This window comes from Coniosporium apollinis, assembly GCF_000281105.1.
Source record: "Coniosporium apollinis CBS 100218 chromosome Unknown supercont1.11, whole genome shotgun sequence".
Taxonomy (NCBI): Eukaryota; Fungi; Ascomycota; class Dothideomycetes; genus Coniosporium; species Coniosporium apollinis.
In genome coordinates this window covers 1-128558 of record NW_006913273.1, presented here as the reverse complement: position 1 = coordinate 128558, position 128558 = coordinate 1, and the positions used below count along the sequence as shown (strand labels likewise).

At 44.7% G+C, this 128558-nt stretch overlaps 31 protein-coding genes across 31 annotated transcripts; 13 read left to right on the top strand and 18 right to left on the bottom strand.

Annotated features, from left to right (window-relative positions):
* Positions 1 to 35784: 35784 nt before the first annotated feature.
* W97_02823 (uncharacterized protein) lies at positions 35785 to 37668 on the bottom strand (the record flags this gene model as incomplete). The annotated part of the gene is made up of 3 exons (XM_007780722.1): positions 35785 to 36966; positions 37031 to 37318; positions 37372 to 37668. 3 exons carry the CDS (start codon positions 37666 to 37668, stop codon positions 35785 to 35787), a joined length of 1767 nt encoding a protein of 588 aa, XP_007778912.1.
* Positions 37669 to 53489: 15821 nt separating this feature from the next.
* On the bottom strand, positions 53490 to 55233 carry W97_02822 (uncharacterized protein; the record flags this gene model as incomplete). Its single annotated transcript, XM_007780721.1, has 3 exons — positions 53490 to 54120; positions 54167 to 54935; positions 55005 to 55233. 3 exons carry the CDS (start codon positions 55231 to 55233, stop codon positions 53490 to 53492), a joined length of 1629 nt encoding a protein of 542 aa, XP_007778911.1.
* Positions 55234 to 56216: 983 nt separating this feature from the next.
* W97_02821 (uncharacterized protein) lies at positions 56217 to 57794 on the top strand (the record flags this gene model as incomplete). Its single annotated transcript, XM_007780720.1, has 4 exons — positions 56217 to 56294; positions 56343 to 56437; positions 56490 to 57050; positions 57098 to 57794. 4 exons carry the CDS (start codon positions 56217 to 56219, stop codon positions 57792 to 57794), a joined length of 1431 nt encoding a protein of 476 aa, XP_007778910.1.
* A 633-nt stretch (positions 57795 to 58427) lies between these two features.
* On the top strand, positions 58428 to 60146 carry W97_02820 (uncharacterized protein; the record flags this gene model as incomplete). The annotated part of the gene is made up of 1 exon (XM_007780719.1): positions 58428 to 60146. The coding sequence occupies one exon, from the start codon at positions 58428 to 58430 to the stop codon at positions 60144 to 60146; it is 1719 nt and encodes a 572-aa protein (XP_007778909.1).
* Positions 60147 to 60408: 262 nt separating this feature from the next.
* Positions 60409 to 61359, top strand: W97_02819 (uncharacterized protein; the record flags this gene model as incomplete). The annotated part of the gene is made up of 1 exon (XM_007780718.1): positions 60409 to 61359. The coding sequence occupies one exon, from the start codon at positions 60409 to 60411 to the stop codon at positions 61357 to 61359; it is 951 nt and encodes a 316-aa protein (XP_007778908.1).
* Positions 61360 to 61443: 84 nt separating this feature from the next.
* Positions 61444 to 63370, bottom strand: W97_02818 (uncharacterized protein; the record flags this gene model as incomplete). The annotated part of the gene is made up of 9 exons (XM_007780717.1): positions 61444 to 61977; positions 62031 to 62100; positions 62157 to 62371; positions 62421 to 62535; positions 62584 to 62647; positions 62698 to 62761; positions 62816 to 62905; positions 62961 to 63068; positions 63125 to 63370. 9 exons carry the CDS (start codon positions 63368 to 63370, stop codon positions 61444 to 61446), a joined length of 1506 nt encoding a protein of 501 aa, XP_007778907.1.
* An 863-nt stretch (positions 63371 to 64233) lies between these two features.
* On the bottom strand, positions 64234 to 65980 carry W97_02817 (uncharacterized protein; the record flags this gene model as incomplete). Its single annotated transcript, XM_007780716.1, has 4 exons — positions 64234 to 65285; positions 65344 to 65583; positions 65640 to 65767; positions 65820 to 65980. 4 exons carry the CDS (start codon positions 65978 to 65980, stop codon positions 64234 to 64236), a joined length of 1581 nt encoding a protein of 526 aa, XP_007778906.1.
* A 1797-nt stretch (positions 65981 to 67777) lies between these two features.
* Positions 67778 to 68218, bottom strand: W97_02816 (uncharacterized protein; the record flags this gene model as incomplete). The annotated part of the gene is made up of 1 exon (XM_007780715.1): positions 67778 to 68218. The coding sequence occupies one exon, from the start codon at positions 68216 to 68218 to the stop codon at positions 67778 to 67780; it is 441 nt and encodes a 146-aa protein (XP_007778905.1).
* Positions 68219 to 69346: 1128 nt separating this feature from the next.
* Positions 69347 to 70594, top strand: W97_02815 (uncharacterized protein; the record flags this gene model as incomplete). Its single annotated transcript, XM_007780714.1, has 2 exons — positions 69347 to 69613; positions 69701 to 70594. 2 exons carry the CDS (start codon positions 69347 to 69349, stop codon positions 70592 to 70594), a joined length of 1161 nt encoding a protein of 386 aa, XP_007778904.1.
* A 275-nt stretch (positions 70595 to 70869) lies between these two features.
* Positions 70870 to 71604, bottom strand: W97_02814 (uncharacterized protein; the record flags this gene model as incomplete). Its single annotated transcript, XM_007780713.1, has 2 exons — positions 70870 to 71164; positions 71282 to 71604. 2 exons carry the CDS (start codon positions 71602 to 71604, stop codon positions 70870 to 70872), a joined length of 618 nt encoding a protein of 205 aa, XP_007778903.1.
* A 454-nt stretch (positions 71605 to 72058) lies between these two features.
* On the top strand, positions 72059 to 73254 carry W97_02813 (tartrate dehydrogenase; the record flags this gene model as incomplete). Its single annotated transcript, XM_007780712.1, has 2 exons — positions 72059 to 72323; positions 72410 to 73254. The coding sequence occupies 2 exons, from the start codon at positions 72059 to 72061 to the stop codon at positions 73252 to 73254; spliced, it is 1110 nt and encodes a 369-aa protein (XP_007778902.1).
* A 294-nt stretch (positions 73255 to 73548) lies between these two features.
* Positions 73549 to 74142, bottom strand: W97_02812 (uncharacterized protein; the record flags this gene model as incomplete). The annotated part of the gene is made up of 1 exon (XM_007780711.1): positions 73549 to 74142. The coding sequence occupies one exon, from the start codon at positions 74140 to 74142 to the stop codon at positions 73549 to 73551; it is 594 nt and encodes a 197-aa protein (XP_007778901.1).
* Positions 74143 to 74625: 483 nt separating this feature from the next.
* Positions 74626 to 75450, top strand: W97_02811 (uncharacterized protein; the record flags this gene model as incomplete). The annotated part of the gene is made up of 1 exon (XM_007780710.1): positions 74626 to 75450. One exon carries the CDS (start codon positions 74626 to 74628, stop codon positions 75448 to 75450), a length of 825 nt encoding a protein of 274 aa, XP_007778900.1.
* Positions 75451 to 76315: 865 nt separating this feature from the next.
* On the top strand, positions 76316 to 78023 carry W97_02810 (uncharacterized protein; the record flags this gene model as incomplete). Its single annotated transcript, XM_007780709.1, has 3 exons — positions 76316 to 77028; positions 77092 to 77804; positions 77893 to 78023. The coding sequence occupies 3 exons, from the start codon at positions 76316 to 76318 to the stop codon at positions 78021 to 78023; spliced, it is 1557 nt and encodes a 518-aa protein (XP_007778899.1).
* A 1855-nt stretch (positions 78024 to 79878) lies between these two features.
* Positions 79879 to 83855, bottom strand: W97_02809 (cation transporting ATPase; the record flags this gene model as incomplete). The annotated part of the gene is made up of 2 exons (XM_007780708.1): positions 79879 to 80475; positions 80532 to 83855. The coding sequence occupies 2 exons, from the start codon at positions 83853 to 83855 to the stop codon at positions 79879 to 79881; spliced, it is 3921 nt and encodes a 1306-aa protein (XP_007778898.1).
* Positions 83856 to 84321: 466 nt separating this feature from the next.
* W97_02808 (glutaminyl-tRNA synthetase) lies at positions 84322 to 86193 on the top strand (the record flags this gene model as incomplete). Its single annotated transcript, XM_007780707.1, has 1 exon — positions 84322 to 86193. The coding sequence occupies one exon, from the start codon at positions 84322 to 84324 to the stop codon at positions 86191 to 86193; it is 1872 nt and encodes a 623-aa protein (XP_007778897.1).
* A 721-nt stretch (positions 86194 to 86914) lies between these two features.
* On the bottom strand, positions 86915 to 89389 carry W97_02807 (uncharacterized protein; the record flags this gene model as incomplete). The annotated part of the gene is made up of 1 exon (XM_007780706.1): positions 86915 to 89389. The coding sequence occupies one exon, from the start codon at positions 89387 to 89389 to the stop codon at positions 86915 to 86917; it is 2475 nt and encodes an 824-aa protein (XP_007778896.1).
* A 1347-nt stretch (positions 89390 to 90736) lies between these two features.
* W97_02806 (uncharacterized protein) lies at positions 90737 to 91722 on the bottom strand (the record flags this gene model as incomplete). Its single annotated transcript, XM_007780705.1, has 3 exons — positions 90737 to 90980; positions 91073 to 91503; positions 91570 to 91722. 3 exons carry the CDS (start codon positions 91720 to 91722, stop codon positions 90737 to 90739), a joined length of 828 nt encoding a protein of 275 aa, XP_007778895.1.
* Positions 91723 to 93023: 1301 nt separating this feature from the next.
* On the top strand, positions 93024 to 94714 carry W97_02805 (uncharacterized protein; the record flags this gene model as incomplete). The annotated part of the gene is made up of 2 exons (XM_007780704.1): positions 93024 to 93033; positions 93087 to 94714. The coding sequence occupies 2 exons, from the start codon at positions 93024 to 93026 to the stop codon at positions 94712 to 94714; spliced, it is 1638 nt and encodes a 545-aa protein (XP_007778894.1).
* A 2641-nt stretch (positions 94715 to 97355) lies between these two features.
* W97_02804 (uncharacterized protein) lies at positions 97356 to 98270 on the top strand (the record flags this gene model as incomplete). Its single annotated transcript, XM_007780703.1, has 3 exons — positions 97356 to 97670; positions 97724 to 97810; positions 97866 to 98270. 3 exons carry the CDS (start codon positions 97356 to 97358, stop codon positions 98268 to 98270), a joined length of 807 nt encoding a protein of 268 aa, XP_007778893.1.
* Positions 98271 to 100274: 2004 nt separating this feature from the next.
* On the bottom strand, positions 100275 to 101829 carry W97_02803 (uncharacterized protein; the record flags this gene model as incomplete). Its single annotated transcript, XM_007780702.1, has 2 exons — positions 100275 to 101465; positions 101524 to 101829. 2 exons carry the CDS (start codon positions 101827 to 101829, stop codon positions 100275 to 100277), a joined length of 1497 nt encoding a protein of 498 aa, XP_007778892.1.
* Positions 101830 to 103008: 1179 nt separating this feature from the next.
* Positions 103009 to 106481, bottom strand: W97_02802 (uncharacterized protein; the record flags this gene model as incomplete). Its single annotated transcript, XM_007780701.1, has 3 exons — positions 103009 to 103823; positions 103889 to 106337; positions 106389 to 106481. The coding sequence occupies 3 exons, from the start codon at positions 106479 to 106481 to the stop codon at positions 103009 to 103011; spliced, it is 3357 nt and encodes a 1118-aa protein (XP_007778891.1).
* Positions 106482 to 106867: 386 nt separating this feature from the next.
* On the bottom strand, positions 106868 to 108776 carry W97_02801 (uncharacterized protein; the record flags this gene model as incomplete). Its single annotated transcript, XM_007780700.1, has 2 exons — positions 106868 to 107446; positions 107499 to 108776. The coding sequence occupies 2 exons, from the start codon at positions 108774 to 108776 to the stop codon at positions 106868 to 106870; spliced, it is 1857 nt and encodes a 618-aa protein (XP_007778890.1).
* A 585-nt stretch (positions 108777 to 109361) lies between these two features.
* Positions 109362 to 110411, bottom strand: W97_02800 (translation initiation factor eIF-2 alpha subunit; the record flags this gene model as incomplete). Its single annotated transcript, XM_007780699.1, has 3 exons — positions 109362 to 110050; positions 110115 to 110277; positions 110334 to 110411. 3 exons carry the CDS (start codon positions 110409 to 110411, stop codon positions 109362 to 109364), a joined length of 930 nt encoding a protein of 309 aa, XP_007778889.1.
* An 889-nt stretch (positions 110412 to 111300) lies between these two features.
* On the bottom strand, positions 111301 to 112447 carry W97_02799 (uncharacterized protein; the record flags this gene model as incomplete). The annotated part of the gene is made up of 3 exons (XM_007780698.1): positions 111301 to 112006; positions 112067 to 112324; positions 112377 to 112447. The coding sequence occupies 3 exons, from the start codon at positions 112445 to 112447 to the stop codon at positions 111301 to 111303; spliced, it is 1035 nt and encodes a 344-aa protein (XP_007778888.1).
* Positions 112448 to 113099: 652 nt separating this feature from the next.
* Positions 113100 to 114450, top strand: W97_02798 (uncharacterized protein; the record flags this gene model as incomplete). The annotated part of the gene is made up of 2 exons (XM_007780697.1): positions 113100 to 113285; positions 113338 to 114450. The coding sequence occupies 2 exons, from the start codon at positions 113100 to 113102 to the stop codon at positions 114448 to 114450; spliced, it is 1299 nt and encodes a 432-aa protein (XP_007778887.1).
* Positions 114451 to 114991: 541 nt separating this feature from the next.
* On the bottom strand, positions 114992 to 116035 carry W97_02797 (uncharacterized protein; the record flags this gene model as incomplete). Its single annotated transcript, XM_007780696.1, has 3 exons — positions 114992 to 115274; positions 115332 to 115683; positions 115765 to 116035. 3 exons carry the CDS (start codon positions 116033 to 116035, stop codon positions 114992 to 114994), a joined length of 906 nt encoding a protein of 301 aa, XP_007778886.1.
* An 838-nt stretch (positions 116036 to 116873) lies between these two features.
* On the top strand, positions 116874 to 118637 carry W97_02796 (uncharacterized protein; the record flags this gene model as incomplete). The annotated part of the gene is made up of 5 exons (XM_007780695.1): positions 116874 to 117090; positions 117164 to 118014; positions 118070 to 118177; positions 118236 to 118405; positions 118457 to 118637. The coding sequence occupies 5 exons, from the start codon at positions 116874 to 116876 to the stop codon at positions 118635 to 118637; spliced, it is 1527 nt and encodes a 508-aa protein (XP_007778885.1).
* A 1617-nt stretch (positions 118638 to 120254) lies between these two features.
* W97_02795 (uncharacterized protein) lies at positions 120255 to 120954 on the bottom strand (the record flags this gene model as incomplete). The annotated part of the gene is made up of 4 exons (XM_007780694.1): positions 120255 to 120270; positions 120319 to 120580; positions 120635 to 120859; positions 120918 to 120954. 4 exons carry the CDS (start codon positions 120952 to 120954, stop codon positions 120255 to 120257), a joined length of 540 nt encoding a protein of 179 aa, XP_007778884.1.
* Positions 120955 to 124147: 3193 nt separating this feature from the next.
* Positions 124148 to 125879, bottom strand: W97_02794 (uncharacterized protein; the record flags this gene model as incomplete). Its single annotated transcript, XM_007780693.1, has 2 exons — positions 124148 to 125671; positions 125727 to 125879. 2 exons carry the CDS (start codon positions 125877 to 125879, stop codon positions 124148 to 124150), a joined length of 1677 nt encoding a protein of 558 aa, XP_007778883.1.
* Positions 125880 to 126444: 565 nt separating this feature from the next.
* Positions 126445 to 127926, top strand: W97_02793 (uncharacterized protein; the record flags this gene model as incomplete). Its single annotated transcript, XM_007780692.1, has 1 exon — positions 126445 to 127926. One exon carries the CDS (start codon positions 126445 to 126447, stop codon positions 127924 to 127926), a length of 1482 nt encoding a protein of 493 aa, XP_007778882.1.
* Between the last annotated feature and the right edge of the window lie 632 nt (positions 127927 to 128558).

The following is a 128558-nucleotide window of genomic DNA, read 5'->3' as shown; positions in this document are numbered from 1 at the left end:
GTACTAATAGTCTATTTCTATAGGTTCTAGTACTTTAAGGTTACTTCTAAGAACCTATTTAAAATAAAAAGAGACCTTCTTCTTTAGCTATAAAAAGACTATAGTTAACGTGTATTATAGACTCTTAGGTAGTACTTACTGAAATATCTTTTTTCTAGCCTCTAGGCGGATTTACTTCTTAATTTTTAGCTTTATAGCCTTAGTTATAGCTTCTATTTTAGACTATTTCTACTTACTCCTTCCTAGATATACTATAGTTATCTATTAAGAAGTCGGAATATACTTTAGTAAGAGTAGATTATAATATAGATTAGGGTATACTATAGTAGCTTATTTAGTGTAGATTAGCTAAAAAAAAAATAGTCTTTTAGGCTAGTATATTAACCTAGAAGATACTAGACTAGCTATTATAGGTCGCGAAGACTTACTTAAGCCTACTACTAGTAGTATCTATATAGGCTATTAATAGCGAGCTAGTGATATTTTCTAAGGGATACTAGTTTCTATAGTATTCTAATATTATAGTTTAGTAATAGTTTTAGATATAGGAAATAGAGAGAAGACTATCTATTATTTACTTTATATTACGTATTACTACTTAATAGTTAACTTAATAGCTCTATAGAATTTAATAGTACGCTTCTTAAAGCCTTTTAGTTCTAGAGGTTTTTAAAGTATACCTTTATCCGCTAGATACCTACTCTTTAGTACTAGTAGAAGTAGCTACTTCTTTAGACGAGCTAAGAGAGATTAGCTATATACTTTTATCTAAGTGTTCACCTTTATTAGAACTTAGTGCTTACTCTTTTATAGCCGACTCCTAAATAATATTACTATAGTTTAGAGAGGCTAGGGAAGAGACTCATAATACTACTAGTAATATTATCTAAGATATTATATAACTATTATATAATAGTTATATTACTAATATTTTATCCGCGGAAATAAGTAGACACGGAGTTATCTAGTAAGTAAAGTTATAGATAGTAAGAGGGATAGATTATATATTATAGAATTAGTTATAAGCGGGCTTAATATAAATACAGAACTAGTTATAGAATAGATACTACTACCTAATAGAGTTATTAAAGGTGGGATAAGAACTTTAGTAAATATATTAGCTAGTACTAGATAAGTACTCTTTCTAATTAAAAGGCTATACTTTATACTTTATTCCGCTTCTTTATTATTTCTTTTTAGTCTTAAATTTCTAGTGTAAATATCTAATAGATAGGGTGGTATATCTATTACCGCTTATTTAAAGTACTTAATAAAGTATATTAAGCTAATTATATAGAATTCTTTTAAGGGGTTTCGCTTAATATAGCGGCCTATAGTTTAGAGGTATTTATATAGAAGTAGCTAGACCTAGATAAGTAATTATAGTATAATTAATAGTTAAGATAACGTAGTATAGTGCTTAGGTAGTTAGATCTTAGAGTCTAGTTAGTAAGGCTAATAAAGTTATATAGGTGCTTTCTTACTATACCTAAAATAATAATAGTGCTATAATAAATAACACTTGCCCCTTAATATAGATTAGTCCTAAAGAGACTAGCGTTATAGACTGCGTTAATAAGGTGATAATAATATATATAAGTTTAGTAATAAACTAAGTAGGTAGGTAAAAGCTCTTCTCGCGCAGCATTATATTAATAAGAGTTATATAGTAAGTAAAGTATCTATAAAAAGAGCGGTGTCTTTAGTTAAATATTATAGGTATTATAGTAAATGCTACACTTATATAAATATAGGTTATATGACGTAATAGTTATATAACCGCTATTTATCTATAGAAGGGAGTAGTTTTAGAGTTACCTAGTAAGTAAAGTATTTGTAAAAAGAGTAGTATCTTTAGTTAAATACTATAGGTATTATAGTAAACGCTAAGCTTATCTAAATATAAGTTATATAATATAATAGTTATATTCCTATTACTTTATCTATAGAAGTAAATAGATATATATCTACTTTCTTAGCTAGTAATAATAACTAATTATTACTAGAAGTAGACTAGTAAGTACCTACTATTTAGAATCTCTACTTACTTCTTTTTATATAGTAATTACACTATTACGTTAGATACAATTTAGATGTAGTCCCTAAGCTAACTACTTTATAGTTAAGTCTTAAGACTATATACCTAGGAACGTTAATTAAGTGTTAGATAAAGTAATACCTCTAAACGGCGATATAAATCCGAGCGTGTCCGTCTATATAGAGCCTATAGAGGAGTAGGTAGACGTTAATAAGCTATACTCTAGCGCTTATATAAATAGAAAGCGTAAGGCTCGCGCTAGTATCTTAAATAGTAAGAGCTATAAGAAGATTAGCGCCTTAGAGGAAGAGGATAATATACTTTTAGTAGACTATCTAGTATACTTTTATTACTTTACTTAAGCTCTAGCTAGCCGCTTATTAAAGTAAGTAGTATAAGATATTAAAGCCTAAGCTAGCTTCTAACCTAGAGCTTAGTAATAATAAACCTATAGTCTATAAGACTTATACTAAGAAGCCTCTAAGAGTTATAGCTATATAAATTAGCGAGTTATTAGATTTAGATACTCTATTAACCGCTAAACTTACTAAGGAAAAGAAGTAGATTAAGAAGGCTACTAAGAAAATAGCTAAGGTAATCTATATAGAAAAGAAGTTAGCTACTACTAAAAAAAGTCTAAGAAAGAGGACACTAATAATAATAACGATACTTCTCTTATTAAGAGGAAGAAGCTGGTAGTATCTATAAAAAAGGCTAGTAATAGAGTAAAAGATAAGTCTAATAATAATATTCTATTAAACTATAAGGCGCCTTCTATAAAAAATGCTAAGGGTAAGGCTAAACTATTAGTACCTATAAAGAAGGGTAAAGGCAAGACTCTAAAGATAGAAACTAAGTAAGACAAGGATACTAAGGCGGAAGAAGAGGAGTATACATAGTAGGAGAATCTAACTAAGGGTAATAGAACTAAAAAGTAGACTACTCTTTAGTATAATAGTATTATATTCCCACCTCTATACGAGCCTCTTTTAAAGTATATTAAGATATACTATAATAGCGTCCCTAAGATATAGCTATTATATTACACCTATAACTTATACGGTTATTAGTAGTAGAATACTATAGATATAATAAAAGAAGGTACACTCTATCCAGCTATTAAGATTAGATAATAGTATAATAAGTAATAATATATAGAACTTAGTCGTAATACTACCTAGTATATAATATACTTATTACATCTTATACTAGTTACTTCTTATATTAGTATCTAAGTTACTTAGTATTTCTAGGATATAGCTACTTAGCTGGCGCTACCGGCTATTTAATCTAAATATATCTATATAATAAGCTAATTAGTAGTTTATTTTTAAATTCTAATAAAGTCTAGATTATATAGTGTTTAGTAGTATTACTAATCTATATAGTTGTTAATATAGTATTACTACCTATATTAATTAATTAGTGCTAGGTATACACTTTAGATTATTATCTATAGTAGTATAAAAAGGCGCCCTTTAAGGTTATAAGGCTGTCGTGTCTATAATTTAGGCTATCTTTAAACTTTAATTATTCTATATATTTCGTCCGGGCGGCTACCTTTAATAGGTAATATTAAATTAAGTAGGTATTCTTAGTATCTTAGATAATAACCTATCTTATTGACTTAGTTAACATCTACTACTATTACTATTAGTAGTAGTTGTCTAAGTAGTCTACTACTTATTAGAAAGTTGCGCTCTATTATAATATACTCTTATATCTAGATAAAGTCGCACCTCTACTACCCTAAATAGCGCTAGTTAGGGCTATACTAGACAAATTTACTACTTACACGCTTAATATTAAGCGGGTCCTTCCTATTCTATTTCTAGTACTTAATTAATAGGTGTAAGGCGACTAGAAGGTACTCTACCTATAATAGATCTAGCTTTAATCTATTATCTATATCAAAGTCTATAGTATTCTTACCCTTATTTACTTATATTTCTTTTATAAATACCGCTAGATAGTTAAGGAATCCTAGTATAGTAACACTAGCTACGAAATTCTCTATAGTACACTAGTATTTAAATAGTAGCTGCCTTATTCTAAGCTATATCTAAAAAGTAGGTGAAAGCTACTAGCCTAGTATATAAAGGTCGGCTAGTAGTCCCGTCTAAGTAACTTTTACTTTAAGTTTATCTTTATTAGTAGCTAGTAAGCGGATACTTACTTAGAGTATATTATTCTCTAGTACCAGTATATTAAGCTACTAAGTATTATAACTTAATAGCTTCTCTACGTAGTTATTCTACTTATTAGTTAAGGGGAAGAAGTCCTTTAAGATATAGGAGTATACTATTTTAAATATCTCTATACTAACTTTATTAGAATACCTAAACTATTAAATCTTAGCTAGGTAATATATTAGTAAGTATATCTTTAGGTAGTTAAACGTCTTAGTTAGTTAGTACACTTTAGCTGCGCTTTTAAGCTTATTAATTTAGTATATTACTTCTTCTATATACCCTAGAGTCTACTTAGTGTAGGAGTAATAACTAGCTATAAATATAAAGTTAATAATTATATAGTAGAGCGCTACTATAGCTAGTACTTTATCTATAAGTAGAGAAGTAATAGCGGGTAGAATCTAGTATATAAATACCTTCTCTTTATTACTAGTCTATATAGTTAACTTACTGAGTTTCTTCTATATAATTAGGCCTATAAAATATAGTATAGATTTAAATCTCTTATTTAGCTACTATATTACTATAGCTTCTATCTAGATTCTTACCTTCTCTTTTCTTTTCTTTACCGAGGAGATATTTTTATTAATAGTAGCTCTAAGCCACCCTACTATATTATCTATAAGGTCTTTTAGGAGTTAATAAAGCACATCCACTATTATTATATGATAGATATTAACTAGCTTATATTTCTAGGCCTAGTTATAGACTAGGTATATCTAGTTAGAATCTATTTAAGGTATACTAGGATCCGGACTACACTATTTCTATAACTATATTATAGTTAGGGTGTAGGTATACTTTAGCTAGCTTATAAAGAGATTTTCGAGCTTGTCTATATATACTATATAGCTTAGATAGTACCGCCCTATTTTAATACCTATAATTAAGGCTTGTTCCTTATAATTAATATACTACTCTTAAATTATAGGATAGTACTATCTAAGATACCTATTAGTATAATAAAGGGGTATTCCGTCGTTTAATAGCCACTTAATAGCTAGTAAAAGTATATTATTAGCTATTATATAGATAGCTATAGACGTAGAGAGTCTAGACTTATATTCTAGTATTAAGGCTACTACCTTATAATAAATATTCCTCTTTACCTATTTATTCTACTCCCTAGTTATTAGAATAAAACTAAGTAGTATTAGTAAGAGTTGCGTTTACTAGTATTATATACTTATATTAAGGTTTCTAAGGGTTATATATATTAGCTAGATCTTTTTCTTACTATAAAGATAGATTAGAAGTATCTTATTGCTTCTAAGTATTAGTAATATTATAGTTACTCTATCTAGAAGCTTTATTTATATCTTCTACTATTAATTATATTAGTAGAGCTTAAAGTATACTCTTAAGTTATTTTAATTAAAGTATCACTTTAGCGCGTAAACTAGATTCTTCTTAAACCTCTTATAGCTAATAATAAAGCGGATAACTTTAATAATATTATAGTAGTAGATATTATGTTTTCTAGATTCTCTATTTTCTATATCTAGTTAGATCTTAGCTACTCTATACTTCTATATATCTTTTAGTACTCCGTGTCTAATCTAGTATATCTAATAATAAAATCTATATATAGACTTAAAGCTTACGCGGTTATATATTACCTATAAGCGTTTATTTTTAAAAAACCTATTAATTATACTATCTAATATTCTCTCTTATCTTAACTAGAGCGTGAATATATAGTCTTTCTTAGTCTTAAATAGTATAAACTATTATTCTTTACTAGGGTTAAGAAGGTCTACTATACTACTATTTATTATTTAGCGTTATTTCTTAGTTTCTATATTATTCTATTTACTATTATATATTATTCTGGCTCCTATCCCTATTAGAGTGGTATATAATAGAATACGGGTGCTCGCTATACTTAAGAGTAAGCTAATCTTATATAAAATTAGTATTAGGGTGAGGCTAGATTGTTCTATATTTAGTATACTATTCGCTATAGGATTATTATTATTCTTATAGTACTAAGCTATATCTAAATCTTTTTATATCTCTTTAGGTGTCTATTCTCCTTAGGTTTACTACACTTACACTATTCCGCCTATATAAGTACTTTATTACCTAATTATATAGAGTATTATCTACTACGCCTTACTTAACCTTACTTTATATCTTAGCCTATAGTTTATAAGTCTATAGTTAGCCCTTAATAATTTCCTATAGTTTAAGTAGATATAACTAGATATATTTATTAGTAAGGTTTATACGGCTAGTACTATAATTATTTATTAAGGTATAATATAGTGTTATTCTATTAGTAGGTAGAAGCTAGAGTATAGAGAGTAGCGATAATATACTACTAAATACGATTTAGGGAGCGTGTAAGCTCTAGGGTAATTATTATATAATTAGGCGAAAGGTGTTATATCTAGTTATATAACTTATATATATAGTATTATATATTATATAATATATTAAGCCACTAAGCGCTATTTCTAGTATTCTTATACTAAGATCTTACCTCTAACTCTTACTACCTTTAATTACCTATACTCTAGTAAGTCTTTAACTAATAAGCCTTACACACCTTATTCTCTTACCCTTAATAGAAATCTCTTCTTTATAAGTATAAGCGATAAGGCGTCTAAGCGCTAGGGAAACTTTATATCTTAGGCACTACACCTCTATTTACTCTTTATATATTATAATACTACGTGTTTATTAGTTATTATATTCTCTTAGAATCTAGATTAAGTTAAATATATCTAGAAATATATCTAAGTCTTTATTCTACTATATTTAATTCTACTTAGAGTAGATAGCTATTAAACCTCCTTTTATTTAGGCGTATAGAGTGTATTTCTAATAATACTATAGGTATACTAATATATACACGCTCTATTAATATATAGGAGGATATAGTAAAAGAGAAATTATAGGAATCACTCTATCTATTATAGTCTTACTAGTAGTTTATATAAGAGCTCTATTACCGCTAGTTACTTTAATTTAAATTCTTAAAATTAGTTATACTCTAGAGCTATACTTATTTAGAACTTAAACTCTACTTTATATCTTATTCGCGTACTAAGACTATTTAATTAACCTATATATAAGCGTAGTATATAACTCTTATAAAATATTATATTTATATCTTAGGCCTAACTATTCTCTCTATTTCTACCGCTCTAACTCTAACTTCTATTGCTTATTTCTCTCTATAAATAATAGTATTATCTATAAATAACACCTAGGCAGCCGTGTATTCACCCTATATTAATTTTATATTATATAGCTAATATTACTTATTATATTATATAGCTGGTATTATCTATTACCTTATATATTATAGAATAGTTACTCTATAATTTTACTAGCGCTAAGGCTTCTTTTGTTTACTTATTAAACTATATATATAAGTTTAAAATTTATTTTCTCTCTAGCTCTCTATATCTATTAACACGCTAGCTATAAAGAGGAGCTACCTTAAACGCATTTTATCTTTATTAAGACTTTATTACACGCGTATATATTATCTTTTATCTTAATTTTAGCCTAGTTTTAGTAACTCTTATCTAGGTATATACGCGCTAGATTATTATCTATATTTCTATATTATTATTAAACCTATTACTATATATTCACCATAACGTCGTTATACTATTAAACTATTTTCTTATAGCTAATTACCGCTAATTACTACTTTAGATTCATATTACTCTATATATAATAGATTCTCTAAAGAGAGCCTCTACTAGAACGGATAATAGTAATATTAAAGTAATAGATATAGCTTAGTATACCATACTTCTATATTAATAGGTTAGTAAGAGATTTATAATTCCTAAATACTAATATATACTTTAAATTTCTACTAAGTAGTATAAATAGCTAGTAACTAATATAGAGGATCTCTTTAATTAAAATTAGCTAGACTATACTATAATTCTAGAGTTTAAGGCTATAAAGCTAAAGAAAAAGAAGAATATACTTATTACTACCTTTATTACTAAGAACTCTATTATCTTTAATATACTAAATCCTCCGCCTTACTAGAAGGAGTACTATTAAGAGGTAGCTAATACTATATTCTTAGTAACTAGATATATAATAATAAGAGATACTCCTAAAAAGATTTCTAAACTACCGCCTAATTTAGTAGACCCCCTAGTAGTACTCTTAACAATAACCCCTTACACCTATAAACCCTATTTAGTAGTTTTAGTATATAAGATAGTCTTCTAGACTAATCTATAGACGCTTCTTACTCTAGTACGCGCTCGTTCTAGTATTCTAATATTCTAACTTATAACTAGCGTTAAGCTTCACCTTATAAACTACTAATTTAACTTTAGCTTTAGGGATAAGATAATAACTAAGACTATAAGGTAGGTAGTACTACTAGCTACCTTTATAGAAGGTAGTATATAACCTACCTTATACGCTAATAACTTCACACTTAAAAGGATTTAATAACTTATTAAGTAAGAGCTACGGCCCTAGAAGAGCTACCTAATTATTCTAATCTTAGCCGACCTAAAGTATTAGCCTATATATACTAGGAATAACTTAGAGGTTAGTCTCTAATAGTTAGTAGCTAAGAATATAAGTAGTATAAAGATTTATTTTAAGATAGTTAAAATAGAAGAGGAACTCTTATATATACTAGATAGATATAAGGGAGTTAAAGCCTATAATTACCCTATTCTAGTATAATTCTTAGTATCTATATACTAATATTCTAGCTTTTCTTTTATAAAAGTGTACTACTAAAGAGTTCTATAAAGGGCTAGTCTCTATCTCACCCTTACTACTTAAGAGAAGAGAAGTTATTAGGCTCTACTATACTATTTTATCTAGCTATAATAAGAATACTAGTAAGGAAGTACTACTACTATATAACTATACCTCTAATACTACTAAATTGCTTAAGAGCGGCATATATACTAAGCTTATACCTATAGAAATTAAAGAAGGCTTAGCTAGTATAATTAGCACCTTAATTAAATCCGCTATAGGAGTAGGATTATCTAGAGATACTACCGCAACTCTTACTATAAATAAGGTCCTAGTCCCTACGTCTTTTTTAAACCTCTTATTAAATACTTAACTCTCTCTACCCGACTATCTAGCCTAGCTTATAGAAGATAGAGAAGCTAGCTAGAATATAGCTATAGTTACTATAGGTAAATACTCCTTAGCAGAATCTATACATACACTTAATAGTAATATTATTATAGTAGATATTATATTCTTAGTCGCACTAGTAGATCTAATAGAGGAAAATCTAATTATTTAATAAGAGATAGTAGACGAGCTAATCTAGATTATAGATATATAGGCGAATTTCCGCGAGCTTAATATAGATATAGGTGTTATTAATAGTTAGTTCTACTACACTAGTATTAGCGCCGCTTTATAGATAGAAGAGAAAGAAGAGATTAAAGATACTATAGTAATATAAGTAACGTAAGATATTACTACTAAGTATATTATCTAATAGTTATATAATAGTTAAAGTAAGATCTTTAATATTAAAGCTACTAAATAATTCTACTAGAAGATATAGAAAGAAGCTACTTATTTCTTTAATTTTTCTTCTAATACTAAAAGCGCTTATGCGAGATTCCCTATCTATAGGCTAAAGTATCTATTATATATAAACTAGCTTTACTATATATATTAGATAATAAAGATAGAGCGTAGAGCTTAAGCTAGAGGTATTCTTACTAATATAATAGATTTTAGGAAGACTCTAGAGATAATTAGCCTCTTTATTATAAATAGGTAGCTAAGTATTATATAGGATTAGGTAGATGATTCTTATAAGGTAAATAATAGTAAATATCTTCTAGAAGATTATAAGGAGGGGGTAAAGTGCTCTACTAATAGATAAGCTAAAGAAGGGTGAGCCTTTATATTTAAGTGCCTCTACTAAGGGGATACTCTAGTAAGTAGGTTACTTATATAAGAAGGACTAGGCCTATTTATACCCCTACTAGGTTGTTACAACCTTATAGGATAGAACTAGCGCTACCGGCATGAGGCCGAATAATAGCTAGTACAGGCTAGCCACCACGTGACTGCTAGCCACTGCTAGTAGTAAGGACCATGTGATCTGGGAGGGATAGTAGAGCTAGTATAGAATAGCAGTGCTAGCACTACTAGTCATTGCTAGCCACAGATAGCACTAGGTAGTATATAGAAGACACCGTTCTCGTTCCTTAGAATAGTGTGCTTAACTTAAATAAGAATCTAGCATTCTTTATAACCTAACCTAATCTCACTACATAATATTAATCCCCACCTTATTGACTATCTCTTAGCACTATTCTCTATCTCCTTAATTAGGACCCTAACTATTATAGTAACCTTTATTATCTTGTAATAGTACCTCGTTACACTTTAAGCACCACCTTTATAGAGCATCCAAAATTAATACGTCGATATATCTACTATAGGATCGACCGCTAGACCATTAAGGGGGTAGGCACCGCTACCACCCCTAGCACCTAAACTACTTAAGGTTAAGGTACCGGACGAATATAATAGAGAGTGCAATAAGCTCGACTTATAGCTACTCTAATACAACCTATATATCTAGCACAACTAGGAACGTTTCTAGAAAGAAAATAAAGTAATATTCGTTGTCACCTATCTAAGGGGACGGGCATTTAAGTGGATCCAGCCCTATCTTAAGGATTTCCTTAAGAATAATAAACATAACTAGTCCCAGGAAACAACGGAACTATTTACCAACATGCTCTTATTTAAAGTAAGGATATAATAAGTATTCGAAAACATCGACGCGATATATACTACAGAAAGGAAACTAATAAACCTAACCTAAAGGGGGTTAGCAGCCAACTATGCTACCTAGTTCCAATTAGTAGCGTTAAATACCTTATAGAATAAGACCGCCTTAACTGCACAGTACTATCGAGAATTAAAGGAAAACGTTAAGAACGACTTAGTTAGAAGCAACCGACTGGATTGTTTATAGGAAATAATTTCGATGTTAATTAAGATTAATAATTGACTATACGAAAGAAGGTTGAAGAAAAAAGGCTATAACACTCTAGTAGTGGTAGGACGTAAGCAGAACTACACTACTCGGTATAACTAGGACCTATATAGACTTCGACCTATAGAACTTAACGTAATAGAGAGACGTCTAGGACGTTTCTTTAAGAGGAGATCGTAGAGAGGACGTAGGGCGCCCTTAAGAGAATAAGGACTATCCTCCGGATAGAGGAAGCCTTTTATAGAAAAGTGCTTTAACTGCAATCGCATAGAATATATCGCTCGAGATTATAGGCAGCTAAAGAAAACCCAATTACTAGTAAAGATAAGTGGCCTAAAGAAGTAAGGTAAGTTAGCTGCCACTATAACTTACTATAGGGCTATATTCTAGACTGCATGCTATAATAACGAGTGTTAAGTACACCTAAGCGATAAAAACAGATTAGAATAGTTTCTAAAACTACTATAATCGAAATAAGTATTATAGGTTACTAAGAAGAAACCTAGTTGGAGGACTCCTACACGTAATAAGGAACCACGACCTCTCTTAATTAGGGAAAGGGTCTAAGCAGAATCTAGTTACTAGGGCGCCTAGGCTGAAATCCTAGTAACGCCTACTATAGTACTAAGTAGGCTCAAAGAAGCGGTATTATTAGAAGAAGAATTGTCGGAGAGCGAAGTAGGCTCTAATATCTCGAACCTAGTCTTAGACGAAGAACTAGAAATAAGGGTACTATTGCAAAACCCTATTACGGGCGGATACCTACTTAAGGTATAGAACTAAGCGTACTACGACGTATACGAACTTATAGAGGCCCAAGCGGAATAATTAGAATTTAAAGAAAATCTTAAGAAAATCAAGATAAGGTTAACCGTATATAAAGTATAGTAAAGATCCGCTGTTAGTTTTAGCAAACTATATAAAGAAGTCTACGACCTTATTCTAGGACAACTAATCGCAGCTATAGAACGTGTGCGCTAGCTAGGGTAGATGCTAGATAGCATGCCCCGCCTAGGATATAAGTACTATAACATAATGCGAGAACACCCGCCTATAGAAGCATGATTTACTAGGGATAGAGAATACGTTACCCCTAAAGAAGGCTACATCCCTAGGGAACTCTAATAGAAAGTTACAGCACTATAATAGGAATTCGCAGCTAGGAATCTACGAGTGAATCCAGAACGCCGGGTCGATCCTAGCAAATTCCGTTATAATAGAATAGAGACTCCCGCTAAGGACGAGAGCTTAGGGAGCTCTAACGCGGAGAGCTTTAACTTAAAAAACTAGAAGGCCTTCTAGCTAGAAGGTCGACGAAAGCGCCTACTAAAAGACTTTTAAATAGGTATAGGGGCACCTAGGTACCTAGAATAGGATACTATAAGCACACTCTCGCGGTAATAAGATATATTAGAAACCTACGAGTATAGGTTAAGATTAGCTAATTATAGGCTAAGGCACTAATCGATTTAGGTGCTATAGCGAACTTTATATCACTATAGTTCGCCTAGGAAGCTAGCTTATAGTTGTAATATAAGCTTAACACCTACCTAGTAATAGCGGTAGACGGCTAACCTTTAGGCTATAATTAGGGATTAGTAGACTAAGAAACTAGGATAGTTAGGTTAAAGATTAGGCCTTATATCAAGGATATATAGTTCGATATTATAGTGATAGGAACCTACGACGTGGTTCTAGGATTACTATGCTTAAGGACACGAATCTAAAGATTAATTAAATCTATTAAACACTAGATTTTTCCTAGAGGAAATTAGTTTAAATAAGCGAAGATACGCTAGGAGACGGCCTTAAGATATGCGCGATCTCGGCTAAAAAACTAATAAAGAAAGTTTATAAGAATTCTGAGTAAGTATAGATCCTATAGAGTAAGCGATAAGAGCTCACGTCTACTATAGCCCCGTTATCTATTCCAGATAAATATAGGGACTATATAAGGTTATTTACGGATGAGGCTCTAGAGGAAGCCCTACTAGTATATTAACTATGGGATCATATAATACCTATATAAGAAGGTAAGACACTAGGGAAGTTAGCGATTTACCTACTATTACTAGAGAAGCTAGAGGCGCTGCGAACATACCTAAATAAGAATCTAAAGAAAGAATTCATACGGGAATCCTAGTTACCTGTAGGATATCCTATTCTATTTATACTAAAGAAGGACGGAAAGTTACGACTCTATGTCGATTACTAGGGACTAAATAATATAACTATTAAGAATAGTTATCCGTTACCTTTAATTTCGGAGTTATAGGATTGACTCTAAGGAGCTAAATAGTTCATAAAATTCAACATCCTAGGAGTATATAACTAGATTTGAATTAAGGAAGGCGAAGAGTAGAAGATAGCAATAAGAACCCGTTTTAGACTCTATAAGTATTTAGTAATACTATTTAGGTTTACTAATACTCCTACTACGTTCTAGGCATATATTAATAATATTCTAAGGGAACACTTAGACGTGTTTATAGTTATCTACCTCGACAATATACTAGTATATTTAAAGACTAAGGAGGAATATGTGCGATATATTAGATAAGTCTTAGAAGCGCTCTAGCGAGCGAATTTACAGATTGTACTAGAGAAGAGCTAATTCTATTAATAGAAGATTAAGTTCTTAGAATATATTATCACGGATTAGGGCATCTAGATAGATAAAACTAAGGTGTAGGTAGTACTTAAATAGCCTACACCGAAGTTAGTAAAAGACATGCAATCGTTTCTAGGACTAGTGAATTTCTATAGGAAATTCATATAAGGCTATTCCCAAATTGCAGCGCCACTAACGGATCTTATAAAGAAAAATTAAGGATTTTAGTGGAGTAAGGAAGCTAATGCTGCTTTCTGCACACTAAAGGAACAGTTTAGTACAAAACTAGTTCTAATAATGTTTAACCTAATAAGAGCAATTATTATTAAGACGGATGCTTTAGACTTAGCTATAGGAGCATGTCTGAATTAATAAGATAATAAAGGACGTTAATATTCTATAGCATTTCACTTACGGAAGTTTAGTAGACTAGAACTAAACTATAAAATCTATAATAAGGAGCTGCTAGCTATTATTAAAGTATTTAAGTAATAGAGAGTATATCTAGAAGGAACGAAATACCCGATTTAGGTATTTACGGACTATAAGAACTTAGTATACTTCACCACCACTAAGGTTCTAAACTAAAGACAAGTACGATAGTCCGAGGAATTATTAATATTTAATTTTAAAATTCACTACCAAAAAGGCTCCGAGAACGCGAAAGCAGACGCTTTTAGTAGAAGACTAGATTATATAGAAGAGAAGCCCTAGATAGTTAGCTTAATTCTGGAATAACATCTAGATAGAAAGATCACTTATAATCGAGGTATACTAGCTGCTACTATAATAATTGTGAACGACGATCTTAAGGACTAGATCTAGAAAGTATACGCGTAGAATACTTATGCTTAGAGAGCACTTTCCGAAACCCTTAAGGGATTTAAATAAATAGATAAAGGGCTATTATTATTTAACGGACTAGTGTATGTACCACTAGCTTAGCGGATAGAGATTATTCGATAGTACTATAATAGACTAACTAAAGGACATTGCGGAACATTTAAGACAGTTAAATCTATTAGCCGCACCTACTACTTCCTGAGACTAAGAAAGAAAGTAGAGGAATATATCGCAGCGTGCGATCTATACTATAAAATAAAAGCAACCCAATATAAGCCGTACGGGTTAATAAAATTAGTAGTAATACTAATACGGCTATAGGCTTTAGTAGTTATAGATTTTATTGTCAAGCTACCTCTTTCTAAAGAACCTTTAATAAAGGTGAAATACGATTCCGTGCTTACTATTATAGACCGATTAATAAAAGAAGTACGCTTTATACTATATAAAGAATCGTCTAACGCTAAGAAACTAGTATACACCTTTCTCTAAAATATAATAGCAACATAAGGTCTACCTAAGGAGATCATCTTAGATAGAGATAAGCTATTTATATTAAACTTCTAGACCGCGCTCACGGCATAGCTAGAACTATCCTATAAGCTTTTAATAGCTTACTATCTACAGACGGACAGGTAAACCGAGCGCATGAACCAAGTACTAGAGTAGTACTTAAGAGGTTATATAGACTATAAATAGATAAATTAGGTATCCTTATTGCCGCTTGCATAGCTAGTATATAATATAAGCGTAAACGAAATAATAGGACAAACTCCGTTCTACGCTAATTATAGATACCACGCATAAATGTTCCACGAACCCAAAGAAGTCCAGATCCTAGTAGAGGCAGCTAGGTTAATAGTGGAAGAAATATAATAAGTGTACTAGGAGTTGCGAAGAGACATCGAGTTTCTATTATAAAGGTTAGTATTTCACCACAATAAATATAGATCTAGAGGACCTATACTTAAAGAGGGGGATAAAGTTTACCTTCTCTAGAAAAATATCGAGACAACGAGGCTAAGTAAAAAATTGGACTACATTAGGATAGAACCTTTTAAAATCGTTAGAAATATTAAGGATATAAGCTATAAACTAAACCTACTAGAGAGAATAAGGATGCACCTGGTATTCTATATTTCGCTATTAGAACCGGCTTCTATAGAAGTACCCGTGTTAGCTAGAGTACTAGACAACTACCTAATAGAATAAGAGGGACAATACGAAGTATAAAGAATCCTAGACGATAGTATTGAGTTTAATAATAGTATGTAAAGGTATCTCGTAAAATAGAAGGGCTACCTAGACTTAGATAATATATAGAAGCCACGTACTAATCTCGATAGGAGCGAAGAAGTAATTAAGAGGTATAACTAAAGTCGGTAGATAGAAAGCTGAGGTCTAGCTCCGCCTAAGTAGCGGGCGATAAAGAAAGGTCGCTAGAAATTAAAGAGAGGTTGAAGGTATTAGACTCTTATTCGAGTCGTTATTACCTGCCCTCTAGCTTATAGACCTTATTAAGGGAGGCGAGTTCCCGATAAACCATTTTGGACTCTTTCTCTTTATAACGTCTTTATTTAGCTTCGGCCTGAAGTTTCTGGGAAATAGTAGCTAATAAGGCGCTTTTGGCCTCTTCACGCTCCTTACAAAGGCGCTCTTGTTTATTAAGCAGCTGCGCCCCTAATAAGTAAGTAAGCTAGTAAATAGGTAATTACGGAGGAGACGACGGACACTCGGCTCGGGTTACTACTAGGTTGTATTTTCGACCTTTCGCAATACACTCAGCACAACAGCCCGTGGTAAGATTAACCTTATAGGCCACCTTATTAGTTCGATAACGAGAGTATGGAGTAGGTATAGTAGGACCGGTAATGCGAAGGATAGTAGTAAGAGTGTTAGCTCGCTCTGTGGAAGTAGTCTTATAATTTATAGAAGGAGTTTTACGGACTAGGGGTATAGTAAAGAGATAATATCTTAACACTAGCGCTCTATAGCTTATATCATCTAGCTCGAGCCTTTAAGGACAAAGTACCTTAAAAGGAGGGGCTAGTGTTACGACCTTATAGGATAGAACTAGCGCTGCCGGCATAAGGCCGAATAATAGCTAGTATAGGCTAGCCACTACGTGACTACTAGCTACTACTAGTAGCAAGGACCACGTGATCTAGAAGGGATAGTAGGGCTAGTATAGAATAGTAGTGCTAGCACTACTAGTTATCGCTAGCCACAGATAGTACTAGGTAGTATATAGAAGACACCGTTCTCGTTTCTTAGAATGGTGTGCTTAACTTAAATAAGAATCCAGTATTCTTTATAACCTGACCTAATCTCACTACGTGATATTAATCCCCACCTTGTTAACTATCTCTTAGCACTATTCTCTATCTCCTTAATCGGGACCCTAACTATTATAGTAATCTTTGTTATCTCGTGATAGCACCTCGTTACATAGGTCTAGTCCTAAATTAGAATACTAAATAGTATATATATATAGATATAAGTATTAAAGCTCTAGATTTTAAGTTCTAATACTAGAGTATATATACAATGTAAAAGGTTCGAATAGAGCTAGTATTAGAGAAGAAAGCGCTTATAGATCTTAACTTTAGAGTTAATTAGCTCCTAATAGTAGCTAAGAAATAGTAATATATTAATAAGTACTAGTAAGATATAAGAACTAGAAAGATAAAGATCTACTTTAAACTAATTAGAGGCTTAAATAGATATATTATCCTTATACTATAGACGCGTGTAGTACTTTTTTTTAAGGAGTTAAAGAAGTATAGAGTGCTTTTATCTCTAGTTATTCTTAGTCTAGTAGCTATAGATAAATTCTATTTAGTAAAGAGGCTAATTACTTAGTTTATTTTAGCTATATAAAAGCTTAATAATTAGATAAAGGTATAGTTTCTATCTAGAACACTCTATAATATATTACTAAAGAACTTATTTAGGGCTCTATACGTTTTCTAGCGGGCTTAGGGCCTAGTAATATAGTCTTAAGAGAGGGGGAAAAAGAGATAGAAGATTAATTAGGCTAAGGAGTTTATATTATAGAAGTTAGAATTATAGCCCTACCTCTTATATTACACTAAAATCTAAGAAGTAGCTTATAACTATTTAGTAGAATAGATTATAGGAGAAGGGTTTAAACTTATATAAGCTAAGATTCTAGCTATTAGTAAAATTGTTAACACTATATAGAAAGTGCTTATATTCTATATAATTAGATATATATATAGTATTATATAATTTAGCTAGCTTATAGTAGATATACCGCTACACCTATATTAGAATATAACTATACGCCTTACTAGTAATAATCTAAAAACTAGATTATAGTTTAAAATTAATAGAACTAAAACTACTATAGCTAATAGACTCTAGGATATATAGTATATATAAAATATAAAGTTAAAAGAAGAGTAGAAGAGTAAACTCCACTTTATAGTACTACTAAGATTTAAGTAGCTTAATAAGACTTATAGAATATAAGTATTTATATTCTTTCTACTAATACTCTAAATCTATAAGACTAATACCTATAACTTCGCGGTTAAAGATATTTAATTATAGCTTAAAAATAAGGAATTAGAGAAAGAGTTGTAAGTATATAAGTATATAAAGGAAATTACTAGATTACTAAAGCTTATTACTATATACTAGTATATTTAGAAGATAAAGATAGATTACACTAGTAGAGTTAAGAAGGCCTTATTTTTTGTAGAGAGTTCTTTTATATTATTTATTCTCTATATAGTAAGTAATAAGCTAGTCTTAGTGCTATTATATATAGCTATATTTAGAGTATTTACTAACAACTCTATTAGTAGCTAAAGTACTAGATTAAGCGCGGAGTTATAGAGTATATAAGCTTCTATATAAAGATTAAATAGCGTTAGCCTATAGCTAACTAGTTTTAAGAGTATAAAGAGCTTAATCTTAAAGATAAAAAGATTACCTTTACTAAGTCTTTTAAGTCGCGGCCCTCTAGCCCCTCTCTCCCTTAATTTTTTATTAGTACCTAAAGGATTATAGGTACTAGGTATATACTCTATCGCGCTATACGCGTGTTTATACTAGAGCCGCTATAAGTTGCTTAGAATAAGTTTTAAGAAATTAAATAATTAAATAGATCTAGAGTAGTATAGTTTAATATATATATATTCTTATACTAATTTTTACTAGACGGGTTTAGCCTTAAGAAGAATATACTAATAAGATAGATAGTAAGATTCTCTATTTAGGTCTAAACTTATAGCGAAGAGGATAATAATAATAATAGTAATAATAAGAAGCGTGGTAGTAGGGTTATTAGAAAAGCTCTATAGAAATTAGAGGCTAAAGAGCTAGAGGATATAAAGATAGATAATATAAATAAGAGAGAGGAGATAGTCTAGGGTATAAGGAGAATAGGTTAGTTAAGCTCTATAGTATATTACACTCTAAAATAATATATTTCCGATTGGTAACTATAATATTACTATAATATTACTATTAGGGGTAATAAATTTAAGTATAAAAGCTTAGGTGAGCGAAATTATATATAGTTATAGTAGTAGAATACTAGTAGAGAATAGCTACACGAATAATATTATATTTATAAATAGTAGTAGTATTAAAAAATAAATAAGAACGAAATCGTACTCTAACTATAACTAATATATAAAATCTATAGATAATAGCTTCTTACTCCCGCGCCTCCTATTAATACTTGCTTATATAAAGTCTATTCTATATTACTATAATCCTTCTTTATTTAATAGCTATTCTATTACTACTTTAATTAATAGGGTAGTGTAAATAAAAACGCCTAAACTACCTACTACTATTAGCTAAGCTACTACTATCTTTACTAAAGCCTTATTCTAGGCTATCTAAAGCTTCTAAGGGGCCTTAGTAGAAGCTAACTATTAAGCTAGTATTATTCTAAGTTTAGGACTAACTTCTATAGCTATATAGCCTTAGAAGCTTATCTAATTTAAGCTTCTAGTCTTTAGAGCTATTATCCGTAAACTACTCTACCTTCTTAGAATAGAGGGTATTATTCTATTATTAAATATCTTAACTTTAGTTCTATTAGGCTAGACCTTTATACTAATATATTTCTAAGCATCTTAACTATCTGCTAATTTAGAGGCTCTAGCTATTTTAACCTATAAGTTATTTATTCTATTATTATTAATCGTAAACCTAAGTAGAATAGTATTAATTATATCTTTAATATTAGAGTTAAAAGATAAGTTAGGTTTCTTATAGGCTTTAGCTGCTTTTTTTAATAAAGTCTCTAAACTAGTTATTTAGATGCCTTTTATAGGTGTAGGTATAGTGACTAGAGCGCTATTTACTACTCTAGCTATAGATAGAACCGGTTCTATATAAGCTAGAATAATCTTTCTTAATAAATAGTAGGTAGTACTACTATAAATTAGAGGGGCTAACTAATTAAAGTCTTCCTAATCTATACTATTAGCCTTATACTAAAGTATAAACTCCTTAACTTTCTCTATACTTCAGATTTAAATTTTACTATTCTTCTTAATTAAAGACTACTACCTATCTAGTAGATAGCTCTTCTTACTTATATAACACTTATACTTATTCTTACTTATAGATAGCTTCTTAAATATAACTTCTTTAGCTAGCTAGAATGTCTTATAAGCCTCTATAAAAGCTATAAAGGCGCGCTTATACTATCTATTAAGGAAGACTTACCTTAAAGCTCTATAACTAAAGAGTTATATAAGTTTAAGTCGAATAACTAAGTTATCCTACTAAATATATTCTATTAAGGCGTCTAATACTACTTCTAAGCCGCTAAGTCTAAGACTTAGAATAAAAGTACCCCTCTATTTCTTAAAAATATTATTAGTATTAAAGGAAGGATACTTAACTCCGCACTTATTTATATTAGTGAAAGTAATATTATTAATAGTACCTTTTCCTTACTTAAGCTCCTAATTATTATACTTAATACTTAAATAGTATAGCTTTAGGTCTACTCTTTAAAGCTTAGAGTTTCCCCTTATTAACGCCCTTAAGATAATAGAATATATAATTATTTAGTAATAAGAATTATTTCTCTAAGCTATTTTCTAGTATAGGAGTTAAGGATTCTATCTTATTAATAGCTATAGTAGCGAGAAAATTTTATTTAGAATATATACTTCTCTACTCTAGTTTTTTAAATTAAGGAACTTTTACTAATACTATTTATAGTAATAGATAATCTAGTTAATATACTACTTAATAGGTCTATAGGCTTTAGTAATAAGTATTTCTAAATCTATACTAGTATAGTTCTGTCTAAGGCAATTTATAGTCTAATAGTTAAGAAGTATAAGGAGACCTAGTATTATATATTTTAATACAAACTCCTTTAATAGCCTTAAACGAGCTTAGTATTCTATTCTCTTTAATACCTAAAAGTGCTAGCTCTCCTTTCTCTCTACTAAAGTAATATACTATTTTTAGGTATTAGAGACGAGTCGCGTATTAATAATACCTATATATATAATATAGTCTAATCTTATATAAAGAAACTTTAAATTAATATCCTTACGTAGTTCTAGAGTATTATAGAGGATTCTAATATACTTTATATAAAGACCTCCTTTAAAAAGACTATATTAAAACTATTAATAGAGAAGCTTGCTTAATACGAGGTTCTAAGTATACTAAATAATATTCTAAGTATTCTAGTCTTCTTTAATAGCTTTTAGTAGTAGTTAATTCTTAACTTTAGCGGGTATACGCTTATTATAGTAGTAATCTTCTATAGGTCCCTTTTTCTTAGATATTAGCGTATATCTTAAAAGCTTAATCTCTTTAACTATATTTAACTTATTACTAAACTCCTTAATCTACTTTTTTTCTATTTACTTTTTTTTTTATCTACTCTTCTCCTACCTACTTTACTTCTACCTACTCTTTAATAGTAGTTTTCTTGCTTTTACCTTTAGACTACTTCTTATCCTTTTTTTTTAGAGCTTCTATAATAAGATTAAAGGTTAGTAAAGTTTACTAGTCTTTTACTAGTAGCTTATCTATAATACTCTTAAGTAGATGCTTACTAGATAAAGTTATAGCCTCTAGGGTCTAATTATACTTATTAGGTAATATCTTCTTATTTACTTCTATAGAACCTAGAGTCTATATTTTAGTAAAGCTCTAAATAAGACCCTCTAGAGGTATAAGAAGGCCTTTAGAGTTAAATTCTATAGCTACTTCTATAAACTAGATAATATACTTCTCTACCTCTAGTAAGTCTTTTTATAGCTAGAGATAAATATATCTTAGCTTTATAATAGTAAAATTCCTAAGTACTACTTCTTTTAGAGTAGTATAATAAGATTTTTTATATATATACTAATTTATTACTTAAATTATATCTTCCTTCTTTATATTATCTTTAATTATTCTAGCGAAAATCTATAAGACTTAATAATTATATTATTTTACCTTAAAGTACTTTATTATACTCTATTTTAAATCTTCCTTTAAGTATACCTCTTTCCTCTACTTAATCTTTATAATATAATCCTTATTATAAGTCTATATAGCGCGAAACCCTATATTGTTACTACTCTTATTAACTATTTCCTAGTAAGCGGGCGTAACTATTACTATACTAAAGAACTAGTAATATGCCGTATCTAATACCTAGCCTAATATAGTAAGAATTCTAGCTACTTACTTAAAGAGCTTCTTTTAATTCTCTATAGAAAGTAATAACGCCTTACTAATAAATATTAGAAACTTACTCTCTAGTAGAGATAGGCCTAGTTCTAATTTAGATATATTTATAATAATCTTACTACTAATTTCGTCTTTAGGTATTTTAACTTCTACCCTTTAAAGTGCTAGCACTAGCTCTTTATTTCGCCTAATCTTAGATACTACTAATAAAGCTAATTATATTATTTATACTAGCGTACTTAAGTCGTGTTCTAAATAGTTACTAGATCTTACTATTTCTAGTATATACACTAGTACTAATAATAGTAGTATTAAGCACCCTAGTATATAAAGTTATAAAATTATTAATAATAGAATTAGGGAGGCTAGTAGTTCGTTCTTAGTATTTATAGATATATCTACTTTATATTTATAGTTAAGTTCTCTTTTAGAGGGAATGTAATAGTACTTAATAAGCTAGATAGCACTTTTAAATTACTAAGTAAAAGAAAATATAATAAGAAGAAAAAAACTATAAATGCGTTATAATAGCTGTTTATTATAATAACTACTTACTTATATATAATACCTCTTAATTTACATTAAACTTAAAGCGGTTTAGTATTAACCCCTAAGTAAATAAGATATTAATAACTAATATAAGTCTAACTACTAATAACCTAAATAGATAAAGCTCTTCTAGCTATATACACTATTTTCTAATAGGTTTAAGTAAGCGTAAAGTAGTAATAATATAGGTAGAGTCTCTATTTAATTATTAATAAAGACGCGATAGTACGATATATAGTAGCTTCTACACTAAGTAGTAATTTAATATAAAACTATTAATAGAAGATAACTTATATTATTAAATATAAGGGAATAAGGTCTTAATAATTATATTAAGTATATAGGCTGTACGTGAGGTGTTAATACCTAGTAGATTGCTTCTAAAGTAATAAAGAGAGTAATAGAGTTAGATGTTTCCTTCTTATAAAGTAATATAGAAGGTAATAGAGTTAGATATTAACTGCCTATAAAGTAATAAAGAAGGTAATAGAGTTAGATATTAGCTACTAATAGCTAAGATTTATTAGATAGCTTATATAGGCTTTATCACTAGATATAAATAATAATCTAAAGTATTAGAAAGGTGAGATAGATAGAAGAGAAGTTATTATAGCCTTGAAAAAACTAATAATAAATAATATTAAATTATAAAGTGTTAATAGCTATAAGTGGCGCTATACTCTTATTTCTTAGACCTATTATAGGTAATAAGCCTAGTATTCTCTTTATATTCTTTAAATCCGAACACTAGCCTCTTTACTCCACTTCTTACTATTAATATTCCGCTTTCTACCTCTTAAGGTTATTCCCCTTTCTTATTTATTATACTTTGAATACTTAGTCGCGGTATTAGCTAAAATACCTAAAAGTAGAGGTTAACTCCTTAATATATATTAAAGCTAAAGCAATTAGCTCTTATTAGAAAATACTTAGACTAGCTATAAACCTATACTTAACCCTTAGGCTACTTAATATGTATTAATCTAAAAATAGCTTTTATTATCCTAAACTTTCTTACTAAAACTCTTAACCTTTAAACTCTAAAGCTCTTAGTAAAGTAGACCTAGTCTATATATACTATCTTATAGATTATCTAGCTAGTTATTTATACTTTAGTAAAGCTTTATAAGCTATACTAAAACTCTATTACCCCGCCTTTATACTAGATAGAAGCAGGATTTTAATTATATAAATAGCTCCTTCTTCTTTAACTTACTTACTAAAGCTAATAAAGTAGTATTTAACTAGGCTTTTATATTTATCTAGCTAAACTTTAGAACTTATAATACTTAACCGCCTAGCTATAGTTTAGATCTTAGGTAGATAAAATAAAAAACTAGAGCTAGGTATAACTACTCTAATTATATAAATTTAGAGGGATTAAATTCCTAACTATAAGAATAAGTATTTAAAGAAGGAGGAAGATATACTTATTAATAGATTTATAGAGAATAACCTTACTATATTTACTATAAACACGCCTTAATAATCTTCTATCTTACTTAAAAGTTCACTTTTATGCTATAGCTAGCGCTATATTCTTAATAGCTATAGTAGCCTATAAGAGAAAGCTTAATAGGGTGTCTAAAGAGCTATCTAATTAGGCAGACTTTATAGTAGTATATTTAATACTAGCCTCTTACGCCTATAGATTCTATTTAGTAGTTTAGATATATAATATAGTCTTCTAGACTAGTCTATACACACCTATCACCCTAGTATATACCTATTCTAGAGTCCTAATATTCTAATTTATAACTAGTATTAAGCTTTACCTTATAAACTACTAGTTTAACTTCAGCTCTAGAGGTAAGATAATAACTAAGACTATAAGGTAGGTAGTACTACTAGCTACCTTTATAGGAGGTAGTATATAGCCTATACTCTACACTAATAAGTTTACTCTTAAAAGAATCTAACGGCTTATTAAGTAAGAGCTAGGGTTCTAGAAGGGGCTATCTTATTATTTTAAGCTTAACTAATCTAGAGTATTAGCCTATCTATAACTACTATAGCCTAGAGATTAGTATCTATTATATAGTAGCTAAGAATATAGGTAGGCTAAAGAATTACTTTAAGATTATATAGGCTAAAGAGAGGCTTATAGGTATACTAATTAGGTATAAGAGTATTTATATTAGTATATATCTCTTTCTAGCTCTATAACTATAGTATATATACTAATATTCTAGTCTTCCTTACACGTAAGCGTACTACTAGTAATATATATAATATAATTATCCTCGCTCTACTCTTAATACTAAAGAGAATAAATACTAATAATTCCGAATATACTTCTTTATAGGAAGACGACTATAAAGATACTATAATTAGGTTATAATTATAAGAGTTAGCCTTTCTATATAATAGACTACCTAAAGGTGGCGAGTAGCTTAAGTAATAGTAGCTTAAGCTAGGCTATACCACATGCTTATAGTAGTTAGAAAGATACTTAATTCCGCTATAAAGTAATATTTAGGTGGAGATACTATACTAGCTCCTTTTAATAATAAGCTATCTATCTCTAAGCTTTTTACTAAGCGTAAGTAGATAATTAAATATTCCTATAAGAGTATATAATCCGGCTAATAGATAGTAAAGGGGCCGGTAGGAATATATCTATAATTAATAATAATAAGCGCCTACTAGCTATAATTAAGAATATAGGTAACACTATAGTTCTAGTTAATAATAATAGACCCTTAGCTGCGCCGGCTTCTTTAATAAAGGAAAATATACTTATCTATAAGAGGAAGGCGAACGGGTTAATATAGATTAATAAGATATAAAAGAACTTCTGTAAGCTAGATAGTAATATAGGTGTTATAGATAGTATATTCTATTATACTAGAGCTAGTATAGCTCTATAGGCGGAAGGTAATAAGAATAGTAGTACTAGAACTATAATCTATATAATATACTATATTACTATTAAGAATATTACCTACTATTATATAATAACTCAAGTTATATTTCTAATATTAATACTAGTAACTAGTATTTATAAAATCTACTAGAAGAGACCTTATATCTACTTAGCTTCCCTACTAATACTAATAGTGCTTATACCTAGTTCTTTACCCTTAGCTATTAAAAGCTATTATATACCTATTAGTTATACTATATCTATTATATACTTAGGTAGAAGTAGAGTTCTTAAAAAGAGAGGAAACTTATAGATATAATAGGGTTTAGTAAAAAGTTAAAGGCTATTAGTCTCCTTATAATAAATTATTTACTAACCTTAGTATAGTAAAAGGTAGAGTATTCCTATAAAGAGAAAGTAGAGAAGCACCTTAATAAGAAGTATAAAGAGAATAAGCTATACTCTAGTAATAGGTATTAATAAAAAGAATATATCTATATAGTTAAGAACCTATTAGACTAGTTCTCTCTTAATAAGTAGCTCCGCCTATAGTACTAGAGTAATAAGAAACTATATACCGCAGCTAACTTACCGCTCCACTACTATATTAAGATAGAAAAATACCTTCTTTTTAGTATAAGTATTAGCACCTAAGAATAGTAGGTTTTAGTTATATTACTAATTAAGAGAAAAAACTATAATACTCTATTTTTTAGTTAGATAATTTTAGAATATTACGCCTCTTATACTATAAAGCCTATTATTAATATAGAGTAGAATAAAGTATATTAGATAAACTAATCTTTAATAAATTCCCTCTTATTGTATAGAGTAGTAGAGGTAGCGTATAGCTAGAGGCACCTAACTATTCTATAATATATAATTTCTATTAGTCTATATAGCTTATTGGTTATTATATTAGAACTCTATACCTATAGGACTTTTAACTATTACTAAGATCTTACTTATAGTTCCACCCTATTCGCTGGCCTAGTTAGTAACTAGAATATAAATACCTCTTATAATTAGGCCTTAATAGCTATTAATAATAATCCTCTAGTAAGTCCACTTAATATATAGGAAAGGTCTAGAACTATTTATACTACTACTAATCTTATTACTAACTAGTACACTAAATAGTATACTTATACTAGTAAGAGTATTAAGGCCTCTAACTTCTAGTTTTATTATGTTAATAGAGCTATACCACTAAGAATTATAGCGGAGCTAGTAAGAATTAAGAAGATACTTACACTTCTTAACTTATAGAGGAATTAGCCGTCTATAATATTAAAAGAGTAGGGGAAGATAGAGATAAATCTAATAGTAAGGTAGAAGAAAATAATAATAATAAGAAGAGAGCTAATTAATCTCTCTAAGTAAGATATTATACTTATACCCTATAATTTTATATAGAAACTCGTTAAGGCGCTCTATAGAAGAACTACTTTATAAATCTAATTATACCTAGTCCCGCAGCTATAAATGAGTTTTATATAGTAAAAGGGGTATATACCAAGTATTTAGCGGCTATATAAAATATTAACTTTTAGATAATAGTATATGTTCTATCTAGAAGCCTCTATACTAATTTACTAAGGGATTTTTCTATATTATTATAGGCCCTTTAGCGAGTATAGGGTAATATATTAGCAGCTCGCCCTAGAGAGAAGATAGTATAGCCTATATAGTAAGCTAAGTTTTTTAGACTAGAGAGATTAATACTTAAGTCCTCTTTTATATTATATAATAAGATATATAGTATAGCCCCTAACACTTTAGTAAAGAAAATTATAAGTAATATCTTCTAGCTTATACCTACTAGGGTTATAGCTATTAGTAATAGTATTTATACTATATACTAACTTTCTAACTTCTATAGACTCTAGTAGACACATTTTACTAAGTGCTTTAAATAGATAGTAGTGGATATATTACACTATCTATATTAAGATAATATAGTATAGCTTTAAAATAAGATCCTTAATAACTTATTATAGTAAGAGATTAGTAGAACTATAACTACTATAAAGGTAAAATATAGGGCTATATAAGATATATAGTATAAAAAGACGCCTAAAAAGAAGAAGAAGCAGCTCTATTCTAAGAATATTCTACTAACTAAATAGCTTACTAGAACGCGTAGGGTATATATATTTATACTATTCTTTAAGATTCTCTTAATCTCTAAGTCTATCGTATATTAGTTTACGGTTAGTAATATAAAAAAATAGCCTAAGAATAAGAATCTAGAGAAAGAGACATTAGTCTATAGGTATATCTATAAGATTATTAAGTCACTAAAGCTAGTAGCTATACTTTAAGGAATTTATTAATTAAAAAAATACTATACTAGTAGAGATAGGAAAATTATATTATTCGCTAAGAGTCTATTTATATCTTTTATACTCTATATGATAAGTGATATAATAGCCTTAGCACTATTACTTATAGCTATATTAATAGCACCCGCTATTAATTCCAAAAGTAGTTAAAGTAATTCATTTAGCTTAGAAGGACTAAATATATAAGTAGTAGAATATAGACCCTTAGCGCTATACTCTAGCACTAAGATTTAAGAAGCGTATACTATTAAATAAGAATAGTAAACTAATAAAAAAAGAGAATAACCTCCTAAAGCCCTAATTCTCTATTAGCACCTAATAGATTATAGGTACCGGCTTTACTCCCTATCGCGCTATATAAGTATTAATACTTAAGCTATTATAAATTATTAGGGATAAGAGCTATAATATTAGCTAGTATAGTTAGTCTAGAATAGTGTAGTCTATACTCTACACTTTCTTATATTAGCTTCTTCTTTATAAGTCCGCTCTTAAGCGAAAGACACTAGTATATCAGAAGGCTAGACCCTATATATAGGACGTAATATATATAGATACTAATACTAGTAATACTCTAGCTAATAATAAGAATAAGATAAAGAAGGTTATAGAACTATTTCGTTAAGTATCTAGTGCCTTATAGGTAATGTTAGAGTAGAATAGGTAAATATAAGTGTATAAATAAGTGTAGGTTTTATATTATTAGTAGCTAAGCTTAGGAGTAATAAAATATTAAATAACACTAGTATAGCTTTATAGGTAAATACTTTATAAATATATTATAGAGTAATATTTAGTAAGTAATAGCTAATATTACGTTACTCTATTCTTCTATATTCTATACTATTAGTCCGAGTATAGCTAACTAATATATAGCCTTAGGCTAAGAGTTTTACTACTTATTAAAGCTATAATATTAACTTAAGCGCGTTGTACCCTATATTCACTTTAGTACTAGTATATCTAATAAAGAAGTACTAACTTAAAGAGAATAGTATCTATAATACTAGCTAGTAGTAATAACTTAGGTAGAGTATTATAGTTCTTTTATTACGTAACACATTATATACTATACGTAATATAATATTACCCTTATTAAACTATAATACTAATAACTTAGTAAAAATGTATACTTAAGTAGGTAAGCTTAGGTATCTATACTAAGCGTTACTCTACACTAAAACCTATTTCTTAACTAAATATAGCTTTACTATAAGCGTAGAAGGAAATACTACTACCGCTATAAATATATAATCTAAATAAGTACTATATGTTAATATATATAACTACGCTAACGCCTATAGAGTAGATAAGAACTAAAAGCTACTATAAGCTATATAGTAAATACAATAAGCGACCTACCGCTAGAGTCCTTTTATATAGAACTAGATTACTAGAATTAGTCTATAAGTATTTATAAGAAGAGCCTAATAGTCAATAATGTAATAAATAAGATAATTAGTAAGGTACTATAGAAAAAGCTAGTAGAGTAAGAACTCTTTAGTTAGATATTTAAAACTGTAAGTAACTATAAGAGCGCCTAAGTTCTCTTTAATATAATATACTACTAATTTCTAGATATATTTAATAACCTCCTAATATAGTAGAAAGATAGGTATATAATAAAGATAGTAAAGCGCTATAACTATAATAAAAAGTATTATACACTAGATGCTGCCGCCTTATACCTATTACTACTACTTTAAGAACTAAGTAGTACTTTAGAAATACTACTAGGTGCGCTTAGAGCTAAATAAGTAGTATATATAAGCTAGATAGAGGGTGTAGTTAAAGCGTTATATATAATATAGGACCTTATACTATAGAATTAGTAAAGGAAGAAGATACCGGTATATAATATATAGTTTAAGATATTTACTATAATACTAAAGGATAAACTTAGTTATAATAAAGCGGAGAATATAGTATAATACACGCATATAACTCTAAAGAAAGAGATATTATTTAATATTATAAATTAGTAGGCCTAGATTACTGCGTTATAGGAGAAGATATAGATAAATAAAGAGTTTCTTTAATTTTTAGTAGTAAAGAGATAGAGTAATAGAGATTAATCTATATATTAGAGGCTTATATTAATACTATAAGCTTATACTATTAAGCTATAGTAGAAGATAGTATACTTAATATATATAGGTTACTAGTCTCTACTAACACTATAATACTATAAAAGTTAGCTAGATTATCAGCTATATATAGATATAAGAGTAGTAAGAAGGCGTATTTACTAAAACGCTACCTTAATTACACTATAGAACTCTTAAGAAAGTATAGTAAATAATAATATTTAGATTATTTTAGCCTCTTATATAACCGTAATAGCCCACTATAATATAACTATTATTTATTAGGTAATTATTAGGTGGCGGTAAATAACTATACTAATTTAACTTTTATTCTAAAAATAAGGCGTAATCCTAGTTATACTATTAGCTATCTCTTATTATTACTTCTTTTAAACTATAAATCTTCCTTAATAGTTTTCACGCTCTAACTATTAACTATAGTAATTACACTCTTATTATATACCACTTATTAGTATAGATTATAATATAAAAAAATATATAACCCACTAATAGTAAGAGGTTATACCTACTAATTATTAAGATATTCACCCCTCTTAGTATAAGCCTTATTATATAGCACGCTTACTACTAAAGAAAGCGGTGCCTAAGAAGTTAACTAGAAATAAGAGTAGCTAGATGCCTAAGAAGTTAACTAGAGATATAAGTAGCTAAATACCTAACTAATAGATAGCACTTCTAATTATTATTAAGAATAAAAACAACTAAGGTAATAACTTTAATAATAATTTACTACGCTTAAGTCTATAAGGCGCTCTATATGTTAGCTTATAGGACTAGGGAAATTAAGGCGATAAAGAAGGTAGTGTATATAGTAGTATAGATAGTAATAAAGATATATAGGTTAATAAATAGGCTATAATTAGTAAAATAAGTGTAAAGTACTTAGTAGTTATATTTCTAAGCTAACTAGATATAGATAATTACACCCCTATTGTATATGCATTATATATATAAAAGGTAATACCTCTTATCCACTTAGTAGAGTTAGAATAACTATATAAGTAGGAGTATACTAGTAACTATACGCTATAGTAGATTAGAGCCTAATAATACTAAGATTCTAATAAGTATAGCTATAGAGATAAGATAGGATAGACTACTAATATATACTAATCTTTAGTAAGAGCTACCTAAAGCTAATATACTAGTAAGAAATATAGCTAGAGAGATTCTTATTATAAAGTACTATACTAGCCGGCTAAAATAATAGGATAGCTTTCAACTAGAGGGAATAGAATAGATAATATAGCACGTAATTAATTAATACTAAATAGAGGCTATATTAATTATAGGGAAAAGGCTAGAATTCTAAGACTCTAATATTAGTAAGAAGCTAGATAGAGCATTTTACCTATAGGTAAGCCGGCTATAGCTCCTTTAACTAGAAAACTAACTTAGATATTAATATATATATAGTTTATTCGTGAAGTCGCCTTATTCTACTATTATACTATAGAGTATATCTATAGAAACATTATAAGCTTCTATAAACTAGATATAAATATTTACTATAATATATATATAGTAGAGTTAATAAGGAATAATAACTAGCTCTACTATAGTCTTAAAATAGTACGAACCCCTACTAGGCTTATACTATACTTACTCTTAGTAGGCGCCGAACTATCAATAGGTAAACCCTATTATCGCGAAATTAATAGCTAATATTTTTTATATTAGACGCTATTACCTAGAGCTAATTAGAACCCTTAATTATACTAAATAATACTTTAATCCTCTATAAGGCGAAGCGCTTATATTTATAGCTATAATAATTAAATAGGTGCTCTATAAGAAATAGAAGGACGGACTAGTAAGGCTACCTTACTATAGAACGAATACTAATAGTAGGTAACCCCCTTACTATTATATAATAGTTATATAATAAGCTATTAACTAATAGAGAGGACTATGAAATATTAAGGGTAGTATAGTACTATAGAAATATTCCTAAATATAAATAGATTATAGCTAAATAGACTTATAAATAAGTCTTTAATTACGTGAATATCCACTCTAGGTACTTAAAGGGAGCTAGTAGGCTAATATATAATCCTAATAAGAATACTATTAACGACCTCACTAGTCTTTTAGAAATAGATACTATAATAGTATAGTCTATTGCTTATTAGGGTGGATATAGTATAAAGTTAGTTTTATTTACTATAACTAATCTAGTAACTAAGAGGAAGGAACTTACTAGTATTAATACCTTTAAATACTATAAGTAGTAAACGCGCTTAAAGTAAATACCTATAGCTAATAATAACCTTAGTACACCCTAAATCTATTTAGAGAAGAGGATTTCCCTATATATAATAACACTAAACTAGATAAAGAGGTAACTACTTAAGAATCTAATATATTCTAAGTGGTAGCTAATATAAGAATAATATAGAATACTAGTCCACTACTACTAGGTAAGTAGAGTAGAAGTAATAACGCGCTATACTCTATAATCTATAAGAAGTAGCTTAAGTATTATATCTATAAAGATATATATCTTTTAACCTATCTAATATACTTATAAGGCTAACTATAATAAGATCTAGCCTAAGTATATAGTTAAAGACGCTAGCCTATCTTACTTAGTTTCTATATAATCTATAAGCTAGACTAAGCTGTCTTCCGCTAGAAGTACTACGCCTAGAAGTAGTAGTAATCTATTAAGCTAGTTAAGCTAGCGTCGTATACCCCTAATTCTTAATTTTAGTAGTAATAGCTTCTTAAGTAAGCTACTAGATAGTATCCTATTCCCTTCTACTAAAGCTATAATTATAAAGATAGCTAAACCTTAATAGGTTATTTCTATAATAGAAAAGCCTAGACTATTACTACTAGCTTTTATTAGATAACTAAAAAGGTATAAGTATAAACTATACTTTATTAGGAAGGATACTGAGTTAAGAATTACAAATTTCACCTAAGTTTAAAAGACTTTTATAAATAGAGTATGAGGTAATAGGTAGTAGTACATAACTATAGGTTAGAAAGCTGCTATTATAATATAAAAGGATAAGTATAGAAGGTTTATAGAGCGTATATAGAACTTAACTAATAGTAAGGTGAATATCTAGAAAGAGATAGAAGAGAATTATATAGAGGATTAGTTATAATTATATACTACTTTCTATCGCGTAGAATTCTAGTAGCTCTAAATAAGAAAGTATTTACTATATATAATATAGCTGCTTTATCTATTACTACTATGTAATAGCTCTATACTAGTTACCTCACGCGGTGCTATTATATAATAAGTAATAGTATAAGTAACTAATAGGCTAATCTCTATATTACTATTAATTATATAGATAGTAAGTGGAGTCTAGTAGTAGTTAGAAGAGTACTAACTATTATATATATATAATATAGAAATATTATTCTAAATAACTTATATTTTATATCTAAACTATACTCTAAACTAAGTAATAAGGCTAAAGGGACTAGCTCTAGTAAGAATATTAATTATAGGAAGATTACTTAGGGTATTAAGTGCGCCTAAGCGCTTATAGGGCGCTTTAAGTGCTTTACCTACTCGCGAGCCGCTCTAGAGTGGGTAGAGTCACTTAAAGGCTCTAAGCGCTTAGAGCGGGCTTTAAGTACTCCAAGCAGCTCTAAGCGCCGAAATTTTTTTCCTAATAGAGTCTTATAACTTACCCTATTTCGCGTAAAGAATACTTAGGTTATCGACTATATTAAGTATTAATATACTATCTAGACTGAGTGCCTTCTCTCTTTCTTCTAGAGCCTACTAGTATATCTTCTCTACCTTACCTAGCTTACCCTATTTCGCGAATAGTATCTCTAAATTAAAGAAAATCTATAGCTATACGCCTATATTACCTACCCGACCTGCTTAGTCCTAAAGCTTATTTAGTATCTATTAGTACACTCGGCTCCTATGCGGTAGTAGACGCTTTTACAGCTTCTAGTACTTAGTTTAAGACTATAAGAGTACCATAAATACTATAAAGCTTATAGTATACTAAGATAGTACGGTTCTTTTATTATTTCTTTAAGAGCTAACTGTACTATTTAGGTAAAACTAAGTGCATCGAGTGGATTAATGTTTTTTCCCTTATATTAACTAGCGAGTAGACCGAAAGAAGCTGAATAGTATTAAAAAATTTAAGCTTATTCTACGTAATTCGTAGTAGCTAGCTAGACACCTCTATATCTAGATCCGAACGTAAAATAGAAGTAATTAGCTTATACTATAGCTCTCTACAATCTAGAAATACCTATAGTTTAAGTAAGTTAGTAGCCTCTTCGCTCTAACTATGCACTTATATAATATCTTCTCTATAGTAAGCATGCTGCGGTTAGTATACTCCTATAGTAGGAACTAGTCTTACTTCTTTATTAGATCCTTCTACGTGCTGTCGTAATACTTAATATAGGCTAATATAATTATAATTATTTATTGTAAATACGAGCCGGCCTAAGTAAGTATAAGAGGAAGGCTATTAAGCTAGACTACGGTTAAGTCCGAGTCTTAAAGATATATCACGTAATAGTTAGCTATTATTATAAAATAATAGTCTAATATTCTTATATACTCGTAATTAGCTTACTAGCGTTATTATCTAGGATAGCTTTTACCTCCTTATTATTAGCTTTATCTAGCTTCTAGCCGTTCCTATAGCGTTCAAGACTCGCCAACCGACTTATAATTAGAATTAATCTATAATCTACTAAGGGAAAGTACTCCTTCACATTATATACCTACGGGTCTTTATTCTTATAAAGAGGATTACGGTCCACGTTATTAATAATTAAGAGCCACTACTAATTAGATAGTATAGATAACTATCCGAGAATACTATTTACCACCACGTTAACATTAATATTAGGTTACTATAAGGCTGCTATAGTATCTACTATTAGTTAGTCCTATAGTAGCCTATATGCGATATTAATAAATGACTACTTCATCTCATCCTTCGAAGATCTATCTATCCCGAATACCGCGCCGTATTTGCCCTTATACTTACAAGCAAACTCAATAGCTAGCTATATCTTACCCATTCCACTAAGGCTATAGATAACGAAGACTTTACGGCGGGTAAGGCTACGGGTATAGCTAGGTGTCTTAAGATAGAAGTAGTCCTTAAGCCGTAGCAGCTCCGCATCACGCCTAACGAATCGGTTCGCTAAGGCGACACCCTTAAGACTAAATACAACCTTGTGTTCGCCGCTATCTACACGTATCATCTATTAGACAGATAACTCCTCTTAAGTACTCTCTAGAATAGAAGAAAAGTAGAAGCAGTATAACGAGGGACTAGCTACACTAAGATCGGGCCACTACTAGACTTAGAGCCACCTCAACTATCTCTTCGATAACATCCCGCACAGTCTGGTATTCCTCCTCGCTGGGCTTGCCGAACTTATTCATGTCGAAGTGGGTCCGCTGCAGGCTAGCCTTCTAGGCCGCGTCTAGGCATCCGGAGCTCTCGCTCATCGCGAAGGACTGCGCTAAATATCAGTCGCACAGCACCTCTTGCTGCATGCAGAACATACCTATTTTCCCTCCTGGCCCAACATTACTCGTTGATATCAGCTACGCTTTCCTTGTCTTTTTCTAATAGAAGCTCGAAGGCGTTGAAGAGCACCTTTGAAATTGAGGACTTGAACGGATCAATAGCGGCTTCTAGCGCGGACTTCCTATCGGCGGCCTTCATGTTCAGCTGTTCCCGGGTGCAATGCCTCGCCAGTACCTCAACGACCGCGAGGTTTCCAGAATCCACGCTGACTCTCAGCGGTGTCGCTCCTATGGTGAAGTTGTATGGGTTTTTACTATAGATTGTAGCCGACAAATTACTCCCAGCATCAATTAGCATCTCGGCCGAGCGAGCGCTGTTCACGACGTGGAGCGGTGTTATCCCCTCGGGATTGGCCTTATTCGGGTCTGCGCCAGCTTGCAGCAAAGCGGCTACGATGTCATCGAATTGTTGTCCTCCGGCAACGTGCAACCCGTTTGCGCCGTTAATGCCGTGAACATTCGGGTCTGCCCCGGCTTCTAGCAATGCCTGCACGATCCTCGTAAACCCATTTTGAGCTGCAAAAACCAAGGGAGGAGCGTGGTTTAGAGGGGTGCTGAGGTTGATAGTGTCTCCCACTGGATACATAAGCTGACCATTGTCGTCGCGGTGAAGAATTTCATCCACAACGTCAAAAAAACCTCCATCGACAGCATAATGCAGGGCAGTGCAGCCGTGTTCGAGTGACAGAGCTGTAGGACTAGCGCCGCGTTCAAGCAGAATGCGGGCAATCTCGGCATCTCCCTTTATCGCGGCAATGTGCAAGGGCTGGGATCCGTACTTCAGAGGTTTGAAAACGGCATGCACTTGGCTCTTGTCGACATGGTCCAAAAGTTGCTTGATACCATAGGCATTTCCGTTGAGGACTAGGAGAAATATGGCAGGGATGTTCTCATCCAAGGATGTAAGTGGTTGTATCTCCTCTTTAGCTTTGGGAGTGGCCGCTCCCTCTTCGACTTTCCGAGTGGGTTCCACCTTGGGTGAGGCACTTGAAGCAGAGTTGATCAAGGCAGTCTGAGAAGCGCTCAGAGCAGAATCGATCAAGTTTCTAATCGCTCTCCGCACCGGGGCGTATTTCTGGGATTCAACATTAGAGAATCGGCACAGGTCTCGATGGTCTGACTGTGGTATTGCAAGTGCAAGCTCGTTGGGTAGATTCAGGCTTGCCGATTCCCTTGAGACGATCTGTATAAAGAGAAATTGCTTGGTCAGGTCTATTGTATTTCCACTTGGCATAAGACGAGCTTACCACTTGGTTTCCGATTTTCTTAGTTTCGAAAAAAGTTCTGATTACGAGTTGGGAACCTCTTTGAATGAACTGGCGAGAGATGTCCCGGAAGGCGGATGAGTTCCTCTGTAGGGGGCCGATGAAATTTGTGTTTACGGGCAACGGCGTCAATTTCAGCAGACGTGCTATGAAGTTTCCCCAGACGGCAGCGTCCGAACCGCTGTGAGGGACTCCAAAGAAGACGACTGCGTGGACGTGGCTCAAGAGCCCACCATAGAAGCTTGACATTTCATGAGCAAGTATCAAGGCCTACGTTAAGGTTAGCCAACAATTTCATCTCGGCCAAGAATGGAGCGCCTTACCTTTTTCACAATGATGCCTCCAAGGCTGTGAGAAATGAATATGATGGGCTTCTCAGGTGTTCTAGTCTCTTCTCGCACTCCCTGGAGCCTATCTAGAAGACTCCTGGCTTCTACATCAATCTCGTTGATTGATTGCGAAAACACAATGCTTGAGTCATAGCCGTACGACCAAATCCGTGCGCTAGGAACGGTCGACGGTAAGAAGTCCCGAAGCCATAAGTTTCCGCTTCCTTCATCCGTCCATGTGTGTTCCCAATCTCCTAAGAGCCCATGTACAGCGATTATACTAAGCGCCATGGCGTCAGCAGGCGGTGCTTGAAACGACGTGGGGTGAGATCGTACTCTGCATCGATTTGATCCGGGCTCAGGTTTGGAGTGAAACAGAACAGACCGCATTTCTCTCTCTTCTGCTCTGAGTAAGTGACGGTCTAAATACCATGTGTTTATAGTCCCAGGTACAACTGAAGCCAGCAGCTTCACTACCCTAGGGTACCCTTACCGAGTCTTGAGAGTCTTGATATTCTGGAGGTTGTGGACTTGGGTCTCTAGAGGTGTCAGCTGAAGCTCGTGTCCCTCTCAAGAACCCTCGATTGAAGAAGCGTGACATGGACTCTAGGAGTATAGGTACAGCTTTACAAGCTGATGGCTTGTTTAAAGACACAACAATCTCAAAACAGGTGCCCTGAAGTCGCCAGGTATATTCAAAATGAATGAGAACACATCAGTCCGAGTTCATGAGGTCGTGAGTTGTCGGGTCAGGGAGTTGTATGAGCTGAAAGCGGGGCTGAAGACTGAGCCGAAGGCTGAGCATCGGAGCGGATCATCATTCCCCATTTGCTACAGGGTGTCCACGGTTCAGCGCCCCCACCCGCCCTCTTGTCAATTCAAAAGATTGTGCGCAAACAGGGATTTTTTCCTCACTAATATAGGGAAGAAGCTTTCCACGTGGTTATCCTCACATCACGACCCTCTAAATATTATAATATAATTATCTCAAACTTAAGTAGAGCATGTAAAGATACTATAGTGATAATCTTAGCTTGTTAATAGTGTGTTGTATGGACCTAATAGTGTAGAAAGGTAGTAGGGATGAAGTTCGCATAGGATCTTTTATAAGTTTACGCACAATCTTTTGCGATTGACAAGAGGGGGGTGGGGGCGCTGAACCGTGGACACCCTATAAGCCTGTCACGATATGTCGCCTTGTTGCCCACAGTAAGGCGTGCATAGTCCCCATAAGATTCTTGTGAGAAGAATCTCAACTGCTTGTTGCACCTCAAGTCGCTTCTCCAACTTCTCGGTTGAAGATCCATCATTTGCGAAAGGATTCTGTGCGAAGTTGAAATCAGACAAAGTATCAGCTCCAAGATACTCTAGCCTCGAAGCTCTCCCCGTCTATCCTTCCACGCTTTCAAGCTCAACTACCCGGCGCATCAGTTGCAAAAAGGTCCATATCTCCTGGCACAAACCTACTCGCCAAGTATGGCTGAACTTCGGAAATGGAGACGTTGCCAAAAGAGTGAGCGACAAATTCAACAAAGGTGTATACAGAATTCGCGGTCAAACCGTCAGCGCTAATCCGCCTAAGCATAGTCCCTCTCGTGGTAGTTACTAAGTCTATTTAAGAGAGTAAATAGTCAATATAGTATAGAGATAACAGTCTAAGCAATACTATCTATAGTATAAGAATTAAGTAGGTAAGTATTACACTAGAGATTGGGCCCGCCTACAGTGGCTGTATCGACGCTAGCGTCGGTTCCCTCACTCTTACATTCGCGCAATGCACACACTGCCACAGCCACAAACCTGGCACGTGCTCTTCCTTCTCTCATAAATCCGCTCCATTGCAGCCTGGTCTTCCCATAAACTTGCACATCTCTACTCATCGCAGATATGGTTGTCCCTTTTGGCTTCTCCGTTGGTGACATCGTTGTCGGTCTGGGAGTGATCGTGGACTGTATACAAGCCTTCAATGACACGAATGGCGCGTTATCAGAATACAGAGAACTGCAGGCTGAGCTCGCAAGCCTTGAAGATGCTCTTGGAGCTCTAGATGAGGTAGATCTCAAACAAATGCCTCAAAGGCAGCGCGCTGCCAAAGAGCAGGCCATTAAAAGGTGCTGGGCGTGTGTTCAAGCCTTCTTGGAGCAGAAGGTCAAGTTCGACATTTTCCAAAACTAATCGACTGATAGAATATCGATCGTAGCCTTTAAAAGGGCAGCGCGAAAGATTGAATGGGCATCATGCAAAAAGGGAGATATTGCTCGGTTTCGAGCCGAGATCGCGTCGCATCTAAGCGCCATACAAGTACTCCTCGATGCTCTTACAATGTAGGTACTGCATATCTCTGCCTCCACATGTCATGACGCTAATCAGGATATAGTACTCATATTGAAACGACTTCTAAGGAGACGGCAATTAGTACGCGCTACCAGACGGGTTTGATGGAGGTCCAGCAAGTCACACTTGCCGCTCTTGATGTGCAAGTCCGTCATAGCAAGAGCACTGTAGAGAAACAAGTTGGAATACTCCAAGACATCGTCACGAAACTTTCACGGTGAGTTCTAATCACTTCAATGCAAACCTGTACCTTCATTCATAGCGTAAACGTCTCAGAGGTTTGACTCCAGACGAACAACAACAAATGTTTCGACATCTTCTCTCACTGGCAGACCGTGCTGCCGTTCTGGAAGAGGAAAACAAACGCCAAAACCATCTTCTCGGCATGAACCTAGCGGAAGTACTAGATCTGAAACGACTGCTGCTCTTGGAGCGCGAGGTTCCCGCACAGGTGCTCCTATCCCGACCGGTGATTCTGAATGATGCTTGCGGACGCATAACTCCCTTCTTTCTTGAATCTGTCAACTCAGCTGAAGTAAGTATCGCGTCCGCGTGTGCCCGCGCTGATTTGTAATACTGCAGGCAGCCCTGACTGAACATTATGCAGGCACTGGTTGCTCTTCTCAAAGTCCGATTCAAGGATATTGGACTGGCAAAGATTGAGCGAGGAGAATGGTTTCTACGAGATCCTGTCACGAAACGAATTCTGAACCTTCACAAACCATGGGAGAGCGTACTCAAAGTGAGTTTATCTTTCCCGATGCGTTCAGCATGCATTGTAACGCAGACAGCCTGGCCAACGCCTTGAAATGACCATGATGGTCTTCAAACAGGAGCCAGATGCTCGACACTGCCCAGGATGCCGTAACGTGAACCCCAGCATCCCTGATGATGACTCCACGTGGTCTGTAATCAGCTTCATCCATTTGTATGCTTACTGATAGACGTCCCTAGTCCCTATTGTTCGTTGACTTATCGCACGGTGGAAGAGACATCACAGTCCAGGGTTCCACTACCAGTACTATGGCTCCGTAGGTGTGGAGCCGTAGCGGCTACGCCAACCTTTTCACCTACTATAGCCATTGGCGGTGTCGAGGACACAAGCGAAGAGATACGGCAGTACACGAGGGTCCAGTTAAGCAGTTCTATGTCTCGTATTAGGAAGCACGGCAGCATTGATCTCGTCGCGGAAGCACAAGCATCGGATTATGACTTGCGACTTATAGGCAACATTATTCGTCAGCTTGAAGCTGAACACTCTACAGGCGCCAAATCGGACACATCTGAGGATCAACTAGGACTCTGTACGCAGTTACTAAGAACAGAGAAACAAGTTCTGGTGGACCGTGCGAAATTGCTGCGCCAACTTCCGTCTGGCTTCTTGGAGAGCTTTGTTCTCGATACCTCACGTACGCGACATGGGGTCATTCCCAAATTGCCTCAAGCTACGCGCCGCGGTATATTTCAGAACCTTCGTAAAGAGCGCGAGATCGAAAACACCTTAATTTCACAGTGGGAACTCATAGTCTCATCCCTGAACAATACATCAGGATGAGGCAGAAAGCCTCCACAAAATGAAAAATAATTGCATCCGAATCCCAACTGCAGATTCCGCTTTGGCTGTTATAGAAGGACGTCGGCAGGTATAAATATCAACTCCTTGTCAATAACTAGGGCTTCAGCACGACAATAGCTATCACTTCCTTCCATGACCACATATCCTACATGCAATCGCGGTGCGAAGAGAACCATAGCGATCTTTCTTAGCAAACCCTCTTGGAATTGGAGCAGCATGAATCTTAGACAAAGCTTCTCTGAAGCACTTCTCTTACGAAGATCGAACGGATAATTTGAATATTCCAACAAAATATGCGCCGGAAAGTTTCTGCAAACAACAAACTCAACGGATCACCTCCTACAGATTGTGCTGATTCGCAGAACCCAAGAACCGTTATGACAATCGCTTGGGCATTTCGTCATTATGTATGTGTCTGTAAAATTGACATAAGGTCCCATCTGTACGAAAATTTGCGACTTTCTTGGGGTCGCAAATTCCACAACATTACAAGGATCCAGATTCGGCTCGTTTGCTTCGCGACGGCTCTGAACATGGAAGTCGGTAGGGCACTGTATTGGTACTCACCCAGAGTGAAAAGACGTCAAGAAATAGTAGTCAACCCCCCCAAAATTTAGCGGCGTATTCAACAACACATATACTAGCAGTTATCTATAGTGCACGCTGTAGCGTGATGTAGTAGGTAGGTTGAAAGATAGTAGAATCAGGAAATAGTCCCGTGCATTCCGAAAGCATGGTTTTATAGGTGCATTCTATGCTCTAGAGACACTCTATAGAGTTTATATTTAATTTACTTATTCTCTTTAAGGTTAAAGAGATGCTTGCGCTAGAAGTGTTTACTTAGATTACTAGGAGTCTTAAAGAAATACACACGCTTACTAACCGGTAGATTCTAATTACCTAAGCAAACGAAACATATTATTAGTCTTTTCTCTTTGTATATAGATAAGATTACTATATCTAACGCTTTAGCTAGCGCTTTAGTTACTACTAGTAGCTAAGTATCTTCTTTAGTCTTAACCGCTATAGAAGTAACACCTCTAGTAGACCGCCTTAAATAATTAATAAGGTAAATTCTACCTTCCTTGACTTTATAGTAGTCTGTAACTATATTAATAGCTATATTATATTAGCGAACCTCGTCTTCTAGTAATATTCCTAATAATATTATAATTACTTCGATTAAGCGTTTCTATTTAGAAGTCTTATTAGTAGAGGACTCTAGGGTTGTCCTTATATTCTTAGTAAACTTTAGCCTAGAAAGCTACCACTCGATGTCTTTTATAGGCTGCTCCTTCTCCTATCTCTCTTAAATATTCTTTAGAAGTACATGTCTCTATTATTACCTTTTATTATTAATCTTGCGACTAAGCTCTTTATATACTAGATCTTATGTAGCCTTATTCTTAAAGCGGCGTTTAAGCTTATTTTAGTGCTAGATTAGAGAATAAATATAGGGATGCTTATTAACTAATAAGGACTATTCCGTTATTAGATCCTATAGCTGCTACGGATTGATCGAGCGACTCATTCTATAGGCGGCCTGTATTAATATATACTAGGGTTTTAGGCCTCGAACAATTACCTGGATGTCTACAGTAATATATTGTAAGAGGCAGTGTTTTAGGAATATTCGTGTGTTAGTGTGCTGTATAATTAGGTTTTAGAGTAGATCGCTAATATAATCTATACTATATTGCCCACGTTAGTAATTCTTACTTAGAAGGGTTCTATATATAATACTAACCGCTCTCGTTAAACGCTTTACCTACGGTATATTAAAGAGTATATAGGCGCGCGATCTATTAGAACCCTATAATCACGCCGAGCTTCTTAATTTAAGGTAAGAGAGTTAAATATAGTAAAAGTAGGTCCTGCGAGATCTTTTACCTACTTAGTATCTTAACTAAGCGGCGGAAGATAGGAATATTATCTATACTTAGATATAGCGGTAACTGTAGCTTATTAAGGCTAGGCGGAATATTTAGCCTACTAAGCTACTTGGAGGAAGTGAGTTTAGAGGCTATAAACGCTCGATTAGTAAAAATTAGACCTAGAAGGAAGACGTAAAGGCTAAGAATAAGGGAGGAGTTGTATATAATCTTAGGGATTAGAAACGTATTACTAGTTGCTTGTAAGTATAGATTCTTATAAAAAGTGAATAGTGAGTTTATATAGAGGGGGGCGCAGCGAAGGTAATATACACGCGTCTTTTATTCTAAGGTATTTCTTAGTAAATTTAAATATAAATTCGAGTAGGATCCGATAAGGCCTATTCTCCGAATCCTAAAGGAGTATGACTATAATATATTAGTAATATAGCTAAAAGAGAGCCTTAGGTCGATTTCTAGTAATACCTCTAAGTTAGAGGAAGAAGCCTATCTGTATTTAGTGCTATCTATAGAAGTATCTCTTTTTAGTTGTAACTAGGTTCGTCTATATAACTTCCGCGAGGTCCTCCGCGTATATATATAGCTTTTCCCGGTTCTTCTTACTTAAGCTATATTTCTTCGCTAGTTTCCTAAGTACCTAAAGTGTAAGTTAGCCTTAGCTTACCCTTAGAAGAGAGTTAAGAGGGATACTAGAAATATATTTACCTTATACATCTAACGAGTCCTTTAAGAGTTAATCTTTCCACTAGTTACTCTCTTATATACGAGCCGGTATACTTTCTAGTATATCCTAAGGGAGCTAGCTAGCTTGATCCTATATTATTTCCTACTACTTTTCCCTTAACACTAATTTAGAAGCTAGTCGAAGAAGCTATATAGCAGTTTAATAGAGACAATCTAATAGGTCTTCTTAGGGTCTTTTCCTATATAGGTGTAGTATCTATAAGTTATTAGATCTTCTAGCTAGTAACTTAAGCTAAAAGAAAGAAATAAGCTACTTACTAGCACTACTATTTCTTAATCCAATTAAGAAGAAGGGTACTACCGGCCGCGTAGTCCTCCTTTATATACTCGGATTTATTAAATTCCTCTAGCTATTTAAGGTAGTATTCTAGCGGGTGGTCTTAGTTAGTAAGAAGCTACACCTAGTTGGCTACTCTTTTGTCTCTATCCGCATCTCCATCCGCGTCTATATTAGTATATATTAAGTCTATCTCGTGGCTAGTATTAGCGTCGGTCTCTATCTCCAACTAATAGGACTTATTAGACGATAAGCTATTCGCTAATTAATAATAGTCTATACTTCTTAGCTCTACTAGTGGGATAGTAATAGAAGTAGGGGAGTAGAATAGCAATAAGATGGAGGGAAGATAAGAGTGAGATAATAGTCGAGTATAAGAAAGTTAGGAGAGGAGAGCGAGCGAGCGAGTGAGTTAGAACCGGAGCGCGAGGAGAAGACGAGAGCTAGTCCTTATAGGAGAGAGTGGGCAAAGCCGCTATAAATACGCGCTAGTAGTAAGAGCTAGAGGGAGTGTATTTTAGATTCCCTTCACCTTCAAGAAGAATAAAGTGGAGGAAACGGGAAGTAGGAAATAGGAATAAGATAGCAGCTAAGGATTAAATGCTAAGCTACACGCTTAGTTGTAGAATAATTAGGGGTCCCTAGTTTCTAGTAGCTTTAGCGTAGGGCTATTTAAGGCTTAAAGCGGCGGGGGGATCTAGCAAGTTAACCGCTAAAAACGGCGTCGAAAACGTCCCAGAATAGCGGCTAAATTGCCGTTTAATTGTTTAAGTTAGTTAAATTAGATTCAGAGCTTTTTTAAATTTTTTTTAGTAATAACTAGGTAGAGTTAGTATACTAAGACCTACTATAAGTACTTAGAGTGCTTATATATACTTACAAGTAGCTTATAAGCGGGTAGTATTACTTAAAGACTCTAAGTACTTGGAATAGACTCTAAGCACTTTAAACGGCTCTAAGTATCTAAAAAAAACTCCTTATATTATTTATTACTTAGGTATATTTAGTATATATTATTATAATATAGAGTCTAGAATTTGTATTATAGTCTATAACTTATATAGCTATAAGATATTCTATCTTCTTAGAACTATTAGTCTATACTAATACTTACTTTTTAAACTTTTAATAGTTTCTAGTAATATATTCTACTTAATTATAATTAAAGTATTATCTCTATAAAGACTTTCTTTCTAAAAGTACTTTATGTTTTCTTTATAATTTCTTTAGAGAGTATATTAGATGCTTTATAGGAGTAGTATTAAGTTCTATAAGTTAGAACCTATATAGATTATCGTATTTTCTTAAAGTTAAGTAACTCTTTTTAGTAATAGTAACTAGTATAGCCTTTCTAGCTTTCTCTCTCTATTATTTAAATAGATAATTATTAATTCCTATAGAAACATTAATTATAGGCTGTAGTTTATTAGGTGATTCTTTTTATACTAAGTTATTCTTAATACTTTCTTTTAATTCTTAGTATTATTATATAGTTAGAGCGGTATTATTCTAACTAGTATTTACTAAATTAGCTAGAACTAGATAGTATAGACTACTACTAAGCCTTTTTATATTAGGCTTATAAGTTCTCTCTCTATAGTATACTCTATATTGCTATCTCTAGATATCTAGCGAATCTTTTCTTTAAAAAATTCTATATTTATAAAGGTAGCTCTTATTTTAGGCTTTAAGTTAAAGTCTAAGTTCTTTAAAAGGTTCTTAAGGTATAGTTAAATTCACTTAAGAACTCTTTCTCTAAGATAAGTAATTATAAATAAAACTTTATCTTTTGTCTAGAATTAAACACTATTATAGTAAATATATAGGTTATATTAGAGTAAGAAGAGTTCTAATTCTTTTTTAGCTCGATATTATTTATCTAGTATCTTAACCGTAGTAGATTTATTTTTAGAAGAGGCTCTTAAGATCTAGTTTCTCTATTAGCTAGTAATAAATTCTATAGTAGATATATTAATATATTAATCTTAAATATTCCTTTAAAGGTAGTACTTAAAGTATAATGGAGTGTTACTATAAAGTAGTAATCCTTATTAAGAAAGAGGAGATAGAGTAAGATATAATAAAGTTAGATTAGTATTATATAATAAATAATCAAGTATATTATAAAAATACTAGATGCTTATTTTAAGTTAAGTATACTATTCTAATAAATAAGAATAGTGCTATCTCTATACCTAAGTCTATAGCTTATACTCTTATACTATAGTTCTCTTAATATAGATTCTTTTAACAGAGTTATTTATACCTACTAATTATTTCTTTAATATAGCCCTTCTTACTAGATTCGTCTATATTATATTACGTGGTTTTCTAGGAAATCTTCTCTAGGGAACGCTTAGGGTTATAATATAATATAATTGAGCTAGTTATACTATTTATCTTGGAAGGAGTCTAATACGCCTAATATATAGTTAATAAATTTACTAAATTCAGTAAGTTTTATACTATAGAGTGAAATAGCTAAGTAGTAAATTACCTAGTAGCTTATTTGAATTAGGCTAAGGCTAAATACCCCGCTAGCCTAATTAGAATATATAGTAGTAATAATAGCGGGGAGTTTTCTAGAAAATAGTTTTACAACTTACTACTAAAAGAGAGTATTAGATAGAACCTAACCGTATTATACATACTATACTAAGATAAGTAAATAGAATAAAAGAGTAAATACTAGCTAGCTAGCTAAGAGTAGTTCTAGCTAAGTTAGGCTACCCTAAAATATTTTCGGTATAATTGATTTTAATAATTAATTATCTATAAGTTCTAAGGCTAAATAGATTAGTATTAGAGAAAAAAATCCTTATAAGGCGTTTTATAATACACTATCTTATCTAGAATTAATCATTCAAGAATACTAGAGTATATAGCTCATACTAATATAGCTAAGTAAGATGCTAAAAAGCTTAATATCAGAGTATTAAAAATATTCTTATTAGCTACTAAGAAAATAGTACCTACTAGCTATACAGTTTAGCTAGAGATTATAGAAGAACTAAAAGCTTAGTTACTTTTAATAAGTATGATATACTATTTGGAAGTATAATATGCTATTTAGAAGTAAAATAGAGAACTTAGCTAACTTAGATAATTTAGACGAATATTTCTGTTTTAAAATTTATAATAGCTACTATAATAGAATATTAAAATAAGAGACTAGTAGACTCTAATTCTAATTAGATTAATTAGTCTAACAGTTTACTAATAGGATTAGGTAATACTCTATAGAGTAATTCAGCTAATAATACTATTATATTCGACTTTAATTCAAAGTATAATATAGATTAAAGTAGTATTAAAAACACCGAATTAGTTTGAAATAACTATTCTACTATCTTGTAAGAGCGCTTAGGATAATACTCTATAGGAAAAGTTTTATAATGTAAAGCCTAATAAGTTGTAAAGAGTTTTACTTAATTTAAAGACATTAATTATTTCGATTTCTATATTTTACTTATTAAAATACAGTAATAAGCTATAAGCTTTTATTTAGCTTACTAGCTATTCTAGACTATAAAATCAACTAGATAGATATTGAAATAGCGTTTTCAATTAATTAATTATCCAAACAATCTGTATAGAGCAAATAACTAAATTTGGGAATACTAAAAAACTAAACTATATATGTAAGCTAAGAGCTCTATTAGAGTATCTTAGTATTAGTAAAATGCCTTAGCGTTATATCATAATAATATTGCAGCTATTATAGTTATAGAAAATCTAACTAATATTGAGTGTATTGAGTATATTAATATATATTATTACTTTAATTAATAGGTTTTAAAAAGAGATAGACTATAGGCTCTTTATCTAGAAGAAGCTAAGTAAATTATAGATAGATTTACTAAGAGCTCATCTAAGCTAAAACTCAAGAAACTCTATAACTAGATTAGATTACTCGAATACTACTTATAGTAAAATTACTATTACTAACTTATTAAAAATAGTATAGTTATAGTTTATAGGAAGTTATAATAAGAGATTAGTAAAAAAAATTACTATTCTACTATAATAGTTAGCTTAAGGTCTTTAGTCTTAAGAAGAAGTATTAGATTTTAGTTTCTAAAGCTTTTACCTTAGTAATATCTTAGTATTTTCCTAATAAGAATTTCACTATTAGTGGTATTTAGAGTTCTATACTTGTTATTACAAAATAGAGTATTAGTTTTAAGAAAAAGCTTTTAGTCTAAAGTAAAGCTTCTAGTTTAAAATAGAGCTTCTTTTTTGAAATATAGCTCTAAGTTCTATCTATTTCTAATAGACCTTTTAGCTCTTATATTTTCTAATAGAATCTCTATTTATATCTTTCTAAGTAGAACTATTAGTAAAACTTAATGAGTTTTACTTTAAGAGTAAGTAAAAGAATATATAGACAGAAGGTTTCTTTTACTAGATAAAAAATAAAGCTCTTTCCTAGTTTAGTTTCTACTATCTAAGGTTCTGAAATTCTTATAATATACATCTACTAATAGATAGATAGCTAATATTTCTACTAATACTTCAGCAAAAAATAAGTTTCTTATCTTTAGAAAGACTCTTAGGCTTAAATAAGTAAGATAATCATAGTAGTAAAATTATAAAACTATTCTTTAGCTTTAATAGAATTAATTTTGATAAAAAACCTACCTATACTTATAATTAATATTATATTAGCTCGTGTATAGTAAACTACATAATTAGAGTTTTATTAAAATTAACTCTATAAAATCTTATTAATAATCTATATAAATAGAATTAACTATTATTAATATAAAGAGATTCTTTTAAGTTCAAGCTATATGCTTTAGTACTAAATATTAAATGAAGCTATAAGTAAATTAGTGGCTATTTACTACTTTATAGATTAATTAGTAAGTAATCTTATTTTTAATCTTCTCTATTAAGATTAACTAGTAGTAATGACTTCTAGATAGCTTTTATTAAGATATTTTCAATAGACTTTAGAAAAACTAAAAGAAAGCTGTATGGTTTAACTTAGACTACTTAGTATATTAAGTAAAAGCTAGATAGCTTATAAAGAATATAATATTGACTACTAGTACTACTAAAGTATAGCTATTATGAAAGATTTCTTTTAATAAAAAAAGTACTTAATTATCTAGAACTATAATTAAATAATAACTATAATAGCTAAAATAAGACTCTAGAAACCTATAACACTTATGTAACTAAAGTTAATAGAATATATTAAGATTAAAAGAGCTTTCTAAAGTATTATATATAAAGCTAATACTAGTAGATTAAGTTAAAACTAATACTACTTATATACTCTTTAATAGATATATAAGATAGTATAATTAAGAAGCTAAACCTTTAGTAGAGAGATAAATATATAAATAAGAGATTATATTAGAGTTATATAGTACTAATAGAAGTTTAGTACAATCATTATATACTCTAGAAGTAGCGTTCTATATATTTTGTTTATATAGAAGTATTATACATTAAATTTTAACTAAGAGGAAAGACTAGTAACTTTTAGAATAGGGTCGATAACTAGTCTCTTCTACTATTTATAGATTAACTAATAAAGCTCTTAGCTATATGTTCTATTACTTTCTATCTATATATTATAGAGTAGTATTATTAGCACTTAGTTTACTAGTAGTAGCGCCCTATTACGTGATATTATAATTAGTTTTATAGTATTAAATATTAAGAGTAATATAAAGAAAACTATTATTAGTACTAATTTTTTAGTTTTTACTATATTAGCTATATTTCTAGTCTGCAACTATAGTAGTGCTAAAATATACTATACTACTATAAGGGCTATATTACTTCTTTAATAAGTTAGAGTTTACTAATTATTCTATTTTTAGTATATTTCTATACCGCTAAGTACTCTAGCTATAAAAGAGCTACAGAAGTATTAGAGAAAAGATAAGAAAGTATTATTACTAATAATAATATTAGTATATCTATTAACTTAAACCTTAATAAGTGATAGAATAGAATAATTAGATATATAAACTAAGTAGAATTAAGAAGAGAGTAGTATCTAATATACTAAGAAAGTATTTAATTACTAATTACATCTATTACTATATACTTAGAGATAACTATTTGTATCTAGAGCTGTATTAATATACTTAATAAAATAGAGGTTTCCACTATATACTACCTTAGCGAAAACTATAATTACCTCTAAAATTTATGTAGTAAAAACACTTACAACACTATAATAGATGCTATAGGTCGAAATTATAAAATCTAGTTATAGTTTTTCTAAGTCTATTCTTATACTATTAATATATCGACTTCACAGCGCTCTATAACTGCTAGTATAAAAGCCTTAGGGATTTAAAATTTTAGCTAAAGCTTAATTACAACTATATTTATAACTATAAAGCTATAGGAGCTAGTAGTTGCGGCTAGTGCGCTATAGCTATAGCTAGTACTATAGTTTAGCTATAAAAACACTAACTGCTAACTGTACTAACTACACTAACTTTACTAACTATATTAACCGCACTAACTACACACGTATACCTTAGATTACTAGTTTAACTCCTAGTAGGACTATACTTTTTCTATTTAGCTATAAGGTAGATATAGCCTCTTAGAATTATTATATAATATATAAAAGTCTATTAAGGTATAGAAATATCTAAATAGCTAAGAAAATCTATAGAAAACTTAAAATCTTATTAGAAAACTTAGAAATTCTGTAAATTGTCTATATAATAGTAGAACTATAGCTTTTTATATAGCTATAAGGTAAATCTATAGTCTATTAAGAGTAAAGAGTATTTAATAGGCTAGAAATATAAACAAGCTTATATTATATACTTATTAAAACTAAATAGATATAGAATATAGACTAAATAATAAACTAAACTAATAGCTAAAATAGCTAAACTATATACTAAACTAGAGACTATACTAATAGCTAAACTATATCTTAAACTATAACTAAAACTATAATCTAAGTATAAGTTAATAAAAGATACTTTCTATAATTCTATAAAAAGACTCAAGTAAAGAGTATTATAGAAAGTAGATTACAAAAGTAAATAGATAGTAAAGTAAAAAATAAAGTAAAAAGTAAACTACTAAGTAAGGTAGAAACTAGACTAGAGACTGTACTAGAGAGTATACTAGAAACTATACTAAAAGCTTTACTAGAAACTAAGCTAAAAACTAGAACAAAGAGTAAACTAAAAAGAAACTATATTAAAAACTAAACTTAATAGTTACTTAAAAAGAAAGCTAAGAATTAGATTATACTAGAATATATATTATAAGCTAAAGCTCTACCTACTTAATAATATATACTAATTTAAAAAGATATAGTATTAAGTTCTACATGATAAAAGGGTGAAGTATCATATATAAGCTCTTAGATATATATATACTATAAATACTATGCGTCTTATAGTATAAAAAGAGAACTATATGGTAAGCTAAGTAATAAACTAGAAATCAAACTTAGTAGTAAGCTAAGAAGTAAACTAAAATATAAACTAAAATATAAACTAAGATACAAACTAAGATATTAGCTGAAATAATAAACTAAAGAATAAATCAAAATATAAACTAAGAGAATAAAGTAAAAAATAGACTAGAGAATAAACTAAAGAGTAAGTAAAGTAGTAAACTAAGTAGTAAACTAAAGAGTAAACTAGATAGTAGATTAAGAGATTTAGTAAAAGATAAACTAAGAACTAGACTAAGAAATACACTAGAAAATAGGTAAGAAAGAAACTAAAAAGATACTAGAATCTAGATAAAAAAAAGAACTCTTTTATATAGAATAAAGAAAGGTAGGGGGGGTTTAAGAGAGAGAACACCCATTATCTAAAGAGAAAATGAAGGGCTTAAGGGAGAGAATCCCCCTTAGAAAGTGAAATATCTAATTTTACTAAAGTAAAAAAGATTAATAGATAGTACTAGACTAAAAACTAAAATAAATAGGAGACTACAAACTAAGCTACAAGCTAAAATAGAAACTAGACTCTAAGCTAAACTAAAAACTAAGTTAAAACTATACTCTAAGCTAAACTAAGAACTAATTTAATAACTAAACTAAAAACTAAGTTAAAGAGAGAATTAGATATAGACTATATAAGAGATAAAAATAAAATATTAATTAGAAAGTATTCTAAAAATTAGACTAGATTAAAATCTAAAAAATAGACTAAATTATAAAATAGATACACCTAGTATTATTAAATATAATATATTTTTAGACTTTCTAAATCTTTTATTAAGCTTTTATATAAAGATCTTAGCTAGTCTTTAAGAGGCTTTTATATATTAGTATAGTAATCTAGTAAGTAGATACTTTATATATATATATAGCTACTTAATAAAAGTTTAGGCTACTCTAAAATTAATAAACTTAAATCTTAAATAGCTTATATAATTTATTAGTATAGTTGATTTAAATATATTATATATTGTATAAATAGTAGCTTAATCTAACTATATGTATATTTTCTTTTAATTATATTTTATAGTAGCTACTATAGCCTCAACTAAGCTAGAAAAACAAGAAGTATTATATAGTAACTAAAAGTTTATAGAGTAATTAATATTTTATATAGAAATATAATATATTCTAGTTTTAATATATATACTCTTAGAGCTAGTACTTTACAGCTAAGCTTCTATTTTATAGTAGACTAAACTATAAATAAGAAATCTTTAAAATTAAAAATAGTATAACTTATTATATTTATAGTTTTTATACTTTATTTAGAAACAATAGTATTCAATTAAAACTAACTATCTATTTATTAGTTTTCTACTTAGTTAATATAGTCTACTCTTAATAGTACTTAGCTTAAAGTTTTTAGATAAAAAAGATAGACTTTTAGATACTACTAAAAGTTTAAACTTAACTAGTATTTTAAAAGTAAGTATATATATATATAGTTATTACTATAACTATTATCTATATATTTAGTAAAGTATATACTATTACTATCTAGTTTCTAAGATATATAAAAGTTTAAGATTTTATAACTTAGTAGTTTAACTAGCTTAGATAAACTAAATATAAAAAATAATTTTATATAGACTTAGTATATATAGTATAGATCTTATAACTATAGTTATAGCTTTAGTTATAGTATAATAATCAAGCTAGAGCTATTTTAAGTTTTTAGATTTTATAGGCGGCTTAAGTATTTATATAGTGACTGTAGTAGTCTTCTCGGAAGAAGAAGTAAAATATAAGTATAGTAGGATAAATAACTATTAGTTTTGACGGAAGATATTACTAACTTCTGATCTCCGACCTGCGCAACCTACGAAAGCTACCTGCAGACTACTTAGTAATAGAATGTGTCGTGGCGTTGTAAACGCTCGCCCTTCTCTCCAATTCCTTCTCTACATCTGCCACTAACGCATTCCTCGACACTGGCATAGCTGCTGCTATCGCTGCATAATCCCCATCGAAGAGCTGAGCAATCTCTTCCAGTGTCGGTCCCCGAGTCTCTACGAAGTAGAAATAGATGACCAAGCACTCAATAACCAAGATCGCAATGTAAAAGAAATAGAACTTCCATCTCAGGTTCTCAATTCCGATTGGGTTGACATACTGATTGAACACTCCGCTCAATGCCGTGAAGCAGAAGCATAGCGTCAACCCCTTGGCCCTGATTTGGTATGGTAAGATCTCTACCGTATATGACACGGTCAAACCCGGCCACGCAAGTCCAGCGACGCCGTAGAACAGGAAGATCATTGCGAGCACTGTGTAGCCGGCTGCAGAGCTGCCTGATTTTTCGTACACAGCGCTACAGGCTGTCCAGATCGTGAATGATATGAGCATACCAACGCCGGCACCGAGGAAAAGGACGCGGCGGCCGATCTTGTCAACTGTGAAGGCGAAGCAGAGGGAGACGAGCCAGCTCCAGATTGTGAGGCCACCGTTGATAAGAGCTTGCTGTTTGGGACTGTATATGTCAGTGATGTTGCGCGATGAGAAGCTGGGGCACTTACTCGGTGATACCGATTGTCTTCAAGATGGACGACAGATAATAGGACACCAGTCCGTTGCCAGAGCATTGAGAGAAGATGGCAGTAAGGATGATCAAGATGCATCGCTTGCGGTTACCGGGGGTCCTGACCATCTCAGCCCAGCCATTCTTAGCGGCTGCCTCCCTTTCTAGACGTAAAGTGTCGCGGATCTCGGCGAACTCCCAATTGACAAACGAATCGTTTTCGTTTCGATTTCCATGATACTTGATGAGGATTGCCTTTGCTTGTGCTTCCCTACCTCGACTGATGAGGTAGCGTGGCGACTCCGGGAAGAAGTAGAGAGTGAGAAGCTGAATTCCAGGCATCAAGCACTGGAGACCAGTCGGTAAGCGCCACGCCATATTTCCGGAATAACCTGTCAGAGTTCCGTAGGACACCCATGCGGCTATGATTGCCCCAAGATACCACAACGTATTGTACAATGTTGTCAGCTTTCCTCGATGTCTGGGGTGCGCAATCTCCGTGATGAGCAAGGGGCATGTTCCGTTGCTGATGTTGCTCCCGAAGCCGATGAAGAAGCGTCCTGCCAGATACATCGCTTTGGGATTCGAAGCGGGAGGGAACGATTGCAGTAAGGCGCCCATAATGATAATAACGCAGCCAAGAGCGGTACCATTCCGTCGGCCAAAGTAATCGGCGATGTATGGTGCAAATGGCAGAACAGCGAGGCCGCCGAAGCCCGGAATGGCACCATAAATACCGAGGAGTGCGCCAGTTGGATGATGAAAAACTGGAAAGACTGTCAGTTTCGGTTTGCGGGGAAGTGTAGGCGACAGTGAAAAAGCGGAATGCCACATACAATCTTGCCAGGACGGCATTGTCTGAAGACCATTGAGAAGGCTGCCATCATACCCAAGCGTGGTGGAACCAAGAAACAAGAGTGGCATCATGAAGTATAGCCTCCGGAGCATAGGTTGTTTGTACCAACTGACCGCCGACTCGTCGAAATCTGGATGACCAACAACAAACTCCACATGCCCCACTGAGGAGTCTGAGGTCGGGGTCTTTAGGTCCTTTTCGTTTTCCATTTTGAGTGAAGTGAATCTTCAATAATCTGCGATATAATGAAGAACTGAGCGCCGCAATTGTAGAACAGACGTGATTGTAAGGGCAATCTTTATACTTCTACGACTCCCCGCCAACCATCGACTTCCAGCAAGATCTGCGATGTCTTCTCGGAGAAATCTGGAGCAAGCCTTGAATCCCATAGCTGGGATAAGCTCCCCAGAGTGGTGATATCCGAAGTTTTTGCGTGTGGCGCCATCCCGACGGCTCTGCTAAGGCGCAGTTGGAACCTTCGAGATCTGAGACTGGAGCGATCAAGGGCCGTCCAGAATGAAGATCGCCTGTCCGCGCATTGACTTGAATGGAGAAATCCGACAACGGTAACTTTGGATGGCCCTTAGACGCTTGTGACAAATGGGATCCCTCGCTGATTCTGGGATACCGGCAGGTCCAGGGACCTCTGGTAGTCGACAGCGTACTGTAAGCGGAGCTCCGGATGTCTTGCCGTACAAACGAGTCGTCTATTGGTGTCCAAGTTGCAAATCGACTTGACGTGCTTTGCCGACTCAGCTGCTTTGGTGCTGCGAGTAAGCTTTGCCCTCAATCTAGCCATCTCCGAGCATGTCTCTTCCCACAAAGAGACGGCCTCGAGGCAATGCTTCAGTCATGTGCATCTCTGTACGCGAGAAGCACAAACACATTGGATCTAGGAAGCCAACCGCATCAAATAAGCAAGTTTTTACTCCCTTCGTAGCAGCTTGACAGCGACGATAGTGCGCTAGGAAGTATATCCGGACATTGCGTTGCTGCTTGCTGCTGCCAGATGCTATAACCTTGCCGTCACCCTACGGTAGGCAGCAGGTGGCCCAGCTCACGGCTGCCAAGATGCGGGGACCCCGCCCTGTAGAGGCTGAGAGCTTTCTCCTGCTTGACAATCCATATCCTAAATCCGACGTTTCTCCTACACCATCCGCACCATGCCTTCACTCGGATAAATTTCGATAAAATGGATGGGACTGCTCAAGCTAAAGTTCGGCGGCGCAACCGCAACGCGTGCGACCCGTGCCGTGCCCGGAAGGTCAAGGTAAGGCGGTGACCTTTTCAGTCAGCTCGGAATCTAACTGCTTCGCAGTGCGAGTACGATGGCCCGGTATGCCGATCATGCGTAGCATTGCAGATTGACTGCACTAAAAAAAGGCCCCGAAAGAAGAGGGGACCACTGAACCGGTAAACCTGGGATTTTTCTACATTCGTCTCTTCGCAGCTAACAAGCGGCCAGGTATGTTGAGACAGAGCGACAAGCCGAGACGGCCAGTATGGCACCATCACCTGCGTCGCCTTCAACATGTGGCCTGGACCAGCTTGGGCCCGCAGAGGTTATTGATATTCTTATTGACGACTGGTTTGAACGGATCCATTCGGTGGCCCCAATATTACACCGAGCGAGCTTCCTCCGTCGCCTTGCTGCTGGCGATGCCACCCGCGATCGGGAGTTTTTCAGCCTCGTCGTTTCAATCTGCGCTGCCACAGTCGCCAGCTTGAAGCGGAAGAGCTCCACTTACTGTGGCACTGTCACAGTTGAGAGATGTCTCGAGCTTGCCGAGCGCAACGACGCCAACCGGCCGAAGAATGGCTTGACTCTAGAGTTTTGCCAAACAAAGTACAACTTCTCTATCGCCTTAGGGTCAGAGCGAGGTCTGGACGACCCCTACTCAAGTCTATTGATGGCAGAAGCTCTTGCTGGCGTCAAATCCTTGATATACCACCAGCTAGATCAAATGGACTTTGTGAAGCAACAGCTGCTGAAGCGGCTATACTGGCTCATTTTCGCAGCTGAATGGTAAGTTTGTAGTTAGGTTGTGTGAAACCGGCTGACTCCACTTGCAGTACGGCGGGAATACACGGAAGACCTTACCTCGGCATGCTCTCCCCTCACGACTATGTGGAAGCTTTGAAGCCATTAGAGATCACCGATGAGGAACTTGATCCCTTAAACGAAGCTCAACTGGACAGTTGGCATGGCGATCGGACCACTTATATCCCCGGACTAAACCATCTGACGAATGTATTCATGCTTTGGTACAAATGTCATCAGGAAGCATGGCACAGCCCTGAGCGGCTTCAGGAGTACATGAGTCTGGTTAATTCAGCGCTGGACTATCTTCCACCGGAATTGAGGTGGCGAGGCGGCCTCTCTAGACCTCCCCAGTCCAACTTCGGAACGGATGTTCAAACCGTCAACTTGTACATCACTCAGATCCACGTCAGATCATCTTTGCTCCATCAGATGGATCATCTGGCTCGCGAAAGAGGCGCATCCGCCACCTCAGCTGAAATCACCACGGAGCAAAACCGTGTCGTTGACGATATGCTCGCAATTGTGTATCAAATGCCCGAGGACACTCTGGAGGCAAACGGTCACAGTCTAATACCGAAGTTACGTGATATTGGTCTAACGCTACTGCATGAGGATGCAGATCCCGCCAACGCCTTGGTCAATCTCGACAGGCTTCTGAAGAAGCTTGACAGATTAGACTACCGGCCGGAAGGGCAATTCGGCCAGACCAGTCCTGCCAGTGTCTAGCCGCTGTTGGACTTTGTCAAAGTTTTCTAAACACATTGAATGGAGCGGGTGGAGTCTCTCGATGTAGCAGAATATGAACAGTATGCAGAAGAGAATATACGGCTTAGGAAGGTGCCTCAATGTTGCGTGGTTACTGGAAGCAGCCGGGAAAGGAAGCCGAGGAGTGAGGGCGGAAGGTCATGTAAAGGAACGATTAAGAAAAGAAGGGGGCGGAGAGAAGGATAACGAGGATCTCTTCCCGCAGAGAAGTTGTTGGGAAACTAGCAAACACAGCGCATGTCTATCTTCCAACCCGCCACGGCCTCGATGCAGCCACAATCTTGCACTTGCAGCGTTGCAGCGGAGTGGAATCCACTGCCAGTCCACGGTCATCTTTTAGCCGAGTTGCCAGTCATCACGCTAATGCGGAGATGGCGGAAACCTATATCCGAGGTTTATGCGTGCTGATCGAGGCTGTACATTATTCGCATTGCCGTGAGAGGGATGAGGGCTTAGACAAGATATTACCATTCGTATTTATAGGCAACATGGCGTCCCCAATCTCACACTCAAGGTGTAACTTCCGCCCTTCTCAAGAATTTTGCATTATCCGTCATGCATCTCATTTTTCAGCCCTTGCGAACGCTGCAGACCATGGCTACAAGGACGGACATACCGCATTTGCGGAGAACGAAGAACTCCGCACAGTTGGTCGTCAAGGGAAAGCCATTTCTAATGCTCCCGGGAGAACTGCACAACTCAAGCCTCAGCAGTGCGGAGTTCATGAGCACAGTATGGCCGAACATGAGCGCGATGAACGTCAACACTCTACTCGGTTCCGTGACGTGGGAGATGATTGAGCCTACTGAGGGCCACTTTGACTTCTCGGAACTCGACAAGGTCATCCTTGGTGCGCGGAAGTACGACATGCATCTCGTCCTGCTGTGGTTCGGGAGCTTCAAGAACGCTATGAGCACTTATGTACCGCAATGGGTGAAGAAGGATGTTAAGAGGTTCCCACGTGTGCATATTGAGGACGCGCAGGGGAGTTTGAAGACTGTCGAGCTGATCTCACCTTTTAACGAAAGAGCTTGGGAAGCTGATGCGAAGGCCTTTGCTGCATTGATGCGGCACTTGAGGGAATCTGATCGAGAACACAGCACGGTCATCATGGTACAGGTTGAGAATGAGACTGGGTTGTTGGGTGATTCGAGGGATAGGTCGAGGATCGCGAATGACTTTTTCAGGCAGCCGGTGCCGGAGGAGTTATTGACTCATTTACAGCGAAAAGAGGAGCTCCATCCTCTATTCAAGAAGCGGTTCCCGGAGCTTCGCAATGCGACACCCGGAAAATCGACGTGGGAAGATGCCTTCGGTAGAGATTTGATCGATGCGGAAGAAATATTCATGGCGAACGCATTCTCTCGGTATGTCGGCATTGTTGCGGCGGCAGGCAAAGCAGAATATCAACTCCCGCTCTATACGAACGTATGGTTGAACTTCGACGATCCGAGCATCTTGGATCTCTCAGGCGTGCCGTTAGGCGAGGGCACACCGACTGTGGCAGGAGGAGGCGCCAAAGCAGGCGTCTACCCCAGCGGGGGCCCTTGTCCACATGCTTTCGATATATGGAAGTACAACGCGCCTGCCCTCGATTTCATTGCTCCGGATCTGTACCTACACGACTACGAAACTATCTGCCAGCAATATCGACACGGTAATCAGCCTCTGTTCATTCCAGAGCAGAAGAGGGATGATAAAGGGGCGCGCAGAGTATTCTTGGCGTACGGAAGCTATGGAGCAATCGGATGCTCACCGTTTGGTATCGATTCGTTGAGAGCGGAGGATACCCAACTCACGTACACGTATGGACTTCTCAAGTCTGTCAGCAAGCATATCCTTGAAGCACAGAGTAACCGCCCAGAGGATATCATGGGGTTCTTTTTCGACGAAGTCGACCAAGAGAAGAAGGGCAAAGAGCAGTGGACACGAGAGCTTGGAGAGTTCGAAGTTACCGTCGATCGCGCGTTTGTCTTTGGAAAGCCTGGTCCAGGAGCCGGAATGATCATTCATCAAGGCAACGGCAAGTTTATGTTGGTTGGAAAAGGGTTCCAAGTTACGTTCAAGAGCACAAATTCGAAGTCGACATTCACGGGCATCCTGCACTCAGAGGAGAAAACAGTCGATGAACATGGCGATTTGCATACTGCAAGAACAACGAATGGTGATGAGACCAGGAGTGGAGAGTTCTATATCATGCCGAACGACAACCCGGATTATGGTGGTTTCCCAATTGCGGTTACGATTCCGGCTAGGACGTGCATTGCGGAGTGCACGGCATACAGTGTTGAAGAAGCAGAGGACGATCTTTGAGATTGAAGCAGGGTTCAAGCGGTTTCGCATTTGCATAACGAAAGGTCTCGTACTGATGCGAAATCTCATGTAAGTTTCTCACACGTATACGGGTTTCTGAAGCAGGTCCCGCGATAGCGTCTGGCGTGAGACTCTAGTCTAGTAGGTATATAATACGTTAGAGGAATCGCTCGCCGCGCAAGCGTTTTGGGCGAGTAGCTCTACCTGTAGTAGCATCTTATTATACTCAATTGGACTTGCATATCATCCAAGACCAGAACTTATGACAGCGAAATACGGAGCGCAATTACCACAGCTCGGTTCGACGAAGCTCTTCCTCACCGAAGGTGGGATCGAGACTACACTTGTCTTCAAGAAGGGCGTCGATCTCCCAGACTTCTCCGCTCTTATCCTCCTCGACACAGTTGGCGGCAAAGAATCCCTCCGAGAGTGTTACGCGCCCTATATCGAGATCGCGGCGCGGCTAAAAACTGGCATTGTTCTAGAAACACCAACATGGCGAGGATCTAGTGCCTGGGCGGAAGCGTTGGCGATCAACGACGCCGATATATCGCGGTTGAACAGGGAAGCCGTAAAGTTTCTGCAGGAGTTACGCGACAAGTACGAATCTCCCACAACGCCTGTCGTGATCAGCGGGAACCTAGGACCTCTGTGCGACGCATGCAAGAGCTCGGCTGGACTGAGTATCGATTCCGCACGCGCATGCTACCGCACCCAAGTAGAGGCGCTATGCGAAGCCGGAGTGGACATGCTTAGCACATTGACCTTGAACAACACGACAGAGGCGATCGCGGCAGCACAACTTGCGAAGGAGAAATACATGCCGATAATGGTCTCTTTCTGCGTCGAAACAAACGGGCTGCTGCTGGAGGGCAAGTCTTTGGCCGGTGCTGTCACGCAGGTTGATAAGGCTACCGGTCAAGATGTGGTGTACTATGGCATCAACTGTGCTCATCCATTCCATTTTGAGCGAGTCTTGCGTGAAATGGATCAGACTGTCCGCCAGAGACTTGGAGACATCAGAGCGAATGCTAGTGTCAAGAGCCACGATGAGCTCGACAACAGTGATATACTGGATAGAGGGGATCCGGAAGGCTTGTCGATCTCATATGAACTATTGAAAGCGTTGCTTCCCGCCTTGAAGGTGGTTGGGGGATGCTGCGGCACAGATGAAGAGCATGCTGCACGAATTGGCTTGAAACTGATTGGCTAAACGTCGTGTCGAGAGGATACGAATATCTACCTGGTACAGATTGATACCGAACGCTTCAGCTAGAGACTCGGGTACGCTAAATAGCTAATAGGTGTACTTGAATCCTTCCTGGCCCTCAATCGGCTTCTTCAAAGTACCCCTGTCCAGCTGCCTGTTCCTGATGTAGAAGAACAATGTAGTGCAAGCGCAGGCGCAGAGGATAAAGAGCTGAAGACCAGCAGTCGCCCAAAGGCCGTTGACGTATCTTGGGGCGTCCTTCTCTCTGAATGAGGTCGAAGCAATGATGCCACCAATAGCTCCGAACCCAATCTGCAAAGCACTTCCAACGGATCTCTTCGACTGGAGACGGATGTTGTTCGATTGGTAGGCAAGGATTGCGGGAATGTTTCCTTGACATCCGGCCTGTCCAAGGAAGATGCCAAAGTACCGGACTCCGTTGTTTCTATGGTACGCGGTAAGCATGAGCCCGATGAGACAGATGGTCGATTGAGCTGCGATGATGGGTGCGCGTAGGTGGTAGTGGTCGGCTAGCCATGCGAAGCTGAACGCAACGATGACAGCGAAGACAACCGGGGGTGCGGACAAGAGATTGGCAACACCGGCGGTGTAGCCCATACCCTGCGATGGATCAGCTTTGCACGATTTGCGGTGGATTTCGGCTTCGCGCATACCCTGATGATAACCGGTGTGAAATATGCAAAGGCATACGCTGGCATTGTAGTGGACATGAAGAGCAAAGCGCTGCGAGTTGTTAGCAAGGCGCGCATAGATTCCAGATTGAGTTTGAATGAACATACAACGTCCAAAGCTTCCAATCTGTAAGGTGTTTGAAGAATTTGCCCCACGTCAATCCATCGGGAATGGCATCTCCTCTGTCATTCTCAATTCGCCTGGCGATGAATGCGGCCTCTGCGTGGTTCAAGAAGCCCTTCCTTTCCGCCTTGTCGGGGAAGTCGATGATGATGAACCAGGCAATAGTCGCGATAGTTACAGTCAGTAAGCCTTCGATGATCTATGCCTCGTCAGATAAGTCGCCCATTGCACTGTCTTCATTGGCTTACAAAGATCCACTGCCAGCCTCTTACGCCGGCTACGCCTTCCATTTGCATAAGGCCATAAGCCAGGATATTTGAGAACCCGCCGATGAGTGAAGAAGTGAGGTAAAAAGCCGCGAGACTTTGAGGGGTTAGCTCCATACCCTCCCGATGGCGTTGGCACACATACCGCTTTTGCACTTCATATCTCACGTACCAACACGAGACAAGATATACGCAGCCGGGGAAGAAACCTATGTTGAGTCAGCTGGACGCCAACAAATAGATTATCAGATTGTTCTACCAGCTTCAAAGGTACCGAGAAACCAACGACAGAGGGCGAGAGTCTTGTAGCTCTTGACAAACCCCTAGAGCAACCGTTCAACACGGAAGCCATTAATGAGCGGAGCGATTACACTCACCTGGCCAATCATAACAATACCCCATGAAAATGCAATGAATGAAAGCCAATTCGCGCTTCCAACTCGGCGAAGTAGGATGTTCGATGGAAGCTAAGAAGCGAGTTATTTTCAGAATCCAGTCATCAGGATGGCATCCAATGTTCACCTCGAAGAGGAAATACGGAGGAAAGAACATGACAAGCGCGATGGTGTACCGTGCTCCAATGCGCAGCCCCAAGTCCTGGTCCATACCAGCAACACGAGCATTGGAGATCTATGTCTCAATCAGCATGTGTCGCTCGAGATGAGGATGCGGTGCGCACGGCTTACATTGACACGGTCGATGAGCGCAATGGCATACAAAGCTCCCAGGATTGGCAACAGCCTCCAATCCACCTTGCGGATCAACTTGAGCTCGGCTTCTTTGTCAAAGTGAGGATCGACGTGGAAGTAGGACTCATTGCCTTCAATGTACTGTTCGATCTTCTGAACGGACATCTTACGGCCGCCCTCCAGACCGGTGGAGCCCACGGAGAGTCTCCGGTCAACATTGGAGAGCTTGCGATCACCGTCCATGTTGGCGAAGGGGTAGACTTTCAAGCTTCGTAAATGCGGAAGTTTGAGATGAAGTTGAGGAGTTCAAAATAAGGTACGATGATATGGAAGTTACCCGTGCTTCAGAATTGGGAATCCCGCAGCTGCAGCTCACGAAGGTCGGCCGTCCCAAAGAGCCCTTTTGTACAGCATCGCAGCGCGGCTGACGTCCTCCCCGCTGAAGGCCCAGACTCTCGGCAACCACGATATAAAGCTGGTAACGGCTGCACCCCGCATCTTGGCCGCTACGGACCTTGAAATCGCTAGTTGATCCTGGGATCGATATTTAGCCCTTACATATGGACTGTGGCAGCCGAGTCCCCCATCCTAGTGCAACTTCCACCTAGTGTGTCATCACAGCCAGTCCCGTCCCCACTGTTGTTGTCAGAGCCGATCTCGTCTGATTATATTACCACACACCTGTCTAGTGTCGGATCACCGGAGGCGACGAAGGCGGTATTATTGCTTCGATGCTAATTTCGAGGCGGAGAAAGAAGATGCGGTGATGGGCGGTGCTACAAGTATCTGTGGACGGGAGGCGGGCGGTCGACCAAAGAGCGCCAAACAGATTGCAGGCTCTCCGAGACCCTGGAACGAGATCATGCGCGCGGTGGGACACATGAGTGAGACTTGAGATCTCCGTTCGCTGGGGTTGAGACAGGCTTTCGCGGGCGGTGTCAAGGGTTATGGTGTCACGTGCATATTGAGTAACTTGTCACTTTGCGACCGTTGATGGTTGAAATAATATTACGTCAATCAAACGCCCATCGCGAATTGTGTCTGCAGATCCAGAAGTACTCCATTCTTCCTCAGCTGGTGGGCTTGCGAACCATGACATCCACCACTCACGGCTTCCACCTGAAGGCCGGGTGGCGCCAATCGAGATCTTGGATCGACTTGCTGTCTAGACCAGCGAGTTCCGCGTCAACATCTCTCCTCTCCCTCCGGTTGTTGTCGGCCTTCATCCAGAAAAGAAGAGCGATTGAGAGGATGAGAATAGTGCTTGACGTCGCAAGATTCATACCATTGCCGATGGGGTAGTTCGGACCATCGAACGGCAAGAATGCCCAGGTTGAAATCAAGCCACCGATATTGCCAAACATGACATTAGTACCAATTGCGGACGATCGTGCAGTGTCTGAGACGACATTCGCAGAGACTTGGGCATTACAGAGAGCTCCGTATGCGAAGGCTCCGCTGGTGATGAGGAAAGTGGCTCCGTATCTAACTTGGGCATTCGTGCTGGCGAGAAACAAGATGTATCCAATCATCATGAGCGGCGCAGAGAAGATGAAGAAGATATTGCGCTTGTCGAATCGCCAGCTCAGGAAGGGGAAGAAGACAGTGAAGAACCCGCCAACAATGTACGGAGGGACGGTGCGCAGCTGCTGGAAGATGACGGTGTTGCGGGGATAGATCGTCCTGACGATCGTGGGAAGGAAGAAGGCAAGACCTTGGACGGTGATGTTGTCAAGGAGGAAGATGACAGACGTGGCGATAGTGACGGGACTGAAGATGCCGCGGAGGGTCTTCGCTGTGTCGATTTTGTCCAGGACTTCGGTCGTGCCGATACGCTCTGACTTGACTCGAGCAATGGCGAGGTCCTTCTCCTCTTGAGACAACCACCTGGCCGTTTCCGGACGGTCCGTAAGGGTGATGAAAGAGATGAGAGAAAGACCAATCGTGATAATACCCTCGATGGCGAAGATCATTCTCCACCTGGTGAGGCTGCCGAAATGGGGAAGCTTTAAGATAGCGGAGGCCAAGAGACCGCCAAAGGCACCTGCAAGAGGGGCCATGACGATGTACAGTGATAACCGGAAAGCCAGCTCGCTTCTTCTGTACCACCGGGACATATAGTACGCGATTCCTGGTAGCATGCCTGCTTCAAAGATGCCTGGGTGCTGATGTGAGTAACGATACGCCACTGTGTTCAATGTCGTAATGCCACCTACCGAGGAGGAACCGGACGCCGCAAACGCCTTGTATGTTGGTGACGAAGGCGGTGCCAACGGAGCAGATGCCGAAACCTAGTGAAATGGCTGGGATGAACCACCCAGGGCCAATCCATTTGCAAGCCATGTTCGAAGGAATTTCGAATAGGATGTAGGAGATGTAGAAGACGGTCAGGACTTGATTGTAGTCGTAGCCTGTCAACTTGAGGTCGGCTTCGAGACCAGCAAGCCTGGCATTGCCTGTAGGAAGAAATGATAAGTTTACGCCGACTGTTCTCATCAACGGTAGCGCTTACCGATGTTGGCCCGGTCAATGAAGCAGAACAGATAGAGAAAAGAGACGGTAGGGATGATGTACAGGTCGATCTTCCAGCGCAGCTTGGCTTCGGCGGCTGGGTCGAAATGCACGAGTGCGTGTCCGTATCTGCGATGGCGGTGAGCGAGAGGACCACAAGAGCGGACGGTCGGGGACTTACTTGTCAGTCGCAGCATGACCTCTCTCTGCTGCCTCATGGAGATGTTCGTGGACCGACATGTTGCGGATAGGATCCGCCTTTCCATCGGCAAAGCCATTAGAAGAGCGTCTGTCGACCGGGTCGGACAGCTTCTCGCTGTCGTGGTAGTCTCCGACGGCCATGGTGTCTGAGAGGGAGGATGGGTACAAACGCGACGAACGACGACAGCTAGGAAGATAGGGAGATGGGGGTCGGCAGCCCTGTTATAGGAATTTGATGGACACGCCCAGACGCGTAAGGTGGTGGATGGGACGAATGGTGGTCGGGTAGTACCAGCGGGAGCTGAACACGGCTTTTTCTCCATGCGGGGACCCCACAGCCGCAAGGTCCAGCCGCCTGGTGGTTGGGCCGATCATTTCGACAAGGCCTCGGCAGCGAGCTTGGCTCACGCATTTCAACTCGTCCAAGGCGGCTTATGGCTTGCGATTCAGCAGGCTGCTGGATTCGGGAAATAGTCACGGCTGCTCTCAGTACACCCGGGTCGAACTCAAGGACGTTGCCTTGCTGCCTTGCTGTCTTGATGCCTCAGGCAGGACAGAGGTCTCCAGCCGTGACAGCCGCAACGGAACCGTGGAAGCGCCCGTGCCAAACGCCGTCGACAAGCTCTGACAGACGCTGTCTTACTTTGACATGCAGTCTGCAACCCACGCGGCGAGCACGACGCAGTGAAAGATTGTCCCGCATCTTCGGCCTCTCCACTCTGATGCTCTCAACTCATCTACCTTATCCATCCAAACTTCCAACCCCCATCATCTCCGCGCGTCGTCCCCCACGTGACATCCCCACGCGTTGTCCCCACTCGTCCTCCCCACTCGTCCTCCCGCACCACGGTCTTCGGAACCGTTTCCGCCCCAGGACCGTCGTGCTGGATTGTTATCCGCATTCAGGTTGCTTCAACCCAGCGTGCCAGCTTACCAGGTCCGATCAACTGCGAACCGGACACCTTGGCATACATGTAAGCTGAATATCAACCCAATTTTCTTACCATTCTTCATGCTTTTCACTCTCCTACGCAACCACACGCCCTTTTCCTCATAACGTAAACGTGGATGACCCTTCACTGCTTGCTTCTACGTATTCTTAGCCATAGATATTACGATTTCATAGTGGATCACGCCGAGAAATATATTCTGTAGAATCCTATATGTAAAGGAAAGATGTATAGTCACAACAAAAACAATAACTTTCACGTTCAAAATTAAACATCATCCAAACACTACAAGACACCTATTACCCACCTAGGTATTAAGCGGATCGATGTTGCTGCTTTGTTATAGTAATGGATCACGTTACCGGCTAAGCCGTGTCCGGATATCAGTTGAGCCAACCTCGTACGAGCCTCCTTCTTCCCGCCAAGTCGAGATGCTTCGCTAACCAGAAAAAATATGCCTTCATCGGAGGAGTGATGATACATTCCGTCGAATGGCAGTTTGCGCGTTCATGCGCTAGTCTAAGCCTGTCGGCTGCATAGGCCTTTGGACCATCAATGCGGAGCATCTTCCGACTTCCAGGAACGGCAATGCGCCTACCATTTGAATCCAGCCGCGCTCGTCTTCAAATTCAATCGGAGAAGACACGAGACTCGCGTACGGAATTCTGTATACGAATGAAGCGTAGAGCGCGACCAGGAAGCAGATGGGCATTAAGAGCAGCTGGAATGGCCCGGACGAGGTATTTCCCTGCTAGCTGCTGGACGCTGATATCCCATTCTTCATGTTGCGCGTGGAGTGCCCAGTTGTCGGTCTCAAGGCGCAGGCGTCGGGCTCTGTAGGCGAGGAGTATCGGCGGACAACTTTCATCTATGACGAGGATATCTAAGAAGAGTATGAACAGCATGCAAAACACGCAATCTCTCCGTGTAATTTTCGAGGCACCGGGGGGTTAAGCTAGCGGTGCTGGGGAAGACACATATATTCTGTCTACCTCCATCCAAAAAAGCTCTCGCAGGTCACCGCTCCGACAATCGGTCCGAGTACCGGTCCGCCTACGACAGCTATCGAATAGCACACCATAGCTACACCGCGGCTCTGTGAAGGCCGTAGACCTCCGGGCACACCGCTCGTGTTGGGGATTGGCGCGCTGCCGAACAAGCCACCGAAGAACCGAGTTGTCAGAACCGTCTGGATATCCTTCGCGATAGCAGTACCGAAAACGAAGACTGCGGACACAAAATATGGCATCAGCACTGCTGGTAAACGCCCGTAAACCTCGCTGAGTGGTGCCCACGACAGAGGCTCAACCCCGAAGTCGAACAGCATTAGATATACGTCGAGAGTCGAAAGCTCCAAGCTGACGTCGAATGCCTCTGCTATCAGATATGTTCCTGGAGCATAGACAGCGCTGCCCCACGTCACGTCCATGGTTATGAGGGCGTACAGCACAGTAGTAACGGCTTCATTTTTGAAGGTCCAGATGAGCGGCCTGTACGGATCATCGGGGCCGTCAAAATCCAGGATAAATCCCCGCTCCGGTGCCTAGGGATCCCTCGCATCGTGCGGGACGGGTCGCAACAAGGGTGGTGCGCCATGAAGTCGAAAAGAGCAACGAGTGCAGTTGTCTGCTCGTTCGCGTTAAGGTCTTATTGATCCAAAGTCCGATTCAGACGATTGAGATGGATAGACAACGCCATCGTACTGCAGCACAGGTTCATTTCCCATAGAGGTTCTGGCCAGAGCTGCTTGGACGGTTGGTCCAGATCGACTCCGAACCGACCTGAAGCTCCTTGAGAAGGCTGAGTACGAGTACCTACACGCAGACGCCACCTGCAGACTATCCATCGGACGTGTCCACAAGCTGTATCTACCTTTTATACGTAGACTGATTGAAAGGAAAAAGGTCTCGGACGGTGACTTTCAAGAGACAAATTAGATGGCAACGGCTGGGGACGGTCTGGCACCGGCGGTGTTTCCCTACCTCCTAGGTATAGACATCAAATACGCCCCCCAAACTGGTATCGTTGAGCGAAAAATAAAAGCAAGATATAGCCTTCTGCGGCTCCCTGACACCTCTGATCGCGCCTTGATTCACCTACACCTTTCCCGTAGTTCCTCGGAGGCCTGTACTTACTCAGGTAGTAGTGATTGTCCTTGTTGTTGGTGATGCGGTCCCTTGGAGGACTTATAAGCTTGGGCTTTGAGCTCTGGCGTAATTCTATAATATCTGAGAACGAACGGTTAAGCTACCTATCTAGGTACTTGGTCTTGATTGCGTGCAGTTGTCCTCCCGCACGCAAGATGCCCGGCTAGCTCACTGCGCCGCTTGTGGCTATGGAGCCTGTCTTTGCCAAATATGACTTGAATGTTGAAGCTGTTATGACCCTCTTTTTGAATCCAGCTACACATAGCACGCAAATCCAAAGCAGGAAGCGTCTGTACCTAGCAAGCTGTTTACATATTGATACATATACAGTACCGTAGGTGGGGTGCAGGGGATGACCCCTCCACTCTAGACGGCAAACACCGTGGTGTGTTGTCTCCCACAAAGCTGCAATGCCACCTGCTCAATCACGACCGCACACTGTGGGTGTCGCCTCCTTCGACCCAGATGCATTCTTTGATGCCTGGAGCAGCAATGCCTCCCTACCACAGAACAATGACTTCCGAACCAGTATCGTCAACGCATTCAACCTTAAGTCCGACGACGACTATGTCTACCACGCAACGGCCGCCGTGACGCTCGCGCAGGTGCAGACAGCCATCAACTATGGCGGCCAACGCGAGTTACACGCCTGGTACCGCGACGAAGAAGGCAGGCCCGTAAGCCCCCTATACCGTCATAGCCTCCGCTTTGCAGTTGAATCCAAACCACAGTCCATACCGACCTGACGCCCTGCCACACCACAGATCGCATCTCCACCCCCGGCCGACATAACAGCCTACACCAGCATCTTCTCTCCACACACCTCCACGCCCAAAGCCCTAACTGCCCTCCGCGCGAACGCGAAAAGGGACTCCCTCCGTGCCCGCATTGCCGTGCACCTAAGCGACACCTTCTACCTCCCCGCCACGCCCCTTCCCAGCACCAGCACGACCCTAACTCTCCCCCCGAAGCTCAAGCCCACAGACACCAAGGTCAAGAACCCTTACTATGATACATGGGCCTGGACATGCCAGACCCTCGAATGGGCAGGCCCGGAACCAGGCACAGAGAAGATCCACCAGAGCCACCACATCCTTCCCGTGCTGTACCATCACTTCGGCTGCGTGTGCCCGAGCCACGATGCCCTGGCGCTAATCGCACAGCTCACGACGTGCGCGCTGCCGACTGCCGCGGCGGTGCCCAAGGGCTCGCCAGGGAGGGAGGTCATCGAGATCGGCAGCGGGGGCGGGTACTGGACCTACATGCTGCGGCGACTGGGGATCACAGTGCAGGCAGTCGACAACGCGGCGAGTCGGTGGCGGACCACCTGGATAGGAGACACCATCATCGCGGATGGCGTGGGGTATCTGCGCCGCCACGACGGCGGGAAAGGCGCGATCTTGCTGCTGGTGTATCCGCAGGTCTCGGAGGATTTTACGGGGAAGGTGCTCAGGGCGTTCGAGGGGGATGTGGTCGTGGTGGCGGGGACGCAAAATCGGAACCGCTTTACGGGGTTTAGGGAGGAGGGGGTTGTGGAGTGGATTGGGAGGGAGAAGGGGGAGTTCGAAAGGGTCGCGCAGGTGCCGCTGCCGAGTTTTGCGGGGAAGGATGAGGCGTTGTTTGTGTTTGTCAGGGGGGTGGGGCAGGGCGGAGGCTGAGAGGATTAGGCACGGCCATAGAGAAAGCTTCTATAAAATTGCCCGGGATTGAGAGGTTGTTCCTTTTCGTCATGTTGGTACTCCGACAATCTATTCCAAAATGCTTTAACCGTCGTCGCGCGGACGCATGCTTTCTATGACTCTTCTCACCTTATGCAGAAAAGCAACCGTGAGCGGCTCAGGAGCCTGATTTTGCCCTTCCACAGCGGTTCATACGTGTCCGGCTTCATTCTCATAATTCGTCTTTCGCGTTCCCCATTCTAGGATTCATCACCTCACCACTTCGCCTCCTTCCTCGCCAAAAATCCATTCAACACCCCGACACACTTCTCGAGCCCCTGCAACCACGCCTCGAGCTCCTTCTCGACCTTCTGCTGGTCGCTCCCCAGCTTAGCGTAAAAGTCCTTCCGGTACGGCGTAGCGCTCATAGCGGCGCTGAAGATGGGCTTGATCATGAAGGAGTGATGCGGCTTGAGCGTCGCGGCGTAGGCGGTGCGGAAGGAGGCGGAGAGCTCGTCGGTGGGCTTGGAGAGATTTTGGCGTAGGGCTTGGGCTGTGAAGTCGAGGCCGCTGGGGGAGGGGTTAGTGGGGCTTGTGAGGCGGTGAGCGGAGTGGGAGGGGTGGGTTGCGTTGCTGAGGGTTCTGGGGGAAAAGGACTGGGCTGGAAGGAGAAGAAGGAGTACTCACCGATTCAACCACACCAGGCCCTCTGTAGCCGTGTGCTTCTTACTCTTAATCTCGTTCCGCACCAGCGCCTGCAGCGTCTGGCTCTCCCCCGGCGCCGCGAGCTGCCTGTCCCTGATCTTCTTGACATTCCCTAACATGTCGTTTTTCACAGGCGTAAAGGCCACCGAGCCCAGCACGTCGAACAGCGCGGTCAGCGACTCGGCCGCTTCCAGAAACTCGGAGGTTGGTATGGCATTGTCGTTGTTGCTGTCGATGGGCACGGAGGTGAAGGAGCGCTTGAGGGTGTCGAAGAAGGTGCTGTTCGGGGAGTGGGAGGTCGCCATGGTAGGGGTGGTGTATTGGAGCTTTAGTAGGTATATAGGCGCTGGTGGTGATAGAGCAAAGACAGAGGCGAGGGCCGAGTGGGATGAAATGTCAGGGACCAGCGAAGGTCTCAGTGGGTCTGTGCGATCGAGGGGTGTTTGTCGAAGTGTGGGGCAGCCTCTTCTGTGCCGCAGTCAGGCTGTTTACATACCTTAGATACCTATATTCGAGCACTGCGTTCAATGCTCGAGCAGAGTAGAATTCACTATAGAGCTACTTAGGTTCTGCTTCCTAGACTGTCCGTAGGTTTCCCTTATGCTGGCAGACTCAGCCCCTCGGGTTGCGCAACAATGTCCCCAGCTCCGCTCACCTCCGCACTTCTGTCCGCGGTGATCGATGCTCGGCCATATAACCCGCGTGTCCCGCCTGTTTCTTTGAATGCACCGCCTCAATCTACTAGAACACCGTTTCAATATGTCGTCCAACAACGTTGATACCCATGAGAAGCTCTTCCGCATCGCTTCGATCCCCGGTGATGGCATAGGAACCGAAGTCACAGAAGCAGCCATCCAAGTCTTACAGAAGCTCGCCGAAGTCGACGGGACATTCCATTTCGAGTTTGAGCACTTCGACTGGAGCAGTAAAAACTTTAAAGAGCGCGGATACTACATTCCCCTGGACGGCATAGACCAACTGAAAAAGTTCAATGCCATCCTCTTTGGCGCCGTTGGCTCGCCCGGTACGTGCTCGAAACCCCCCATTCCATCGTAGATTTCGACAAGCGTCGCACCCAAGTTGAGACGACTAACACAACGCGTCTGCCAGATGTACCCGACCACATCTCCCTCTGGGGCCTGATGCTCCCCCTCCGCAACTCCCTAACCCAGTACGTCAACGTCCGGCCCACCCGCATCCTGCGCGGCACCTCCTCTCCACTCCGGCCCGAAGTCTGCGGCCCCAAAGACCTAGACTGGGTCATCATCCGCGAGAACTCCGAGGGTGAATACAGCGGCCACGGCGGCACGACGCACGCGGCCTCCGGCAACGCCGTCGCGACAGAGGTGTCAATATTCACGCAGGTCGGAATCGAGAGGATCATGCGGTTTGCGTTCGATACGGCGATGTTGAGGCCTCGTAAGAAGCTGACGATGGTGACGAAGAGTAATGCGCAGCGCCACGGCATGGTGCTGTGGGACCAGATCTTCCATGAGGTCAAGAAGGACTATCCGGATGTCGAGACGGATAAGATGTTGGTCGATGCGATGACTGTGAGGATGACGCTGAAGCCGCAGACTTTGGACACCATCGTCGCGACGAATTTGCATGCGGATATCTTGAGTGATCTGGCTGCGGCGCTGAGCGGGAGTATCGGGATCGCGCCGTCAAGCAATCTAGATCCGACAAGGAAGCATCCTTCAATGTTCGAGCCAATCCACGGCAGCGCGCCAGACATCATGGGCAAGGGGATTGCGAACCCAGTAGGTGCGTTCTGGAGCGCTGCGGAGATGGTGAGATGGTTGGGAATGGAAGAGGTGGCGGACAAGCTGATGCAGTGTATTGAGAATGTTACGGAAGCCGGCCCTCGGACAAAGGACCTGGGAGGCAGTGCGAATACCAAGGAAGTAACCGAGGCGGTGTGTAGGGAGATCGAGAAGCAGCTGAAACGGTAGGCGCAGCAAGCGATCGAGGACAGATATGTCGAGATTGTTGCCCCTAGATTACAGGCAGTGCCCCAAAATTGTAGCGAGAATAGAATACCATTTATCGACTCTCAGACTGGAGAGGATGGGCCTGATCGAATATCCTCGACAGCAGGGCCTGATCCTCAAGCCATCCCGGGTTCCTACATCCTCCGGAACTCGGCTTCATAGAACGAGTCGGTGCCCCGGTAGCTTCAGTACGTCTGGGGTGTGGATATGGCAGCCCTGCATTGGACGACATCCTCACTCCCCAAGCGGATGCTCTCAGCCGTCCCATCCCGCAGGAAATCCGCCTACTCCTCCACCCTTGATGACCGTTGACCTGCTCTTGAACTTGTCCGATCCCACCCTTCCAATCCTCTCCCAGGGCTTGATTATGTATGCCGCTTTGCCAGTGACGAGCCCCAGTGAGATGGCGCCAAAGTCATTGCTGTCCTTGCTATTCCTCCAGTTGTCACCCTCTATCCAGATATGCCCATGTGGCACTGTCACCCTCGCAAAGGGAAACCTCTGCTGGCCCGACGCCCTGTCCTTGGGCACTACGGTATCGCCTGCTACAGCGATGACTCTCTTGACGCTGATCTTTTCTGGGTCGTGCGGCGTCCAGTAGCTCACGAGCTGGCCGCGCTCTACGTTCTTCCAGGGCTTCCACTTGCTGAAGAGTATCCAGTCTTTGGAGCCGGTGGTGTGGAAGTCGGGCGAGAGGGTGGGAGACATGGACTGGCCGGTAATGGGCTGGACTTCAAACAGGTAGTCGTTGGCTGCTACTACCAGTGCGACCCCAACTGCAGTATTCCATGCGAACCGACCTGGATGGCGAAACGAGCCGACGGTTTTGCTGATGAGGCGCCATGGCATGGTGGAACAGCAAAGATGTCGCCCCGTGTGGTGGAACTTCTTTCTATGCCGGCGTTGACGTCCTGCAGCAAAGCTCCGAAGCTCGAAAACCCTCGAAGCTCAAGCAAGCCGACGGAAGATGCCGCATTTTGTCATGCTGACAGATCAGCGTCCCGTTCCCCGTCAGCCACTGTTGCGTCGACTAAGCATTGCCAATTCTTAATAAACTGCCAAACCGCGCACTCGTAGGTCCTGGAGCTCTCTCGCTGCTCGTCTGTTTTCCTATATAAACACTTTGAGTTCCCCAAGAACTCGGTCCCATTGCATTTCATGAAAGAGTCAAATTCCACTTCTCCATCTACTACATCCAGTCTCAGCTCATTTTCCTCGACCAAAGCAATCGCGACTTTCGTAGCTCTCCTCGCAATCACATTGGCGCTCTTCTCTCCGCTCCGCACCACCATCCCCCGCCTCTTCACCAAAACCCCCTCCTCCCTCCGCACAATGGCGACCACCTCCACCAACGGCGCCTCCACCAACGGCACCTCCTCCCTCAAAATCACCAAGCGGCCCTGGAACGCCCGCGGCCACGCCGACCACGGCTGGCTCTACACCTACCACACCTTCTCCTTCGCCTCGTACCACGACCCGCGCTACTCGTCCTACGGCCCCCTTCGCGTCATCAACGAAGACCGGGTCGAGCGCGGCACGGGCTTCGGGACGCACGCGCACGCCGAGTTCCTCATCTGGTCGTACGTCGTCTCGGGCGAGCTCGAGCACAAGGACAGCATGGGCAACCTCGAGAAGCTGAGGCGCGGGGAGGTGCAGTTCACGAGCGCGGGCACGGGGATCAGGCATTCGGAGTACAATCGCAACACGGAGGAGGATGTGCATTTTCTGCAGATTTGGGCCAAGCCGCATACGAGGGGCTTGAAGCCGAGCTATTGCACCAGGAAGTTTGGGGACGAGGAGAAGAAGGACAAGCTGGTCAGAATTATGGAGGCTGTCGAGAGGCATTCGGGAGAGGAGGGGGAGAGTGTCCCGATTGCGCTGCATGCGGATTTGAGTATGGATGCTAGTATTCTAAGTCCGGGGAAGAAAGTTGAGCATGAGCTGGTGCAGGATGGCCGGAGGAACGTCTACCTGCATGTTGTTATGGGCGGCAAGACACAGCCAAAGGAAGGCGGAGCGAAGATCAGGGTGGGAGATGTGGAACTGGGAGAGGGCGACGGTGCGTTTGTCGACGGCGCAACCGGCCCCGGGAAGATTGTGGTGGAGAGTGTTGGGGATAAGCCGGCTGAGTTTCTGCTGTTTGATCTGGGCATGTAAGGTTGGATAGGAATCTTTAGGGTCACAGGCGATGCTGTAAAGAGTGATTTGCTGCCACGTATGGAGAGATCCGAAGGGACGATTCGTGCTGCGTAGGAAGTCCCGTGACAGGAGCTCGCTTCCCGTAGACGCGTCCAGTCCAGCGCGCGCCTCGTGCATGAACCCACGTGACAATGGTGCGTTGGTCAAGAGTGGACCTGTCGCAGCTACGACGCTCCATGCAAGGTACTCCGTACAGCCCGGGAAGCAGCTTCGAGGCTTTGCGAGCCGGAGGGTGAAGATCACAAGGGCGTCCGGGTGTCATCCAAGGGTTCTTCAAGGTTCATCCTTCAAGGTTCATCCTTCAAGTCCATCCTTCCAAGGTTCTCAGATCGAAGGCTGCACCACTTCAGTGACGTAGGGCTGTCTAGCTTTCCCCCCAAAGACCGTGTCATTGGAATCCCACCTTCTGAAGCTGACGCTGACGCTCAGGACTGGAAGTCCGAAGTCTGCAGCTGCAGCGTGTCGATACATACCTTGTTGTGTTATTCGAATGAGCTTCCAAGCGTATCCGACTACATTCAGCCCAGCCACGTGCAGCTCCAATCAAGATCTCCCCATGAAACATGTGGGGATTGCCCCGAAGTACGACCGTCGGACTGCATGCCCCCCTTCTTTCTTGTGAAGACCTGTGAAGACCTGTGAAGACCTGTGAAGACCTGTGAAGACAGCGCCCTGATCTGCCGCCCTACGCACTAAGTAGAGGATCTAACAGGGGAGAGATGATTTCCGGAGAGCCGTCGTGTGAGATGTGCTCACGGTACTTAACGTGCAGTCTGCCGTTGAATCACGTACCGATACCTTGCTCGCCTCCTCCGCTGTCGCCATGCTGACTTCCATCTTAGTGATTGCTGTTCTTGCAGCTGCCTTTCCCACCTCTCACGCACAGTCCTCGTCCTCTCCAGTGACCTCTACTGCCTGCAATGGCAAGCCCTATGTCTACCAAGAGCTTGCCGGCTATGGGTCCTTGCCGGGCAACGCACGCGATAAGTTCGGCGACACCTTGGGCGGGATAGGAAGCTCCATTGCGCTGGAGAGAGGCTCGTGGAGGAAGCGAGGACGGTCCTACGAAGGCATTATGTGGACGCTGCCCGATCGCGGTTGGAACACCGAAGGAACTTTGAACTACCAGACCCGGGTCCACCAGTTTAAGATCACTTTTACACCAAACACCAGCGCAACACTCAGCAATCCTGCGCCGCCAAACCTCCAGCTGCAGTACCTGGACAGCGTCGCATTCACTGGTCCCGACGGCGCCCCCGCCACTGGCCTCGACGCTGATGCAACCCGCTCCCTCTCTTACAACGGTTTCCCTCCCTTGCCCGCTGCCACCTACGAAGGAGATGGATTTGGGGATCCTGGGCCAGGTGGGAAGCGGATCTCCATGGATTGCGAGGGCCTCGTCCTAGGGAAGGATGGCTCAATCTGGGTTAGCGACGAGTACGGCCCATACATTTACAAGTTCAACCGCCGCGGCAGGATGGTCGCTGCTATCAGGCCGCCGGATGCTTTCATCCCACGGCGCAACGGCACTGAAATGTAATGAGCCTATACACTATCAGTCAGCCTCCAACCCTTCAAGGTACTGAGCAACCTGTGTAGCTTCAACTCCGATACTCCGCCTGTCTATGACCCGGAGCGGGAGATCATCCCCCAACTTCCCGAGAGCGGTCGAAACAACAACCAGGGCCTTGAAGGCATGACCGTGAGCCCCAACGGTGACACTCTCTACATCCTCATGCAGTCAGCCCTCATTCAGGATGGTGGCGCGACGAGCTCCAACCGCCGCTACACCCGCCTCCTCATCTACGACATCTCCGGTCGTCACCCAAGACAAATCGCCGAGCACGTAGTCCCACTTCCCACCTTCGCCTCTGGCTCCAGCACAAGGGTCGCCGCACAGTCTGAGATCCTGTACATCTCCAAAACGCAATTCCTCATCCTGGCGCGGGATTCCGGCGCCGGTCGCGGCCAGGACGAGTCGCTGTCCCTGTACCGCCACGCGGACGTGTTCGACATCTCGAACGCGACCAACGTGATGAGTGCGCAGTACGATGCGGTCAATGGGTCTATTGCTAGCGCTGCGGGCGTTTTGAGGGCCGGAATTGTCCCCGCGACCTACTGCAGTTTCCTCGATTTCAATAACAATGACCAGCTCGGTCGATTCGGACTGCACAACGGCGGCGAGCAGGACTCAGGGCTCTTGAACGAGAAGTGGGAGGGGCTGGCCCTGGCGCCTGTGGATGGGGCGGGTGGGAAGGATGGCGAGTATTTCCTGTTCTCGTTCTCGGATAATGACTTTATCACACAGGATGGTAAGTCACTTGCTTCCTGCGTCGCTTTTCGCCAGATTCGGCTGTGCGCTGCCATGGTCCCCATTTTGCTGACGGAACTGCACCGCAGGCTATATGAGAGGTGGGACTCTCCCGTATGCGGATAGCTCCGGCTTCAACCTCGACAACCAAGCTTTGGTGTTCAAGGTCAAGTTGCCCGTTTCACGATCGGGTGGGAACCAGCCGCACAAGTCGCGGTGATATGACTGTAGGATAAAATGAACGTTTTAGAGCGCGTAGTATCTGGCCACGGGAGTTCATCTAGAGCTTGCTTGTAATCTACTCAAAGCATCTAGTCACCTTTTGAAGAAATCAATTCAGAATCTTCTACGTTAAGCTAGATTCTGGCGTAATTGTGCAGTTCGTGTGCTACAGAAAGCTGCTATCCAGCCCATATTGTCTATGTACAATATCCCCACTTAGGACTGCTGGCTGTTTGCTTGCAAATCTTGCAGCACTCGTAGTTGTAATCGCATGCCCCTGGAGTAGTTGGTTTCGCATTAGCAAAATATCCCATATACTCACGCGAACATGCCATGCTATGTCTGCAGTGAAACACATGACGCGAGCCACTTGCTATCCAGGAAAGGAATGGGGTTAATGTAGTGAATCTTTGGGTTCAAGCATGGACTCGCCAGAGCCTTGGATTGCATGGTCAAGCTCGTTGCCAACGATGTCTTGGCAAAAGCGAATGAATGTGCGATGGGGGAGTGACTTACTGCCTCTTGGGAGTCGTGTGCACCGTCTCTCAACAAGCGGATTTGGATCGGCGTTGGCATCAGCGTCAGGAACTGCTAGAGGGCTGGAGACGACACGTTAGCATTGATTGCTTTTCGAACGTGTCTCCGTTTCAAGGGTTCTTCTTCGGAATGGATGGAGACGCGGAGTTATGAGGGTTGGTTATGGAGTAACATACCTTGCTACAGTCAGCGCCGACAGAGCGAGGAAGAAGAGGGTGAGCTTCATGGTGATTTCGGTTTGGGCAATGACTGGACTGGGCTAGGTGGGCTGGTGCTTAGACGACTACGGAGGCTATGGTTGACACTTCCGAGGTGAGGTCCAGGAAGAGAGAAAGAAGACTCTGAATATCGATCAAGAGAGCAGGTGCAGTTGCACTTCCTACCTTATATATCCCTCATCCTCGCTCACGTGGTTGGCTTGGAGATGGGAGCTACCTCGGGGAGAGGTCATTTTAGAACTGCAACATTCCCCTCATCTTGAAGTCTTGGACTTCTGCTGATTCGCAGTACACATGAGCACTACCGCATAGGATATACAAGCCGTTCTGGACTGATGTACAGTTGACTAGGTACCCCGGAAAACCTGTTCGACGTTCGCGTGGAGCTAATTCAACGGTAAGCGAACATGCAGTCAGCGGCCGGTGCGGCGAATATATCACCACACGTCGAACAACTCTTAAATGCTTGCAATAATTAACCTTTTGGTTGTCCTAAGACTTAATTGACTTTTCTCGCGCCAAAGGCAACGTGATATGAAGATCTCTTGCTGCAAACTCGTAATGTTTCGCAGAGCCTCAAGCCGACAGTCGCTTAATATAAACTAGCTCCTGTGTAGCTTCGAGAAATCGCTTTTTGCTACCGTATTTGGACATCGCTTATGCCGGTCATGGCGGTCAATCACCAAGTCCCGCACGCATCTTTACCTTCTATGGTCGAAGAGCCCGTTCACCCCTGTCTACCTGAGATTCACTAAGAAAGGGGACGCTCAAGTCCACCGCAAGCATAGCGAAACAACTGTCTCTCTCAGGCTGTGCCTCGGGAAGGTAACGTCCGCAGGGCCACTCGGATCGTAGCCCCAGCAAAGCTTCTCAACCTTCCCATCCGCACCCTCCATCAGGCCTTTGCGGGAGACGACATGGTGTTTAATGTTGAGAGTGGGCGGGCATCCTCGTGCGCCCCAGCTATAGTATCGTAAAGTCCACCGATGGAGACACAACTAAACATGTACTGCATGGGCGACAATCTCCAATAGCCGCGGCTGGAAGAGAGCAAGAATATATTCGAAGTCTATAGATACCGCTCTAGAGGATTTCCTACTACCCACTCCTCTTCGCCTCAGCCTCGGCCTCTCTCTCCTCAGCCTCAACCCTCTTCCTCTCCTCCTCCTTCTCAATCTGATCCGGCCTCCTGACCGCAATATCCTTCGGCCTGTAGTCACTGAATAGCCTCTTGAACACGTTCTCCACAATCCAGCACCCCACATAGTCAATGATCATCACACTCGTAAGCGTAACCTTGAACTCTGTAGAAAACGGCACAAGCTTCAACTTCTCGTTAATCTCCGGCACAAACTCCGTCGCGCAGCTGAACGCGACTCCCGTCACGAGCACAAGGCCCCAGTACATGCCCTTGTTCTCGCGGATGGACTCGCGGAAGGGCCGGCCTTGGTAGTTGATGGCGAAGGTGCTGATCTGCTGGATGAGCTGCAGGAGGTAGATGGCTGAGTTGAGCAGCGAGGGCTCGAACTCGCCTTCGAGGTCCACGTCCGGGTTCTTGGGCTCGGTGCGCTGCACGTAGCGAGAGATGTAGATTAGCGTCGCGATGTGGATGGCAAATTGGCCAAGCACGGAGCCGATGATGTAAGGGTTGAAGATATTGTGTTGGGGACGTTCTTTGGAGAGGCTTTCGACGGGCTGGAGGATGCTGTTAGCAGAGAGTTTCGATGGTGTGGAGTCAGGGAGTAGCTTACCTTGGCGCGAGAGATGGATAGGAAGCAGACGCTCATCATCATGCCGCTGATAGTCACTTGACCGTCGCCAAACTTGATGCCGTCCAGGTAGAGCACACTCAAACTGTAGGCGCTGATGAGGCAGTTCAGCGCGAGGATCTTGTACATCTGAATCGTTGCTACGAGAGTGCAGCGGCCTTGGCGGATGATGTTGGGAATGGCGACGACGTTGGCTAGCTTGCTGGTAAAGGGAGCGGCGACAGAGGCATCGCCAAGCTTGATCGTCGGAGGCTCGTTCTCGTCAAGTTCCGCATCCATCATCGACGATGTGAGCTTCTCGTTCAAGCCCTGCATCGTTTGCTGTGCCTTTTGTTGACGCAGCTCGCGCTGATTCTGTGGAGGCTGAGCTTGTTGTAAAGCTTGGCCGCCTTGCGCCTTGGGTGCTGGGGTACCATTTGCTTCCGGCTTGCCGTTCGCACTTACCGCTCCCCCTTTCGCCGCCTTCTTGTCAGCCTCACGCTGCATCGCTTTCTCGTAGTGCGGGTTGGTCGGACCAGGAGGATAGAGGTGGGCGATCATGACCGGAACCGGAGGAGTAGGCTGGTTGAATCGCTTCATCATGTTGCACTGCTTTTCATAAATCTCCTTCATCTTGGTGTTCCGGAAGTTTTCTGCAATTTTATCAAGGTCGTCTCGCGTTCCATTAAGCAGCGCAACACCGATGTGGGCTTGCTTCAAGGCACCCACGTCGTTGGTGCCGTCACCAGCCATGAGCGTAGTGTAGCCAGCGTCTCGGAGTCCGATCAAGATCTCTTCTTTCTGCTTCGGTGAGACGCGAGCGTAAACCCAAGTGTGGCGTATAAGGTCGCGCCAGGCTTGCTGGTCTTTGAACTTTGCCAATGCGTAACCAGTGACGCAAAGGTCTTTCATCCTCAGAATTTCTGCGTCCAGAGGTGCTGTCGGGTCGACCGGAATGTTGGTCTTGTAATCCGTGCTATGCCATACCAGATTATCTCCAGACTCGTCGTTTTCAGGAGCGTCCAGAATTAGGACATCCCTGTCAACAATCTCAACTTGCCGCGCGACGTGGACCGCTGTGAGCGAGTTGTCGCCGGTGATCATGATGACACGATGGCTGCTCTCGTTGAGCATGCGAACCGAGCTCTTAGCATCATCCTTGAGCGGTGTCTGTAGGACAAGAAACCCAGCGAAGGTCAGATCTTTCTCCACGTCTTCACGTTTAAGGTCATTTATCCTGGATTGCCCAAGTTCGGCCTCGGTGGACAGATACTTGTAAGCAAGGGCCAAGACACGGAAGCCATTTCTTGTAAAATACTTGAACGTCTCTTCATACTTCGGCGGCGTTTTGGTCAGCATCTTTCGGATCGTTTCAGGTGCGCCTTTGACACCAACGAACGTACTCCTGGTCTTCCTTTGTGTCTGCCTGTTGGTGGTCAACACTGTAGCAATGGAGCTTTGCCGTTTCAACGCAGACGAGAACTGGAACCGCCTCTTGATCTGCACTGTATCGGCATGGGTCGCATAGGCAGCTCCACTCGCGGCAGTGTTGGCCTTGCTTGTCAAGACATCATTGCGGCCCAAAGTCCACCCAAGAGAGACGAGCGTCGCTTTTTCCATAGGCTCGCCAACAATGTCGCCGTCTTCCAGTTTGACGAGTGCATGCGCGGTAGCAAGGGTGACGGCGGTCTCAGGGACGACATTTGCAAGCGGAGTGAGTTCGATCTGAGCGCCATCAGGTTCGGATTTGGCGTCGGCTTGGCCAAGTGAAAGACCAGCTATGCCATGAACGACGAGGTCCTCTCCAGTCAGAGTGCCTGTCTTATCAAAGCATGCTACGTCCACGCGCCCTGCGAAGGGGATACGGAATGGCTCGGTGCAGAAAATGGCGTACTTGCTGAGCGCAGCGAGACTGGTGTTCACTGCCAGACTGAGCTCCATCGGCAGCTCCGGAGGCACAACGCTGGTGATGATCAGGACGCAATCGAGCAGAAGCTTGGATCGCTTCCGGTCCCTGGCCACACCCTCCTGCCAGACGTACCACGAAGCGGCAATGGCGAAGATGAGGAGGAACAGGATGAAGAACAGCGCCTCGACGTTGTTCGCGGAAACACGTTCAGTCGAGTAGATCATGGTGCGGACGAGACTTCCTTGGCTAGTCTCGAAGCCTGTCTTGACAACTATAGCCATCGCGCCATGGTCGGGCGGAGGTGGTACACCGGAAGCCAATTGAGGCACAGTCTCAGGAGCGTCGTCGCTGGTTACTCCATGGGTGATTTGCAGGACCTTTGTACCGCCAAAGAGGAAGGAGTTCTTGTCGAGGCCTTCAGGCTCAATGTTCGCGTCTCTCGGCCGCAGTTGTATGGAGTCCTTGAGGACTGGCGTGCTTTCACCAGACAGCATAGCTTCGTTGACGATGGCAGTGCCTTCGACGAGTAACATGTCACAAGCGACGCCGCTGTCCTCCTTGGTCCGTCCCACGGACACCAGATCGCCAGGCAGCAGCTTGTCGCTTTGCGTCTCTTGCCATCTGTTCTCCCTATACACCCAGATATCATATGGTTTGATGCTCATGCCCCGGAACTCGTTCAGGGTCCGCTGCCGTTGCCAGACCACTGTACTTTCGAAGGCGACCAACATGAAGAGCGTGAACAGCGAATAGTACCAGTAGTCGTCCAGCATCCACAGCCCGACACAGAAGACCTGGAAGACGAAGAAGGGCGCAACGGCGTGCTCCTTGAAGAGCTCGGTGAAGGTAGGTACGGGAATGTCGAAGGCATTGTCGCCGTAGTGTTGCTGGAGTCTTTCGATATCGGCTGGCGAAGTCAAGCCGCGAGATTGCTGAAAGGTCTTGAGGAGGGGCTTGGGTTCTTGGTCTAGAGCGTATGCTAGCGGGGCAAAGGTGCCCTTCTCAGGATCGTACAGAAAGCGCCGCTTCTGGAAAAGGAACGACAGGCTTTGCTTTCCAGCTACGTTGTCACGCCTGAGCTGGCATATCTCTGGCTGGCCGGCGTTCGCCACAGGTATGACCTTGATGAGGGTTGCGCTGCGAACGTCCTTCGCCTTGGTGGCGGTGAAGAGCGATCTGAGGTTGACATTCCAGTGGGTCGATAGCCATATCAGCGACTGGGCGGTTACGATGCTTCCTGACCAGACAAAAGTCCATTCCTGACCGTTGATGTGCTTCTCATACCGTTCCGGGGAGAGGTAGAAGGCGAAGAAGATGGGCCATATTACGAGGAAGGGCCAGACGTAAGTGTGGAGGGTGAGCGGCAGAGGGTTGTGCAGCGATGCCGACTTGATCTGGTCATTCTCTACGAGCGGCATGGTGTGCGTGGTGTGCTATCCCATGAAGGAGGCGTGTGGGAACTTTTTCTCCTCCGTAGAGTCGAGGCGCTTGATGCAACATCGCCGACTCGCCGGAGCTGGGCCCCGAACTGCCGGGGGTGGATGGTGGATTCGATGGAGTTCCAAGCACCTTGATAGGGCACGTGACAGCACAGCTCTTTGACTCGCATCACAGAAGGGCTCCTTTGCTGAACCACATTAATTCCCTTGAAGCAGCCTGATCTTTGTCTTGAACTTGCAGTCAGCAGTGCACGGAGCTTTTAGTACACGCCTCCAAATCAACGCTAGAGAATAGCTCCCAGCTAGATTTCCTTCCGTCTTTGGTGAAGGCAAGGGACCACTGTAGTCAAGGGCCATTATCAAGTCTCTAGACCTCTTCAGTTCCTGTGTTGGATTTCCATCAAGCACGTATAAGCTCCGTCAGAGCCTCTACGAAAAAATCAATATGGCGTCGGAGGATCTTTCCACGGCGCCTGAAGAAGCCCCTAAGATATCGAAACGCGCTGCAGAGAAAGCGGCCAAAAAAGCCGAAAAGGCTAAGAAAAAGGCAGAAACAAAGGTTGAGAACGTCCCGCTCCGGCCCAAAAATGAGGCAAAGCCTGCCCAGCCCGCGAGTATGTTCGCCGAGGGCTGGCTCAAAAAGGTCTACGAAGAGAAGCCCGTACCAGTCCGTACACGGTTTCCCCCAGAACCCAATGGCTTCCTTCATATCGGTCATGCCAAAGCGATCACGGTCAACTTCGGCTTCGCTGAATACCATGGCGGGGTATGCTTCCTCCGATTCGACGATACAAACCCGGAGAAGGAGGACGAAATATTTTTCACTTCCATCATAGACATGGTCAAGTGGCTGGGTTTCAGACCGTACCAGATCACCTACAGCAGCGACAATTTCGACCGGCTGTACGAGCTTGCTGAAGAGCTTATCAGAAGAGACAAGGCATACGTCTGCCACTGCTCACAGGAAGAGACCAACAACCAGCGTGGTGGTCCCGACAACCGCGGGAAACGCTACGGCTGTGTGCACCGCGATCGACCAACTGAGGAATCTCTGACCGAATTTCGGGCCATGCGCGACGGCATATACGAGCCCCGAGAAGCATTCCTACGGATGAAGCAGAAGCTGACAGACCCGAGCGAAGGCAACCCCCAAATGTGGGACCTCCCAGCCTACCGCGTTGTCAAGAAAAGCCACCCCCGAACCGGCGACAAATGGCGCATCTATCCAACCTACGACTTCACACACTGCCTTTGCGACGCCTTCGAAGAAATCTCCCACTCCCTCTGCACAACCGAGTTCTACCTCTCGCGCACCTCCTACGACTGGCTCTGCGAAGCCCTCGACTTCAAGATCCCCGGCTCCGAGGCTAAAGGTCCTATGCAGCGCGAGTACGGCCGGCTCAACGTCGCCGGCACCATTCTTTCCAAGCGGCGCATCCAGATGCTCGTCGAGGGCTCTCTCAAACACAACATTCTCCCCGCCGTCCGCGGCTGGGACGACCCCCGCCTGTACACCCTTGTCGGTATCCGCCGGCGTGGCGTACCACCAGAGGCGCTCAAGACCTTCATCAGCGAGCTCGGCGTCACGGACGCGCTGACCAACATCGAAGTCACGCGCTTCGAGCAGACAGTGCGGCGGCACCTCGAGCAGACCGCGCCTCGACTTTCTCTGATCCTCGACCCCATCCTCGTCACTATTGAGGATCTACCCGAGGACTACTCAACCGAGCTATGCATACCTTTCCACCCCAAGAAACCCGACGGCGAAGCCAGAACCGTCACACTCAGCCGCAAGATCTACATCGACCGCTCCGACTTTCTCGAACAAGACGACTCGAATTTCTTCCGGCTGGCGCCGGACAAGACCGTCGGGCTCCTGAACGTGCCCTTCCTGATCCGATGCACCGGCTTCACGAAATCTGACTCCGGCGCCGTTGAGAGCATCCAGGCCGTCAAGGTCGAAGGGGGCGAGAAGCCCAAGGCTTACATCCACTGGGTTGACGCAACATCCTGCACGCCGGCGACAGCGCGGATCTACAACGCGCTGTTCCTATCGGACGAGCCGAATACGCTTGATTGGAAGGAAGGCGGGTGGGTCAAGTCGCTGAATCCGAACAGTGAGGCTGTGTATGAGAATGCTGTGGTTGAGAAAGCGGGGTTGGAGGAGCTCAAGAAGATGGAGAAGGGTGAGATGGTTCGGTTTCAGGGGCTCAGGACTGGGTATTTTTGTGTTGATGAGAAGGACTCGGAAGCCAAGGGGAAGGTTATGCTGAACCAGATCGTGAGTTTGAAGGAGGATACGAGCAAGACGAGGTAGATGACGGATCGCGAAGGGCACATTGTAGTCTTGTATGCGCTGAGGACATGGGGTTCTCTAGGATAGAATTGGAGGTGGGATTGTTTAACCTACGGTAATCACCTCAAAGACGACGATGAAGTATAGCTATACTCGTCCTTGATAGGCTTGAAGTCGGACACGGGTTAAAAGAGGGTTGCTTAGCCAATCGGACGGTTTACGAAGCCTGTTTTGACCCCAACCCGTACACACATGGCCAAGATTTACGGAAGTGGGTCCTGTCCAAGATGGCGTCTATTAGGACAAAGCCGGTGGCGGAGGGCCGCCTCATCAAGCGCGGTAACGCGTATGTCCAGCCTGGCCCTGGCGTCGTTGAAAAAGAGAAGCCTGGTTCGCCCGCTTCAAAGATTTCCTTGCGAAGATGCCGGACGATCTAGCCGATGACGTGAGAGCTGCCATGGTGCAGCAGATGGGCGATCCGTCCAAGATCGCTATACAAACCGTGCGGATAATCAAGCGTGAGAACTCGACCTAGCCACGGAGGGTGACGGCGCCGGTGGGCTTGTTATCTCATCATCGCTATGGCGAGGACGGTACCGAACGGTTGGGTCAGCTCAGTTGGAAATTATGTATCACTATCTCACAGTCATAAGCATTGTGCACATAATTCTATTCCCTCTATCCCAAGTCAATCCGCATGCAAACCTTCCCACGAGAAGTTCTAACTAACCTCTCGACGTCACTACCCTTTCAGCCCCTCCAGCGCCGCCTCCAACTTCTCCCACCCCTTACTCCCCTCCCACCGATCTCTCCCCCGACTCTTAATCCCCCTAACTGCACTCCTAGCCTTAAACCTCCAATCCCTCGCCACCACCTCCCCACTTCCCGCAGCCAACCCCTCGGTCCTCTCCCTTGGTCCCAGACTCTCATACACATCCACCAGCTCGACCGTCGCGTCCACCACCTCCTCCCACGCCTTCTCACTCCCCGACTCCCATCCGGGCTGATTCGTCACGGTGCGCCACGCCTTCTCATGCGCCTCAAGCGCCGCAGCGGGCTTGTTCCGCCAGAGCTGCAGGCGCGCGACGATCTGCCAGAGACGCCTGCTACTCGTGATTAGCGGAACCATGTCCTTTTCCACCAGCTCGATAACCATGCGCTGGATGCCCCGTTTATTCTCATCATAAACGCCGCCGGACTCAGCGATGATGTGGCGGACGAGGTTATCTAAAATGGAGGCATCGACGCCTTTCTCGCCGTCGGTGTTGCCGCGCAGGTCGATGATGCGTTTCTGGGCGCGCACGATGTCGGCGTAGGAGGGCGGGGAGAGAGTGGCCGCGACGGTGAGGAAGTTGAACCAGATGCGGTAGTTGTCGTAGCTGAGTGCTGCGGCGCGCTTGAGGGCTGCGAGGGCGTCGCGGGTGTGTTGTTGGGGGTCTATGCTCCTCTCTGCCAAGGTATATGGAGCGTCTTCGTCTTCGTCGTCGAGCGTAGAATCTGGCGCTGTGGTTTCAGTAGAGGGGGAAGGGGGCTCCAGGTTCAGAAGCGCTGCTGCGAGGTTGCTCCACGCTTCCGCATCGGTATCGTCGAGCTGGACGGCGCGGGTGAAAGCCTCGACGGCCCGAGGGAACTGCTGGAGTTCGAGGAGGGCGCAGCCAAGGGCGAACCAGGAGGAATGGTTCAGACTGTTCACTGTGAGAGATTTGCCGTAGGCATGAGCGGCTTTGGCATAGTCCTTGATGGCGAAGTAGTGCCGGCCAAGGGATCTCTGGGCACGAGCGTAGCGGTTGTTAGAGACTTCCCAGGCTTTCTCGTACATGGCGGGATCATGGCCGATATCACCAAGGATGCAGTAAAGGCGGGGCGCATCTGCAGGTGGCGGGTCCCTTGGCTTACCGTTCCAGTCCTCTGCTTCGGGGTCGACGGCTTCGTCGTCTCCAGCGGCGGAGTGGAACAGTTGCCTCCGGATTATCTTCTTAGCTTTGTCTTCGCGCTCGGTAGCGGCCCAGCACAGCGCTGCCTCAGCCCACATCTCGAGCCGCTCGTATATCTCGAGTGCAGAGCGCAGACCGCCTAGCGACACCCAACGAGACGCCAGCTCAGATTCGAGTTCCCAGCGCGTCGGTGAATTCAACGCAAAGACATAGCGTAGCCGTTCGCTGACCGAGGCGGATTCTGACTCCTTGGCTTTTGGGAGGAATGTGGTTGCGGTTGCAGAGTTCTCGGATTTCGAGGACGAGTTCTCCGGAGTGGTTTCGGCGATAACTTGGTCGACCAACGCTTGGAGCTGGAGAAGGCCACGCTCGATGGTGCGGGATCTGTAGCCCTCGATACGGCTGCGGACGAGCAGCGCTTGGGTATAGACCTGCCAGTTGGAGCTGCCACCTTCCAACACGCGCGTAGCGTATGGCAGAGTCTCCTCCCGGGTCAAGCCATGAGCTGGGGATGTGTTGGTGATTGAGGACGCCAGGGATAGCAGGATGGCCGAGTCCAACGGATCGAGCATGGGCTGGTTCGAAGGATCGACGGATGACAGTGAGGGAGGTAATGTGGATTCACTCTGTATGTCGGTGGAAGTCTCAGATCTTTTGGAGAAAGAGATCGATTCTAGCAGAGTATCGTCGTTCAAGTCGAGGTTCTGTGGCCGCGCTGGCGCAGGTGCATCGCAATCTGGCGAGGCATCAGTTGTCGCCTGACCTTTGGTCTCATAGTCAACCGAACTGCCATTGGTCTGTCCGTCCGCTGCATCGGCGCTTCGGGCCAACACTACTAGCTGGCTAATATCTTTCTCTTGATATCTGGTCCTCTTCCCGAGAAGGCCTGTCAATGCATACTGGAAGCGTCGCTCACTTGCTGCTTGCTCCAGATCCGCCCGTGCCTTCTTATCGAAGCCGTGATGGGTGTGGATGGCGGCTCGTTCCAGTAAGAAGGTAGTACGGATGTCCAAGTTCTCAGTTGTGGGTTCTCTACGCAGGAGCTCCTCCTCAAGCTCTGCCAGGTCCCCGTATAGTGATGTCTGCAGTGACGGCGCGAACTCTGATAATAGCCGCTGGTGCAAAAAGTCGACCCGTAACTTCGCCCATCGCGCGGCTTGGACGTTCTTCGGTACGGGCGGACAGGTGATGATAGCGTCCGCCAGGCAGAACAACTCGACATTTGGGATTAGCTTATACGCCGCTTCTCCGTCGACACCCAGAGACGATACGAGTGTCCTCATTATCTTAGAAAGAGCTTTTGAGTCCGAAACCTGCGGTAACAGCACGCTGGCCGATGAGAACGGAAGCGGCGGGCCCGTGACATTAGACTGTATGAAAGCTAACAACGACGCAAGACCGGTGATGAAGAAGATATGCTGGAGATACAATGGAGAATCATGACTTTTATCCTGTAATTAATTATGTCAGTGCTGCAGTGCTAAAGATATGATCGTGAATCTCCGCGGCCTCTACGATGTTAAATTGAGACTGTGGTCTAGTCTGAGTAGTCCATTTAGCCTATGAGAATGGATTTTAGGCACGTTTCCCCATGGCGTGGAGCGATTTTATAGTATCTGCTGGGGCTCCGACACACACTGCTGGAGCGCTTCGAGAAAGGATGAGAAAATATTTTTGACACCTACACCTAATCCACCATCCCGCCTCGTACTGAGCAAAGCCCCTAAGCGACGAAAAACATAGTCACTCCACACAGGAAAGTCCTCGAGTCTTATGTCTTTGGTATCCTCGTCTTCCCTGTGGCCGAGAAGAACCTGCACCAAAGGATGCTGAAAGATCGCATGGAAATCCCCTCGCTCAAGGAGTTCCAAATGCTCTTTCAAAGAAACCGCAAGTTCCTCTGGTAGGGTACTGCGGAAATACTTTAGGAGTGCTTCTGCCATCGTTGCTGCGATTATGTGTTTCTGAGGTGGTTAGGTGGTTGCGGAAGTCGCGGAACATTTTTCTCGCTTGAGGGTTTTTCTGGAGCACGCTTCTTCGTTTTCAACCACATCGAAAGAGAGACATCTTGTCCAGTAAGATTTGGCCAGCACAGTTTTGTGCACATGTTAAGATCGTGTTAGAACATCCGTAACACTGCGGAGCTGTGCCGCTCAGCACTGTGTCCGAATCACTTCACGTACGAGGACGCGAATACAACAGCTTGTTAGGCAGGCTGGGCATCATGCATTCATTCGCCTTATCCGAAGAGGTTATTCAGGAGCTACAGAAAGAACGGGGCTAGCAAAAAAGGTATGCTCGCGGCACATAGGGATATCATAAAATTATCAGCCGGCCATACCACCACCACGGAGCGCAGATCATCCACATCCAAAGTCCAACCCAACCGCCCTAGCCCCCGGATATCAAGACCGACAACCACATCCCCACCGTAAAAGCCGCCATGAACAACCCCTTCGTGCCCGTCCCTAAGTCAGAACATGCCCCAAAAGTCAGCCGAGTTCACAGACGGCACGCCGAGCGCGATACCCGCGAGCATCAAGCCGAGCGCAAAACCAGGGAACCCTGTGCCACGTATCCAGGTTAGCTCCCAAAAGACAACAGCAGAAATACGGGGAAGCTTTTGCAAGCTAGTCCGAGTCGCTACTACTACTGCTGGAGCTCACGCCGCGGCTGCGGCTGCGCGAGCGGTGCTTGCGGTGTTTCTTGTGGCCGCCGCCGTGCGAGGAGGCGCCGTAGAGGCCGCCCATTGCTGCGGAGCCGGCCGAGAGGTGCGAAGTGCTGCTGCTGCCGGTGTAGTGGGAGCTGCCGCCGTGATGGGAGGAGTATTCGGAGCTGCCGCTATGCTTCTTGTGCTTCTTGTCTTTCTTCTTTCTGTTGGTCGAGCGCAGTCAGCCAGCTGTCTCTACAGCAGCGAGTCACTCATGGCGGGTAACCACACGAGGCTGATGGGATAGAAAACTCACTTATCATGCTTATCGTCGAGCGCGTTAGCTGCCACAGCACCTGCGACGAGTCCTCCGAGCGTCCCGAGCACACCGCCACCGAGTTTGTGCCCGACAAACGCGCCGCCAGCACTTCCGATCAGCGTAGACCCGAGGCCTCGATCGCCGTCGGCCGCGCCACCAGGAGCGCCTTGGTCGTAGTGTCCGCCATGCTGACCGTACTGGCCTTGCTGGTAGTTCTGGTCGCGGTAACCTTGGTCGGGGTAGGAAGGTGCGCCGTAGCCCTGCTGAGGCGGTTGGTAGGGAGGCTGGTTGTGGCTGTCGTACGGCGCTACCGCAGTGGAAGAGTAGTCATGTTGGACGTAGCCTGAGGGTTGTGGGTAGCCGCCTTGTTGCGGAGGCTGGTAACCGCCTGGCTGGTAGGGTGAGTGGGTAGGTGGGGGGTATTGCGCCTGCGCGAGAGGTCAGCTACCTGCTGTATACTGCAGACAAGGTGGATTAGATGGGCGCGCGCGTACCTGCGGAGGCGCATACTGGCCTGAGCCGCCATATTGGTCGTGCCCGCCATATGAAGGTTGGGGAGGCCCGCCGAAGTCCTGCGGATTGTAGCCGTATCCGCCTTGGGGTTGGTGCGGATAACCACCTCCGCCGTAGGGGCCTTGGCCAGACATGCTGGGAATATGTATGAGGTAGAGGATAGAGAGCTGCGAACGAAGGTATTGCGGAGTCCAACAACAAGCGGGGAGGTTGAGAGAGTCCAACGGTTTCGGATGAACTGTCGCAGGTGTTGAGGAAAGCGCGAGTGGGATTTCGAGACCGTAAGGTACGAGGGCGGTCGTTATATCGAGGCCACGACAACACGAGGAATAGTTACTCTAGGCAACGGCCACACCGATGGCTGGAGGAGGTGAACAGTGGTTGCGGCGGAGCACTCTTCGTACCCTTTACCCGTCGCGCTGCTGATCGTGACCCCACGGCGGGGCATCATTCGACCGCAGGGCTGTGCACCGCCCTGTGGCACAGCTGGCCGTCCGTCCATACTCTTTACATACCTAACTTCACCGCTGCCGCTTCGCCCCCTCACGGTACCCATAGCGACACTCTACCACGCAATATCAGTTCACTCAATCACATCTCCGCTTTCTCTTGGGCCGCCCATGACCTCCACCTAAGCCGGCTCACTGCGTACTGAACTTCCTTGCATTGTGGCTATGTTTGGTGTTGATAAGGGCAAGGACACCATTCGGGCCTCCTCGCTGCGGCAGTACTTTGTATTCCATCTAATCTTACTGTTGCTTCTGCGTCCTACCATATACGTGACAGCCTGAGAAGATCTTCATGAATCTGCGCGTAGTAGGAATTTGTCGGACGCTTGAACCAGGCGTATAGCTTCGTGGCAGCCGCTTGAGAAACAACTAAACACCCGCCTCTGCCCACTGCCCACGATCCAAGCCCGTACTTAAGAGCCATAAGAGTTATCCTGAGTCAGATGGCAGAGAACACCGGCTCGCGGGATGGAAAAATAGAGTGCCCTAGTGAGTCTGACGAGGACTCTGAGTCTGAGGATTTGTTGCAAAGATCATCTTCTGTTTTAGATGTACCACTGGGGGAGGGCTACGACCGATGGCACGAGGTTATGTATGGAGAAATGTCCGATATGTTTTGTAGCGTCTGCTTGAAGATGTTCAGAGAGATCGACGGTTATGACTTCGACGGTCCTGACTCTGAAGATCATTCTCCGTCGCGCCCTCATCACCCGAAAGTTGCAAGCTTTCGACATTCTCCCGAAGCAGGCTGTAGAGTATGCTCTACGGTCTGGATGTACTGGAAGAGCATTGCGCAAGGGTTGCCCCCAGGTGTGAACGCTCAAATGGGATCCACCACTTACGCAATAAAGTGTGGCGATGAAGTCCTATCAATTTCACTCGAGAGAGAACCAAAGCTAGACACGCCAGAGGAGTTCTGGTTCGTCATGGCAGACGGTGAGCGATCGTCACCCGATTCGCTTATGGGAATCCGCGCTGACTTCATGTAGACATAAACAGCGTGATTGAGCATGGCCTCAGCGATCATACAGGCTCGATACAGACCCTGGAGCTGGCAGCGAGGTGGCTTAATGAATGTATCCAGAAACACAATAGATGCGCTGCAGCCCGAGAAGCCCCATCTTATCCCACTAGGCTCCTTTTCTTAGGAGACGAGGACGAAAGCGGCAATTCGCAGATGAAGCTACACTGTCCCGAGGACCTAGAACCTGGCCATCCGTACGCAACGTTGAGCCATTGCTGGGGAACCACCAAACCACTACAGCTGCTGACATGCAACTTGGACGCGCTCCGCAAGGATATCCCGCTGAGATCTTTGCCGAAGACTTTTCAAGATGCAGTCCGGATTGCAAGGCATCTCGATTTGACTTACATTTGGATCGATTCCTTGTGCATAGTCCAAGACTCGCGAGAGGACTGGGAAAGGGAGGCCGCCCGGATGGAAGCTGTGTACAGGAATTCCGCCTGTAATATAGCTGCTGCTGATGCTAGTAATGGCACCGAAGGATGTTTATATCCTCGAAACCCTCGCTGGATTGTACCGGTAAAAATCCCGGTGCGTGGAACATCCCGAAGGTCTCCAAAGTATCTCGCCAATCAAACAAATCTCTTCTCCAGCCATACGCTATACAGCAGAGGATGGGTACTGCAAGAGCTGCTCCTCGCACCGCGAACGCTAAATTGCGGTAAGGCTCAGCTGTTCTGGGACTGCCAGGAGTTGCACGCTTCGGAGATCTTACTTGAAGGGAGATCAGACTCGTCCTGGTCGAACGGGCATCCCGCATCGAGGTTTCTGCGCTATTCCTCGAAGACCGGAGAACACGTATTGAGTGCCTCATTAATCGAAGAGACCCTAACCGCCAGTTTTCTTGCTGGACACAGCTTCGCTGTCCCTACGATACACGCCAATGAAGCTTTCAGCCACTGGGCTAGTGTGGTTGGAGCGTACACGGCTATGAACCTGACGAAGCCTGACGACAAATTCGTGGCTTTGTCTGGTATCGTCTCTATCTTCCGAAGGTATCTTGGGGAGTATCTCGCGGGCCTCTGGCGCATATGGCTGCCGTGCGAGTTGCTTTGGTGCACCTCTGAACCCGCATCCCGACCAGACACGTACCGCGCTCCATCTTGGTCGTGGGCTTCGACAAATAGTAGAGTTACCTACGCCTTCTGTTCTATGAGCGCAAGATACGCCTTTCTGGCCGATGTCATCGACGTCTGTGTCACTTACGATAACCATCACAAGTCCAGCCTGGTAACTGGCGCGGAGCTTCGCCTCAAGGGCAAGCTTGCCCGAGCAAGCTGGTCACGCATCCCAGGCAGAGAATATCGTCACAACCTCATGAACTCACACGACCTCAGCGACAGCCCAGAATCGTCGCCGGGGCGGTGCGCAATAGTATATTTCGACGAACACGTGGAAGATCAGGATCGATCGCCAGACATATGGAGCCTGCCTATCGGATGCCGGCGTAGAGGAGATACTGCGACATATGGGCTCGTCCTCGACAAGGTGGATGAGCGGACTTTCAGGCGTGTAGGCATATTCCGGGATTCTAATGGCTGTCTCGCGTCCAGGTTCGAAAGGCTGCCGCGGACCGTAGTTACTATCATATGAACCTTGCGTCGATGTAATATTAGTTCTGGCACACAATGCGAGGACATCTGAAGTTTCCCTCGGATTACACTCCCGCCAGGAGGATCGCTGTCGCCGTTCCGCAACCTCACAATCAAGGACGAAGGTGTGCGAGGGTTCCATAAGTTGGATGGAGTGAGGTTGTCAGGCTGAAGCTTTTCCTCCGTCCAAATTTTGGCGTTGGACTTGAAAAGGGGTTCTCCGATGGAAGTGGACTCTGTGTACTCAAGCGGTGCTTAGGAAGGCATGTCGGGGTGCATTGCGCTTTTCAGCTCGATATGTCCAATAATGTCAATCGCCGTCGCTTGAGCTTCTGTGGGTTGACAAAGCGGGTGACCGTGGCTATAGACTGTGAGGCATATGGGAGTGGACCGGGCATTGACAGAAGTGGCTAGGCTTGTTCGGTGGCTCCGGAGTGGCAGGCAGTGGCTATCACCAGTCTCGGCACGGTCGTGAAGCCGTTTTGATAGGGTCATGGTCCCGTCAGTCTGAAGATCTGTGGAGGACTTTGTCGCCTCGCCTCGCCTCAGGACTACACGGGGTCGTCTTGGTCTGAATTCGCACACCCCATAATGACGGGGTGTTTGATGCTGGGGATGACATGTGTCCTGTTATAGTGCCCACGTAACGATTCCGGTAATTGTACGTACGTTGGCTGTCCGTCTTTACTTGCGGTACGAAGATCCGGTCTATGTCTTCGGACCTTTGAGAAGATTTCGTCGTCTGCGTAGCCCGTACCGTATGATCAGTAAAAGGCAAAGGCCAAGCGTAGAACACCAGTATACCTGACGGAAAATATGTGCGGGCGTGTGACCTACGTCTTTACTTCTGAGCTTGACGACTTGCTGCAGCCGACATTCACTGTTTGTTCAGTCCATTGAATCCGTGCTGCGCTGATGTCTTTAAAAATCTGGTGGCTTTGCCCGTCAGTGCACAGAAATGTCGGAGGCGATGTGCCAGCTACTCGTGGGCGGTGGAAGAATGACGGTATCGGCCGCTTGACGTGTCGACAGCAACTATCGACCGGAGGGACAAAGGGCTGCTGGTCTCGCATGAGCCGGACTTGTAGTAAGGTGTGCGCGAATAGGTAAACAGTAGTCTACCGTCTCGTGATGGAATATCGGTTGTTGTATGTCTGTAAGAGCTTCCTGAGGAGCGGCTCGGCCATACTAATCTCTTGACGGCGCTGTTAGTAAACCTAATACTGCATGCTATTCCGAGATTGTTTGGGCGTGTCGAAGCGTACCATGCATGCTTTGTACCAGCGCTGCGCTTTGTCGTGGGATTTAGCGGTGGTTTACAATGCATTGTTATGAACTAACAAGCGAGATGGCATGTGCTCCGGTGTAGAGGGACTCTCATTTCTGCTTGCTGATTGCTCTCTGCCGGTATCTGGTACATAAGACGACGTGGGATAGCATGGAAGAACGTCCGCAGGCTACTCAGAGGCTTGGAAATCAAACGAAGTTGTGATTGAATGGAACATCGTCCATAACCACGGGCATTGAAAGAGCCAAGATTCTGAGTTTGCTGCAGAACATTGTCCTTGAACTCGACAGCGCCTCCTGCAATCTGCCCCGACCTGAAAGAAGTGTTCGGCCAAAATATCGGCCACTCATTTCACTTACGACTCGAACTCGACGCTCGAGCAGGCGAGGGACAACCTGTAGACCCCGATTCTGACGCACAGTGCAACCAACTTTTAATACTCTGCCCTCACGCGATTACAGCACATCTCGTGGTTCCTTCGAATTCTTTGCTTCTTCTCGCCCGATCGCCGCAGTTTCCTATTGCAAGGTTACCCCATAAATAGACAACAAACACTTGCGCAATCCTATAGTCAAAGCGACTCCAACAGTTGTCAACCAACCGTATCGTTCAGACGAATCGTGAGTACCCAAGCCCTCGTGCGATACCGAATAGCACTTTTCAACTGTCGGAAAGTTAAGACTGGCTGACAGGATGGCGACTTCGTAGAGAAGTAGAACCTCCTTACGTCTTCCTTCCAGGATGGCTATTCCGCCAGCTCGAGACACCCTTGCCGCGATGGGTATCCGATACCCATTGGTCGAGCTGGACTACGTCCTTGACATTTCGGAGATGCGTAAGAGTTTTCAACCTCCATTTCGTCTCGGTAGAGGTACTGATTGACACTCGAATGCCATTAGATTGGACTGCCACAACAGACCTTCTCCTGCAACACATCCGCGGCCACATTATGCAGCCACACCAGGTGTAAGTTCTGTCATGTCCGGGTAAAACTGCAGCTGACAGCCAGCGCTGCAGGATGCCAGTTCCTGGACAATCACCAGCGTCCGTTGAATTCCACCAAAGCTTTGACAATGAAAATGACGAAGATTCTCTGCCATTCAGCCCGATTGTCCAGACGGCCGATGCCAACCGATGAAGGATACGCAACGACGGGCCGTGGGGCCTCAGAATTGAGCATTGCATGACCTGCGAGAGTCATGAGCGCCATTGCGCGCACACATTTCCTTGCTTGTCATGTCAAACATTGGGTCTGCACTGTGTCGGACTCATTGTATACCTCGACGACGACAGCACGGAATTCGCCGACTTCGTAGACGCTTGGATTGGCTTCCGGAGGACTCACAACCTGCCGATGGGAGATTGGACCAGTCCTGTACCGCGTCCGTTGGGATGGCATGCGTCGAGTGCAGCACAGGATGCTGCGCAAGATGCGCAAGACCAGGCCGCTCCGCTTCAGGGTCCAGTCCAAGCACAAGCGGCTCAGTCTCAAGCTCTCGTGGCTGCTGGCTTTGTTGCCGCTCCTACCGTCGCCGGACGGTCAATCCCGATCTTGACGAATCTGCTGCCCGTAGCCACAGCCAAGGGAGTCGTGAATACCGTCCCAGGTTCTCCAGACCGCTGGGTAGCCCCGCCGCAGTGCTACATGACGGCAATTGAGATCCTGACGGTAGGTATAGATGGCCCCTTCTCCTTAAACCTGTTACTAAGTACCGTACACAGTACTTCCCCGAGTGGCTAAACTGGCCGGAGTGTCTCATGCGGTTCGTAGATGCAGGTTGGGAACAGGTAGAAATGTCCAAATACGTAGTAAGACAGCGACTGTGTGGATCAGCTCAAATGAACCTCACTAAGATGCTCGCAGTTGTGGTGCCGCGGACTTCCAAAGTCTCGTGTCACCAATTACAGGACGGCGTTGTGGCATCGAGCTAAGAGGGCACGCCCGGTTCGGGCCAGAAAGGCTGGTTTCAACACGGCCAGCTGGAACGTCTTGCCCACGAGACTTTCCATGAACAGTCTGACAGATTACCGCCTCGCAGACGTTGTTCAGAACGTGGTCCACCATCCGCCGGCGGCTGAACAGGGCGAATTCTGGCGTTGCTTGAACCATCAGCAGTCGAATGCCGGGCTCGACCTTCGCCTGTCGGATATACCTGCGCTGCTCCAGGCGCACCCGGAATGGCGGTCGCCTGCCCCGGCACCAGGGGCCAACCCAGATGGCGATGCGCTGGCACGATGGAGATTAAACCCCGGTCACAGAACCATGTGATGATAGCCAGATGCTGCAAGTGTATTATCCGAGCTCCTTACGCCACCTCAGTTGTTACCGTGTACCATCTAGGCTTACAACCCATCCCCTACAGCCTATACGCATTGCAGTTGTCTTCTCAATTCCATTTTGTTTGCTCGCATTATGTTCTTCGGCACTCGAACCGTTTCGTGCGCCTTGCTCAGGCCGCGTGTAGTCAGGAGCGTGCGCCCCGGCCTTTGAGCTGTTGTCTCTTGTATTCGTAGCTTTTGCGTTAGTTCTTTCGTGGTTGGCTGTATATTCGCCGGTCTTATGCAACCAAGGTGTTGAAGAAGCGTATACACAGCGACACCGCTACTCCTTTGCTTTAAGCAGATTAGCTATGGTCGTCTGCCGGAGTTCCCGTCGTCGCTTTATATGTCGTTTGGTATGGAGAGGTTGTGGTCGGCCGCGGGACCTGAGGTCCTACCTAGGCTTCTAGAGGCTTGAATGGCGTCGGCATAGTCGTGGTTGCTCTCTTCGCCTTTTTGATAGCTTTTCCTAGTCAATTGACAGCTTTCTGGTGTTCGCTTCATGCAATTCTCTTGCGGTGTCGTGAGGTTTGACGGTTGACGTTGATCAGCCACTCGGAGAGCTCCGTACGACGTCCCTGACCCTTGGCACGCCTCTCAGAACGAGTAAGACTCCAACCACGACCACATGCACATTATGGGAATCCTATGAAAGCTCAGCAGCAAGCCTGATGCGAAAACCATATCATCGTTACGCTTGTTCTACGAAGAGGCTGAAGCCACTACGAAAGGATAGCGACATACAAAGCCTTGCGCGCAGGCAACCGAGAAAACTACCTTCTGGTCCGTTTTGACAACCCGAATAAAGAAGGCAGCCAACATCGCATGAACCCAGTGCTCCCTTCAACAGAAAAGGAGTCATCCCTGCGCCTCTCCACTACAGAACGAAACGTATCTTGTGTACGGCGGACGCTCCTGAAGCCATGCTAAACACGGGCGCCTGCTGCAGTCCGGTCCAGCCTATCATAACTCCATTGAGAGCTTCCTCAGATCGTGATCGCACGGTTCCAACTCTCCGGGAGCAATAGGTACTAACCGCAGATGCAAATCCAGGCGAAGAGCTCTCTCGCTGTTTCTTGAACTCCAGCTTTAAAACTCGTTTATTCTAGAGCAAACACCTCACCAGCGTTGACGTGTTTGACGGAAGCTGTAGACGGTGCGATGTTGCAAACGTTTAGAAATCCCACATCAATACAAGTTCGGACTATCTAAGCCGGGGAATTTTGACTAGGCTGCTAAAGTGCTATTTAGATCGGTAAGACCCCTCTCTAGCGTTTCCAACGCGATACACGGCAGGGTCGGCGTGCTTATGACTAGGGGTTTGCAACACTATGCCGTTCACAACTACCCGTCAAGCACGTTTCCACTAACGGTAGATGCCTTCTCGACTCACCAGCTCATGGTACGAGCCTCGGGAATACGGCTGCCGGATACCCAACAGGGTCACATATATCACCATGGTCGAAAGGAGGAACACCATGGGTACAAGCAAGTCACCTTTCGAAGATAGAATTTGAGCACGTATGAGTATTTCCTACTGGGTATGCTGGCATCAAAGCAAGAGGTCAACACCTTTTCAACGCGCCGTTATCCCTGAAGTTTTGGGTATCTCTCGACCTCTTCTCGGTAAGCGGTGACTTCATGCGACTCTCAATACCGGCGGAAGCTTCTGATTCGGAGTCGCCCCCAGCATCCGCATACAACCAGAAGACTCGCCTGCCCTTTGGACGCTTTACTTATACTTCGTACTGCACAAGTAATCAAAGGTGTCAGACAATGCCAGCGGAAGAGACACAGACGCAGCCATCCCTAAACGCCAAGGAAACACAACTCATCGCTCAAGAATCAGTCAGCTGTGAAAGCAAGGATACAGATCCTTCTCGTGCCTCGAGCATACCCAACCTTTTTGCCACCTTGGGAAACGGAGGCTCTAGCGCGGAGCGGCAGCCGCATATCAGTTGGTTGAGGCCTGTTGTTGTCTCAGCCTGGCTTTCTGGCCATACCTTCGGACTCCCATCCGTGTCACGGCGTCATCATCCTCATTCACACCCGTGTGAGGACCGGAGATATTGGGTAGACGCTGCGCCAACTGGGGTACGTCGTCCGGGTACATCAGATTCTCCTCCGGATGAGCCTGAGCATAGAGAACGCAAGGCGTGATGACCCACGCATCCCGACCTGAGGGGAACTTCGTGACACCTCTGCCGAGATCAGCGAGCGGGATCTGGGCCAGGTCCGGATTTGGTTGAAAGTGGCCAACGTTGTAGTTGAAGCTCGTCGGCTCTTGGGTACTGCTCCACTGTTTCCACTGTGCGCCGTGTTTTTCCCTCATTCTGGCCTCAATCATCTTCAAGATTGTATTCGCATAGACCTGGTTGTCTCCACTCAGGCCTCGAGACTGGTTGATGGCTTTGGCGACGGCAGTCGGTGTCACCTGGTTACGTTGGAAGCGGCCTGCACAGTCCAAGAGCTTGTAGGCGTGCGGATGGAAAGTGCAGATCTCGACTAGGCTCATGTCGACAGGGGCTATTGCCAGTCCTTGGCCCCAAGCTCCGGCGGCGGTAAGGACGTCGTAGCCACGGCCACCCGGTCCCCGGCGTTTTTTGGTGGGGCTGGCCTCTTCCTCTTCATCTTCCTCATCTTCGTCGTTGACCTCGCTCCTAGCGCGTTTCAGTGGGGTTCCGCGTGTCGCTTGTTTCGTCCTTTTTGATGGCGATCTCTTCGAAGCTCCGAGTTTCTTTGCCGTAGATGAACGAAGGCCTTGCTCATCTTTATAGCCACTGCCATTCGTACCACTGCTCCACCCTCCATATTCCGAGCCCGACTCTGCATCGCCATTCTGTTCTTCCTCATCTTCGTCAACGACTCCTTGCTCCTTCGTCTTGGCCGACAAGGCCTGCTTCTCTGCAGCCTTTCTCCTGGGCCGCTGTCGCGGTGTTGCAGGTTGTGGGTCGTGAGTGGTATGGTCCTCTTCTTCAGCCGAGACCTTGTAGGGAGTCGCTTCTAGAGTCGCTTCTGGGGCTTCCGCGAGACGAGTGCAGATCTCATCACCGTCGTACCATTCCCAGGCGTGCAATGGCATCTGCATCATCCGTTGGTACGCACAGAATCCCCTCCGAGGCGCAATGACCGCAACCCGACATATCTTCAGCGCAGTCGCATATCGTCCGGCCAGCTTTGTGGCAGTTGACGCACGATATCACCCTCGTGATCCGCGATTCGGCGTCGAGGCACATCATCTTGCCCTCTTCATCGGTGACCCAGAGGCCCCTATAGCCCGGCTTCTCAATGATGGTGGGCACGTACGATGCCGGGAAGGCGAAGATGTTTCTCCCTTCGTAGCTTGGATCAGCTATGTGGAAGGCGACTGGAAACCTCTTGTTCCTCTCGGCTGGCTGCGCTGGCCATGCGCGTGCCATGAACCGTTCTTCGACGTCTTGGTGTCTGGCTGCCAGGCTTTCGGCTGGCTCGCTGGAAAGCATGCTCATCGCTTCGCGGATCCTGTCCATATTGCGCGTCTGAATGGAAGATTCTTCCGTCGGCTGGAGATGGCTAATCGGATTGATACAGGCGCAATGGATATTGAGATATCGTATTGCTGAAGGTAGCAAAAAGCTGGGAAGGCACGTGGGGTGTAAAGTGGTTGCTGTGTGGCAGAGTTGAGATTGTAGAAGAGAAGAGTTTAAGGACAACCAAGCTCGGACCTCAAGGACTATCAGATGGACACGACAGCCGCGGTGAAGGTTAACGGCTGACACCGGCTACCGAGTACGTGAATGGCCATTACCCTGTCCTTGGACATTGAAAGAAACCGTAGCAATGGATCACGTGGCTCAATTGTTCAGGAACAACCAAGGGCGGCATTGTCCGCGTAGTAACTCCTTTGTCGTTCTCTTCCAATCCGCTTAATCTCCTATACGTTGTCCTTAGAGCGGAGTTATGCTGGGGTTGAGTCTATAGCTCTGGCGTTCAGGCTAATCTGTTTCGATTTCCAGCAGTGGCATCTCCAACACGCGGTCCGGACCGATCGTGTCATATCTATACACCGCCAGTGTCTTGCAGACTCTGCACAATTTCTAGATGAAGATTGCACCCAATATACTGGCGAATTACAAGCGATTGTGCCGTTACTACCATGTGTCATATTGGCTCGATATTTTTCTCGTGCTTTGGTATACAGTCAGGCCTTCCTTAAGGCGAGCTCAAACTTATGCGAATTTATAGATCCGGAATTATAACGATATACTAGACTTATGAAGAACTATCGCGAGCAGCCATGGCGTGGCATTACAGGAACCCGCTGTATTTATGCTGCTGATGATGTCCCTTTCGTTTTACATCTACACAATCCGCTTGCCCCAGGAGCACGCCGATGCGCAGTGTATCACAAACTTGTAGGCGCTTGTATCGCGCACGCTGCTTGTAAAGTCTGTGATCAGCAGTTCCGTCATGTCAGTTCATCATTTGCGACAGCAGAAGCTCGCCGACAGCAGGCATTGAGACATGAAATATGCGCCATCTTCTAGACTCAGCATCGAAAGATAGGCATTTAATTAACTAGGATAGGACATATTAATGTAATTCGAAGCTACAGAAGCCCAGACGAGGACAACGGCCTCTCAATGAAGTCACCACGCTCAGACTGATGCCGCGCCCCAGACGCCTCAGCGCACCACGCCCCGAACCCCTCACTTCTCCCCACCATGCGTAATCCTCACCTCCTCCGCCTGCTGCAGCCGCTCAATCTCCGTCCTAATCGCCAGCACCCAATGATCCCTCTCCGCGCGACTCCGTGCCTTAAACACGATACTCCTGCCCGGCACCCCTAACGAGCTCACGAACCTGAACCCGCTTCTCCTGCCCTCGCCCTCGACGCCCTCGCTCCCACTCCCGCTCGCGTCGCCGCGGCGGAATAAGCTCCGCCGCCGGCCGTGCCACACGACGAAGCACGTCATGACGTCCTCGTCTGTGCTGGTCCAGCCGTCTTCGAGATAGATGCGCGGCAGAGCCGTATGGCCCGGCTTGTTGCTGTCGAAGGTCCTGTTCTGGTAGAGCAAGTCGTTCTCGGTCAAGAGGCCGGAGTAGAGGTAGCAGTCCGTCAGGTCGAGCGACGCGATGCGCTCGTGGTGGATATGCAATATCTCCTTCCCCGTCGCCGTGCGGAGGGAGTCCTGAAAGATAAGCAAGCGGCCAGATGACAGGATGACGGAGCACCGTGTGAAGGTGCTATGGCGTCGGGGCTTGCGATATAGAATCCCGGACATGTGGATGGTGCGGCAGCAGGAGATGCCGCACATGTGGTAGAGCTCGGGGGAGGCGTGGGACTTGGTGACTTCCCATTTGCGTGCGAACTGGCCGACGTGGGCTTCAGTTTCTTCGTCGATGCCGAGGTCTTCGAGGTTGCGGCGCCGCGTAGACTTGAAGAGTTGGATGTCGGCGGCTGTGCGGTGTTTCCAGTATTTGATTAGGTCACGCAGGCGCTTCTTCCATTCCTTCTTAGTCTCTTCGTCGTAGGCCTGTTTTGACAGTCAGCTATATCATCGATGATAGAAATGGGAAGAGATCAACTTGCCTGAAGTCGAATGACGAGGCCATTGCGCATGACCAACTCGAAGGTGCGATGATCGTCAAACTCTTTGACTGTGCCGTCATCGCGGTTGCTATCCGGCACTTCAGCGTCGAAGTCGACTTCATCGCCTTCGTCCACATTGCGATCAGCGGGTGTTGCGCCGCGGAAAACGTGCCGAACCTTGACGATGTTACACAGATTGACGTAGCCGTCGCAGTTGAGAAGGATCTCGGCCTTGCGCTGTGCCTCATCATACGCATCCTGGTCGTGGTGTCTCTGATCTTTGAGAGATTCCGAGTGACCTCCTTTCAGCCAGGAGATCTGCCCATCTTCAACCGGGTATGGGTTGACGGCGTAGATGATAGGGATCCCCTCAGAGATCTGATGCGCGGTAGGTACTTGCGAGTTCTCCGTCATTGGCATATCTGGCGCTGGCGGTGGCGTAGCCTTCCCCGGCTTTGAGAAGACCAGGTATTGGTTGTGAGTTGAGAAATACAGCCGCTTGAAGAAAAGCCTACCCATGCGCTGAGAGTCGCCTTTCTGGGAAGTCAACCGTACCAGGAAGCCTTCGACCGGAGGGGGCTCTATCAAGGCATGGTCTTTGTGATCACGAGTCTTGGTGGGATAGTGTGACTTCGGCCGGAGTTCTAGCTCGTGAGACTTTTGCATGGCGATCGTGCCGTACATCTTCCGCTCATTCGCACCATGTATCCACTCGAGACGGTCGTATCTCTTCCATACCAAGCCAATGCGCTCGTTCTTTGCCCAGGCTCCAATAATGTCGTGCCACTCCTTGGACTTTTCCAGCATCTCAATCGATCGCTTGATGACGTTGCCCGCCACGGCCTCTTCTTCTCGCATCGTCTTCTCAATGGCTTCCTCATTGCCTTCCGCGGCTTGGGCGATATCTCGCGAGGCTTCAAGCTGTGCGAATGGGTCGTCCAGCCGTAGACTGACGCTTAGATCGGGTATATTAACCTGGAGTTCAGAGGCCCGATGCCAGCCGAGAATGTTGCGCAGGAAGGTATACCACTCCACAGCGCTGGCAGCGGAGTGTGGTTGTATGATGTAGATAGCTGTGCCCTTCCGCCAAGGCACCCACACGACGATGGTTTTGTCCAGTGAAGAGAAAAGATTAACACCCGTCAGCCTACGGCTGAGCGGTAGCTCATGCTTGGAGCGCTTCTTGTCACTTCGGATCCGCTCGATTTCCGGAATGACTCGAGTGTCGTACATCTGAAGCGTGAACTCAACGTCCTCGTCCGCGCTCTCTCTACAGACAACCATGTATTCTCGCCATTTTTCGTTGGTTCGATACTCGATCTTCTGGCTATCGTTTTCATCGTAGTCATCTGGAACCTGGGTCATGGTCGTATCCATTCGGACAAGCATCTTCTCCATCTTGATGATTTGTCCATCCCTGATCTGGCTTCTTCCTCGTATCTTTGCTGATGCCCGTCGGGCTCTCATCTGGGTTAAGCGCGCCTTTGCTTGCAACTCGGCACGGACAGTGCCCTCCGGCTCGTTGAACCGTACCAACCCGCGAGCTTGAGCTGGGGAGGGTGCTGTCACTGCATCGTTACCGGTGGCGTCTGCGTTGGCATCTGAAGTCTTTGGACTTCGAGTAATCTTAGACAAGAGTTTCTTGGTTCCCGATGTTTCATCCTGTGTCTCATTGGTCGGCTTCAGAGTTTGGTCGTCATTCGGAATGAGCAGCGAAGTGGAGCGGTTTGCGCCAGCGGGGAGGCCTGGACCTCCGCTTGGTGTGCCAAAGCTGTTTTCGGCTGTGGATGTTCTGGGCTGTGTAGATGCAGCAGCCGATGCATCACCTTCGTCAACACTCAGAGTCGGTTGTATCGCCGTATCGGGTTGCCCATTGTCGTCCTCCTGCATCCTTGTCGGGCTCACCTCCCTTGGCAGGCTTTCCCTGGCTGTTACGTATGAATCACTCGTGGACTTTCTCCGTGGTCTTGTTAGGCCCTTAGCAGACTTCGATCGGCTCTTGCTACCCGGTTGGGACCCCGAGCCCGATGCCTTACGGCGTTCCACGTGCTGTGTCGAGCTGTTGGGGAGACCTGATGCTACGCCGTCCTCCAAAACCCGATTATCCGGGTTCGAAGCTCGAGGAACAGAGATTCCGGATGCCAGTGGTGTCGCTGCATCCTCGTTCGCCGTTTCATAGCTGTCCTGAGTCTCCTCCTCTCGCAGTTCCCGCGGCTGTGGAAAGCTGCGTCCGTAGACTGCTGATGCACTTGGGCCTTCGAGGCCGGTGAGGCGGCGTTGGCGGGAGGCATGCGCGGCAGAGAACGATGCGGTGCGAGAGGAGTAGTTGATGTGGAGGTGGTGCCTGTACCATTCGCGTCGATGGCTCTTCAGCCAGCCTTCCGGTATAGGCCCTATGAAGCATCGCCGTGTGGTGAGGTAGAGGTGTTCTGGGGTGGCATGTTGCTGGATTATCGGTCAGTCAGGTACAAAAAGGCGGCGTTGGAGCTTTTATACCAGTCGGTGCGCTGTGTAGGAGTTTGGCCCAAGGTCAGGAAGACTATATTGCTGGGGAGACGCGGAGACGCTGGGCCGGATTTCTGCGCTCATCAGAGCTGCTGGTAGTGCTTTGGAGAAAGTTGAGTTTGTGAGAAGGGCGCAATTGCAATATTAACATTACTATTCTACAACTACATACATGAAGGTAATGGGAAAGAGCGTGGTCGTGTTTGGTCGAATTGCGTGTGGCGGTTGAGGCAGGCAGCTCTCCGCCCGAGATTGCTAAAGGTCCGGGGGTTGGGTCGAGAACAGGAAGGGGAAACCGAGGCGCCAAGGCATCCTCGAGCATTCCATGGGCAAGCAGTAGATTGCCCTTTGAACCAACACGCCGTTCAGCTTTGTGAGGCTCTCAATATCAGGTGATAGACATGTACAGACACACTATAAAACTTGTATAAAATCAACAGTACATCCTAAGCTCTCATCTTTTTCACCCATCACTGCCCATTCATCTCCCCCTTCAATCCAAGCAGCAGCTCCTTCAACTCGCTCAACTCCGCCCTCAACTTCTTAACCTCCACCAGCGCCCCGTCTTCTGCAACGTTCGGCGCCGTCTCCTCGACCTTTTTCGTCCATCCCTCCGCCTCCATATCAATCTCCCCCGTCATCTGCTCCCACTCCTCAATCTCATCATCATCCTCCTCCTTCCTCATGCGATTACTCTTGACCCTCTGCGCCTGGCGAGCTTCGAGGCCCGCCGTAACTAGCAGCAGGGGCGAATACAGCACCGTCATGACGATGTCGTTGAGGTGCTCGTACTGCGCCTTGGACATCCACCACTCGAACGGAAGCACGAGGCAGAAGAGCTCGATGAGGTTGAAGGGCGCGATGAAGACGTTCTCGTCTGGCGCGCGCACGAACTGCATCGTCTTTTGCGAGAAGAGCGCCATGTACTCGTCGATGGCGTTGTCGGTGATGTCTTCGTAGGCGGAATTGTAGAGCGCGATGAGGATGTTGAGGAGGATGACCATTATGACGAAAGTGTAGATGTAATAGAGGATCATTCCGAAGGGGGGCTGGGGGTCTGTTAGTCTGCTGTTCTCTGGAACGGTCGGATCAGGTACTTACTGCGTAGTTGTCAAAGCCGTCAAGATCTGGACTCTGCATGACGGCGTTGATCATGGCCTGGATGATGAACCCGGTCGCAGTGAGGTTGTTGTCAACCTGGTCCATGCCAATGAAAGCTTGAAGGAAGCCAATCAAGACGAAGAAGAGCAGCGCAAAGAAGATCAACGATTCCCTCATCATGACCTTGATGACTACTATCATAGCGCCAAAGAACCGGAAAGCGTCAAGGTATAGAAGAAGGCGCCCCCAAAACATCGGCGCACTGAAGGCAAGGAAGTTGTACGAGAGTTCGTTGAAGTGAGCGCGCTTCGGGTCGCCAGGGTTGTGGCCTAGCGCAATCATCCTCGTGATGAAGCTGGTCGTCAAAAGCGCGTAGAGGGTGCTGTTGAACATGTTCCAGAAACTGATATAAAACCAACCAACCTTCCAGAACTTGTTCGCCTCATCTAGGATGAAACCTAGGGTAAAGATGTATAGCAGGCCTTCGATAGGATCCAGATCACCTGATGGATTAATCGAGTTGATGGCGCCAGTATACAGAGCCAGAAAGATGAAAGAGAACGCCATCTGCACAGCGTTCTGATACTGAGGAACCCTCATTCTGTCTGGATCAAAATGCACCCAGTAGCGCGTATCAACCTTCTTCTTGTAGTCCACAAACCGGCTGGGGTCATCGTCGTCCTGCACGAGCCATCCGCGCCAGAGGTAGGCTATGCACTTCTGGTACCCTGAGCTTCCAATGACCTGCAAAGCATGGAGATCCACGGCTCTTTCTATCGCATTGGCTGGCAGCGTGTCCTCGTTGTCGACAAATAACGAGTACCGCTTCAGCAGGACATCCTCCAGCAGGTAGACCATGTCCTCCTCCGACTCGATGATGCGCTTCGCAATCATCTCCGCAGCCATTGCACGCACGTTATGCAGGTCCGCGTCCCACAGCTCCAGCGTGGCCTGCCTCCTGAACCATTTCTTCACAATCAGGAGACAGTACACCACACATGACTTATACTCTTCTCCACCCGCACTCTTCGCGGTTTTGATCACCGCCTCGGTGATTATGGGGCTATGCGCGGCCGTAATCTTTGCTTCGTCGAGCTCGCAGGGCACGACAGTCTCGATCTGGTGCTTGAGGCGTAGTGCGACCTTCGTGACTTCCTTTGCGGGTAAGGGGGAGGCCACCATATCGTCTCGTCGAGTCGGTAGCAGGTGCTCGACTTCATCGCGGAAGCCGCGTCGGTCATTGTCGTCGAGACCGATGAGTTTCCCCCATCGCACCATGGCTGGCGCTCGGTGGAGCTTGCAGGAGGGATTAAGGGTCTAGGGGTCTTGGTCGTGTGGCCGCTTCGAGGGAGGATGTTGAACCAATGCAGTTACCAGAGCTGGTCCTGCGTCTCCTGAGCTCTGAATGCAATTGAAGATGGTTTCGTACGGGGATGGTAGGTTTCCTGCGAGTTTGTCCTCTCCGCCGCGAAACTGGGAAGTGGGAAGTGGAAAGTGGAGAGCTTGGCGGCCAAAGCTCCGCGGATGTCAACGGCAGACTCTGTTAGATGGAGCTGTCTAAACTCCTTTTGCATAAGAGTATGGCATATTGCATTCGTCAATGGCGAGTGTTAGTCAGGACGCGAGTGTAAGAGATCCTTCATTCGGGTCTTGATGCTCTTAAGCGGAGGTGTAAGCATTATCAACGTAATCCTAGCCGCGCCGCTTACTGGGAATTTATAAAGAGCTCCTTTAAACATGTTGCGCTCTTCATAGTCGTTGGAGTCCCTACCAAAGTATCTCATAGGATCATTTTGTGACCCGTTTCCATGCCCGTACGCCTCGATGCAGCACGCTAAAGACTAGGAGTGGCCTCATCACAGTCTAAACTTCCACGACGCCCTCATCGGACGAGCTCTCATCCTCGTCTCCGCTAACCTCCTGGTTCTCCCTTTCCCTCTTCTCCATGAGCGCCTGCAGCTCCGCGTCATCATTCTCCGTGACAGCCTTCGGCGCCATTCTGACCACGCATCCACCGCCCGCCTTTGTGATATTCTGATCAATCTCCTTGATTGCGTCCTCCAGCGTCGCGATCCCAACATTCTTCTCCAAGCACTGGCTTGTCAGGACATAGAGCGGCGGTGACACGAGCTTGACTTTGACATGATTATCCGGCGTGTTCTTCGCCTCGGCGGTCCTGAGAGCGTCCTTGACTGCGTCGATGCCGTCGTAGCCGAAGCATGTCACCTCGACGTCCGCGCGCACCTTTGTTGGCTGAGGTGTTAGCCGCTTGCTGATGTAGCTCTGCAGCTCATCCTTGACGACGTCGTTGGGAAACGTGACTTCTTTCCACACGTCCGGGTTTGTGATGGACAGCTTAAACGCGTCCACCGCGTGGCCGTACTTTTTGTTCAGTGGCCAGCCGATGTTTTGGTAGAGAGTTTCGATGGGCGTGTTGGTCTTCTCAGCGACGTGACGCATGATCGAGTGGACCATCTTGGACTTGTTGTATCGCTCTTCGCACTTTATGATGTCTTCGGGGGAGACACGGCGCTTCGAGAGATCTATGTAGCCTGGAACAATATCGAGTCAGCTGAGCTGCATCCGTGAACTCCACGTTCAGTGCCGAGCTCTCACCCTTCTCCTTGTCCACTCTGAGAACAACCACAACCTCGTTCCTCCCGACCCGGATGAGCTTCTGGATACTTCGTATACGTCTCCGGGAGAGTTCGCTAAGTAGGATCATGCCGTCGATGTTGTCGTATTCGAGTAGCTTTACGTATGCGCCCATCTCTGCTATCTGTGATTCTCAAGTCAGATATTGGCTGGTTGAGGTGTAACTTCGGTTCGCCTGACCTGCATCACTTTTACCATGACGAAACTCTCCACCTCCGGGTACTTCTCCTCATAGAACCGGCAGTTCGTTAATGACATGATGGCGGTGTTGTATGCGAATCGTCTTGTGAAAGTTTGGGATGTGGTGGAAGGGCGTCGCCCTGGTCTGGCTGTGCTTCGTTCTTCGCTGGGTATGAAGTTTCTGGTTGGGTCACCGTGGCGATGTAAACAGTCTCGAACGTATACACGAGCTGGTTCAAGAGCTTGCGCGGTGGCTTGAAGGTTACGGTGTTGTATGGGATGACTGTGATGCTGGCGAACATTTTCTGCCACTTCCCTTTGGTGGGGCGTCGTGCCAAGATTTCTGGGGATCACCACAACACTTCATATGTCCGAAGTGAACAAAAGCCATCTCCCAGCTCGAAGTTTTCTGGACTTGCCTATTTGCTTGTGGCCCTCTTGATGCCAGGCTCTCTATGTTCGAGTCGCTCAAGACATTCATAGATCTCATCCAAGCTTTTTCGAACGGGCGCTGTGGGCGTATAAATATGTTCCCAGTACCTCGTGCTACGGAAGACCGCAATTCTCATCTGATCGTACGCTAACCAACACATGCGCGAACATGAATCATTGCTTGGATTCCAGCGGCCCAAATCCGCCCTGAGGAGAACATCCGACGTCCAAATCCGGAGATACTCGGACAAAATCAGAGTGAGTTTCAATGCTTTACCAAAGAGAGGCCCAGTGTGAAACCGGACAAAATCCAAAAGCCTCCTAGATCGTAGTATGCAGCAGCACGCCTCCGACTCCTCTCGGCCAGGCTCCCTCTCCGCGGCCTGAGAACAGCCATCCAAGATACCCACGCGACCCAACCAATACACAAAAGGAATAGAAAGACATGGAAACTTGAGACATGCCACCTTTACCAGCATCACATACCATGAAGCATCGAACATCAATCATACCGCTTTGGGTCCTGTAACTACGCCTATTTCTTCAGCACCGCTTCGTATATGCTGGTCAAAATGCCAATTCCGGCGCCGATCATCACACCCTGGTAGCCCCCCGGGACAGCTTCATTGACAGTCATAACAGTTTCGTCGCCCACCAGGCCACTAAAAGTCATTCCTTTGGAGTACACGAGCCATGTCACCAGGGCCTTCATGATGTTGAAAGTTAAGGGATCGGCCTGGCGCGTTGGCGGAGCTCGCGAACTCCTGCTCGACTTTGAGTTCAAAGTCAGGTTGAAGAAATACGCGAAGAGGAGCGGAATCAACAAGCTTGTGGAAGCCCAAAGTGTCGTCGGCGACCAGAAAGAGCTCGTGACCATAACGAAGAAGTCCGGTAGCCGCACCTCGTGCGAATATGTGCCGAGCGCCTTGATCGCAGGGATGTCGAACGCGTACCGCCACGGCAGCGTTACCCTCTGCAGGCCCCACGCTTCGACGAGAAGCGCCGCGGCTTCAACTCCGACAACGGACGAGAGGACTTCGCGTAGGTATTCGGCGTTCTCGACGACCCCGGAGCGCGACCAGTAGTCTGACACCGTGTCTCGTACGATGGCTGTTTGGCGCTCGATCGCATCTGTCACGACGGCTGGTGACGGCGGCAGTGGGACTTGCGAGACTGCGTGTTGGACTGCGCGCGGCGTACGCGTCGCAAGCGTCTTGATGGTTTCTGGAGCAGATTCGGCGCTAAACCGGGACATGGTAAGTAAAGAACGCGACACGGGCTACGGAGGCAGGGCGACATACAATGACTCCAATTCTTCCTTTACAGTATCGCGTGTACTTCTCCGCCGACTGCGCAGCGCTTGGCCATCATCCTCCGATTTGAAGAGAGTAGAAGCGGGACTGTAAGGCGCCGGTTTGACTGGCGAGACTGGTTTGGCTGGCGACACGTAGCGCTCGTAGAAGCCACTGAAGGCGGGGTTTCTGTAGAGAGAGGAGGCATTGGCGCGCAGGTGGGTATCGACGGCGGTGACGAGCTCGTCTTTGCGCATGCCATCCATACTACGGGGCCTCTGTCAGCTCAGGCATGGCCAGAGTTGTGCTGGTGGCTTACTCAGTTATGCCAGCTTGGGCGGCAAGCGCGACCAGGTCGCCCTTGCGCTGCTTGTTCAACCACGAGGTCATGGCGGGGGAACAATGCGACCAGAGTCGCGTAAGAAAGGCGATTCCAGTGAGTACGGCAAGATGGAGCAAGAGCGTGGTGTGATGTGTAAATGAGCGTCCAGCGATGGTGGGGGAGCGCGTAGAGAGGGCGGCGGAAGATGCATAAACAAAGCGTCAGAGCTACTGTAGCCTAAACTTGCACGCTGGGCATGGTAGTGTCACGTGGTACATCGAGGCATCCCATCGAACAAGGCGAAAGGTCGCATGGGCCTGTGGGAGTCGATCTGCAGTCTCGAGTCAGGTTCGAGGATAAGGAGGGAAGAGAATTGGGTGGTCACAAATAGTGTCTGAGGTACAAGCCCACTGCCTTGAAGCCTTGAAGCCTTGAAGCCTTGCAGCCTTTGAGCCTTGCGGCCTTGAAGCCTCACACAGCGGCGATTGCAAACGCCGACGGGAACGGGACTTCTCTCAGGGCTGAATGCGATCACCAACCAAAAATCCTGAGACGCTTCTGTAAACGTCTGCACCGCCCCCAGACCGCCAACACGCCCAGCCCATACCTCCGAACCGTCGTTTCCTCCAAGACGCCTACCAAGGCAACTGTCGCGACCCACTGCTCTGCTTCAACGCCGCCGGATCAACCGTAGAACGGCAGGCAATCATCTGAGCATTCATGGTACTAGACCAGTTCGTCAACTACTTCTCAACCTCCGAACCGAGCTCCGCGTACCACAGCAATGGAAGAGAGGGAATGGCCTACAAGATGGAGGGGTCGGTCGCCGCGGGGCCGATCGAGGCGATGGAGCATCGAGCGGAGGGGGACGTAGACCTGGAAGAAGCGAGGCCACCGTACATTCATGTGAGAGCGGATCGAAGCACCTGTGCCGTTCATACGCTCACGTCAAACTTAGGCAATGCTCGCCGGCGGTCTCGGAGGCCTGACAGGCGATATGCTGATGCACTCCATGGACACCGTTAAGACGCGTCAGCAGGGCGACCCGCACATGCCACCGAAGTACAGATCCATGGGCAGCACGTACTACACCATCTGGCGGCAGGAAGGTATCAGAAAAGGTCTATACGGAGGCGTCAAACCAGCCTTTCTCGGCTCCTTCACCGGCACCGTAACCTTCTTCGGCACGTACGAATGGAGTAAACGGCTCATGATTGACAACGGCGTTACGCCGAGCATCGCATACCTCACGGCGGGCTTCATCGCCGACCTAGCCGCCTCGCCTTTATATGTCCCTTCCGAAGTACTCAAGACGCGGCTACAACTCCAGGGCCGCCACAACAATCCTTACTTCCACTCCGGCTACAACTACCGTGGCACCCTACACGCAGCGCGCACCATCTACCGGACGGAGGGCCTCAGCTCCCTCTTCCACGGCTACAAGGCCACTCTATGGCGCGACCTACCATTCTCCGCGCTACAATTCGCCTTTTACGAGCAAGAGCAGAAAGCAGCAAAAGCCTGGGTCGGCTCCAAAGACATTGGCCTCCCGCTCGAGATCCTCACAGGAGCGACAGCCGGCATGATGGCAGGCGTCCTGACCTGCCCCCTCGATGTCGTCAAAACCCGCATACAGACGCAACACAACCCCATCTCATCACCCGTCCCCTTCGCGCCTGAGAGCCTGAAGAAGGTTCCCTCTGGCACTTACCAACCAACACCTCCTGCTCCGATCTCGCCAGCCCTCGCCCAAAAACACCGATCGCCGACAACCATGCCACCACAACGCCCCGGCAAACCGCCGCCCAGCCGCCCGATTTCGACATCCGGGGCATCTACGTCACTCAAGCAGCACTCAGCCGCCAGACTCGATGCCTCATCCGTGATTGCAGGCCTGAAAGAAATCTACCGCACCGAAGGTCTGCCCGGCTGGTTCCGCGGTGTCGGACCCAGAGCCGTCTGGACGAGCGTGCAGTCGGGCACGATGTTGGTGCTGTATCAGGCGCTGCTGCGGTGGTTTGAGAAGCATCCGCTTGTGGCGAGGGAGGCGGATTTGGGGTTGTATCGCTAGGTGTATTGTAGGGGTGCTGTGTAAATTATTGTAAAGTTATCTCAACTTGAGGTGGGTGTGATAGACGGATGCATTGGATGGCGCTGGTTGGGCATTTTTGTTCTGTATTGGTGGGGCACTCGCATAAGGCGATGTTTGGGATACCAGGGTGTACATGTAGATAGACGATCTTGCAATCAAGACCCATTGGAGTCCACTCATTCGTTGCGGGAATCTGCCCCTACGTGTGTGTGCCGTGCTCCCAACAATCTGCATGGTGTAGCTCCCTGCCACAAGCGAAGAGGACAGATTGCGGATTATATGTTCAATTATTATCCCGACCAGTCGCCGAATCACTCAAGTTATGGCAGCTTAGTATTGGGTTGGGTGATGCTTATGATTCTATGAATAGAGTTCTATCCGCATCGTATGCTCATAACCAAGGGGTATCCATGATTCGCCAACGCCAGTCAAATGCCATGATTTGTATCCACTCGATGATCATTCCACAACCATCGCAACCCCAGCATCTTCTTTGCACTCGCCTCTTCTCTGGCTTCATCTATTTTTTCTCCGGCTCTACGCCTGGCTCCGCAGGATTCGCCTGCTTTGCCTCTTCCTCAGTGCTCCGTTCCAGCTCCGCCGTTCTCTTGTCCGCAAGATCCGAGATCTTGTCCTTCAAATCCTCTTTCGACTCGGGAATGGGCACGCCACCGGTCTCTTCCTTGGACTCCTGTGCACCCTCTACTTTCGATTCAGGCGCACTCTCGTCCTTCGACTCGGATACATCCCCTCCCTCTGCCTCCTCCTCCTTGGAGTCCTCGGACGCGGGCTGGAAGTACTTCCTGCGCGTTGAAGTCAGCAGACCGACTCTTACGCAATCTCCGCTCACCACGACTTACGGAATCACCTCCTCATAAGCCCGCTCATCCTTCTCCATAAAGTTGCAAAACACAATCTTCTCCAGGCCGTCTCCCCTCCCACTCTCCAAAAACCGCCTCACCTCCTCACACGCCGCCTCCGCCGCCTCCCCGCTCGGATACCCGTACACGCCCGTGCTCAGCGCCGAGAACGCGATGCTCTTGAGCCCGTGATCCACCGCGAGCTGAAGGCTCTTGCGGTAGCAGCTTTGTAGGAGCTGCGTATGCCGCCCCTCGCGCTTCGTGCGGAAGTACACGGGCCCGACGGCGTGGATGACCGCTTTGCAAGGCAGGTTGTACGCGCCCGTGATCTTCGCGTCGCCGGTGTCGCAGCCTGTTTCGTTCTTTGTCAGCGGCAGGTCCCTCTGCACAAGCCCGAAACGACGAGGCAAGAGAGAGGCTGCGGGTTACTCACCGCCTAGTGTCTCGCACTCATCCAACAGCTCCGGCCCCGCAGCACGGTGAATCGCGCCATCCACGCCCCCGCCCCCGAGCAGCGATTCGTTGGCCGCGTTGACGATGCTGTCGACGCGGAGCTTTGTGATGTCGTGGCGGATGAGGCTGATCTTGTCGTTGTAGGATGGGTTGGGCGGCGCGGCGGGACTCGAGGTTGGGCGCAGGCGGTTGCTGGCGTAGAGCTGTGTGACGGTGGGGATTTGGCTGAGGTGGACGAGGGAGGGAGACATTTTGTGGATGTGGCGGGCGAGGAGTGGCATGCAGTGTTTATGGGTTTAGGAGAGGGAGTGGAGGTGGATTGGGTGCTGGATTGGTAGGTAGGCAGTTGCGATTGCTCGAGGTTCATGGTGAAGTCGAGAGCGGCGGGCGAGAAAGTGACGATGGAGCTTGGGCCATCTTCACTCGTTCTTTCGTCATGGACCGAGGGGTAGGAATTGGACGGCGATGGACGGGGGAGTTCCTGATAAATATATCTGACCGCTGGCTATATATACAGAGGGATGCAGTTGGCTTAATTGCATGATCCAATACTAGTTGGAGGCGTAAGAGCTACTTTGTCATTTACACAAGCTTCATCTAAGTCCCCCGCTTGACGCTGTGTTTGTTTCCAAGACTTCACCATTCCTTGTCCCTTTGGAAAGCAGTTTGCATGAGCCAATTCTCCGCAGGGAGTCGTTCACCAAGCTGAACTGCTTCGGATCTATTGTTCTTATGCAAAACATGTGAGACTCCGAGCAGGAAGCGGCAGCGACAGATGAATCTGAGCGGCTTGTTCCTTCCTTACCGTCTGACCTTCCCGCCCGCCTTGTTCCGGGAGCGGGCCGATTACGCTTCCTCACTCCCCACTGTGGCTGGCGGGCGGGACGTTCATGGTCTCGTTGCACATGCATGCTTAGTGGTCAAGACACCGAGTAGGATTAGTTGCCATCAAAGCTGGCTTATGAACGTGACATGGTGTGGGGGCCATTTAGGAACTTTCGCTGGCCCCCATCTCGACCCATAGGGTCTTGAACACTCCCGCCGCTGCCAGGCGGCAGCCAGTTTCTCTCTACTCTGCGGACCTCAGATATGGGCGACTTCGAATATCAAAGAGCCGTTGTCTTAGGCCTCGGCGCCTGGGTAGTCCTGTGGGTCATCGAAGGCATACGCCGAGTCTACTTCCATCCTTTGTCGAAGTTCCCAGGGCCCAAGTTCGCAGCGTTGACGCTATGGAACGAGTTCTATTGGGACGTGGTCAAGCGCGGTCAATTCATCTGGAAGATTGACGAGATGCACCGGCGTTATGGTTTGTAGAACAGCCCCTGGGCCCTTGCAGCTTCGAGTCGCGTAAAGCCTGACCTTGGAGCTCATATTTGCAGGCCCGATTGTCCGTATCAACCCGCATGAACTCCACATCAATGACCCAGACTTCTTCGACGAGCTTTACGCCGGCGGTAAGCGTGACAAGTACCAATGGTGGGTAAACGTCGCCGGCGCGCCTGGCTCTGGCTTCGCTACCGTAGGCCACGACCTGCATCGTCTGCGCCGGGGCGCGCTGAGCCCTTTCTTCTCCAAGCGGTCCGTCACGCAGCTGGAGCCGGTCATTAAGCAGAAAATCGAGAAGCTGTCGAAGCGGTTTGAAACGGCAAGCAAGACCGGAGAAGTTATAAGGCTCGACGCGGCATTCATGGCGCTGACGATGGATGTCATCTGCGACTATTCTTTTGCGAATGACCGGAAGTACCTGGACGAGGACGATTTCAAACTTGAGTGGAAAGAGACGATCATGGGCGCATTCTCAGCCGGAGCGCTGACAAGGCAGTTTCCGTGGCTCGAGGAACTCTTGAAAAGCCTGCCCAGGCCCTTCGTCAAGGCAGTGAACAAGAATGTGCACTTCTTCTTTCAATGGAGGGATGGCGTAGAGGCACAGGTTGTAGAAATTTTGGAGCACAGAGAAACAAAAACGACGCTCTCTACCCGGACGATCTTTCATACGCTGAGGGACGGTGACTTGCCGCCACAAGAGAAGACGCTGGAGAGATTGTGTGACGAAGGCGAGATCCTGACGGGTGCGGGGAGCGAGACTACCGCTTCGGCCCTGTCGAAGATATGGTTCTATCTCTGCGAGAATCCGGATAAGTTGAGGAAGTTGAGGGAGGAGGTGGTGCGCGCCATGCCCGACCCTGATGTGCTGCCGCCGTGGTCTACGCTCGAACAGTTGCCATATATAGTAAATTCATCGCTCCGTGCGTACGTGATGGGTAGGAGACTGACAGAACATATAGTCCGCGGTGATCTCGGAAGGCTTGCGGCTCGCCTACAGTGCGACCACGCGGCTCCCTCGCATAGCCCATGAAGATTTGAGATACAAGGACTGGACCATTCCTGCTGGAGTAAGTGCTCTCTGGCTTATACCTGTCTTTGTGAGTTCCACTACTAAAAGCCATGCAGACGCCAGTATCCGAAACGATCACTCTAATCTTCCTAAATCCCACCGTCTTTCCAAATCCAGAGAGCTTCGAACCTGAACGATGGCTTGCGCGTGCAGCGGACGGTACACAGCGTCTCCACAAATACTTCGTCCCCTTCGGTAGAGGGAGCAGACAATGTCTCGGCATGAAGTGGGTGCTACTCTCCAGCCCAATGCAAGTCTTTTCTGACAGCGTTTGCAGTCTTGCGTATGCGGAACTGTACCTTACAGTCACCATGATTGTTCGCCGGTTCGACTTTGAATTGTTCGAAACGAGTATCAAAGACGTGAGGATAGTGCATGACTTCTTCGTCGCTGCGCCGGACCGGTCATCGAAGGGCATCAGAGCAAGGGTGAAAGAGTTGGCTGTGGAGAAGGATTGAAAGTGTTCATGTCGTCATGATAAGTACATAGCATTTGGTCGAGCCATGAGTACCACAGCGTGCGGTGCATCATGAATCTCGAGGATGCCAAAGACCCCTGCCGCCAGACCCGCCGTGCCGCTAGACCGTCACCAGCGGGCCGGGGGCCGGTTGGAGGCAGAAGCATAGCGTGGATACACAAGTAACAGCTCGAGTTAATCGATCAAAAGTACCGTCTGGGTTTACCGGGACAGCGGCGAGCCATCGCTAGAGTGGGATTGTTACACAGCAACAGCGCCGCTTCACGCCGCAATAATTATTCACGCGATAGCAGCATTCCTCCCTTCTCAGGCAACGCAGCAATTGAAGCAAACTCGACGGCAACGTTTAGCGAAAGCGCAGCCTTCAGGGCGAGCTGCGCAGAGACCGAAGCCCGAACGCCAGAAGTTCAGCAATTTTCATGCAGCAACATTATCTCATTCACTTCGCAGAGCGCATCAATCAAGACGAACGCGACTTCAACACGCTGTCTTTATGAAATTCAGCCAGGAACAGCACTTCACTAAAGAAGCTTACGTCCAACGCCTTCGACTCCAGCAGACCCACACCAACGAAGAAGCCCAAGAGCTAGCAAGTGAGGCCTGGGAAACTGCACGACGGCTATTCAAGGACTTTCGTCCTGAGCATACCATCTACGGCTCTCTGCGAAACTGGCCATATGGAACCACTAGTCGTGGAAGTGGATATTTGGCTCGGCCTGCGTCAATGCGCTGAGGGCTCATTGCCGCACGGGGCAGCGCATTATGTGATACGCAAAGGCCGACGACAAAATCATGATCACAGGAAGCGGTGCCATACAAGCTCAGCACAAGGCTGTTGAGGGCTTTTAGCCGCAGAAGGCGGCGTTTTCTGAACCTAGCAGGAAGCTGGTGTGAACTTGATCGAGCTAAACGGCAACTGGATGAGATCTCTGGCGATGTTTAGATAAGGCGATCTTGCAGTCATCATCTCAAGGTGAGTTGAGGCATGAGTAGTTGTAAGGTTCCAGCGGCCGTAACGTCCATTCTCTGAACTAAGTTTGAAGACAATGAAGCACTCTTGCAGCCGGAACTGACGATTTGTTTGGCGTGCCTTAGATATTACGCTAGACAAGAACGTACAGAACCGCGTGAGGACTCTCATCGCGAGAAGCAAACGAGAGACTGAGCGAATGCAACACATGAAAGGACGTCATCTCCGTAACTTCGTAATCATGTCCATGCCTCCAGCAGTGCGGCCTTTCTTGCTCCTCCGCTGTTGCTTCGAGGCTCCTCCTGAGGAAGGTTCCCAGTCCGCCATAACTCCTAAAAGCGGAGTCACTACTCTTTCCGGCATTCACCGTGCTTGCACTTGTATGGGTGCTTGCAAGGCTCGCAGCACTCCTCTCTCTTAATGCATTTGTTGCCGCATTTCTTGTATCCGTCCTTGCACTCGCAATGGCCATTGTTGCACTTCTCGTAGTCCTTACAATTCTTATAGCATTTGCCGCAGTGCTTCTCGTTCCTCTTGAGATCATAGCACTTCTTATCGTGGCCACATTTTTCTTTCCCGTCCCTGCACTTGCAGTCTCCGTACTCGCATTTCTGATCATGATCGCACTTATTGTCGCACCGGCCTGGGCACACAACGTTAGTAGGAGAGTGGTTCCCGCATACCGACTTACATACCACAGTGATCCTCGGTCTTCTCGAGGTCGTAACATTTCTTCTCATGTCCACAACGCTTCTTCCCGTGCTCGCATTTGCATTGACCATTCTCGCAGTTCTCGTTCTTGTCACACTTGTTGTCACATTTGCCGCAGTGATCCTGGTCCTTATCAAAGTTGTGACATCTGCCGTCAGAGCGGCATCGGTTCTTGCCGGGCTCGCACTTGCACCGACCATGCTCGCAGTCCTCGTTCCGGTCGCACTTGTTGTAGCATTTGCCTGTTAAGATCAGTATGAATCTATCAATACACCTCGGCAACAGTATCAACGTACCACAATGGTCCTTGTGCTTGTCGGTGTCGTAACATTTGTCGTGACAGAAGTCGTATTTGGAGTCATGGCGCTTCTTGGGCCCGCAATCGTAGCATGGCCCCTTGCCCTTCTTGGCCATGTCTTTGCACTCGTGGTCGTTGTGCTTATATTTTTCGTGACACCATCTGTCGCATTCGTTGTCGGTCCTTGAGAACAAGAGACCTTCTTGTGCCCACACAGCGGCAACTAGATCCTGAAGTCAGCCCAGATGGCAGAGACAATAGGTCTTGTGGCGAGGACTCACCGAACAGGAGCAAAGTAAGGAGGAGGAACCTCGCCATGGTGAGATGGAGACTGGGCAGAACCAGAGGTAAGATGTGTGTGTAGAGTGACTGTAGGGTTGCAGCTCTTCACATCTCACCTAAGGGCGCGGGAGAGGCACCTTATGTAGACGCGAACGGATGCAAGCGGATCTCAGCTGCTCAAATTGAGCCCAAGGCAGCCATCGTGAGCTGGTGACCACCATCTGTCGATGCGTACCCCTCACAGCCAAATATTGGATGACAATCAGCCATGTCCGGTCCGGAGTAGCGTGAGAAGCTGGAAGGCAATCTTCCCAATGCGGTCTTGCCAACGTGCGGTATAAAAATAGAGGCTTTGCTAGTCCACGCTTGCAAGCCCAGTTCGTACGATCGACCCGGCGATACGAGCTGCGAGCCTGGAAGTAGTGGGAGAGGACAGAGCGCCGCTGGTCAGATCAATCTTCCCCCAGAGGAGCAAGGGCCGTTCAAAAAGCTCGTTGCCGCATTATAGCTGCTGCGGTTCTCAAGGTCAGCCACCAATGGATTGGACCTGGAATCCTCTTGAAGTTGAATGAACCAGACCGGTTCCATACGACAGAAATCTGTGAGTCACTCATCAGGGTAGTACTCTTGCGCATCGATCGCCTGAGACGTTTTTAGGCTCTGAGAACGCGTTCGGATCACCCACCTTGATGTTCATTACTAGCTTTCCATGTGGCAATGGCTTTCTTGACTGGCTCTTGGAGAGTGAGCTGACTATCGCCTCGTCTATGGTGGCTCCTCTACGGGAGAGGGGCTAATACGATCACGGTATAAACATAGAGCCGGCCTGAAAGCGCCCCCGAGCACTGAGTTCCGAACCTCGAGGATGTACTTCTAGGATCTTGATGGTATGCCCAGGATCCCTCGGGTAACGTCAGCATGATAGTGTTGGTCTGCTGGAAGACCTATGATCCTTCATTGCTCAAACCACTGCAGTATGCTCGCCGCCAAGCGACCTCGCTCTGATTCTGTCGCAGCTCTATGCCAAGAGCGTTAGCAGTGGTGCCCAAGCCAAGCGAGCATCTCTTGGAAAAAGCAGCCGAAGTCTTCGGTATGGATGACATCCGTGTGGAGAGCGGCACAGGCAATCTAGCGTGGGGTCCAGCGCACAGCTACGCAATGTGTATCCCGCAAGAAGATCCAAGTTCAGGATACTCGAGTAAAGGGCCCGACATGCAAGAGAGCGATGTCTGCTTAGCCGCAAGCTGACAGACATGGCTGGCGGTACAAACCGAAAAACCTGGGGAAGTGCGGCTGACCCAGAACCTTGGGATCTTCGGCAAGAGCATGATCTCCAGGTAGCGTAGAATGCAGGCTTACAGAAATGGAAATAGCTAGAGTCAACCGCGCGAGTCTGCCCGATCGAGCCTGGAGAAGCACGAGAAGTCATCCTAGTCTTGGAGAGTGCAAGCTAGGCGAGATGGGCTGGGCTGATCATAAGGCTAATTCTACGTGATCTGGCATAGCCACGGATGGACTCCAACTCGACCGGAGCCAGACCGTTAGGCAACTTCGTAAAGCTGACGCTGTGTGGCCAGCAACGAAGGCGGGGAAATATTGGAAGACTAAGAACGGGATAGACACGGCCCAGGCGGGAGATCCACCGTCAGCGTTGATTCTTAGACACTGCTTGGGAAGCTTGCGCGAAGGGTTTTCAGCAGATACGGGAAGAGGCTGCTTCTTGGAAGCTGACACTGAAGATCTTAAGCAAATGCGGAAGATCGTTCGCTAGTAGGCAGACCTAGGATAAGAGAATACGAGAGTGCTACCACCAAAGGAGATTCTGAAACGTAAAAGTTTGAAGCAATGAAAGAGACGAAGGAAGGGACGAGAGTAACCACGGCCAATGGAGGAGGACTTGCGCTGTTCTGTTAGCTTGCAAGCAGGTCCATCAGCCTTGTTTTCGAGATGTTGCTATTCTTGGAGAAGTCACTCGACCGCCTGCAGCAAAGCACGTTGTGTCAATCTGACGATCTGGCGTCGGGCGGCCTCTTCCCCGCGAATTGTACGTAGCTACTTCAGCTGAAGTCTAGGTGCTAAGTATTTGTCACGGAAAGGTCAATCGCACTCATCCGCCGAAAGCGCTGTTCCTTACTACGTCCTGCTTTAGCAATAAGAGCGTGATAAGGCAATGCTCGTTGCTCCTGATGCTGCGTTCGGAGCCAGCTCTGGCCGTGCACTGCTGTGCAAAAACAAGGTCGACGGCATGGATGCTTGGATAATGTACCTAGCAGATCACTGCTTAGTGGATTTTAGCGATCTGATTTGCGGCACAATAAGTTAGCTTTGCTGAGACGCTTGCGGAGTGGTTGTTCGTCCGCTCCGGGCTGCCTTATGTATGAACGTCACCTTGAGATTGGCCTAAGAGGTTGGCGTTGTAAGAGAGCGAATACAGCATTGAGATCTTGAAATCCCGCTCGAATTATGAGGCTATCTGACGTTCTGGGAGAAGCAATATGCCTCTAGGGTCTGTGTGGCACTCGTACTGTCGCAGGTTATAGAGTGTGAGTATAGGACTTAGGTGAGCAGCACGCGGGACTTATAACTCACTTCTAAATCACTAAAGTCTATTAGATTTACTATGTCTCTAAAGATCTTTACTCTAGCTATCCTACCTCCAGGTATAGCTTATATATTTTTATATAGTAGTATACTATAAAGAATTACGCCTATTCACGACCTCTATAAGCTGACTAAAGACCTATCTATTTTCCGGAGTCCGGTAGTTCCTGTTATCCAGGTGAGCAGGTCGTGCGCGGCGGCGGCGCGGTGAGGTATGGAACTTCGCTCTGGCAAGCTTACCGAAGTGGGTCGGTTATGATTTGTTCACAGCTGCATGACCGTACCACTTACCTCATGGTCTATCAGTCTATCTGGGCCATGTCATCTATCGTCTTGAAACCCCGAAAATCTTGAATAACTGACTGAGTGTTTCTAGTTGCAACACAAGGGTGTGTCCAAAGGCACCTAGAGACTTCAGATATCGAAGCGCCGGTCGATACGTTTTTGCCGACGAGATCATGTCATTGAGATGAATGTCTATCAAAGCGCGATAGTTCACACGCTCTGCCACAGAGCCCAACAAGCAACGAGAAATCTATGCTCTCATCTCTAGTTCTTCAATCCAACGCCTTCCCAATGCCGCAAACACCTCTGCTGAATCATCTTTCCCGCCATTACACCCCCTTCGTCACCGTTCCGCCCTCCTCTCCCTCTCAGCCACATCCCTCATCTCCTGAAGCATAACCTCATTAAACTGATCCACCCCGTCTAAATAGACATGATGCCCCGCCTTCCTAATAATAACCACCTTGGCCTCTCCATTATCTTTCTCCCTCTCCTTCTGATCCAGACCCTCAAGCGCCGCCCTCTTCTCCTCCCTAATCTTCTCCAGCGCCGCATACCCACCCCTGACATCCATCCAATCATGCTCTCCATACATGAACACGACCGGAATCCCGTTCTCCCGGCTGCGGCCACTCGCCGCCTTCGCCGCGTCTGACGCCCGCCGTCCTTGGGCGCCCTCCCCAACCATGGCCTTGTCGCTACTACCCTCCCCGACGGCAGCACCAGCCCTTTCGTTCCCTGCCGCATCCGCCATCGCGCCCTCATGAGGCGCAAGATACTGTCTCCCCACCCCCTGAATCCGCCTGATCAACGGACTCCGCGCAAACGCCCCCGGCGCAAGGATGTGCGCGAGCGCGTACTCGCCCGACCCCTTCTGGCGGAACAGACTGTACGAGTAGTCGTGCAGCGCGCGGGCCTCTTCGGCGGGCAGGTGGCCGAAGCGCCGGCTCGTCCAGCCGGAGACGAGGGAGGGCCCCAGCGGACCGGCCCACCGCACTAGCGAGAAGGGCGAGAGGTTCTTCTCCCAGAGGTAGGTTAGCCAGGGCGGGTAGGGGCGACGGGGCGCCTCTGGTTTCCTGGTGGGGGTGCTGGTGCCAGAAGTGGAGTGTCTGTTTCGCCCGTTGAGGAAGTTGTTGTTATCGCTCACGGTCGTATTCGCGTCGTTGGTGACCTGGTCCGCAGCGGCTGAGTCGGCGCCATCGGGCATCTCGGCCGCGACGGCGTACGGGTCTTCGGGAATGCCGACGGGCGACGCGAGGATCAGTTTGTTGAGCCGGCCCGGGTACTTCAGGGCGTAGGCGACGGCCATGTAACCGCCTAGGCTGTGCCCGAGAAGCGTAAAGCGCTCAATGTTTCGCTCAATCCGCCACTCTTCAAGCGCGTCGATGAACCAGTTCTCCGCTTCTGTGATCTTGCCCTGGCGGTCCTTAGCGTGCAGGCGGAAAGGCGGCCGCGATGAACGGCCCATGCCTAGCAAGTCGAGCGCGTAGAGCTTCCAGCCGGGCGCTCGGGATAGCGCTTCGAAGTTCTTGTAGAAGAAGCCGAGGCCGGCGCCGTAGCCGTGCAGCATGACGAGGTTGTTTTCCACCTCTTCGCCCACGCGCTCGACGGAGAATTCGTTGAGAGCGCGGTTCTGGCCGGAGAGTTTGACGAGAGTGGAGTGCCAGCGGCGGGGGCCGTAGGGGTCGGTTATGGAGGTTGTTTTCACGGTGCGGCCGCCGTCTGCGATGTCCTCATTCACGTTCACCCGAGAGGCGACGGGAGATATTGGAGCGGAGTGGGTTTCGGTGTGCGTCGGCGGCTTCTGGAGGTACGGTATGAAGGAGAGCACGGTTTGCTCGGCCTTCTCAGGCGACAGGCTGGCCCACTGCAGAGTGTCAGCACGTCTGAGGACCACTCCTGCTCTGGAGAGGACCACGCACCCACTGAGCGAAGCCTTCTTTGTAGCCCAGCGGAAACCACCCTTTCCGCCGCTCCGGCGCCGCGCTCACATTCTCCCTTGCTCTTTGCGACGCCAGCGGGCTCTGCTGTGTGCGGCCCCGGATGTCATCGCCGCTCTCTGCTGAAGCGCTCATTGTGGAGTATGGAATCGCCTTCGGAGTGAGGCGTAAAGGCTCGTATAGCGGAGTAGAGGCTCTCAGGCGCAAGAGACGTCCTCGAAGGAAGGGCGTGCGGTAAATGTTGGGAGCCGGCAGCGAATGCAACGGCAAGACTCTAGGGCGTAGCAATTCCGAGGGCAGTGTAGCAGCAGCAGACGAAGCGGTTGTCTGCTGCTTAGTTTGGGGTTGTGAAGAGGAGTGAAGGAGCGGCGAGCAGTGTTGTTGTTTTAAGACGACGGGTGACTTTGGAGACTTGGTGGCGGTCCCTAGGCGATGATGATGTCGCGGACCAGCAACGGAGTCGGCCTGATTGCCTTGTCCGACGCCGAGAGCGTCTTATCTCCGGCGGTTGCTGTAACCGCACCACAGCATGTTTTGAGCCTCATTGCTACAGAAGAGGCATTGTTGAGGAAAGACCTGTCAACGAGTAACAGACAGGGCAATATGAGTAGCGTTATCACCCGGTAGCATCCCAGGCGCATCACCGCGCCGCAGCACCACCTCATCAAAGACTCTTCCCACCCCCTCCATCACAACCACCATGTCCGAATCCAAGCTCGACCAGATCGTAAAAGGCGCCCCTCCCCCTAACATCACCGCCCCCGAAGTCGCCGCAGCCACCTCATCCCCCACCTCCCCCGCCGAGCGCACCTCCTCCGCCCGCGCCGCACGCTCCCTACGCAGCGCCCCCCGCACCACCCACCCGGACCCAACCTCGCTCCTCCCCTCCTCCCCGCCGCAAATCTACCTCAACCTACTCATCCTCGAAGCCTCGCTGCGGGCGCAGTACCTGCAGCTGCGCGGCCGCCGGCGCACCCACACCTGCTTCTTCGGCACCTGGATCCTGTGGACGTCGTATTTCGGCTACGCGCTCTTCCTGGCGCCGCGCGAGGATGGCTCTGGCGTCGGCGGTAGTGTTTACTGGGGCGTCGAGCGCCTGCAGAGGATCTGCTTCATGGGCGCTATTCTGGTCGCTGTGCTGGTCTGGGCAACGGGCGTGTGGGAACGGCATATGCGCTGGCCGAGACGGTGGCTCGGCACCGCGAATAGGGGTCTCAGGGGCATGAACTGCAAGGTGGTGGTTATTAGGGGGCCGTGGTGGAGGGAGTGGGTGGGGCATTTGGGGTCGCTGATTCCGTACAGCCTCTTCTTTCCGAGTCCGGGAAGTGAATTTCGGCTCGTGGAGGTGAACAGGGAGGAAAAGAGGACCATGCTGGAGAAGGGACAGGGAGGTGGCTTAACGTTGGGTGTGCCGAGACATGTGGTTAGGGACCACGTGGAGTATGTGGAAGAAGATGTGGCGCCGGGCGGGGATCACATCAAGTTGCTGCTGCTGCCCAAGCCGTTCACTCCGGACTTTAGGGAGAATTGGGAGCTTTACCGGACCGAGTATTGGGAGAAGGAGAATGAGCGCCGCGCGGAGTTGCGCAAGAAGGTCAGGGCGCGTGATCGTGAGCTGGCGAGGCAGGAGGGTGGATGGCTTTGGTGGACGGGATGGCGTGGCTGGAAGAAGGCACGCGGTTTAACAACCGGCGGTGGCGATATCGAAAGACCTGCTTCGAGGTCGGGCGTTGCCCGCCACAGTAGTGTGAGGAATGGGAAGAAAAGAGAGAGCATGGTCTTCGAGCGAGAAAGGGATGGGAGCCACTCGAGGTCATCATCCCGCAGCTCGACGCCCGTGGGAGAGCGGGACCACGGAAGGCAAGGGTCGTTGTCCATAATGGAGAGGGAAAGAAGGTGGAGCAACAGTACTGCGGGCAGTGTGACATCTGATCGAAGGCGAAATAAGCCCATGCCGCTGTCAATGGCGAGGAGCGGTAGCAGTACGAGGCCAAGCAAACTCACGCCGACCGGATCCCGTCCTGTCACTCCGACCACCGGTTCTTCTGAGGCGGTACCGGCCCTGACCAAGCGAAGTAGCGCCCTCAGCATCCTTAGCACCAGCTCGGGCGATAGCGACAAAGCAAGCGCTGTGGAAGACGAGAAGCAAAGCGGGGAGGCGATGGTGTCAAGTGCTGCCTAGTATTCATATTGCTAGATGGACCAGCATGGGTAACTCGTCGTTCAAATCTGCTCACGACAGCATTGATGCTTTTGAGGCAAGTCCACCAGTGCGTCACTTTGTCGATCGCGTTGAAACGCTTTTTTGAATAAATGTTCCGTCGATAGATTCACTTGGAGAGAGCCGCACTCTCCGAGCCTGTACATGCCCTCACTCCGCTATCTTAGGTTTTCATTCGTGATGTAGTCTACCCGCTGCAGGGACTCTGGCGCCATGTACGTCCAGAATTGGTCCTTGTCTGTCTCGTTTCCTTTCTCCGCCAAACCCATGCGAATCCCTCATTGCTTTCTTCTAATGCCATTGGCGAAGCTTCATGGTGCTCTACGTCCAGCTTGATGACCCAGTGTCAAGGATCACTCTTCCCGTTGTGCTCTTCCCTCTCATCTCCGGGTACTACTTTCCTCTTCCTTGTCTCTTTCTGCTCCTAAGATAGTCATTGCATCCTAACCGAGTGACGCCCATCGAACCCCCCTTCCTCCCTCTCTACGATCTCTCCCAAGGAATCTCCTTCCTCCGCTCCCCTCCCTCTCCCCCCCCCCCCCCCCCCCCCCCCCCCCCTAAGATAGTCATTGCATCCTAACCGAGTGACGCCC